General features: G+C 49.8%; 6 protein-coding genes across 12 annotated transcripts; 4 read left to right on the forward strand and 2 right to left on the reverse strand.

Moving 5' to 3' along the window:
• Positions 1–7,086: 7,086 nt before the first annotated feature.
• NUCB1 (nucleobindin 1) lies at positions 7,087–28,521 on the reverse strand. The gene is made up of 13 exons (XM_060130618.1): positions 28,328–28,521; positions 27,806–27,942; positions 24,903–25,010; positions 21,980–22,112; positions 17,687–17,790; positions 15,052–15,237; positions 14,693–14,783; positions 9,640–9,698; positions 9,269–9,361; positions 9,086–9,178; positions 8,579–8,749; positions 8,039–8,135; positions 7,087–7,926 (listed from the first exon to the last, which is right to left on the reverse strand). Exons 2-13 carry the CDS (start codon positions 27,929–27,931, stop codon positions 7,814–7,816), a joined length of 1,374 nt encoding a protein of 457 aa, XP_059986601.1. The 5' UTR covers positions 27,932–27,942; positions 28,328–28,521; the 3' UTR covers positions 7,087–7,813.
• A 1,445-nt stretch (positions 28,522–29,966) lies between these two features.
• TULP2 (TUB like protein 2) lies at positions 29,967–36,080 on the forward strand. Its single transcript, XM_060132061.1, has 10 exons — positions 29,967–29,993; positions 30,415–30,541; positions 31,226–31,363; positions 31,611–31,727; positions 32,466–32,548; positions 33,209–33,520; positions 34,660–34,772; positions 35,293–35,407; positions 35,493–35,591; positions 35,826–36,080. The coding sequence occupies exons 1-10, from the start codon at positions 29,967–29,969 to the stop codon at positions 36,066–36,068; spliced, it is 1,374 nt and encodes a 457-aa protein (XP_059988044.1). The 3' UTR covers positions 36,069–36,080.
• Positions 35,879–66,931, forward strand: PLEKHA4 (pleckstrin homology domain containing A4). Of its 6 annotated transcripts, XM_060131527.1 has the most exons (21): positions 35,879–35,997; positions 36,263–36,407; positions 43,855–43,944; positions 45,205–45,312; positions 47,041–47,113; positions 47,228–47,328; positions 47,479–47,588; positions 48,174–48,383; positions 48,743–49,022; positions 49,637–49,723; positions 50,707–50,754; positions 50,876–50,956; positions 51,116–51,265; positions 52,824–52,922; positions 54,849–54,989; positions 56,277–56,376; positions 56,448–56,524; positions 63,450–63,611; positions 65,586–65,644; positions 66,054–66,166; positions 66,467–66,931. In XM_060131527.1, exons 2-21 carry the CDS (start codon positions 36,393–36,395, stop codon positions 66,727–66,729), a joined length of 2,367 nt encoding a protein of 788 aa, XP_059987510.1. In that variant the 5' UTR covers positions 35,879–35,997; positions 36,263–36,392; the 3' UTR covers positions 66,730–66,931. The 6 variants fall into 6 exon arrangements, with proteins under 6 accessions (XP_059987510.1, XP_059987512.1, XP_059987511.1 ...); XM_060131529.1 differs by lacking the exons at positions 35,879–35,997; positions 36,263–36,407 and adding an exon at positions 42,692–43,394 and having other exon boundaries at positions 43,759–43,944; XM_060131528.1 differs by lacking the exons at positions 35,879–35,997; positions 36,263–36,407 and adding an exon at positions 42,692–43,394.
• Positions 37,952–41,324, reverse strand: PPP1R15A (protein phosphatase 1 regulatory subunit 15A). Its single transcript, XM_060131533.1, has 3 exons — positions 41,092–41,324; positions 38,809–40,182; positions 37,952–38,372 (listed from the first exon to the last, which is right to left on the reverse strand). Exons 2-3 carry the CDS (start codon positions 40,171–40,173, stop codon positions 38,100–38,102), a joined length of 1,638 nt encoding a protein of 545 aa, XP_059987516.1. The 5' UTR covers positions 40,174–40,182; positions 41,092–41,324; the 3' UTR covers positions 37,952–38,099.
• A 119-nt stretch (positions 66,932–67,050) lies between the features above and the next one.
• On the forward strand, positions 67,051–83,791 carry HSD17B14 (hydroxysteroid 17-beta dehydrogenase 14). The gene is made up of 9 exons (XM_060131537.1): positions 67,051–67,493; positions 68,003–68,041; positions 68,156–68,238; positions 68,760–68,826; positions 72,478–72,569; positions 82,172–82,276; positions 82,526–82,593; positions 82,710–82,806; positions 82,897–83,791. Exons 1-9 carry the CDS (start codon positions 67,406–67,408, stop codon positions 83,068–83,070), a joined length of 813 nt encoding a protein of 270 aa, XP_059987520.1. The 5' UTR covers positions 67,051–67,405; the 3' UTR covers positions 83,071–83,791.
• A 1,064-nt stretch (positions 83,792–84,855) lies between these two features.
• BCAT2 (branched chain amino acid transaminase 2) lies at positions 84,856–99,895 on the forward strand. Of its 2 annotated transcripts, none has more exons than XM_060131534.1 (11): positions 84,856–85,051; positions 88,740–88,814; positions 89,142–89,345; positions 95,769–95,879; positions 95,957–96,076; positions 96,212–96,375; positions 97,798–97,940; positions 98,109–98,194; positions 98,409–98,549; positions 98,625–98,699; positions 99,485–99,895. In XM_060131534.1, the coding sequence occupies exons 1-11, from the start codon at positions 85,028–85,030 to the stop codon at positions 99,521–99,523; spliced, it is 1,182 nt and encodes a 393-aa protein (XP_059987517.1). In that variant the 5' UTR covers positions 84,856–85,027; the 3' UTR covers positions 99,524–99,895. The 2 variants fall into 2 exon arrangements, with proteins under 2 accessions (XP_059987517.1, XP_059987518.1); XM_060131535.1 differs by having other exon boundaries at positions 96,212–96,343; positions 97,856–97,940.
• Positions 99,896–121,892: the final 21,997 nt, after the last annotated feature.

Below are 121,892 nucleotides of genomic sequence, written 5' to 3' on the forward strand. Positions count from 1 at the left end.
TAGATAGGTTTTTCTATATCCAGAGCTGGCCCTGGTCCTCACCTGCTCACAGCCCTCCCATGGCTCACTGGTAATAGTAAATCTCTCTTACACATTATTATAAGACAATGAATCTAGTACAATCTGTTATTTATTGTATATCCAGAGGGATAAGAGAGAAAATGATGTTTTAAGACTTTTTTGGGGGGGGCATGCCGCATGACTTGTGGGATCTTAGTTCCGAGACCAGGGATGGAACCCGTGCCCCCTGCAGTGGAAGCGCAGTCTTAACACCTGGACCACCAGGGAAGTAACTTAAGACTCTTCTAACAAAGGAAAATACAGTTTATAGGTGTTTTAAAGTTACCGATGTATATTACAAGATGGACATAATCGGTGGGATCTGGGGGTGGCTTACTTGGGTCCTCTGCTTTGCATTCTCTCACAAGGCTATAAAAAAGGTGTCAGCTGAGGTTCTGGTCTCATCCAATGACTCATCTGGGGAAGGATCCATTTCCAAGCACCCATAAATTGTTGTTGGGAAGATCCGGTCACATGAGAGATGCTGGACTGAGGGCCAGCATCCTGGTTCCTTGTTGGCTGGAACTCCTTTCTTTGCCATGGGACCCCTTCATAGTGCAGCTCCCAACACGGCAGCAAGCTTAATCAAAGTGAGCAGGCAAGACTGAAGTCATAGTCTATTATAACCTAGTCTCGGAAGGGACATCCCATCACTTTTGCCATGAGCGGCAGGTCACTAGGTCCAGCACAGTCACAGGAGAGGGGATTATATGAGGACATGAATATCAGGACGTGGAGGTCATTGAGAGCCATTTTAGAAACTGATTACCCCAGAGAAAACTCTAATTCGAAAAGACACATGCACTCCTATGCTCATAGCAGCACTATTTACAATAGCTAAGACATGGAAGCAACCTAAATGTCCATCGATAGATGAATGGATAAAGAAGACGTGGTCTATATACACAATGGAATATTAGTCATAAAAAAGAATAAAATAATGCCATTTGCAGTAACATGGGTGGACCTAGAGATTACCATATTAAGTGAAGTAAGTCAGACAGTGAAAGACTAATATCATATGATATCATTTATAGGTGGAACATAAAAAAATGATACAAATGAACTTATTTACAAAACAGAAATACACTCACAGACACAGAAAACAAACTTATGGTTACCAAAGGGGATAGTGCAGGGGTGGGAGGAGGAGAGAATTTAGGAGTTTGGGGTTAACAGATATATGCTACTACATATAAAATAGATAAACAACAGGAACCTACAGTAAAGCACAGGGAACTGTATTCAATATCTTGTAATAACCTATAATGGAAAAGAATATGAAAAAGAATATATATATTCAATATATATATAACTGAATTACTTTGCTGTACACTTGAAAGTAACATGACATTGTAAGTTAACTATACTTCAATGAAAGAAAGAAAGAAAGAAAGAAAGAAAGAAAGAAAGAAAGAAAGAAAGAAAGAAAGAAAGAAAGAAAGAAAGAAAAGAAAAGAAAAGAAACTGACTACCACTCCAGGAAAGGAAGAACGCTTTGCACATAGAGGAAGGACAGCAAAGGAGAGGGCTAACATGTTGTAGATGCTAAGTTATTCAGGGGAAGAGGACCCTGGTGGCTGATCTAGTGAAGGTTCTGGGGTGGAGAAGAGTGAGTAGGATTTGGGGGTTCCACTTCTGCTTAGACATATTAAAAATGAATCCATCTCTCCCACTATAAAAGTTATACCAGATGTTCCGGTTCACTATTGCTGTGTAACAAATCAGCCCAGAGCTTAGTGGCTTAAAACAACAATTATTTTATTATCTTGGATAGGCCTGTGGGTAGTGAGATTGGGAAGGGCTCTCTGGGCAGTTCCAGCTTGGGGTCACTCAGTGTCTGCAGTCAGATAGTGGCTGGAACCGAAAGAGCAGGGAGACTGAAGGGTGTCGGGACCTGGTGGAGCATATATTTTCATGGAGCCTCAAGCCTTTCCATGTAGTTTCTTTGTGTGGGATATTGAGCTTCCTTATAGCTTGGTGGCTTCAGGGCAGCTGAACTACTTGCCTGATGGCTGAAGGTTTCAAGAGTATTTCAGCTAACAAAGAAATTGCAGGCTTCCCTGGTGGTGCAGTGGTTGAGAGTCGGCCTGCCGATGCAGGGGACACGGGTTCGTGCCCCGGTCCGGGAGGATCCCGCATGCCGTGGAGCGGCTGGGCCAGTGAGCCATGGCTGCTGAGCCTGCGCGTCTGGACCCTGTGCTCCGCAACGGGAGAGGCCACAACAGTGAGGGGCCCGCGTAAAAAAAAAAAAGAAATTGCGTTGCCTTCCCTGATTTGACCTCAAAAATCATGCAGCATCACTCTTCTGCCATGTTGCAACAGCTACATATTAGTCATGAGCGCACACCACCTCAGGGGAAGGGGAACTCGACTCTGCTTCTTAATGGGGGAAGTGAGTGGGGACAGGAGTTATCTTTGGAAAATATAAGGTAGAACACCAATTCAGCTGCTTTAGCAAAGACCATGATGACAATGATTTAAACAACACAGAAGTTTATTTCCCTCTCATGTAACAGTCCAAGAATATGCAACCTTAAGTGATAATAACAGTGAGTAAAGTTCCACAGTGTCAGGAACTATGATGGTTGATTTTATATGTTAACTTTACTGGGCCAGCTTGACAGGGTACCCAGATGTTTGGTCTAACATTATTCTGAGTGTTTCTCTCAGGGTGTTTTTGCATGAGATCGATATTACATCAGGAAACTTAGTAAAGAAGATTGCATAAAAGGCCTGAATTGAACAAAAGGCTGACTCTCCTCTGAATAAGAAAGAATTCTTTCTGCCTTACTACCTTTGAACTAGGACATGAGGGACTTCCCTGGTGGCGCAATGGTTAAGGCTCCGTGCTCCCAATGCAAGGGGCCCAGTTCGATCCCCGGTCAGGAAAATAGATGCTGCATGCTGCAACTGAAGACCCCTCACGCCACAATGAAGATCCTGCATGCTGCAACTAAGACCCGGTACAGCCAAATAAATAAACAAACAAATAAATAAATAAATATTTTTTTTTTAAAAAAAGGAACTAGGACATCAGCTTTCTTCCTGCCTTCAGGCTCAAACTGAAACATTGGCTCTTCCTGGGTCTCAAGATGAAACTGCACAATTCAGATGGGACTTGAACCCAAGGGGTGGGACTTAAACCCAGTGTCTTTTTTTTTTTTTTTTTGACGGCGCCACATGGCATGTGGGATCTTAGTTCCCTGACCAGGGGTCGAACCCGCGCCCCCTTCAGTGGAAGCCCAGAGTCTCAACCACTGGACTGCCAGGGAAGTGACCCCGCCAGTGTCTGTTTTAAAAAATATATATATATTTCTTTATTTTAATTTTATTTTTGGCTGCATTGGGTCTTCGTTGCTGCGTGCGGGCTTTCTCTGGTTGTGGTGAACGGGGGGCTACTCTTCATTGTGGTGCGCGGGCTTCTCATTGCGGTGGCTTCTCTTGTTGCGGAGCGCGGGCTCTAGGCACACGGGCTTGAGTAGTTGTGGCACGCAGGCTCAGCAGTTGTGGCTCACAGGCTCTAGATCGCAGGCTCAGTAGTTGTGGCGCACGGGCTTAGTTGCTCCGCGGCACGTGGGATCTTCCTGGACCAGGGCTCAATCCTGTGTCCCCTGCAGTGGCAGGCGGATTCTTAACCACTGTACTACCAGGGAAGTATTCCCCCCACACACTGTCTTTTAACTGAGATCACACACCAGGTCTCAGATCTTAATGAAGCTCAGGTTCTTTATGTCTCATTGCAGAAAGAATTCAGTGAGAGACAAATTGATAGGTAAGAAGTGGATTTATTTAGAGAGAAACACAGTCCACAGAGTGTGGACCATCTCAGAAGGCGAGAGGCTCCGAAATATGGGGTGATTGGTTTTTATGGGTTGGGTAATTTTATAGGCTAAAGAGTGGGAGGATTATTCCAACTATCTTGGAGAAGGGGTGGAGATTTCCAGGAATTGGGCCATTACCCACTTTTTGGCCTTTTATGGTCAGCCTCGGAACTGTCATGGCACCTGTGGGTGTGTCCTTTAGCATAAGCGAATGTATTACAATGAGCATAGAATGAGGCTCAAGGTCTACTGGAAGTCAAATCTTCTGCCATCTTGGACCTAGTTGGTTCTAACCAGTTTATGTCCTATCCTCAAGGGCTATGTCATTCTTTTAGACGTTGTGCCCTGCCCCCTTCCCTCCTGTTTCAGAGCTGCCAGCCTTCAGACGACAACTACACCATCAGCTGTCCTGGTGCTCATGCCTTCAAACTTGGACTGGAACTAAACATTGGCTCTCCTGGGTCTCCAGTTTGCCAATTCATCCCGAAGATTTTGGGGCATGCCTACTTCCATAATCATGTCTTTCTTCTAGCCTTCTAGCTTGTTGCCCTACCATTCACAACACAGCACTTCCATCTCAGTGTAAGATGGACACACCAATGCCCAACACATCCCTGCACCAGGAAGGGAGAGACTGAAAGGGATGTCATCCTCCTTGCCTTTAAAGCCATATCTCAGACGCTGCAGACATCCCACTGGCCAGAAACCATTTACATGGCAAGAAACTGGTTGCAAGGGAGCCTGGGAAATGTAGTCTTTAGCTGTGCAGCCATATGTCCAGTGAAACTTCCCTATCAGAGGCGAATAATTGTTAAGGGGACATCTAGGCATATCGGCCACACGATCAAATGATTGAAACCAAGCAAGCAGAGGGCTGAATGGTTTCACATTGTGATGATAGCTGAATGATATGTAATGGGACTTGGAATAGGCAAACAATAGAAAACTCATTTAACTGATTTCTAATCTCTCAATGTTCTGAAATTTCTACCAATTTGCTTATGTGCTCAGAGTGAGAGTTATTAGTGTCATAAACCCAATATATCCACCTCCATCTTCTGGAGTGTGGTGGAATTGAACTTCCCAGACTCTCTGTGGTTCATTCAAGTCACATGACTAGTTTTGGCCAATAAATTCTAAGAGATTATGTATGTCATTTTTGTGTCAGAACATTTAAGTACTGGTACAAGAGCTTCCAGGGTGTTCTTCCTTGGCCACACTTGACCGGCAGGACTCCAGATGGTAGTGGCTCTGTCAGCCTGGGTCCCAGACATATACAGCCCAGAACCCTCAGTCAATATATAACACAAGTGAGAAAAAAAACCTTGTTATGCTAAGCTGAGATTTGGGGTTGTTTGTTACTGCAGCATAACCTAACCTATTCTATTATAGAAAAATATGAAAGTTAGATCTTTCCTAGAGCACAGAGTTAACCCTAATTCGTTGGCCAAGCACCCACATATAGCCCCTCTCCAACTGCTTGGAATTTGGGTGGGAATGATCTCCTACCCCTTCCACACAGAGGGGCATATGACCCGGGCTTTGCCAATAAGGCCACTGAAACACTTGTGAACGTTCCTGTTGAAATGACTCTCTATACCTTAATGGAGGCCTGGAGCTTCTGGAGGCCTGACCTCAAAGTGAAGGGCCAATCAGCTAACATCTATAGAGAACCTGCTGTGTGCTGATGTATACCATCCCATTTACTCCTCACCAGAGGGTGGATGGTGTGGTATCTCCCCTTTACTGATGAGGAGACAAAGGCAGAGAGAGGCTAAGGGAGGGTGCAGTTAGGGACACCTCCTACCCATATACTGTTCCCTGCCCAAGGTCACACAGGCTGAGGCAGGCAAACTGTGGATTTGCTCATACACGTCTGCTCCAGGAGCTTGTGGGAAATGTGATCCTGACCGCCCGCCCCCGCACATCCTTCCACCCGATTTATGCTCTAGTGACCCCTTGGATGGTGGGCTCTCTCCAGCTCCCATCAAACCACCACTGCCAAGATCTCTGTGGCGCAGTGGTTGAGAGTCCGCCTGCCAATGCAGGGGACACGGGTTCGTGCCCCGGTCCGGGAAGATCCCACATGCCGCGGAGCGGCTGGGCCCGTGAGCCATGGCCGCTGAGCCTGCGCGTCCGGAGCCTGTGCTCCACAACAGGAGAGGCCACAACAGTGAGAGGCCCGCGTACCGCAAAAAAAAAAAAAAAAAAAAAAAATGTAAAAAGCATCCTGGGTGACTAGAATGGGTTTCCTTAGATATGGGAGTCAAGGACAGGCTCCCAGAGACATAAGTTGTATAGACATATCCATTTAATAGCAACAACAGCTATTACTTGCTAACCTCAAATTTCAGCCCAGAAGCTATGCCACTCATGTGTATTATTATTTTCAGATCCTTCAAAGGATGCTAGAAAGCTGCTACCATTTTATGCCCATTTTCCAGATTGGGTCACTAAGGCCCAGCTCCCAGTTTTCCAAGAGAAGCAGAGAGGCTGTGGCTGTTTGCAAAGGTCATTTTTGTTGAGGTTCAGCAGGGGAGAAGGGCGGGCGTGGCACATGTACCTTCCCAGGAAACTTCCTTGGACATTCCAGGGTCTGGGAATATGTATTGTTAATGAGCATCCCAGATAATTTTTTATCACTGGGGCCTCCTTCACATTTCTTCCTCTCTTTGGACACTAAACTAGACCTGTCTCATGCCCAGTGACATGTTGGTAAACAGGCTCTGGGGGGGGGGGTGGGAAGAGGCTCTGGTTTGTAGCCTCTGCCAATTTCCTTTGTCAGCTGTTAGTGCAGACAGGTGTGACATCCAGAGCAGCTGCAGCTCTTTGGGACAAGAGGAGTACAGCCCCCACACCTCCCACAGCAGGGCTAGGAGATGGGAGAACCTGGTTCCCTGAAGGCTGTGGAGTCACCCTACCTTGGGACTTCTTGTTTTGGGCAATAATACATTTTTCTTTATTGTTTAAGCCTAGGTTTGGGTTTTCTGTCCTTGTGGCTGAAGGGATCCTACTGAAGGTGCATGTGTGTGTGTGCGTGTGCGTAGGCAGCGGACCCATCAGGAGAGGACAAAGATGCCAGGACAGAGCCTCTCAGAAATGATGCTTGAATTGATTCTTAAAGAACGAGGAGGACTTTGGCAGGTGAAACATGGCTGAAGTTTCAGAAGGAAAAGGATTTACAAAGAAACAGACGCATGGATTTGTTCCAGGAAGTGTATTTGGTTGGAACCAGAGTACAGAGCAGGGCAGGGAGCCACGTGAGATAAGGCCAGAAAGGATGAGGGGCTGGAACCTGATCCTGGGGTGGAGTCAGCTCTGTGACCCTTCTGGGGTTGTGTGGGGAAGGGGCTAGGGGCCAAGACGTCAGGGCTCCTGGTATGAGAGGTGATCAGCTATGCTGAGGACTCTTCTGGCCCTCACACCCAGCCGTGGGGGAGACACTGTTTTTGAGGCATCGCTGGTCCCACAAAAGGTAGAGAAAGGTCTTAAGGGACCACCCAAGCCCCATAAACCAACAGAAGCTGGGCCCAGAGCAGCAGGCAGGATTCCAGTAGCTGTGGGGATGCAGGATTCCAGAGTGGCCACAACCTGGGCATTGAGGCCCAAAGCAACTAGAAAGGCAGGCATGGAGCAGACCATTTTGGGAGGGAGGGGGCTTCCCTAAGGTAGGCTGAGCCAGTGAGCACTTGACTGGACAAGCGAAGGCAGGTCCCTCGGAGGGGGACAGAAAGAAGGGACCACAGACTGGAAGGCTGTGGAAGCTGAGGCAGCAGATACATGGCTCGGGCAGCAATACGGAAAGTGCCCTGTCCCCGCATCCCACCCCACCTAGCAGGCCACAGGTGTTGCCAGGCCCCAAAGAAGGTTGATTGTGACACCTCATCCCCCCCCATCAGCTTCAGTAGGAACCCGGCATCCCAGAAGGATCACAGGTGCTGTGACTCCAGCTGGGGCAGCTTGGAGGTCTGTTCTGGAACTTTCTTTTCTGAAGGATCCACATCCTTCTGGTCACCAGCTGGAGCTGGGACAGGTGCATCATCTGGAAATGGAGGAAGAAAATGGTAGCACTAGACTACCAGCCCCTCCTCTCTCAGACCCAGGAGTCTGGGCCCCCAGCTCCTTCCCTGCCCCCTGGGCCCAGGGGCCAGCACCTGTGTCTGGGTGGAACTTGAGCTGTCCCTCGGGGCCGGGTGCTGGGTTGTTGTGGACTTGCTGCTGCTGTTTCCTCTGTTCCATTTGCAGAACGGCCTGCAGGGGGTGGGGGAGATCACAGAGGCGAGAGGGTATGATGTTGAGTCTCCATGGCAACCTGCTAAGTGGTCATGGACCAGTCCCTTCTCCATGGGCCTCAGTTTTTCTCCCTCATTGAGAGTTGGGCTTAATACTAGTTAAAGATCCAGTTCTCCCTCCCTGGTCATGGCTTGGGTCACACCTTGGGACAGGGAAGCCTCCTCCTCCCTCCTCAGCCTTTCCCCTCTCTCCTGCTTACAACCTCACTGCCCTTATCCAACATGGCAGCCACAGAGCAGCCAGGGATGGGGACAACGTCTGCCCTTACTCAAGATGGCAGCTGCTACCCGAGGATCTACCAGTGATTAACACAGTGGCTGTAAGCCTTCCGCACTTCTGGACACACTAGGACAAGGGCCTCCAGGGGCTCAGAGGATGGACCCCCTTCCCTGGCCAGTCACCTGCTGCAGCTCTCTCTTCTGGGCCTCCAGGCGGCCCTGGGAGCGACCCAGAGCCTCAGTTTCCTGGCTGAGGCGCTGGGCCTTGGCATTGAGCTCTGCCTCCCGGGCAGCCAGCTCCTCCTCAAAGCGCCTCAGCTCGTCCTCCGTGTAGGCAGGGTGCATCTCCACTGTCTGCCGGGGTGAGGACAGGGGCCATCAGCAGGGGGGCTCGAGCCCCGGCCCCGCTAATGGAGGAGGTTCAGGGAAGGCTGGGAGGCCTCGGCCATGCGTGTGGATGGAGAGACCTGAGTGGGAGGTGGGAAGGGAGATAAAGACCCAGAGTGGAGCAGTGGGAGAACAGGGACCCAGAGAGGGGGAGACAACGACCCAGGAGGTTGGGGGGACAGAGAGCTGGGGGGCTTGGAGGTCAGAGACCCAGAGAGAAAGAGAAGTGGCCAGAGACCCCAAAAGAAGGGTTAGGTCTGGGAGAGAGAGACACAGGATCCAGAGTATCTTCCGTGTCCTCACCTCCCAGCCCTCCCCGGTGTCCCCGAACTCCTTCCTCTGCGTGGATACAAGGAACTCCTCCAGGGTCACGAGGCGGTCCTGGTTGGTGTCCACCTGGGGAGCCAGGTAAGGGTAAGCAACAGAGCTGGACCTCCCTCCACCCCTACCCCCGCCCTCACCCACGGCCCGGGGCCCTCCTCTCACATTCTTCATCACGTGCTCCCGCATGCGCAGCCGCTCCTCCTCCATCTCCCGCATGTCATCTTCCTCATTCTTGGGGTCATACACCTTCTCCAGCTGCAGGGTCAAGCAAAAAGCAGGATGTACTGAGAGGTCCAGGGCAAGCTCCTTCCCAGGCTACCCAACCTCTTAACACACACAGACAACTTCAACTCCCATCAGTCCTTGGGACACCCTGCCACTCCTGGCAGCATCTTTTTGCCTCAGGGGCTGCCGGGAGTTGTAGTTTTCCCCTGAACGCACATCCAGGGGGACCTGAGGGGAGTACTAGGATCCCGAGGGGACACGTTGCTGACCTGGGCATCCTCTGCGCCCATGACTTCCAAGATACTCACCTCCTTGGTGAAGAGGGCCTCCAGCTCCTGCTCATCCAGGACACCATCACTGTTGATATCTGAGGAAGAGACAACAAGGTGTCTTGGGGGACTGAAGACGGAGTGGGTCAAGTTCCTAAGTGACCTGTTGGAGAAGGAATTCTGGGCTGATGCGAGGTCTGTTCTCAGCGGATAGGTAACAACGGGTCTCTGACAGTAGGATGGTGGCCTTCAGGCTTCAGTGCCCCATTGGCCCGTTGCTAAGACAGCCCTTTCCCTACCAGGGTCCTGAGACTCCATTGGGACCATTCTTGGGCCCATTGTCATGCAGAATGACTTGATCTCTAGCTCCCAGTGACCTGGGCACAGGATCAGCCCTTTGCCCAGGATACAGGGGTGTCAGGGACTTCTCCCAGAGAACCAGCCCAGGGCTGACTCTGATCACCAAAGAATCCTCTCCCTGACAATCAGGCTCCTCCGCCACATGCACCTTGCCCACTGCCTTCGCCTCCTCTGCTCACTCAGATCAGCACCCGCACTGGTCCCAGGGAGGCGGCCAGGAACCCTGACCTTGCAAATCCAATGGTTAAGCTTCAGCCTGCACCTTACTTGACTTTCTGCCTTTGGCTCTCAGAACATCACCCTCTCCTCTCCAGCTGCCCTTATTTTCCTTCACTGGCCCTGTCCTCTTCCTGACCTCTATGGGTGGTGTAGGGGACAGGGGACAATGACTTCTTCCCTATCAAATATTCAGATGTGTCCAATATGGTTGCCACTAACCACATGGGCTGTTTAAATAAAATTAAAATTTCAGTTTATCAGTCCTACTTGCTACATGGCAAGCACTCAATAGCCACATATGGCTGGTGGCCGCCATACTGGGCAGCAGAGAACATCATTACAGAAACAGTTCTACTGGCAAGACTTCCTTAGATGGGTTCCTCCAGTCCCTCATCTTTAATGCCATCCGCAAGCTGCCTCCACACCTGAATACCCAACTGCCTACTCTCCATCTCCACATAAATGTCTAATAGACACCTCTAGCTTGACATGGACAGACCCAGTTCCCAATCTTCCCTGACAAACATGCTTGCCCTTCTCTCTCCATCCTTCCAGTTGCTCAGGCCAAATACCTCGGAGTCACCCTTGACTCTCTTGTTCCATTACAATCCTCATCAAGTCCATCCTCAAGTCCTACTTGTCCTCAAGTCCATCCTTGTCCATCCTTGTCCTACTTGTCCTCAAGTCCATCCTCAAGTCCAGCTTGACCTTCAAGACAAATCCAGAATACGACCACTCTTCCCTACTTCCACGGTCCAGTCACCAGCATCTCAGGCCTCCTAACTAGGGTCCTGGCTTTGGCCCTGGCCCCTACAGCCTGTCCTCAACACAGCACCTAGACGGATCCTGCCAACCCTTAAAGCAGATGGGGTCAGTTCCTCTGCTCAAAATCCTTTTGCTGTGTCTCACCCAAGACAGAATAAAATCCAAATTCCTTACCCTTAGGGTGGCTGTTACCTCCCTAGCAGTCTTTATCATTCTTCTTTTTTGTTTTTGGCTGCGTTTGTGGGATCTTAGTTCCCTGAGCAGAGATTGGACCCGCGCCCTCGGCAGTGAAAGCGCAGAGTGCTAACCACTGGACCGCCAGGAAATTCCTTTTTTTTTTACACTTAACAATGGTTAAATTGGTAATTTTTTTAAAAAAATAGATTTATTTATTTATTTATTTTTGGCTGCGTTGGGTCTTTGTTGCTGTGCGCGGGCTTTCCCTAGTTGTGGCGAGCGGGGGCTACTCTTTGTTGCGGTGTGTGGGCTTCTCATTGTGGTGGCTTCTCTTGTTGCGGAACACGGGCTCTAGGCGCGCGGGCTTCAGTAGTTGTGGCTCACGGGCTCTAGAGCACAGGCTCAGTAGTTGTGGCGCACGGGCTTAGTTGCTCCGCAGCACGTGGGATCTTCCGGGACCAGGGCTCAAACCTGTGTCCCCTGCATTGGCAGGCAGACTCTTAACCACTGCGCCACCAGGGAAGTCCAGTAATTTTTATCTATGAGTTTTTTTTTTGGAGTATAGTTGCTTTACACTATTGTGTTAGTTTCTACTGTACAGCAAAGCGAACCAGCTATACGTATACATATATCCCCTCTTTTTTGGATTTCCTTCCCATTTAGGTCACCACAGAGCACTGAGTAGAGTTCCCTGTGCTGTACAGTAGGTTCTCATTAGTTACCTATTTTATACATAGTATCAATAGTGTATAGATGTCAATCCCAATCTCCCAATTCACCCCACGCCCCCCAGGAATTCCCTTTCTTATCATTCTTCTCTTCAAGCATTCGGCTCCAGTGACCTTGGAAACCCACCAAGTTCATTCTCCCCTGCATGTGCTTGCTATGCCCCCCATCTAGACAAATATCTTCGAGGCTCACCCCCTCACTTCACTGAGGTCTTGGTTCAAATGTCATCTCTCTTGAGCGGTGCTGTCCAATCCAGCGGCCACTAGCCACATGGGGGCAAATGAAATTTAAATGAGTAACAATCGAATACAAGGAAAGATTCATTTTCTTGACATTATGCTAAGTGAAATAAGCCAGTCATAAAAAAGACAAATACTCTACAATTCCACTTATATGAGGTAGCTAGAAGAGTCAAATTCATAGACAAAAGAGAATAGAAGTTACGAGGGGATGTGTGAGGGGTCATGGGGAGCTGATGATTAATACAGAGTTTCAGTTTTGTAAGGATGAAAAGACTGCTGCACAATAATGTGAGTATGCTTAACACTATTGATATGTACACTTAAAAATGGCTAAGATGGTAGATTTTATGTCAAGTGTATTTTACCACAATTACAAATTTTAAAAACTTTAATTGATCAGGGGCTTCCCTGGTGGTACAGCCATTAAGAATCTGCCTGCCAATGCAGGGGACATGGGTTCGAGCCCTGGTCTGGGAAGATCCCACATGCTGCGGAGCAACTAAGCCCGTGCGCCACAACTACTGAGCCCGCGTGCTACAACTACTGAAGCCCACACGTCTAGAGCCCGTGCTCCGCAACAAGAGAAGCCACCGCTGTGAGAAGTCCGCTCACTGCAACATAGAGTAGCCCCTGCTCAATGCAGCTAGAGAAAGTGCGCACGCAGAAATGAAGACCCAACGCAGCCAAAAATAAATAAATTTAATAAATTAAAAAACTTTTTGATTGATTAAAATTCAATTTCTTAGTTGTAAAACCCACATTTCAAGTGCTTAATTAATAATAATAGCCACATGGGAACTAATAAGAACCTACTGTATAGCACAGGGAACTCTACTCAATACTCTATAATGACCTATATGGGAAAAAAATCTAAAAAAGACTGGATATATGTATATGCATAACTGATTCACTTTGCTGTATAGCAGAAACTAACACAACACTGTAAATCAACTATACTCCAATAAAAATTAATTAAAATGGGGACTTCCCTGGTGGCGCAGTGTATAAGACTCCACACTCCCAGTGCAGGGGGCCCAGGGTTTGATCCCTGGTCAGGGAACTAGATCCCACGTGCATGCTGCAACTAAGAGTTTGCATGCCACAACTAAGGAGCCTGCCTGCTGCAGCTAAGACCCGGAGCAACCAAATAAATAAATAAAATATTAAAAAAAAAAAATTAAAATGAAAGAACAAATGATGCTGGGTTAATAAATTGCCTCATTCGTTTAAAAAAAAAAAACGGACTTCCCTGGCGGTCCACTGGTTAGGACTCCGCGCTTCCACTGCAGGGGGCACAGGTTCGATCCCTGGTCAGGGAACTAAGATCCCACATGCCGTGCAGTGCAGCCAAAAGAGAAAAAGAAAATAAAGCCAAATGGGGCTGGTGGCTGCTGTATTGGACAACACAGCTGCAGAACACTTCCATCAGCATAGGAAGTTCTACCGGACAGTGCTGGTCTAGCAAAAATCTTTCCAGACCAGGCTATCTAAAATCATCATTCTAGACCTTTAATCCCACTGTCCTCCTTTCCATGGTAATGTGACTACCTGATCATCTACTATAGAATCTACTTCACTGATTCTAAGATGCACTTTTTTTCTCCCCATATTTTATCATCCATAAAATTGGGAGGCATCTTATCATCGATGATGTGTTAGTTTAATGGGCAGTTTATGTAAAATTCAAGTGTTCATCTTATGTTCCAGTGGTCACTTAGATTCGCTGAACTACAGAACTATCTGTTTGCCTGATCACTGGTTCTGTGATGCCAGGGGGACTTTCTTTTGTTCACAGCTGTACACACAGGGTCTCCGTGAAGCTTGGTCCTTAGAGGTCTCTTTGTAAACATTTGCTGAATGAATGAATCAGACCCTGCTAAGCTCTGGTGACAGGCTATAGCATTTGGTTCGGGTTCCTGGGCACACCTGAGGGGACCTGGCAAAAAGTGGTATCAGGGGAATTCCCTGGTGATCCAGTGGTTAGGACTCCGCACTTTCACTGCCAAGGGCCCCGGTTCGGTCCCTGGTCGGGGAACTAAGCTCCCGCAAGCCGCACGGTGCAAAAAAAAAAAAGTAGTGACATCAGGAGATAAGATCCAGATGCAGAGCAAAACGCCTGGCGTTTGGAGATTGGAATTAGAGGCTGGACATAGAGGTGATGTTTCCAGACAGGAAGAAAATGAAGGGGACCATGCCCCTGCATCACCATGGAGAAGGGGCTTCCCGGGTCCCTGGAGGCCTGGTTACTAGGGAGCAGCCCCTGCTTAGCGATAGAGCCCCCAGAAGCGACCGGGGCTTCTGGGCTGCCATGGGAGGGGGGCCCAGGCCTAGACAAGCCTGGTTTGCTCAGTTAGGGATACCAGTCAGTCCTTAGAACCCAGAGGCCTGGTGTATCCCAGAAAAAAGGACGAGCTCTTCCATGGAACATCCTATTCCCAACAACAGGGAGGGACAGGGCCTTCTAGACCACCAGGGGAGAGGGGCTCAGACCTCTTTGGCCTCCCTAAGCCCCGTGAGTTAGGGAGACCCCTTCTTAGCATTCAGGCCCCAGAAAGGTCAGAGCCTCAGCGTTAGCCTGGGTCTTGGGACTCCCTCCTTACCATGCAGTATGAAGAAGGTCTTGGGGTTAAACCTGTTGGGGTCCAATCCATCCAGTTCCTCCCACACCTCCTTCAACTGGGCTTGGCTGCCCTGTGGAAGGGAGAGCCAGGGGCTCATGAGCAAGAGGTCTGGGTCCCATAGGATAAAGCTAGAGAACCCTTTACCCCCATCCCTCAAATGTCATTCCCCTCAAGCAATAAAACTACAACTCCCAGCAGCCCCTGGAGGTAGCTGGGTACATTAAAAGGGGCCTTTTGCCTCAAGCTCTGCTGGGAGTTGTAGTTTTTCAGCTACTTTCTTGTGGCGCTTGGAAAGTTGGACATGGTTGTCGGGGGTAGGCATGAATGGGGGTCCTTACAGGCACATTGACTTTGGGGTGTTCTCGGTGCCGGCGCTGTTGCTCTTCCAGCTTCCTCTCTGCCTCCTTTCGCTGCTCCTCTCCCAGGGTCTCCAGATAACGGCGTCTTTCGTGTTCCTTGAGCATCTCATAGCGCTTGAACTCTTCATGATGGGCTGCATCGTACTGGGCAAGGTCCCGGGTGGCCTGGGGAAAGGCAGACGGTCACTCTCACCTCACTTCTATGCCCAGCCCCTAATTCCAAACTCCGAATGCCAGACCTTTGGCTCTGAACCTGGCCCAACTTCCACGTGTGCTGGGTCTTATGTCCCGATGTCACTTTTGTCCCATAATACATAGCCTTCTCTCTTTGGTCAAAAGACGAGGATGGTTACACAATAGCAACTTTAACTCACTTCTTTTAAGTCCTCCACAATCTCAAGATCTTGGAGGAATGAATAATAAGGAACAGCACATGAGGTGACTTAATATGGAAAGCAGTACAGCTAGGGAGTAAACAACATGAGGTCTCTAATTGTTCTGACCAGGGTTCAAATCTAGGCTCTGCCATGTGAACAAATCCTGCTAGCTCTGTGACCTTGGGCAAGTTACTCATTCTCTCTGTGCCTCAGTTTCTGCCTCTGGAAAATGGTGATAACAATACTATACTGGGTTGTATAGGGTCCCCCCAGAATTCATGTGCACCCAGAACCTCAGAATGTGACTTTACTTGGAAACAGGATCTTTGCAGATGTAATTAGTTAAGATGAGGTCCTGCTGGATTAGGGTGGCCCCCAATTCTAATGACTAGTGTCTTTACAAGAAGGCTACAGAGAAGACACAGAGAGACACAGGGAGAATGCCACGTGATGGTGGAGGCAGAGACTGGAGTGATGTGTCTACAAGCCAAGGAATGCTGGCAACCCCCAGAAGCTGGAAGAGGCAAGAAGCAGATGCCTCTAAGGAAACCTTGGTTTTGGTCCAGTGATACCGATTTTCAACTACTGGCCTCCAGAACTGTAAGAGGATAGCTTTCTGTTGTCTTAAGTCACTGAGTCTGTGGTAATTTGTTATATGGCAGCAAGAGAAAACCAATACAGCTGTTGTGTGGGGAACAGACGGAGGTTCTCAACCTGGGGTGACTGCGGTCCCCAGGGGACAGCAATTAATGTTTGAAGATATTGTTGGTTGTCACAACTAGGGGAGGTCTACTGGAATCTAGTGGGTAGAGGCCAGGGATGCTGCTAAACATCACACAATGCACAAATAACCCCCAGAGCAAAGAATTATCCAGCCCCAAGTGTCAAGAGTGCCGAGTTGAGAAACCCTGCTGTTGAGTGTGGAAGGCAGAAGCAAGGAGCCCATCTCTGGGGTTGAGACCAGGAGAATGACAGAGCGGCTGCAGGAAAGCGGACAGTTTCTGGAATGTTCTGGAAATAAGCGGCAGAACCGTCTCTCGGGGACGAAGGTCAGGCATGGACTCAACCAAATGGCTGCTATTATCTTCATGGCCACTAGATGGAGCTCCAGTCAGCCAGAAAAGCAGGCTGAGGCTCAAGTCAGGCAGAGAGGTAGGTTCTATCCTGGGGGTGCTGGGGAGCTACAGAAGGGATGTGAGCAGGGAAGAGGCAGGGGCAGACCTGAGCATCCCGTGCCACTCCCCAGCCCCGAACTTGGCCTTCCCCACAAGGCAGGGTTGTAGATCCTACTTCTCACATGAAGACTACGTTTGTTCCTGTGCTGCTCTAACAAATTATTTTTTATTGTGGCTTAACACACACTCATCATCTTAACAGCATGGAGGCCAGGGTCTGAAATCAGTTTCACTGGGCTGCAATTACAGTGTTGGCAGAGATGTGCTCCTTCCGGAGACTCTAGGAGAGAACCCCCTTCTTTGCCTTTTCCAGTTTCTAGAGCTGTATACGTGCCTGTGGCCCCTTCCTCCATCTTCAAAGTCAGCAGCAGAGCCACCTTGCTTTGGTCGTCACACTGTCGCCCTCTACTGTAGTCAGATCTCCCTCAGCTTCCCTCTTTTTAAATTTTATGTTATGTTATGTTATGTTATTTATTAATTGCTTTGGCCGTACCACCTGGCTTACGGGATCTCAGTTCCCCAACCAGGGATTGAACCTGGGCCTTGGCAGCGAAAGCCCAGAATCCTAACCACTAGGCCACCAGGGAACTCCCTGCATCCCTCTTACAAGGACCCTTGTGATGACACTTAGGGTCCACCTGGATAACCCAGGCTCATCCCCCCCATCGCAAGCTCCTCAGCTTAATCACAACTGCAAAGTCTGTTTGGCCACATCAGGTCACAGAGTCAGAGGTTCCGCAGACAGCATGTGACGGCTTTTGAGGGGCTATTATTCTGCCTACAGCAAGGACACAGAGGGAATTCCTGCCCCCAGTCATAGGAGAGGGATTTGAATCCAGATGTGAGTGGAGCCAACCTCCCGACCCCGACACACACGCACACAGCTCCGCTTTCCTGTAGAGAATCTGGGGAAGGTTTTTAGGCACAACCAGCCCTTCTGCAGCCGCTAGCCTCAGAGAACACCAGGCAGGGGTGAGTGGGCTCACATCCCAGCGTCTGCTCCCTTCTCCCCCTCTACAAAGCTTCCCTCAGTCCTCTGCCCCCAGGTTCCCCTCAACCTACTGTCTGGATCAGCAGCTCCAGGTCCCGGGCCTCGAATGTGTGCTGATTCTGAGGGTCCAGGTGTTCAAACTGCTTCAGGAGGCTCAGGTGATCCAACTGTACATCTGGATGAGAGGGGAAGACGGGGTGGTGGTGGGGTGAACAACTCATGGAACGTTCTTTCTTTCAAAATCCCTATCCTGCGGGAATTCCCTGGAAGTCCAGTGGTTAGGACTCAGCGCTTCCACTGCCGGGGGCCCTGTTCGATCCCTGGTTGGGAAACTAAGATCCCACAAGCCACATAGCACAGCAAAAAAACAAACAAAAATCAAACAAACAAAAACTATCCTGGGCTGGATGTACTCTAAAGGAGATCACAGAAGGCACAGGAGAAGCCCACAGAGGATGGCTTGAATGAGCCTGGAGCAATCAGGGAGGGCTTCCTGGACGAGGTGATGCCACAACTGAGTCTGATGCTGAAAATAATAATAACCATGATGATAACCAACATGTATCAAACATGTACTATGTGCCAGGCCCTGCTCTAAATATATTAATGCATTTACTTTTCACAAAAATCTCACATAGGTTCTGTGATTATCCCATTTTATGGATGTGAAAACTGAGGCCCAGAGAGGGGAAGTGACGTCTAGGTCACCATCTAGGAAGAGGCAGAGTGAGGATTAGTTGGGCTCCAGAGCACATGACACTTAATTCTGTTATGGGTTGAATTGCGTGCCCCCCAATTCACAGAGAGGTTGATAGCCCCCAGTATCTCAGAATGTGACCTTATTTGGAGAGCGGGGCTTTACAGAGGTGATCAAGTTAAGATGAGGTCATGAGGATGAGCCCTAATCCCATATGACAGGAGTCCTTATAAAAAGAGAAAATTTGGACACAGAGACACACACAGAGGGAAGACAATGTGAGTAGACATGGCGGGGGCGGGGGGGGGGTAGTGGCCATCTCCAAATCAAAGAGAAAGACCCAGAACAGATTCTCCCGCACAGCCCTCGGAAGGAACCACCCCCTGCTCACACCTTGATTTTTGACTTATGGCTTCCAGAACTGTGAGACAATCAATGCCTATTGTTTAAGCCACCCGGTCTGTAGTACTTTGTTACAGAAGCCCTAGCAAAGTAATGCAGCCTCCTTGTATGAGAGTTTCCCGGCAGAGAGGGAGAGAGCAGGACACACTTGGCACCCACTCATCCACTGGACACACATCCTGAGAGGCCTCCTGGGGGCCCCCATGTGAATCAGACCTGGGCCTGCACCTCCAGTGGCTCCTGGGCTGGTGGGGGTGAAAGGCACACACACAGGCAGCTGGAATCCAGGTGACTCAGGCTGTAGTGGCGGCAGCTCTGGGCCTGGGTGAGCCCAGAGGAGGGACAGACCCAGGAGACAGGCACAGATCAAGTCTCATAATTCGTTATTCATGCCACAGATACGTGTTGAGCCATACTCTGGGCCCGACCCTGTGCCTAGCACTGTGGACACAGCAGGAAACAGATGGTGACGGCATCTGTCCCTTGGAGCACCCGGTCAAGATGGAGAACAGGTGAGTAAGGGACAAACACACGACCACAAAGGACTCACACAAATGGAGGACTCTTCACAAAGGACGGTCAGGGCAGGACGAGGGAGGCGACATCTGGGCTGAGACCAAAGCTCCACTGGCCATGCCAAGAGCCCCGAGAAAGAATGTCACAGGCAAAAGTCCCATGGTGAGAAAGATGTGTTACCCTCCGTACTAAAAATGCTGATGCCAGAGGGTCGGGTGAGAGGGCACACATGTGAAGGGAGGGGCTAGGACGGGCGTGGCAGGGCTCAGCTTGGCCTCCAACTAGCAAGGAGTGTGGACTTGATCCTGAGGGCACTGGGGAGCCATGGCTGGTTCTGAGCACAGGAGGGACAGGATTTGAACTGGGTGCTGTGATAGGCTGAATAAACCCCCCCCCCCAAGATGTCCACATCTGAATCGCTGGAACCTATGAATATGTGATCTCATGGGGCAAAAGGGACTTTGCAGATGTGACCAAATTAAGGATATTGAGATGGGGAGATGATCCTGGATTAACTGGAGAAGGGGGCTAAATGTAATCCTTGTAAGAGGGAAGCAGCGGGAGATCTGACTACAGAAGAATGCCGTGTGATGACTGGAGAAAAACGCTACGCTGCTGGATTTGAAGAGGTTCCCAGCCTAGGAATGAAGATTTGGAAGCTGGAAAAGGCAAGGAAACAGATTCCCCCCCATAGCACCTCCAGAACTAACAGAGCCCTGCTGACACCTTGATTTTGGCCCAGTGAAACGGATTTTGGATTTCTGATCTCCAAAAGGTAAAGAGAATAAATGTGTGTTGTTTTAAGCCACTAAGTTGTTGCTGATTTGTTACAGTGGCCACAGGAAATGAATCCAGATATTAACAGGATTCTGTTAAGAACGGCTGTTCTACAGGAAATAGGGGGAAAAGCAAGGGCGGCGGCAGGGTGCCCAGGGAGGAGGAGACTGCGCTGATCCACGTGGGACCCAGTGACAGCAATGGACGTGGAGAGAAGTAATCAGATTCTGGAGATTCCTGAGTTGTTAAAGGGACAAAAGTTGAAGTACATAGCTTAGCGTATGGGATGTAATAAGCAACCAACTGATGGGAGGGATTTTTTCTCATTCATGACAAGGGAACATCCAGTTTACCAGAGATCAAGTCAGACTCCGAAACTGTAGTAATTAAAACAGCAAGACAGAGAAGGCATGGATGGTTATGCAGAAGGAGGCCGGAGACCATGCCCGTCTGGTCACCTTAGAGCCCCAGCACCCTGCTCAGTGCCTGGCACAGAGTAGAACTCAAGACATATTTGATCAATGGATAAGAGGCATCAGATAGGAATGAAAACAAAGCTCAGCTCTCTTACTGACCCTTAACACCATCTACCAACGTTCAGGGTCCCCATCTGTAACACAGGAGCCTCAAGGGGGTCAGGAGATGAAAGAAGAAGCTGGAGGTAAATCTCAGTAAAATGGGATTGTTCTTACACTTAGTGACGAGCCAAAAGGTGCCCCAGGAGTACCAGAATATCCCACAAAGCTACAATGAGTAAAACAGCATGGTTCATTGTAGCCAATGGATGCAAACAACGCATATCCATCAATGGATGAATGGACAAACTAAATATGGTAGATCCAGACAAGGGAATATTACTTGGCCCTAAAAAGGAATAAAGCAGTGATGCATGCTACAGTATGGATGAACCTTGAAAATATTACACTAGAAGAACCCAGACACAAAAGATCACTTATCGTATGATTCCATCTATACAAAATGTCCATAACAGGCAAATTTATAGAGACAGAAAGTAGGTTGCCAGGGGTGCGGTGGGGAATAGAGGGGTGATAGTTACATGGTCTAGTGATTCTTTTTGGAGTGATAAAGGTGTTCTAAAATTGATGATGGTTGCACATACCTGTGAATATACTAATCACTGAACTGTACACTTCAAATGGGTAAATTGTTTGGTATATGAATCATATCTCAATAAAGTCATTTAAAAGAAATAGCATGGTCCAGACACATGCTCCAAGAAACTGTATCTAGGAATGTTAGAAATAAGATGGGATCTTGGAATTTAAATCCACTCAAATCTCCCTCTTCCAGGTACATTTTTCTTTCTTTTCTTTCTTTGTTTTTCTTTTTTAGCCATACAATTAGACTATAAAATATAGCCTCACATATAAATGCCAGGAAATTAGAATCATTCTAGTGGGGGAGAGAAAGAATAAGTAAGCAATGAAAAGTACAGTGTAACCTGTTGAACTTCCTGACTTTGATCACTGTACTATAGTATTGTAGGAGAACATTGTTGTTCTAAGAAAAATCACACTGAAATATTGAGGCATAAAGGAATACGGTGTCTGCAAGGAACTCACAAATGTGAACTACAGATAAATGGAGCAAACGTTAACAATTACAGAATCTGGGCTAAGGGTATTTGAGAGCTTTTGGTAGTATTCTTGCAACTTTTCTGTAAGTTTGAAGTGACATCAAAATTTTAAATGACCCTGATTTGTTAAAATAAAAATTAAAAACACATCAAAAACCACCCAAGCAACTAAAATTACTAACATCTCCCGAGTAATGTTAATAGTAGCTTGTGCTAGGAAGAAAACTCGATCAATCTTCCAGGCAGATTTTACAGGGGTGGAGAGAATGACGCCCCAGTTGGCTCCACCTGCCAAAATCACCTGGAGGCCGGGGAGGGAGGCTGCCCCATGACCTCCAACATCGCCAGCTCCACCCACCCCACCGGCCTGCTTACTGGGCTCCTGCTGGGCGTCCATCTTGGCCTTGAGCAGCATCCGCAGCCTTGACACCTCCTGCCGCTTGAGTTCATCCAGTTTGGTGCGGACATGGTGGCTGACGAAGTCCAGCTCCCGGCTCAGCTTCCCGCTCTGCCCGGGAGAGAGGGGACACAAACCAGGCTGCCCTCTCTGGAGCCTTCTAAGAGCTTTCTGATGCCTCCTGGGGTTCCCCAGAGGCCCCGAGACAAGATTCCAGCCCCTTAGCCTGGCACTGGAGGCCCTTCTTATTTCCCGTCACTCATCAGATCACACTCATGGCTCACGTCTCTTTCCCACTTCTAGGCCTTTACACATGCTGGTCCCTCTGCCTGGGATTCTCCCTGTCACTGCTTTCCAAGCCTAACCAGGTCCTTACAGTCCTTCAAAACTCAAAGCATACTGCAGAGCACAGGGAACTCTATTCAATGTCCTGTGATGAACCATAATGGAAAAGAATATGAAAAAGAATACATATATGTATAACTGAGTCACCTTGCTGTACAGAAGAAATTAACACAACATTGTAAACCAACTGTATCTCAATAAAATTAAAACAAACAAGCAAAATAAACTCAAAGCAGACGGCACCTCCCTTGGAAGAATCCCCAACCCCCTTGACGCCACCACATACACACACACACACACACACACACACACACACACACACACACACACACTCTCTCTCTCTCTCTCTCTCTCTCTCTCTCTCTCTCTCTCTCTCTCTCTCACACACACACGTGCTGAGCAGGGTGCCTTCTCTAAGTTACCTCTATCATCACTTTGGATTATGTCTGTTTCTCAATTGTGCTGACCCCACCCCTCTCCTTCTCACAGTCCCCCACCCCCGTGGCTCCCCAATGCCCACAGGACCGAATCCCTGGGCCTAACACTGAAGATCCTGCAAGATCCTGCATCTGCCCATGCCTACCCCTCCTCCCTGCCGTCCCCGCTCCAGCCCCATCCCTCTGTCTTTATGCCAGTTATAAGGAGCCAGCAGCAGACAGCTGAAGGTACCAGAACGCTTCACTGGTACACACAGTTCTACTGTTGAAAACTTGCCCTTCCCCCCTCCCCCCCCCCCGTTTCAACTTTTATACCAGACACTCCCACTCAGAATTCAAACCTCACTCGGGAGAATCCATTCCCTAGAAGCTTTCTCTCACTGTCAGACGGACTGGATCCCTCCTCCGGCCACCCCAGCACCCTGCACTGTCTCAGATGGCTTTCTCAGCCACTCGTTTGGGTCTCTCCAGCCTGCAGGGGGCGTGGCCTTTGCAGAGGCAGCAGGACAAAGGGACCGCAGTGCCAGTCATGTTAACCTCAACCAGTCAGGCACCTACGATGAGTCAAGTCCTGCACTGGACTCACTGAGTCCGTCCTCTAATCCTGCCCACAACCCCATTTTATAGATGAACAAACTGAGGTTCAGGAGGAGAAGCCCCTGGCCCAAGCTTCCTCAGACAGTGAGGACAGGAGGCCAGTTTCCAGCCTGGTGACACAGGTGGCGTCATGTCTCCCCAGAGTGAGAGTCCTGGGGCCTGGGTTCAAATCCCAGTCCTGGCACCACTGCACTGCGTGACCCCACACTGTTTCCCTACTCTGGACCTCAAAAATGGGGCTGAGATTATCACCACCAGTAACAAGGACAACTGACATTTACTGAAGGCTGATGACAGGCTGGACCAAAGCCTCAAAGTGGGGATTATCCCTGATTCACACAACCCCACCCCCATCTCCCCACAACAGAAAGTGCTGCATGAGCCTCCCCGTTTTCTGAGAAGGAAACCAAGGCACAGAGGGGTGTGACCACTTGCGCAGAAGAGCACGAGGTGGAGCTGGGATTGGAACCTGCCACCGTCCCACTCCAGAACCTGCCTGCCTACGTGGCCACTGTTTCTGATGTCATTTCCCACTTGTATGACCTTGGACAAGCTGGGTGGCCTATAGGGCCTCCGTTTCCTCAGCTGGGCAGTGGGATGGGCTGGGCTCAGCAGTCTCTAGTTATGCCCGTCCATTGTCGGGGGCCAGGTGGATGGGGATGGACAAGAGCCCAAGGAATGCTGGGAGGTTTTGGGGAGAGCGGGGCTGCCCTCCCCCCATCAGTCCCAGGCCCTGGGGCCTCCTTTGGCCCAAGGTGTTTGGAGAACTCGGGGTGGATCCCCCAGGTGGGATGTTCCAACATGCACCTGAACGGGGAGGGGAGTCTAGCTGGGGTGGGGTGGTGTTGTCTCCTCATGGCGTGTGTGTGTGTGTGTGTGTGTGTCAGCATCCTTTCCGAGGAACACTGCTTGGGGGATGGGGTGGGATGTGGGCTCCAGGCTCAGTCAGTCCAGGGATTGAGACCCAGGCCTCCAGGAAGGACAAGCCCTGCTACCAGGGCCTCAGTGTTCACCTCTGTAAAATGAGGAGAATCACAGCTCCTCTAGAGGTCTAACATGAGAGTTAGAGATGATGTGAGTGATGACAGCATCTCCCGTGTTTTGAATTCTTCCTGTGTAAAGAGCACTGTGCTGAGAACTCACAGAACCAGCCCTCAAATTGCGCTTACTGAGAATGGCCACTGTGCACATCCATGCCTTTTACACGTCTTACCTCGGACAGGCCTATGATGCAGGTTCTATTATTACCCCATTTTACAGATGGGGAAACTGAGGCACAGTGAAGGGAGGCCACACAGCTGGTAGAGCTGATACTGGGAGGCATGTACCATCCACATCCACACTTAACCACACATTCTGTCTTCCCCAGATCCCTTCCCAGCTATGTGACCCCGAGAAGTGAATTCTCCCGAGTCTCAGTTTTGTGATGGCTGGAAGGTTCCCCTTTAGGGAACCTGGTTCGTCCTGGAATTCTGCCCTCTGAGCATGCATGCCCTCCCAGTGTGCTCGCACCCAGCCGCACCTTGATGTCCTCAGCATTGGCGGCCTGCAGCTTTTCCCGGAAGTGCCCGTCTGTCTCCAGCACGTTGATGACTTCCTGGAGGTACCGGTGGTAGTACAGGCCTGTGTCCTAGGGCAACAAGAATGAACATAGTAGCCTCAGCCCTTGTCCCTCTCTGTTTCTTCCCTGCAGGTAGGACCCAGGCTCTGCTCCCCTGGGCACCTGCTGAGGGGCCCAGAGATCAGCCCCCAACCCTGAGCGGGAGGCCTGCCCCATGGGGTAAAGGCTCTAGAGCCAGCAGACCCTGGTTGCTCCGTCACCCCAGGCAAATTGCCTGATCCTCCGGGCCACAGCTCTTACTTCTTCCCAGGTCTGTCTGTAGTGGAGATGAAATTAAAATCACAAGGGTAAACACCCAGCTCAACACTGCCCATAGAGTGGACACACTGGTATTTGTTGGAAAGCAGTGAAACATACATTCGTTCATTCAACAAGCGTGCAGCGAGCCCCTACCATGTGCCAGGCACTGTTCTATGGGGCACAGCAAGTGAACAAGACAGACAAAAATCCCTGGGCTCCTGGCCCTGCCACGTGTAGCTGGCTGGCACTTTCCTCTTCCTGGGCCTCGCTCTTCCATTTGTAAAATAGGCAATAAATTTCTTACCTCTCAGAGCTGTGGTGAAAAGTAAGAGATAAAAAGCCTGGCACCACGGTAAGGCTTTAGAAGATACTCAGTCTACTACAGCTATCATTACATTTTTTTTTTTTTTTTTTTTTTTTTTGCGGTACGCGGGCCTCTCACTGTTGTGGCCTCTCCCATTGCGGAGCACAGGCTCCGGACGTGCAGGCTCAACAGCCATGGCTCAAGGGCCCAGCCGCTCTGCGGCACGTGGGATCTTCCGGGACCGGGGCACGAACCCGTGTCCACTGCATCGGCAGGGAAGCCCGCTATCATTACATTTGCTGAGGAACACACCATAGGTGATAAATGGGAGCCGATCACCCAGCTATGGCACTGTGGGTGTACTAATCTCCTATTGCTGCTGTAACAAAGTATCACAAACTTAAGTGGCTTAGAGTAATAAAAAATTATTCTCTTAGAGTTCTGGAGGTCAGAAGCCCAAGATGGTTCAGCAGAGCTGAGCTTATGTTGGAGACTTTAGGGAACAATCTGCTTTCTTCCCTTTTCCAGCTTGTAGAGGCTGCCTACACTCCTGGGCTTGTGGCCTTGCATCACTCTGACCTCTGCTTACATCATCACATCGCTTCTGACCCTGACTTTCTTGTCTGGCTCTTATATGGAACCCTTGTGATTACATTGGGCTCACCTGGATAAGCCAGGATAATTTCTCCACCTAACTCAATCATACCTGCAAACACTCTTTTGCCATATATTCACAGGTTCTGGGGATTAGGGCATGGACATCTTTGGGGGCCATCATTCAGCCAAACACAGTGGGCTGGAATCCCAAATCTGCCAATTACTAGCTATGTGACCTTGTTCGGACTGCTAGGATGCCTAGTTAAATTTAAATTTCAGATAAAACAATGAATAACTTGCAGTATATTATACTAATGGTTATTCGTTGTTTATCTGAAACCCACTCAATTTTAACTGAGTGTCCTGTGTCTTTATTTGCTAAGTCTGGCAATCTTAGTCCTTGGGCAAGTTACTTAACGTCTCTGTGCCTCAGTTTCCGCACCTGTAAAGTAAGGCTAGTGAGTACCCACCTCATAGGGACTGTTGTGAGGATTAGAGCAGTTAATATCTTTAAATATTTAACTCAGCACTTAGTAAGAGCTGTCAACGTTATTATGATTGTTGTTATCGACATTTATAACACTCTAGTAGCCTCAGAATAAAGAAAGTCTCCACCATGGCCCACAAGGCCCCGTGGGATCTCCCCCTGTTCCTTCTCTGACCTCATCTCCCCCTCACTCACTCTGTTTCAGCCACACTGGCCTCCTGTAAGTCCTTCTACTCACTATGCTCTCCTCCACCACACAGCCTTTGCCCAGGCATTTCCTTTTGCCTGGAATATTCTTCCCTGCACTTCAGATCTTAGCTCAAATGACCCTTCCTTCCTCCCTGACCATCACCCCTGGTGTCCATTCTCAGAGGGCCCTGCCATTTGTCTTCCCAGCAAACTAAGCTGGTCTGTGGGGGCAGGGGGCTTGCTCTAGCACTGTGCCTGGCTCCTAGAAGATGCTCAAGAAATGTGTGGAATGAATGAAAGGCAAGGGGACTCAAGCTGCCCTTCTGTGTCTGCAAAGATTTCACGGAGCAAAGGCCTCACTTGCTGGGTGGGGACCTGTCATACAGGAGCATGGGATGATTTGTTCCAGAGACAGTGGTGTGTCCATTCCTAGTGGGAGCTGTAGGATTCGGGCCACAAATCAGGGCACTGGCCTTGAGGATCTTTCCAAGTTCCAAATTCCCTAAGACCAAAGGTTTCATAGTGTTCGATAAACACAAGTTGGAATAAATGAGCAGTTACCGTGCCCTATCATAATTTAAACTACAACTCCCATGAGCTCCATGATGTGAGGACACCCCAGTTAACTAACACCACCTGCTCAAGATGCTACTGGGAAATGTAGTTTTTTATTTGAGTCCTTCTCGAGGGGAGGGCGTCTTAAAAGAGCGGAGAGGTTTAGGTGGGGCGGGGGGGGGGGTGATGCAGATTTTTCATCTAAAATCTGACCTGATTTTCCATATCTCAAAGTCAGGGGCTTAGAAATCTCTCTCTCTTTCTCTCTCTCTCACACACACACACCCGCCCCCAAGTTTTTCACCACGTCAAAGCCCTGGGACGGCAAAGAATGGCAGGCAGACTCCAAGCCGCATCCGTAGCCAGCCAGGGGGCACGGGAATTGTAGTACCACTGCAAACACCTGGCTGGCGAGCAGGGCACGCCACTCACGGGGCTTTCGGTCGCGGGATTCTCCTCCTTGGGCGCCCCCCGCTCCAGGGGCACGGTCAGAATAGCGCGCAGCAGCAGCAGAAGTGACAGGAGAAGGAGGGCTGCACGGGGCCCAGCGGGAGGCATGGCGGCGTGGTCTGTGGGGGCGGAGAGGTGGAATAAGTCTGTCCCAAGCCGCCTTCTCCCCTGGACCCAGGAGTCTGGACTCCCGGCGCCGCTCCCTGCCCCCTTCCAAGAATCAAGACGCAAAGCGTCTCGTTTCCCGGGAGCCAGGATTCCGAGCCTCCAGCCTTTCCTTCCTCAGACCCAGGAGTCCTGGCTTCCAGCACCCTCTTCGCTTAGACTAGGATTCCGGGATCTCGACCCCCTCTTTCCCCAGGCCCAAAGGTCCAGGGCCCCAGCCTCCTCTTTTCCCAGGATCTGGAGGTACTGGTGTCCTCCGAGACTCAGTTTTCCAGCCCTCTGGTGCCCCGCTTCCCTTCTCCCCAGGACCCAAGAGTCCAGGACCCTCCAGCCCCTTACCTCTCCTTCACCGCAGAGGGCGTTTTCCTGGGCTAGGACCTCCGGTGTGGTCTCTGCGATTTCCCCCCTAGGCCACGCCCACTTTCCCCGCAGAGGATCCGCTCTCAGCAGCCTGATTGGTCCGCGCTGGCTCCAGGTTTCGGGCCCCTGTCTAGCGGCCCCGCCCCTTGTCGAAGTCGCTGGCCTTTTCTCGAAAGCCGAGCCTCCTTTCTCGGAAGCCCTACCTTTTGACGCCACATACACTGCTTTTTAGGCGAAAGAACGGAGACTTTCAAAGAGAACTACAACTCCCTGTTGGGCCAGGGGAAAATGAGTCAGCTTCCGCGGGCATCTTGGCCTCTTCGCCTCATGGGAGTTGTAGTTTTCCCATTTGTTTTCTCTCCTAGAAGTGGCTGTAAATTACAGATCGGTAGTAGTTGGCACAGGTCACGTTATAAGTTTATTATATAAGAGAGAGGTGTAGAGCGAGCCTGCGATGCGGCCTCTGTCAGGTCCCTTTAAGGAACACCTGCATGCTCTTCCAATTCAGAACCCCTGGAGCAGGGTTGCCTGGCTACAGCAGAGGCCAGGGGTCATTGCTTTGTTGGAAGTGGAACGTGGGGAGCCAGGAGGGAGGGGATTAGGGCAGGTCCCAGTGGGAATCCCCCCTCCCTCTAAGCCCTCTTTTTCCCCCCTGCTTACTTCCCAGAGACCCAGAGATTATGTCACTGGTTCCCAAAGATAGGGTCAGGTACGTTTAGAAATTGGCCAGAGAGGCAAAGAACTGAGGTGGGAATGTGAAAAGCCTCTCCAGGCACGAGAGGAGGAAAGGGAGTCTCCAGGATCCTAGGGAGGTGGGTGCTGGGGGTCTAGAATCACTGGGGATGGGGTGTTTGGGGTCCAGAGTCCTGAGTTCTCATGTCTGGGTGAAGGAGAGAGGTAGGTATTTGGGGAAGAGAGAGCTGGACTCCTGGGCTCCTGATAGTGACGAAAGCTGGAAACAGGCTGCTGGGTCCCTAGCAAGTGTTGGTGCTGGAATTTGGGCTGCCTGGGCCAGGGGAAAATTTAAAGCTTAAGATCAGGTGTTGAAGGGAAGAGTCCATTGGGATGTTGGGTCTGGGTCCTGACTCCTCATTTTGCTTCTCCAGGATGTCTCAGGAGAATGACACATGGAAGAAAGAGTGAGTGGGGGAAATGAGATGGGCAGGGGTGGAGATGGGGGTGCAAGGGGGAGCTCAAAGTCTGATTATGCCCACACCTACTCAGCTCTGGTCTCATAATGATGTTTGCAGGTTCAGCACCATTGGCCTTGCAGGAAGGGCCTGGGGGCTTGGATTTCTGGGTCCTACCTAAAGGGAGGGAGCTATAAATGAGGACTCCTGGGTCTGAAAGAGGAAGGGATGGGGGGCTTGAGTCCTGGGACAGGAGGGGCCTGGGATCTCTGACTCCTGGATTCTAGACAGGCCAGTGCTGTGAGAAAGAGCTTCAGAACTGGTGGAGCAGGCTCAGGTTCTGCCTCTTCTGTGTCCTCACAAATGTTCAGAACCCTAAGTTGGTCAGGGGGAAGAAGGGGAGGGGCTCTTGGGCAACCAGGGTGCCCTGCTTGCTGTCACTGTGAACCTGCACCTCTCTCAGGGCCCTGGGGGATGAGCTTGCCGCCATGAGGCTGCAGAAGCTGGAACAGCAGGTACTGTGCTCGGGAATCCTGCCACCCCCGACTCTTCCATCTTCCATACCTCCCCAAGGGCCCCACCCCCAGGACTTGCTCTGGGACTCCTGGTCCTCGTTGGTTCTCTCGGAGCCTCAAGTTTTGCAATTGGGAAATGAGAAAATAGGAATTTGGGATCTCAAGTAGCAAACCTTGGTGATGAGACTCCAAAATTTCTAAGGAACAAGGGTTCTGGAGAGCAGGACTCCTAGGTCCTGGGGGAGGAGGGGCCTGGGAGCCAGGACTCCTGGATCTAAGGAAGGAGTTGCTGAGGGACTGAAGGCCTGGAACTCTCCCACCGACGCAGGACGCCCCTTGCCCCAGGCCCTTTCACCCATGTCTTCTGGTCCGGTTCCAACCCTCCCATTCCCGCCCATACACCCTTTTCCCGCTCGCGCAGCGGCGGTTGTTTGAGATGAAGCAGCGACGGAAGCGCCAAGAGCCCCTCATGGTTCAGGCCAATCCTGACGCTTCCCTGCGGCCCCGGCGACCGCGGCAGCGGGAGGAGCGCTTCTCGGGTGACAGCGGTGAGGAAAGGTTCCCAGGGTCGGGCAGGAGCACAGCCCTGGAGGGAGGGGTCTGTGGGAGTGCGGAGCCTAAAGGGCTTAGACGGGAAGGGCCTGGCGGAGCCCTGGTGCGGGGACTTAGAGCACGAGAGCGGGGCCTGACAGAACCCTTGGGTGGAGCCCAGGAGAGCCTGAGTGCAGGGCCTGTGAGGGCCCAGGGGAAGGACCTGTGAGAGTTCGGGGGCGGGGTCAGGGAGAGCGCGGGTGCGGGGTGTGGTGCAACTAGAGGTGGGGCCCGAAAGAGTCCTGTGATTGGGCTTGTTAGAGCTCCGGGGCGGAGCCTGGGGGAGCTGGGGACCGCCCAGAAAGTGCTGGGGCGGGGCCTGGAAAAGCTCCGGGTTGCAGTTAGGCAGAAGAAACCTCAATGCTGAAGTAGGCGAAGCCCGAGGGCTGGGACTGGGTTATTTAGAGCCGAGGTACTGGAGAGCCCGCGTGAGATTGTTTACACGCGGAATCGAGACAATTTAGCGGTAGGGCTGTGCTTGTTTGAGTCTTGGGATGGAGTTAGGGTCCTGAGTGGGTCTTGGGGGTTTGGGTAGTCAGTTAATCAGGGAAGATATCTCGGAGACCAGTGAGGAGGCGGATCTTCTCAGATGACCGGAATTTGTACATCGTGTTAATGGGCCTCGCCGTACCTTCTCCCAGGCCCCGGGAACCCTTTCCTTCAGGAGAACGTGCCAGAGACACATCTGCGCCCTGGTGCCCGCAGTGTCCTGAGCACCGTGAGCTGCGGTGGAGATGGCAGTGGCGACCGTGGACCCCTGGTATCGCCGACAGAAACAGGTAATCTCAAATCCCTGGGCCGCCTATACACTGGAACTCCACTCCCACTGGAACCCAGGAGTCTGGAACCTCAGTCCTTGCTCTCCAAAGGACCCCCAGGGGCCCCGTTTCCTTCACACCAAGGAGTCCAGGTCCTGAACCTTCTCCTTCTCCAACACGCAAGAATCTGAATCTCCAGCCCTCTCCTCCCCCAGTATTCAGAAATCCCAGTCTCCAGACCCGCCCCCCCCCCCATCCTGATTACCAGGCAGTTCCGATCTCGAGTTGGAGGAAGTCTCCGTGGAGGATATTCCTGCCTCACCACCTCCTTATGAAGAGCCTCCGGGGACTCGGCGCAGGGGTTGGCCAGCCCGCCAACGACCTGGTAATTTCTGGGACATTGGGTGAAATCTGGTCCCTTGGTCCATGTGGCAAATCCTCCCCCTTTTTGGTAACAGCTTTGTCGAGATATATTTCACATACTATACAATTCACTCATTTAAAGTTTACAATTCCATGGTTTTCAGTATATTTACCAAGATGTGCAACAATTACCACAATGAATTCTAGAACATTATCATCACCCACAAAAGAAAGCCCTATACCTTTTATCAGTCAACCCCCCCCCAACAATTTCTCCCAGACCTAAGTAACCACTAATCTAATTTCTGTCTCTTTAGATTTGCCTATTTTGGATATTTCTATATTCATATGTAGAATAATACAGTATATAATCGTTTGTGATTGACTTCTTTTGCTTAGCATGCTTTCAATGTTCATCTATGTTGTAGCATTATCAGTATTTCATTCCTTTTTATTTCTTAATATTCCACTGTGGTGACATTTCCTTTTATTCTCATGACATGATCAACGATTTCAATAACAGGACTCTGGGTTACCACTCCAAACTTCGCTCCCTCCTCCCGGATGCTCTCTGTGGGACATGGGAAAGAGAGGACTCTAACTACTCCCTGTCCTTAGATCCAGAGAGCAGTCAAAGACAGTAGGGTTCGGAAACCCAGGGGTTCTGTCCTTCTCCAGCTAGCACTGATGACCTTGTCCCGAGCTCCTGGGACCCAGGTGTCCTGAGCTCAGTCTTCTTTGGGCTTCTTCCACCCTTTAGGGCGCAGTGCTGAGGACGAGAGCGAATCCCAGGATGTTGGAGATGAACACGAGGTGCCCAGTCCGAGACCAAACCCTGGAATGGTTGGTGACGGGGGCCATGGAGACTTAGCCTCCAACAAGGTGGGAGGTGGCACAGGCAATAAGGACATAGGAGGAGGAGGGCTAGTTTCGGACTCTAGTGGGGACGGGACTCTAAAATTCTGCAGCCCAGTCAAGGGCCCTTTTTACTGGTGAGTGGAACCTGTTATGTTTGGGCTAGCAGAGGCGCACCATTTATTGAGTCAATCTAGAGGATTTGAATTGATGTGAGTATATACATTAAAACCCAGCCCCTCGAAAGGCAGCGAGCTTTGGAAAGGGTGAGAAAGGGCCAACTGGCACTCACTTTGCTACTGATGAAAGTGAGATAGTTTCAGTTGAGTAGACCCAATGAACATTGGTGCTAGAGGAATGGGCAATGCTTTCAAAGGCATTCTCCAATCGGTAGGTGGAATGGGTGTGGCTGCAGAGGGAGGCTAATGGTGCTGGCCAATCAACACTTGAAGAGGGCTTGGTGGGGTGGGCCCCTTGAATGTACTGGCCAATCAGAAAGTGGCTTAGATGCTTGACCAATAGACAGAAAACTCGGTCGAAAGAGGGCGTAACCCTGAGTTGGAATGGCCAATCGCTAGTTGGCAAGGCTTTTGGGGGGGGAGGGCGGGTCTCGGCTGTCCCTCAACTTGAATTTGGCACGTGGGCTAGGGCGAAGACCTGCAAGAGAAGAAAGAGGAGTCGGAGTCTACAGTGAGGAACTCCCCATGGGCGACCGACGAAGAGGTGTCCGAGGCCCCGGAAGGCGCGGGCGGCGCGGGCAACAGCGATGTGGGGAGCTCGCTCCGCTGGCCTCCCCGCGCCCCAGGCCCTCGGCTGGGCGAGGACATGGAAGCGTATGTGCTGCGGCCAGCGCTGCGTGGTCGCACGGTGCAGTGTCACATCAGCCGCGACAAGCGCGGGGTAGACAAGGGCATGTTCCCTTTCTACTATCTCTACCTGGAGGCGGCCGACGGCCGAAAGGTGCGGTCTGGTAGCCTCGGAAGCAAGTCCCACCTCCCAAGGGCAAGTCCCGCCCCTTTCTGAGCGAGGTTAAGACTTAGGCGAATCCAGGCCTTGCTCGTCATTGAACTAGGACTAGTCAGCTCCAGCGCCAAGTCCTGCCCTTCACAGCACTAGGATTCTTTCCTCTCAGAGCCCGATAGGCCCTCCCCATCCCATAATCCAGCCCTGTCCACTCTCGAGTTGGGCCCGCCTTTCTCAAGGCTAGGCCGCGCCCTGTCGGAAGGTCCCAAGCCCCACCCCTTACAGACCCTCGTGAGGTACTGGCCTCATCTTTTTCGATCCAAGTCTGGTCCCTCAGTGAGCCTTCTGTGTTATCAGGCCCCACCCAATCCTGGGACAGGCCCCGCCTCTCAGGAGCCAAGCCCCTTGCTTCGTGGATTTTCCACCCAAAGCCAAGCGACTCCCCTCTCAGTCTGGCCATTCCTGTCTCAAGTGTGGCCGCTTCTCCTCAATTACTCATTCTCTCCCAGAAAGAGGCTTTTCCCCTACTCAGTGCCAGACCTGGTTTTTCCCCGATGAAATACGTACTGAAGTCCTGCTGCGATGTTCCAAGTGAGGCTCTTCCCTATTCTCCAAAGCCAGGCCCTGCCTGCCAGTCAGGCTCGCCCCTCCCTGGGCTCAGCCCCAACCCTGAACCCAATGGCCGAAGGAATAAGGGGCAGATATTAAGATGTGAAATGGGGCTTCCCTGGTGGCGCAGTGGTTGAGAGTCCGCCTGCCGATGCAGGGACACGGGTTCGTGCCCCGGTCCAGGAAGATCCCGCGTGCCGCGGAGCGGCTGGGCCCGTGAGCCATGGCCGCTGAGCCTGCGCGTCCGGAGCCTGTGCTCCGCAACGGGAGAAGCCACAACCGTGAGAAGCCCGCGTACCGCAAAAAAAAAAAAAAAAAAAAAAAAAAAGTGAAATGAAGCTCCCCATTCAGGACCCAGCTGATGACTTCCTTCAGTGAGAACCGCATCTCCCAGCAAGCCTTGGAACGCTTATTGCTCCATTACCCTTTCCTCTGTCTTGGGGACCTGGTGTTTCCTTGTCTTTGGACCCCCCGCCCTAGCCAAATACCAGAAATCGATTCTAATGGGCTGTTTCTCACATCCACAGCACTTCCTTCTGGCTGGGCGCAAGAGAAAAAGGAGCAAAACCTCTAATTACCTCGTCTCCCTGGACCCCACAGACCTATCTCGGGATGGGGAAAATTTTGTGGGCAAAGTCAGGTGGGCAGAGTCCTGATGTGTGTGATAAACAGGTGGCAGAGGGCCGGGGGTTGGGGGGGAAGGGGACAATTGAACTACATTTCCCAGCGGGCTGTAGAGTACCAGTTCCACCTGCCCTACAATTTTTTCTCTTGGGGACTGATGGGTTTTGTAGTTCTTCAAGTTGCAACCCCAGGGTGGTTGGGAATAGAACTGAAGGCTTTGGAGCAGAGGCTGGCATTTAAGACATTTGACTTCTTGAGAGACACGGGGCTGGCATTCCTAAGTTCCTGTGGGAGAAGAGGGCTGGGATATGTGAGTTCTTTTGTCTTAAAAGGGCGTTCCTAAAGGGCCAAGGCAGGAGGCTAAAATCATGGCTCACCAAAGAAAGAAAGGGGGCTGGGACTAGATACATGGAACATGGGACATGAATCTTTTGTAGAGGATTGATCGGAAGAGTTCATGAGATGACATGGGAAAGCAGTTAATGTAAAATAGGAATAATTATTATGTTTATCTGACCACTTCCCTCCTGGAGCAGATCTAATGTCTTGGGCACCAAATTCACCATCTTCGACAATGGGGTGAATCCAGAAAGGAAGAATTTTGTCCCAGAGACTGCTCGGATCAGGGAGGAGCTGGGGGCTGTGTGTTATGTGAGTGTCTGGGAGACGAGAGAGAGTGGAGCAGGACGGTGGGGAGGGAGAAAGAAGAAGGCCAAATGGAGCATATTACCCTCAGGAGACCAACATCTTGGGATTCCGAGGGCCCCGGAAAATGACTGTGATCATTCCAGGAATCGACGCCCAGAACCAGAGAATCAGTGTCCAGCCACAAAATGTGAGTCCGCCAAGGTTGAGTGTCTCTGGGTCAATGGGGAGGAAGGGCTGGGGGACCGGCCATAGGTCCTAAGGGGAGAGGGAGCCGATGGACTACATAAGGTCATATATGAAGCCGGGAGGACTGTGTCAGACTTGTTTCTCAGGAAGGAGAGCCTAGGGACTCAAAATTCTGCGTCTGGAGGAAAAAAGCTGGTTGGTAGTTGGTTAACCACGTCCCCACTTTACCCTCTAGGAACAGGAGTCGCTATTGAGTCGCCTCCAACGGGGGGCCAACCAGGGGCTGGTCCTGCTGCAAAATAAAGCCCCATCGTGGAGCGACGAGAGCGGCGCCTACGTGCTCAATTTTCATGGTCGCGTCACTAGGACCTCGATCAAGAACTTCCAGATCGTGCATCCGGATGACCGTGAGTTCCTGGGAACTGGTTTACCTGGGCAAGGGAGCAGGACAAGAACTACTTCTCCCATTAGCACTTGAGCGTTTTTCTAGGCAGGGCCGACTCCACGCTATTGCAAAGCCTATTGGGAAGCGTAGTTTACAAGGCCCTCTGCCATATAAACTGCTCTTTCGGAGGATTCCGCGCATAGTGAGGGCGCCGCACAGCCTCTCGGGAGTCGTAGTTCTCGCGGCTCAGAGGCCCGCGGCAGGGAAATGACACCCGCTCCCCTTAGTTCCTGACTTCCTTCTCAGCGGACTACCTGGTGCTCCAGTTCGGTCGCGTAGCCCCAGACACGTTCACCATGGACTTCCGCTTCCCACTTTGTCCGCTCCAAGCCTTCGCCATCTGCTTGTCCAGTTTCGATGGGAAGCTGGCATGTGAGTAGTTCAATGAAATACTCTCATCAGCTTGTGTGCCTGCTCATTTGGAGAAAGGGCCCCAGCGTGCCTTCTTTTGCACCAGTTTACTAATAACCAACACTTATTAGACGCCGCCTGAGTGCCCCGTCCTGTGCTCTAGGCAGTGGGCTGTTGGGCAGCACTTGCTCTCCTGAAATCACAGTCCGATCATGGGGGATGGGTCTTAAACAACAAAAAAAATCAAAATGCTCGTCTGCTATGAATGAGGAAGGCACACAAGTTGGCTGGGTCAGAGCAAGATATCTCTTAAAAAAAAAAAATTTCATCTACATTTGAAGAATCACAAGGAACTAGCTGAGCCAGAGGGGTCAGGGACGGGAACAGACAGTAGCCACAGCTCATACAGAGGTCTTAAGGTGGAAGGGGGCTTGGTCGGTTTGGGAATGAAAGGATAGTGTAGCAGGAGCCTGGGGAACCAATGGGGAGGGACAAGGTGTGAGGCTGGATAGGGTGCAGGATGTTTGGGCCATTCTTTTTTTTTTAATTAACTAATTAATTTTATTTATTTATTAATTTTATTTTTTATTTTTGGCTGTGTTGGGTCTTCATTGCTGTGCGCCGGCTTTCTCTAGTTGTGGCGAGCAGGGGCTACTCTTCGTTGTGGTGCGTGGGCTTCTCATCCCGGTGGCTTCTCTTGTTGTGGAGCATGGGCTCTAGCCACATGGGCTTCAGTAGTTGCGGCACGCAGGCTCAGTAGTTGTGGCACGCAGGCTCAGTAGTTGTGGCATGTAGGCTCTAGAGCACAGGCTCAGTAGTTGTGGTGCACGGGCTTAGTTGCTCCATGGCATGTGGGATCTTCCCAGACCAGGGCTCGAACCCGAACCCATGTGCCCTGCATTGGCAGGCGGATTCTTAACCACTGAGTCACCAGGGAAGCCCCCCACCCCCCACCCCCGGCCACTTTTGTTTGAACTGCTGTGAAGGGTTCTAAGCTGGTGAGGTAAAGTAGGATGGGTAATTGGAAGACATCCATGAGAGTGAGAATAAATACTAGCCAACACTTATGTTATTTGACAAACATTGTTTTAATTATGACTTCCTTTGGGGCCTTACAAACTCATAAGGTATGTGCAATTGTTAGCCGCATTTTACAGATAAGGAAACTGAGTCTATGGACACATGATTTATAAATGTGAAATCAGGCCCACTCATAAATGTGAAAGCCTTGAGGAACTCACCACATCTGCCAGTAGGAGGATGAGTCTTTGTATTCCAAGGACACACAGAAAACTGGAGCTTAACCCTTTTTTGGTGAGTCCAGTTCCCAGCTGCCTTGGGGAGATAACTGTCCGGGGTTTAATCAAATATAGGTGGAAGCCAAAGAAAAACGACAAAACCCACCAGTCCTTAGTTCAAAAGAAGCCTCGGAATGGGAAGAGGGATGATAGGAAATGTAATTTATCCTCTATTGAGAGGCTCGCCTTTATGCTGTTCTCTCGCAACTGTCTTGGGGACCCAGGAGTAGTGGATGGTGTCAGTTCAGACACACACGGAGACGCTGCTCACTATGAAAAGCTTTATTCCTTATATAAATCAACACTTAAAAATAAATAGTTAATAACACGAAAACTACTTCATCTTAGCCACGCCTCCCACTGAGGTCCAGGCAAGGAGACACACAGGGAGGAGATGGAGAGGCCAGAATGTGGCTCAAAGGTGTGGTCTGCATGGGGACATGGGTAAGGTCGGGGTAGGGGCAGGTATGGTGGCCAGAGAAGTGGGAGGGTTCCCGAGGCATGCCCAGGCCCTGGCCCGGGCGGCAGGGGTGAGGTAGGGACCCAGCTCCTCTTGGGCTTGGGCGATGCGTCGGGCAAAGCGGCTGCGATCCCGGGCGAACTGCTCCCAGGGGCCTCTGCGGGCGGCCTGGGCGGGTCCCGCCCAGACAGCCAGGAGATGGACGGAGACCTTCTCAGAGAAGCGCACCTGGAGATGGACCATCACAGACATGGGGAGACACAGAGATACAGACACAATATACAAACGGCCACAGGTTGCGGGGTGTGGGGAGAGGCAGGGAGACAGAGAGAGAGAACCAAACAAAAATTAGCTGCACAACAGCGCTTGTTATCTGGCTAGTCATTCACCCACCAGCGGATCCTCCATCTGACTCACTGAAGATGGAGGTAGTTCCCTGGGGTTGACATCAGCACAGCTGCTCCTTCATCCCACAAGGGCCCAGCCTCTTGCAAAGGATTGCATTACAGTGAACACAGCCGTCCCAACGGAGCTCACATGCAACCCTCTGCAACACGAGGGACCCAGGAATCAGGGCCTCCAGCCCTTTGGCCCCCAGGCCCAGGAGTTCCAGCTCCCAGCCCTCTCCTCGCTAACCTCAAGAATCTGAGCCCTCAGCACCCACCTTTCTGGTCTTCAGGGGAGGCTCAGGGTCCCGATGCCTGGTGGGGGTTTCTGCAGACTTGAGGCGCATTTGCAGACGGAGGGGCAGCCGAGGAGGAGCCCAAGGAGGTGGGGCCTTCTCTCCAGGTAAATAGATGGCCACTCGGAAGGGGCAGGGCTCAGCTTCTCCCCGCTCTGTGGCAGCTTCCCCTCCCTCTGTTTCCTCTCCAGGCTGATATATCCGGTCCCTGAAGAGGGCACTCTGGGTCTGAAGGGAGGGACTTGGTTCCAAGTCAGCTGCTTCTGATTCATCATCTTCATCCTCATTCTCACCCTCACACTCAGTTTCCTCCTCTGTGTCCTCTCCTGGTCGGTACACCCAGGCCCTCAGGAAGGCACTTGTGTGTGGGATGGAAGAGGAAGCCTCAGCTTCTCCTGAATCACTGTCCTCCTCCTCCTCTTCCTCCTCTGTGATCTCACTGGATTGGTGCTGCCAGGTCCTGAGCAGGGGGCTCTGGGCTGGAACTGGGGAGTGTGGCTCTGGGTCAGCTTCTCCTTTCTCAGCTTTTATGGGCTTCTCCTCCTCAGGCTCCTCTCCTGACCAACACTCCCAGGCCCTGAGGTGGGAGCCTGCAGATGAGGGGCAAATGGAGGTCTTCGTGGCTGCTTTATTCTCTGTTCTTTCTTCCTCTGTGGCTCCATCCACAGGGCAGCACACCCAAGCTCTGGGCTTGGATCCCAGAGCTAAGGGAGAGGCAGATGTTCTAGGAGCTTCTTTATTTACAGCTTCTTCATCCTCCTCCTCTTCCTCCACCCCTGGACAACATTCCCAGTGTGATGGAGGAAAAGAGAACGTGATCACTTCTTCATCTTCAGTAACCCCTTCTTCCTTAGATTCCTCCTCCCCAGGAAGGTCTTGCAGGGATGTTACCAGAAGGCTGGGGCACAGGGGAGCAGGCTGGCCATCCATAAATTCACTTCCCTGCTCTCTAGGGATACTGGTTGCTTCTTCCCTGCCATACTCTTCGTCATCATTATCTGAAAGTCCCCAGGCTTCAAGAAGAGAACACTTGGTTTCCAGGTCAGGGCAGGCCACCCGGGATGCTTCTCCATCCTTCTCAGCTGCTCCACTGTCTCCAGTCTTCTCTTGAGGGTGCCTGCCCTTGGGGGCATGGTGAGTGGCCAGAGAAGCCTTAGCTTCTCCCTCCGGGACAGCTTCTCCCTGATCTGTTCCGGTTACTGCTTCCACCAACCAGGGCTCTGGAGATCTTGGGCCTCTCAGGTGGCTCCAGGCCCAGCTGAGAAGGCCCACCAGCGGGGACACGAGGTAGAAGGGGTGGGTATCCCTCCAGGGGGCAGGCTGATGGGGCACTTGGCCTGGGGCCATCTGTCTGGACTGGGAAAAAGGGAGAAAAAAAAGGAATCAAGTGGGGCTTCCCTGGTGGCGCAGTGGTTGAGAGTCCGCCTGCCGATGCAGGGGACATGGGTTCGTGCCCCGGTCCGGGAAGATCCCACATGCCGCGGAGCGGCTGGGCCCGTGAGCCATGGCCGCTGAGCCTGCGCGTCCGGAGCCTGTGCTCCGCAACGGGAGAAGCCACAACAGTGAGAGGCCCGCGTACCGCAAAAAAAAAAAAAAAAGGAATCAAGTTTAGAAGCCATTTAGGGGATAGTATCAGAGGATGACCCTGAGTCATAGCAACGGAAACAGTAACACAAATAGCAACAGGAGAGTCCCTGCCCCACATTCCTTTCTGATCCCAGCCACTCCCATCTCTGTCCCTTGTTTCGCCACCTCTTCTCTCAATACCCAAGAGTCTGGGTCTCAACAAGCCCCTAGCCCCATCTGCTCTCACCCATTAAGTCCTAGTCCCAAGAAGAGAGAACACAGGTCCTCTACTTGCTTCTCTCGGGGACAAAGTCCTGGTCCCTGCTTCTCGCCCCCTCCTGAGGATTGACAAATCAGACCCCCATCACCCTCCTCCCTCGGAGACTCAAAAATTCCGATCCCCAGATGGTTCCTTCACTGGGGACCCAAGAGCCTGGCTCCCAGAACCCTCCTCCGTCTGGCTCAGGACTCCAAGTTCCCAATTCCTTCTGCTTCCGAAGTCTGAGCCCTAGGGTCCGTCCCACCCCTCCATACACAAGAGTTCAGGTTCCCAGGCCCTCCTTAGGACCCAGGAATCCGGGCCCCGAACCCTCCTATTTCGGAACCCTGAAGTCCGAGCTCCCTCCTCATGACTGACCAGCAGTCTGACCCCAGCCCCCAAACCCCTGGGGACCTAGGTGTTCCGACCCCCCAACTCACCGGCTCGGGACCGTGCGTCACCCTGGGGGCAGGAGCGCCGGCTGGGGCTGCCACAAGGGATCACAGGTTCGGACGGCTCGGGAGGCCAGCGCGTTCATCTCGCCCTCCGGCGTTGGGCTCAGGGACTCAAGTTGTCACCGGCTGCTGCAAGTGCTGTCGCGACAAACGGGCGCGGGATCGTGCCGGGAGACGCAAAAAGACAAACAAGTGGGAAACTAAGCGGGTTTGCGCTGACGCTATCCGCAGGGCTTTTATAGGCCAACGCTGCCGGACGTGCTAACGCCAAGAGGGGAGGCGGGGTTTCGAAACGTAAGCGTGAGGATCTGAACGGAAAACAAGGTTGGACTTCTCGCGGAGATTCCGGGCTTTGTGACGTCACGGCGGCGGCGGCGTTTCCAAGCGTGGCCACGCCCCAAGCAAGAGAGCTATCACTCAAACGCGTGAACTGCTTAAGCAGTGAGGGAGCTCGCGTAACCCCTGTTGCAGACAGATGCCTCCCCCCTTATTTAACGAGCAGGCCCCAGTCTAGAGTCTCCCACTTTCCCATCCGGTCGGCTTCCTACCCGGTGTGGGAGAGTATTATTGTTTCCATTTCACAGATGGGGAAACTGAGGCTTGGGAATGAAATCACTTGCTCAAGGTGGTCACAGCAAAGTCTAGATTCATTGCAAAAAAGACAGAATGTGTAAGCCCCCTGAAGGCGGGCACCTTGCATTGCTCACTGCCTGGCACATAGTAGGTGCTCAACAAATATGTGGTGAGGGGATACGAAACCAGAAACTCGGACCCCTTCCCTGTCTCAGGCACAAGGTTCCACTCTTAGGTTTCACCTGCTTCAAATTTGTACAAAACCTCTGCTTACACAAACTGAAATTCTGGCTGGGGAGCACCAACGGAACCTCATGGGAGAGTGGGGTCTTCTGCCACAAATTCCAGGCCCAGGGACACAATCCCAGTCCCGCCGCACCACCCACCCCTGACCTGGTCCGTAATGTTTTCCCTCAAAATACACCCAGAACCCATGCCTCCCTCCTGAGGGGGTCAACCTTAGTCTAGAAGAGAATTTTCATCTGAATCTGAGGTGGAGATTGACACTGGCCATTTGACCACTCTCTCGCCAGCGCCCAGGGATCGGGGGCCACTCCCTCCTCACTGGAGGTCCATCCACTTAAAGCCACACTTCCAGACCCCCAGCTCTATTCACAGCTCCGGAGTCCTGACTCCTAGCTCACACCTTCCCAGGTACCCTGGAGTCTCAGCCCCCACCCCTTCCAAGATCCTAGCCATCTCCTTTCGGGGGAGGGGCGTGGTGCCCATGACTTAGGCCCCTGACTACCACCAGCCCACTGAGGCCCTGGAGTCCAGGCCCAGCTCCTACTCTCCAAACATTTAGGAATCCCAGCTTCAGCCTCTATGGGACCCTGGCTCCCCAGGCTCCAGCCCAACAGGGACCTAGGAATCGGGGAGGGGTGTGTGTGTGGCCCCTCAGCATGGGGTCAGCTGAGCCAGAGGTCAGGCTGTGGTGGGGAGGCCAAGAGGGGCGGGGTCAGCCGGGATTGGGAGGGGAGGCAGCCGCGTGGGCGGCTGGCAGACGGAGGGAAGGACCCGCAGAGAGGAAAGAGAAACTGGGAGAGCGGGGAAGAGAGAAAGTCAGAAGGGAAATCTGAGCGAGGAGGAAACAGTAGACGTGGAGGGCCACGGAGAAAGAGAAAGAGATTGAGTGTACGGGAGAGAGAGAGACAAGGGGGAACAGAGAGGGAGAGAGCGAGAGAGAGAGCGAGAGAGAGAGCGAGAGAGAGAGAGAGAGAGAGAGAGAGAGAGAGAGAGCGAGAGAGCGAGAGAGAGCGAGAGAGAGAGAGAGAGAGAGAGAGAGAGAGAGAGAGAGAGAGCGAGAGAGAGAGAGAGAGAGAGAGAGAGAACGGGATGGAGACTTAAAGAAGAGACTCCATGAGTCCCAGAAAAAGATTTGGACAGAACCAGAAAGATTGGGAGAGAAAGTGATATGGGGGTGGGGATGCTGCCGAGGAGGGAATGAGTAAGAGAGAGATTGGAAGAGACAGAGATTAGAGAGTGAGAGAGACAGAAGGTGAGACTGGAGAGAGAGACAGTATAAGAGGAAGGTAGAGCGTGAGAGGAAGACTCACTATCAGAGACAAAGAGACAAAAGGGTGTGAATGAGCAGGTGAGAACTGAGGGCTATGAGAGTCATCCCCTAAGGGGCAGAGGAGGAGGGTGACTGTGCCTGGGTGTCCCAGGTTCCACGCTGCCCTCTTGCGCTCTCTGTCCTTGGGACCCCAGAGCTGGTAAGTTCCCTGGCTTGGCTGGGAGGGAGGAGCTGCCTGGGTGCACATTCCTGATGCCCGGGTCTCAGTGGGGATGTTCTGGGGGTGCATGTGGGAGGGCAGGAGACAGGTAGCTGGGGGGGCGGCTGGAAAGGGACAGGGAATGGGGGGTCTTGAGCACAGAGAGGGTCAAATTCCTGGCCAGCGTGCAGGGGGGGCAAGAATAAAGGGGCTCCTATTCTCTGTCTCTGGCTGCAGACAGCTGCCCCCTCCCTGCAGCTGCCAGTGCCGCCCACCTCTCTTGGCATCACTCTTGGTATGCGGTCCCGGGCCAGGGCCTCCCCCAGTCCCCCTAGGCCCCAAACAACAGGCTCTTTCTCCTCAGCCTCCTCCAACCTGCAAGCCCCTGACCCTGTCTGTGTCCCCAGCCGGGTCATCTGCAGAGAGGCACACACAGCCCCTTTTCTTCCCTCTCCCCAAGCCCTTGATGGAGGAAGGCAGACCTCGGAGCAGCCTCAGCCTGGCCAGCAGCGCCTCTACCATCTCCTCGCTTGGCAGCCTGAGCACCAAGGTTCGAGCTTCTTGGTGGGGCTGGGGAGGAGGGGGGTGCTCTGGGCTGCCCCATCCTCCTGTTTCCGAACCCTGGTTTCGGTGCCACCCGAGGGACTCTGATTGTCAAAAGCAAGGATCTTTAGCAACGGGGTGTGCCGAACCTAGCAAGGTCCCAAATTTCCCACCCGCCACAGCTAGGAATTCAGAGGCACTCCCAGCTGTCCCCACCCCTTGTATTTTCCTAATTCGAAGCCAGAGTAACAGCCCTGCTTAACTCTGGTTGCTAAGATAAGGCCACTCCCCAGCCGTGACCTCCCCTCTCCCCAGCCAGGAACTCAGTGGCTACTCTTATTAGGACTGAGAAATCCGTGTCCTGTCTCTAGCCATCCCATCTACCCAGTTCTGAAATCTGATAAAGGAAAGACCCTACTCCAACAATAAATATGCCCCATGTGGCCTGAGATTCTTGCATCCCAAATCATCACCCCAGCCCAAAGTTCAGTCATGACATTCATTTTCTTGTCCTCCAGACATTCCCCTCACTCATTTCTAGCTTCCCAAGTTCAGATTCTGTAGATTTGAACCTGACCTGGATCAGCGTCGTCACCAAGGAGGGGCATCCTGTGGGAATCTGGCCATGGGTGCCTGGGATATCTGTGCACAGGAGAGGGAGGCCCATCTACTGGGATGAAGGGATTTGGAGCTCCCACCGCCACCCTGGACATGATCGCTAAGGAATGTCATTCCTTGGCACTGAGGTATCCTTTGATTCCAGCTGACCCATCACTAGGGACTCAGCACAGAGGTCCTTCCTGATCATGGGGACCTCCCAGGCAGTATTGCCATCTTGGGTCCCAAAGGCTCTACTACATCTCGGGCTCTGGTGGCCAAGAGCAACCTCTCCTTGGCAGTGGACCCTCGATTCCCAAATTCCCTCCGCAGTGGCCAGTAGCCTCTTCCTTGCCTCCAGACACCTCCCGCCACGCATGAAAAGTGTCTGTCAACTCTGCACTATGCACATGCAATTCTCATCCCCAAACTCAGATCCCTCTTTATTTACTTTTTAATCTCAGTTCCCCGACCAGGGATTGAACCCGGACCACGGCAGTGAAAGCACCGAATCCTAACCACTAGGCCACCAGGGAACTCCCTCAGCTCTCTCCTTGACCCAGTTTCTAAAGGCAGCTGAGGAGGGCCTTGGGTTGCCTGAGTCCCACTGCACCGCCTCCCCAAGTCCATCCCAAGGCCATGTTCACTTCTGTCCTCCTTGTCTCTTCAGAAGTCCACCCGGGCGGTAAGCAAGGTGCATGCCTTCGGGAAGAGGGGCAATGCGCTCAGAAGGGACCCTAACCTCCCCGTGCACATCCGAGGCTGGCTTCATAAGCAGGTAGAGTGAGCAGAAGAAGGGAAAGGACACTCCAAGTGATGTTAGAGGCTGTGCCCCTGGCTGTCCACTGTTTCTCTCCTTCCAAGTCTTCTCCAAATATATATATTTTTTGATCACTGTTTCCTCCCTTATTCTGTCGTTTCTTTCATTCATTCATTCATTCAATGACCACTTTTTTTTTTTCATAAATTTATTTATGCTTTATTTTATTTTTGGCTGCATTGGGTCTTCGTTGCTGCGCGCAGGCTTTCTCTAGTTGCGGCGAACGGGGGCTACTCTTCGTTGCGGTGCGCGGGCTTCTCACTGCGGTGGCTCCTCTTGTTGCGGAGCACGGGCTCTAGGCACGCGGGCTTCAGTAGTTGTGGCGCGCGGGCTCAGTAGTTGTGGCGCGCGGGCTTAGTTGCTCTGCGGCATGTGGGATCTTCCCGGACCAGGGCTCGAACCGGTGTCCCCTGCATTGGCAGGTGGATTCTTAACCACTGCACCACCAGGGAAGTCCAACGACCACTTCCTGAACATTTACAATGTGCCAAGCCCTGGGTCACATACCATGCAAATAAGACAAATAAGTATCTATCTACATTCAAGATGGGGGTGGGACAGGGATGGATAATAAATTAGTATAAAACAAGTGGACTAAGTGATTTTGGATGGTGGGAAATGAAGCACTGTGAAGAAATAACGCAGGAGAATGTGCTGGAAAGTGGCTGAGGAATGAGAGCTACTTTTGACTGTTGGTCGGGGAAGGCATCTCTGAGGAGATGACATTTGAGCTGAGAATTATATGTCAAGAAGGAGCCCATTGTGTTAAGATCTGGGGGGCAGAGGGAATCTGAAAGCAAAGGGCCCTGCAGCAGGCCAAAGTTTGGTGTTTGGAGCAAGCCAAGGTGAGAGAGAGGAGGGGCGGCAGGGCGACGGGGCGAGCTTCTCTAAGTGTGGTCCCAGACCAGCAGCGCCAGCATCACCCGGGAAATTTCTAGAAATGCAAATTGTCAGCTCCCACCTCAGATCTACTGACTGGAGAACTCTGGGGATGGGACCCAGGAATCTGTGTTTTAACGAGCCCTCCTGGTGATTCTTATGTGCACCCAAGTTTTAAATTCCCTGTAAGCCGGCAAATTAGGGTAAGGAACTTGAGATTTATGCTAAGTGTGACGGGAAGCTCTGTTTTGAGCAGGGGACTCACATGGTCTGATTTATAATTTTAAAAGATCATGCTGCTTCTGTGGGAATGGATTGAAGGGGAGAAGAGGGGCACAAGGTTAGAGATGGAGCAGTTCTGGAAGAGGAGATGGGGAGATGCAGGATTCAGGGTATGGCTCAGCATCACCTTCCTGGCCTCTCTGTGTCTCACACTCCATAGTGATCAGGCCAAGTCTTCCTATATAAAGCCGCTGCCCGTGTGTGGTACGGTATCTGTCCCAATCTTCCTGTAACTTCTCAATCCCCAATTGACACATGAGGAAAAAATGAGGTTTCTAGTGGGGAAATGACTTGCTTAAGGGCACAGTTTGAAAGTGGTGGAGCTAAGAGTCAAACTCAGGTCCACCTGTGTCCAGAATCTATGTCCTCTCAACTGCAACCCACTGGTTTCCAGTTCTCCATCTGAATCTATTGCACCAAACATGTGTCTCTGCCCCTCTCCTTTCTTTGGGTCTTTGGCCCCAAGTGTCACTGTCTCCATCTCCTTTTTTCCCTCCCCCCTCTACTCCCACTCTGTCTCTCCAGGACAGCTCCGGGCTCCGGCTCTGGAAACGCCGCTGGTTCGTCCTCTCTGGCCATTGCCTCTTCTATTACAAGGGTCAGTGCCCCAGCTGGCATGGGGTGGGCGGGCCCCCCTCCCACCCTCCCTTTCCACTAGCCTCTTGGCCTCTAGATCCCTGTGTGACACTTGACCCCAGCCTGTCTTTTGTAGACAGCCGCGAGGAGAGCGTCCTGGGAAGCGTCCTGCTCCCCAGCTACAGTATCAGGCCAGATGGTCCAGGAGCCCCCCGAGGGCGGCGCTTCACCTTCACCGTGAGTCCATCCAAGCCCCATGGGCACTAAGGTACTAGGCGATGGGGGCAGGCATGGCGCATCCATTACTGGAGATAAAGACCAGGTTCCATGGCATCCTTCTTTTTAGAGGGCCCGGCGGCCGGGTCCTCCAGCTCTCTCTTCCCGCAGGCGGAGCACCCGGGCATGAGGACCTACGTTCTGGCGGCTGACACGCTAGAAGACCTGAGGGGCTGGCTACGGGCACTGGGGCGGGCCTCCCGCGCGGAGGGGGACGATTGGTGAGTATAAGTACAGGCCACGCCCCTGACACTCTACCTCCAGTCTGGGTCCTGCAAATTATCCGGCTAACCCCTCCCTTTAAGACCCTGCCCTCTCCAATGTCCAATCACTATTCTTCTAGCTATGGAAACTCCGCCCTTCAGGCCCCACGTCCAGGGGACTTCATCTCCAATCAGCAAAGAGTCTATCTCTTGTAAGCTCCGCCCACCGTATTGTCCATCAGTATTGCTCACTCTCTAACTGGCTCCCGCAGAAGTCTCCACCCCCTGAGGCTGCCACCTAAAAAATGTCAGATTAAAAAAAAAAAGGAAGGCTCCAGGCTCTGTCTGCCTGCCCCAATTTTCAGGCTGGTGACGCATAGTCTAGGGCATTGGGCCCAGCGACCTGGATGGACCTTGTGGCCATGCACAAGTCACTTCCAACTCGGGCCTCAGTTTCCCCATCTGCAAAACGGGGAAAACAATTTACAGTACACTACCTCCCCTTTTTTCTTTGTAGGTTCCTGTGTCCTTATCTGTGAAATGGCAATTAGGGCTGTTACAAAGTTCAAAGGAGTGATGTCTTTTTCTGTGTCCACTCGTTAGTGGGCAACCCAGGTCATCTGCACGTCCCCAGACTGGGGAAGGCCCTGGCGGCCCCGGTGGTTCCCCAGAGGTGAGCAGAGGGGAAGAGGGGCGCGGCTCCGAATCACCGGAGGTGGCTCGTCTCTCCAGAGGTCGTGGCCGGCTGCTCACCCCCAGCCCCATGGCTGACCTGCAATCTGGACCCCGAATTCGGAGGACAAGGAGCCCAGAGTGAGTTGGACGAGGGAGTCTGGGACGAGAAGTTTCTATAGGGCTGAGCTTCAGAGGAAATGCTGTGGGCGTGGCCGAGGGGCGTGGCTGGGACTGATTAGGGGAGTGACTTAGTGCTTTCTCACTGATGTGTGTGACTTGCTGGGTTCTTGTGGGGTCAGTGCCTGTTGGGGAGAAGTCTTAAGGAGGGGATACCATAAAGAGGGAAATTATTCAGGATCTGGTTACTAGAGGAGGGTTCTACTCCAGAGGGACAGTGAGACACCCTGAAGGGAGACAGATCTTTGAGCCTGGCTTGATGGGTCATGGGATGAGGGGGCTCTAGTTGACGCAGTTCGCCGATTCTCTCTTCCCTACAGCCTGTTCACACCCTTCTCTCGCCCTCCCTCCCCTCTGAGCCTCCCCCGGCCCCGTTCTGCTCCTGCACGCAGACCCCCTCCCTCCTCTGGAGACACAGCACCTTCTGCCAGACCCCATACCCCCTTGAGTCGCATCGATGTCCGGCCTCCCCTGGATTGGGCCCCCCAGCGCCAGACACTCTCCAGGCCCCCCACTCCCCGACGAGGACCCTCCTCCGAGGCTGGGGGAGGAAGGGACCCCAGGAGTCCCCAGCACTGGAGTCAGGAGGCCAGAACACCGGTGAGCAGAGGTGATGGGGAGAGGGACTAAACCTCCCATTTGGCCATGGGGCTGTCTTTCCAGGCTGGTCTCTAGGCCACTGGCCCCTGGGTATCATGGGGATTATAGTTCAGCATAATCGCAGCTGGGTTCAGATGTGAAAGGGAGAGTGAACTTTAACTCCCATGAGTTCTCAGGGCTCTCCTCAGGCTGGTCTTTGGCCGTTACCCCTTAAGCATTATGGAGATTGTAGTCCAGCATACTCTCCTCTAGGACAATGCTGTGAGCGTCGATTGCATCTGCCTTGTGTCTCCAGTTTATCTTTCTAAGTTGGTCACCTGCTATTTCCTCTGAGCATCATGGGACTGTAGTCCCGAAAATCCGCAGCTAACCACGAATGTGAGCGTGAGCGTAGACTGCAACTTCCATGGGTCCGTGGGACCGTTTTGCCAGGCTTTCCACTCGTTAGCATTCTCTGTGTCCCAATGGCACACAGCTGGAGAGCAGATCGTTGAGGAAGTTCTGGGGGCCCAGTTCTGAACCTCAAAGAGTCTCCTAAGGCACTGCAATTTGGGACACATCCATTCTAATATTTGTTAGTAAGACATGCCGATTTCTAAACATCTCTATATCAGTATTCCTCCCAGGCCCCCTCTGGTTCCTCCACATATCTCCAGCTCCCTCCAAGGCCTCCTGGGACCCGGGCTTCCATGGTTTTATTGGTAGGTATCCTGGGGCACCTTGAATCTGCCAGAGCCCCCTCCCTTGCTTTCTTTGCTATGGTGAATGTCATCTCCTGGACTAGTGTGCCTAGAGAAAACTGGGTATTTCAAGGTGCCTGGATATATATTAGTTTCCTAGGGCTGCTGAAAACTGGGTGGCATATATATATAGAATATCTCTCCATTCATTCATATAATTTTCTAGGTCTGTCATTTGGGTTTTTCCATAGAGATTTTTGTGCTATTAGTTAAGGTAATTAAGGTAATTCCTAAATTCCTGATAGTTTTTTGGTTTTTTTTGGCCACGCTGTGCGGCTTGAGGGATCTTAGTCTCCTGACTAGGGTTTGAACCCAGGTCACTGGCAGTGAGACCACCAAGTCCTAACCACTGGACCACCAGGGAATTCCCTACTGATAGTTTTTATAGTTATTTGAATGGTATATTCTTCTTTTTTAAAAAATATTTTCTAGTTATTGATGGTGTAGAGATATGCTATTAATGTTTGTAACTTCATTTTACACCTGGCATCCTTGCTGAATTCTCTTATTTATTCTAATAATTTTTTTATGCTATTTTTTGGGGGGAGTAGATGAACACATCATCTATAAATAATGATGGTTTTATCATTCCCCTTCCTATCCTTACACTTTTATTCTTTTTCTTATCTTATAGCATTGGTCAAGATCTCTAATAGTGTGTTAAACTGTAACAGTGGTAGTGAGCATCCTTATTTTATTCTCAGTCATAAAGGAACTCTCTAAGTTTTCTCCATTAATTATTTATTTGCTATAGCTATTTGGTAGCAAAGACCACTTCCTAAAGCCCAAAGTCTGGCAGTTGGTCTACTGAGGTTTGCTAAAGCTTGGAACAAAGCTAATAAGGACAGGGGTGTCTGTTAGTAGCAACAGGGCTCAGCTCAGCGCTTAGCTACAATAAGGACCTGTTTGGGCACGTGACCTTCAACCTTTCTCTTTCTCCTCAGCCGGGTCCCCCTCTAGACTCAACCTTCCACCAAAGCTTGGAGACAGATGTAAGTTCTCCTGATCGAACCCTTGCTGAGTTTCCAGAGCTGGGGAGAGAATGTTTAAATTGTGGGGCAGGGGGAAGAGCCAGATCTGGTCCATAAATAGCTCCCGTCCTCCTTTCTCCAGACTCTGTTGACCAAGTTGTGTGGGCAGGACCGGCTCCTGAGGAGGCTGCAGGAGGAGATAGATCAGAGGCAGGAGGAGAAGGTACAGGGCTCTGGGACAGGGGAGGGGCATCTGGCCTCTCCACGTGCCCTTAGCCCATCCTGATCCCCAGCATACCCAAGGATATAGGAAGACACCTGTTCTCTCTTCCTGAGGCTGGGGGTGGTTTCAGAAGTCTAACCATCTTCCCTTTCGGTGCAGGAGCAGCTAGAAGCAGCCCTGGAATTGACTCGACAGCAGCTGGGCCAAACAACCAGGGAGGCTGCAGCTCCTGGGAGGGCTTGGGGGCGCCAGCGCCTCCTGCAGGACCGACTAGTCAGTGTGAGGGCCGCTCTTTGTCACCTGACCCAGGTGAACATGTGGGAAGGGGCATACCTCCAAGGAGACCCCAGGATTCTACAGGTTGTTACTAAAGGGAACTTGCCCCCAAAGGCTCTTGGGAAGGTGGTTCTTGAGAATCCCCCCAATTTTAAGCCAATGATCTTGACATTCCTAGAGGGTGAGGGGCAAGCAGCCAAGAAACAGTAGTATTTAATTTAGCCCTTTAAGGGGGAGATTTTTTTTTTTTGGGGGATAGATTTAGTTTCCAGTCTAGTAAGTTCTTATTTATTTATTTATATTTGGCTGCGTTGGGTCTTCGTTGTTGCGCGAGGGCTTTCTCTAGTTGCGGCGAGCGGGGGCTACTCTTCGTTGTGGTGCACGGGCTTCTCGTTGCGGTGGCTTCTCTTGTTGCAGAACACGGGCTGTAGGCGCACGGGCTTCAGTAGTCGTGGCACGCAGGCTCAGTAGTTGTGGCACACGGGCTTAGTTGCTCCACGGCATGTGGGATCTTCCCGAACCAGGGCTCGAACCCGTGTTCCCTCCATTGGCAGGTGGATTCTTAACCACTGTGCCACCAGGGAAGTCCCAAGGGGGTGATTTTGAAACGGACTTCCTGGCTTTGAATCTCAGTTTCCACTCATTGTTGCTTTGTGACCTTAGAGAATTTACTTAATCCCTCTGGGCCTTAGATGCCTCTCATATAAACTTGAGATAATAAAAATAATATTTACTTCATAGGGCTATTGTGAAGTTTTCATAAATATATGTAAATGAAGGAATGTTTAACACTTTTGTACCTAGTATATGGTAAGCAATACTTATGTTAGCTGTAATTATTACTATTTGTAAAATGGAGACATTAACAGTACCTACCTCAAAAGAATTAAATGAGAGCTAAGAACAGTGCCTGGCACACAGTAAGTGCCAAATAAATGTTAGCTGCAAAAAAAAAAAAAAAAGAAAAGAAAAGAAAAGAAAGGAAAAGTCTGTTTAGGGCTTCCCTGGTGGCGCAGTGGTTGACAGTCCGCCTGCTGATGCAGGGGACGCGGGTTCGTGCCCCGGTCCGGAAAGATCCCACATGCCGCAGAGCGGCTGGGCCCGTGAGCCATAGCCGCTGAGCCTGCGCGTCCGGAGCCTGTGCTCAGCAACGGGAGAGGCCACAACAGTGAGAGACCCGTGTACCACAAACAAAAACAAAAACAAAAAAAGTTAGCTGCTCTTGTTATTGGTATTGGCAAGGAAGTTTCTGCTGCCCGCGGTGTACAGGTCTCATGGTCTTGTCTGTTTCAAGAATTCATTAGATCTGTAGACTCTGCTGCCCTAGAGGAGGGCAGAGGTAATCCAGAAGATTCGGGGAAAGCTGTTATTTGTCTACACTAGCAGTTCATTGGAATGGCAGGTTCAATATAGACTCTGGGGTTCCCAGTAGTCTGAGCAAAGAGGCCCTTGGGACTTGCAGTCCATATACCCCACAGGGCACCTGGGGCCAGGCCACCCTTCCTCCTGCTAATCTAGGAAAAGATGGGATTGGGGACGATCTGGTGGGAAGACGTGCTAACTCTCTGTCTCCCCCTTTCTGGGACCTGAGGAGCGAGAGCGGGTTTGGGACACGTACAACAGCCTGGAACAGGAGCTGAGCACCTTGAGAGAGACCCTTGAGTACCTGCTGCACCTCGGGTCCCCCCAGGTACACCCCTGCCCCAAGCCCCCAAGCCCCACCCTGCACTCCAAGATCACTTGGAAACCCTTTTGGCATTTAAGCCCCTCCCATAGAATCAAAACTCCTCCCATGTTATCTTTAGCCCCTCCCCCTCTGCCTTTTCCTTTCATTTAAAACCCAATAATTAAGACAGTGCCCTTAATTTCAAGACCTATCTTCAGATTCGGAACTACTGCCCCGTCTGGTTCTAAATCTCTCCTCTTACTTTTGAAGCCCTACCCTTGGGGTCAAAACTCTGCCCCTCAGCCCTGTCCCATCCTGCAAGTTCATCTCTTGCATTCTGCATCCTGACTTTCACTTTTAAATTTATCCTCTGGAGGCTCCAGTTCTAAATCCAATCCCTTAGTTCAGGCCCCACTCCTGAAGCCTCATTGCTTGACCTCAGACCCACGTCTTCATTCTAAGCCTAGCAATAGAATTTCTAAATCATATACCTTCAACTAAACATTCTGGCTTCTAGTATTAAATGCATACTCACAGGTTTAAGCCCCACCCTCTTCATACTAACCCCCTCCCACTTCCTCCTAAAATCCACCCCTCAACGCTAATCCCCCAGCTACTGGTGTTAGATATTCCTTAGCACCAGCAATATATGAAAAGAAAAATACATCACAACCAAATTAGGCTTATTACAGGAATGCAAGGTTAATTTAACACTTGAAAATAAGTTCATGTAGTTCACTACATTTAATAAAATAAAGAAAAAAAACCACATGGTCATCTCAATAAATGCAGGAAAAACATTTTAAAAATTTAATATCCATTCATGATAAAATCTCTCAGCAAAGTAGGAATATAAATCAACTTCCTTAGTCTGATAAGGCATCTATAAGAAACGTAAACTTCCAGCAAACATGATTGTTGGCAGTGAAATGTTGAAAACTTTTCCCCAGTATTTGGAATAAGACAAGTTCTCAGACCCAGGATCCAGACCCCCAGCCCCTCCTAGGTCTAGTCAGCATTGTCCCAGGGATTCTAGGCAGTACAAGGGAGTCTGAGACATAAATTAAAGGTATAAGGACCAAAGAGGAAGACGCAAAGCTGTTTTTATTTAAAGATGACAAAACTGGGTATGTAGAAAATCTAGAATAATCTCCAGAAAGATTGGTAGAATGAGCCGATCCAGCAAGGTAACTGAATGCAAGGATAACATGCAAAAATCACTTGTCTTCCTGTATGCTAATAACAAACAATTAGAAAATGAATATTCATAAACAATAGTGTTTACAATTAACATAAACAGATTAAATATCTAGGGAGAAATATAATGAAAGACATGCATGACACCTACTCTGAACGCCACAAAATGTCATTGAGAAAAATTGAAGACCGATATAAATGGAGAGATGTACCATGTTCGTGGATAGGAAAGACACTAATGTAAAGATGTGGTACATCTTTATGTGGTGAGGGCTTTCATGTAAAGATGTGATTTCCCCAGTGGGGATATTCGATCCCAATACAAATCCAGATGGCTTTTATGTGGAGTTTGACAAGCTGACTCTAAATTCTATCTGGAAGTGCAAAAGGCCAAATGTAGACAAGGCAACCTGCAAAAACAAAGCTGGAGGACTGACACAACTGGATATCAATCAAGTCTGACTGTAAAGCTACAGTTAATAAGAGGGCAGTATAGTATTGACACAACATTAGACAAATGGAACAAAGGAAAGAATAGAATATTCAGAAACAGACTCACATCTATTTATATGGTCACCTATTTATAACAGAGGTAACACTACAGAGCCATACAGAAAGACAATGTTTATGATAAATGATAATGGGTAAGTGGGATATCTAAATGGAAATTTCAGACCCTTTCCATGGCCTATCAACTTTAACCCTCCTTGCATTTTCCCACCTTTGAGTAACAAATTCCTTTCCTCTCCCCAGGACAGAGCATCTGCTCAACAACAACTGTGGATGGTGGAAGACACACTGGCAGGTCTGGGGGGCCCCCAGAAACCACCCCACCACACGGACCCTGATTCCCCATCCCCTGCACTCCAAGGCAAGGAGTCCTCAGAGAGGGAGGTGAGACTCACCTTTTTCTCCACCCCCAGCTTCCTGTTCCATCTGCCCCTGGCCCAGCTCATTACCATCTCCCCTCTTTCTCTCTCCCTTGACCAGCTAACCAACCTCAGGCATGTATCCTAAGTTCTGGAAGCCTTTGTTCCCTTATTCGTTGTACTATGATCATTGTCCAGTGATGTGCTGGACCCAGTTCCCAACACCTCCCAAGGTCCAATTGCCTGCCTCTCTTCTCAACTCCACATTCAGTGATGTCATGTTGGTAGCTTGAAATTGACCACGGTGGGAGTATTTACACCGTGGAAACTGGCAAATGCTACAAACCAGGGCTCATGTCTCCCAGAGGGCATTTGTTAAACATTTACCAGACACCGCTGATCTTAACCCCTACCTTGCAGGGGACTGTGAGAAGGAGAAACTGTGACTAGAATGTGCCTGACAGAGTAAGCCGTCAGGAATCAGGAGCCACAATGGTTGTAGGCGATCATCAGATCATGTATCCGGGAGACCTGGCTTTAGATCTCAGCTTTGCTATCTTTGTGACATCAGTCATTGACCTCATTCTCTGAGCCTCAGTTTCCCCATATATCAAATAGGGATAATAATAGCTGTCTCATAGGTTTACCGAGGGGATGCAATGAGATAATGCTGGTAAAGTACTTAGCACCGTGCCAGATGCATAATCATTATAAAACCTCACACGTATAATGCCCTGCCATGTGCCAGGCACTGTTCTAAGTACCTTACACGTATCAATTCAATCCTCATATCAGGGACTCCCCTGGTGGTCCAGTGGTAAAGAATCCTCCTTACAATGCAGGGGACGCAGGTTTGATCCCTGGTCAGGGAACTAAGATCCCGCATGCCACGGTGCAGCTAAGCCCTCGCGCCACAACTACAGAGCCCACGTGCCCTGGAGCCTGTGCACCACAGCTAGAGAGTAGCCTGCGCGCTGCAATGAAGAGCCCACGTGCCACAAGGAAAGATCCCTCATGCCTCAAAAAAGATCCTGTGTGCTGCAACTAAGACCTGGCGCAGCCAAAAAGAAAAAAAAAAAAAGCTGTAGGTTAAAATCCTCATACCAAAAGGTGAAATATGGCACAGAGAGGTAAAGTAACTTGCCCAAGGTCACACAGCAAAAAAAATGGCAGAGCTGAGGTTTGGAAACCAGATCTGGCTCCTGGTTTTCAATCTTAATCCTACTTATGCAGTGTCTCAATTGCTAAGTGCTTGAAAATGGTAATTATAGTGGTAATGATAATTATTATTCCCCTTTCCTGACCTCTCCAGAGCCTGCCTGAGTCCTTGGAACTGAGCCTACCCCGGTTCCCTGAGGCTGACTGGGGGCGGCCCCCAGGGGGCGACAGAGAGCTTGCCAGCCCTCGGTCAGGTAAGCGTCTGGAGTGGGGAGGGACTTGCTCGGCATTCCTGGTCCTCACCAGTCCCATTCTACTCCTCCAGGTCTTGGATCTCCAAGGGTCTCCCGGGCTTCCAGCCCTGAGAGTCGCCGCCCCCCTTCCCCACAGCCAGGAACCAAGGTAGGCAGTCCATCTGGCCTCCTCAGGTCCACTGTAACCCTTTGACCACCACAGGAAGGACCCCCTGTCCCCACTCTTGGGGAACATCTGGGAGAGAAGAGTTTTAAGGCCACACCCTAGAGCAGAGACAGCGAGATTTATTAAGAGCCTTGGGACTGAATTTTGTCTCTGCCACTTCTAAGCTGTGTGACTTTGGATCAGTTATGAAATCTCTCTGCCTCCATTTTCTCATCTGCAAAATGGAGCTCATAGCGGTGTCTACCACCTAGGGCTGATGTGAAGAGTCAAAGTAGATGGATGCCCATAAAGCCTGAAAGTAGTGCCTTAGAGCAAGCACTTCATTCATTCATTCATTTATCAATCATTCATTCAATATATACTTATTAAATACCCTCTTCACTGTCTAATAAGGTAGCCAGTAGTCACATGGGGCTATTTAAATTTAAATGAATTTAAATGAAATACAATGAAAAATTCACTCTCACTCGCTAAATTTCAAGGGTTCAGGAGACATAAGTGGCCAGTGGCTACCCTGTTGGACAGTGAAAATATAGAACATTTCCATCATTCGGGAAAGTTCTATCACAGAGAGCTGTTTAGGTGCTCAGGACCCAAATGTGAACAAGATGAAAAAAAAAATCCTTCTCTCATGAATCTGACATTCTAGTGGGAAGAGGCGGGTAATAAATAATTTACTATAAATTACTTTATATGTTCTAAGTGCTAAATAAAAACAACACGGTGAGGGGATTTGGGATACTTGGAGAAGAGGTGCAATTGTCAATGGCTTGGTCTGGGGAGGCTTCTGGAGAGGTGACGCTTGTGCAGATACCCGGAGGAGGTAAGGGAGCAAGCCTTGGGGATGTCTGGTGGAAGAGCATTAGAGGCAAAGGGAACAGTGTTTGCAAAGGTTCCGAGGCAGAAGACTCTGGCGTGTTGGAGGAGCAGCTAGAAAGCCAGTGTGGCCGTAACCGAGTAACCGAGCAAGAGGGAGAGGGGTGCTGATGAGGACAGAGGGGTAATAGGGGCAGATCGTGCTGGGCCTTGTGGTCCAAGGTGAGGGCTTAGCTTTGACACTGGGTGAGCCCAGAGCCATGGAGTATCTGAGCAGGCACTGAGATGCTGTAAGTGGGCACTGGCGCCCTCTGGCGGCCACATGTGGGAACAGACAGTGAACAAGGGCTGAGGCAGGGAACCAGTGAGAAGGTGACTGGGCTATTTCAGCGGGGAGAGAACAGTTGTTTGCACTAGGTTAGAAAAAGTGGAGATGTCGAGACAGAGTCGGATTCTAGATATAGCTGTTTTCAAACCTTGTTCAAAACCCTTGGGACCAGATGTTGTTTAAAATGCAAAGTTTTGCAGATTCTAGTAATTCGGTGTCTATACTGTGTACTGTGCGTTCTATAACACCGCCTGCCATGTCTGCAGCAGCACACTTAAGCAAACACATTACCGTTTCTCCAATAAAATGTATGAATATGCATACGAAATGGGATAAAAGCTATAAATAACATCACCATTTAAATGTCAAGTTAAAAAAATAGCAATGAATTACTTAAATGGAGTCAGGGGGATAAAAATAGCTTATAAGTATCAGGCGCTTTTAATTTTTTTATTTTTTGGAGAGTTATTTATCTTTTTGAATTGTATTTTATTTATTTTTTTATACAGCAGGTTCTTATTAGTTATCCATTTTATGCATATTAGTGTATATATGTCAATCCCAATCTCCCAATTCATCACACCACCACCACCACGCACCCACGCCACTTTCCCCCCTTGGTGTCCAGACGTTTGTTCTCTACATCTGTGTCTCAATTTCTTCCCCAGGCGCTTTTTATTTCTGAGGAAAATGTCCTGGGTTCCTGATGCCTGCAACCAGCATGCAGTTTTTGTTTTTTGATTTTTTTAAGGCGGTGGGTGGTTTATCCTTGCTCTTCACGGAGTGTGAAATTCTATTGTTACAAGCTGTATGTAGAGATGCCACAATTTCTTTTCTTTCTTTTTTTTTTTTTTTTTTTTTGCGGTACGTGGGCCTCTCACTGTTGTGGCCTCTCCCGTTGCGGAGCACAGGCTCCAGACGCGCAGGCTCAGCGGCCATGGCTCACGGGCCCAGCCGCTCCACGGCATGTGGGATCTTCCCAGACCGGGGCACGAACCCGTGTCCCCTGCATCGGCAGGCGGACTCTCAACCACTGCGCCACCAGGGAAGCTCCCTCGGTGACATTTTTACAGGAGCACAGAGACATTATGGAGCTCTTTGATCCACCGTATACATTTTTTTCAGAACTCAGTTTTCATCAGCTGTTATCTTAGGAAAATCATCAATTGTAATTTCTGACCTGCAGATGCTCTGCCACCCAGGAATTAAGATATTTTACATCACATACTTCTTTAGTGTTGCCAGCTGATGCTCATGATCAATGTTCTGGTCTTCATGGAATGTTCTAGCTTGTTTCATGACCAAAGGCCATTCAGGGGCATCCAGTTACTTCCTCATGAACACAGGGTCCGGATCTTCAGATTTTGTCCTCTGCAGAGTTTCTCTACTTGTCATCAGTTCCTGGTGTCACTGTCCCAGTAAAACTTCTGCAACGTGTCTTTCTGTTTATGCCACATCACATCTTGAGGGTCCTATTTAGCGAGATGTCCCTGTAGAGGCTCCACAATCCTGTTCCTGACGTGATGCTACTTTCTGAGCTCTTGGAAGTGACAGATGCTTCTGTTTCTTTTCACTCTCTTTGGGGCGATCTTTGGCTCTTTTTGACACCTTCAGAGAGCAATTAAACTAGAAGTCGTAAGTAACAAAACAAAATACAAAGCAAGAAAATTGCAATTGACGGCAGAAGCCCGATGGGTGTGACTCAGGCGATGCCTCACATCACAAACACTGGGTGCATATCGGCACCGATTTAGAAAAACAAATGTCAGTTTCAGATTTTTTTTTTTTTTTTTGGAAATGACAGATAAGAAATTTGGGGAACTGACTTTGAAGGTGGAGCCAACAAGTTTGCCATTCTCATTGGTGCTGGGGTGGTCCTTGGCCTCTTGTGGACTGGGTTTTGTCCAGCCACTGGGGTTCCTGAACTGAATCAGGCCAGATCCCAGGCATCAGGAACCTCAGACACAAGCACTATCAGAACAGGCGGAGGTGTGTGCTGAGATGGGGAACGCATGAGGCATTGGGGGACTTCAGGGGACAGCTCCCAGGCAGCCTGGGCATGTTGGGGATGGTTTCCTGGAGGCAGACAGACCTTAAAGATTGAGTTAGAATTTATCCCTGGCAAAGCAGGGAAACAGCTAGTGCAAATGTCCAGACTGAGGTGGGAATTTAGGAAGCCAGGGCTTCTGCTAGCCTACAGAATGCCTTTTTGTGAATGAGAGACAGGCTCCCCCTTCTGCGTGGATGGAACCTGGCGTGGTCAATGGAGGGCTTAGCCCTTGGGCAGTAAGCAACCCATACAACCGCACATGGTCACTTGGGAGCACAGCGTTCTGACCTCTGGAATGCCATCTGCCAACTGCAGGTTGTTCAATTTAGGTCCACGAATTCCTCAGACCCTTCTTGACTGCCAGGCTCTACAAGGCGAGGTCCCCAGACCAGTCCCTGTTTTCAAGGACCTACCCTTCTGAGTTTGCCACGTAGTGAATCTCTGCATCACAACCCCTATTTTTCTGTGGCTTCCCCCATCGTGAAACTGGCAAAGGGGTCCGGCAGGAAAAGTATGGCTGCTGGACTTGGTAGGACCACTCCGATGCCCACTAAGCCATCAGCAGCTGACCAATCCAAGCAGAGTGTCAAGAGCAGTTGCTATCTCGCCCCTTCTCCCTCAACTTTGGCCAGTGAGGAAGAAATCCCGACTTCCCTTATTTGCTCATCATACTGGTCTTCTAGGGACCAGCCCCTGTGGAAGGTGTTGGGGGCGCCCTGCCATGAATTAGTCCTGATGCTGGAGTCTGATGGGGGAGAGGCATGAATGCAATCCTCATACAAATCCGACAGGGCTGAGCCATTTCATAGGGGGACTCAGAGCATTGGGAAGCCTTTTAAATGTTAGGTAAGGTGAGTCTGGATGAATGAAAAAAGTTTGGCCATGCGGGAAGCAGTACTCCAAACAGGGAATAGGCTATGTACGCAAAGGCATGGAGGGGATAAAGAAGCTGCAGCTCTGTATCGGAAACAAAGCTGAATTTATTACTTGCTTAAGCAAGACAGACCTCTTGTAAGATACAGTCGCTCTGAGCAAAGCGGAGAGCTGATGTCATATGGCGTAGAGCTCGGAAACCGGTGGACTTTCGTATATTCGACCTTAAGATGCGGAAGCTTTGTGTCTGTTGTTGATTGGCTGATTTTCAGAAACGCGGCGCCATCGTTGATTGGCTGACTTTCAGGAGCGTGGTTCCGGGGATGCCAGTTACAATTCCTTGTTCGAATTGGTGGTGGTGGTTCCCCCCCGCACCTTGGCAGTGCCACGAGGCATGCGGGATCTTAGCTCCCCGACCGGGGATGAAACCTGTGCCCCTGCAGTGGAAGCACGGAGTATTAACCGATGGACAGCCAGGGACGTCCCCTCGAATAGGTTTAAAAGCATTTTTGGTGCTTCCTTATTATCCGTGGAAACCAAGTAATCAATCTGTCCTTTCTTAGGAGCAGAGGAACTTTATTCTTAGTGGTGTGTATAAAGGACATGGATTGTTGGAGCTGCACCGAATAACGCTTAATCTTGAGAATAGCTCCTCCCTCAGCCATACCGCGGCCAGCATCCCGGGGTGGTGTAAGGTTCTAGGTATTTCAGAGCTGATCAAGGAAAAAGATATGACCACTAGGTGGCAGTAGCACACAGAGCTTTAGTTGGTCCACACTGACAGATTTGCCTGTGGGAAAAGTCCCTGACAGCATTAGATCCTCCAGAGGTTACTGCTTCGGGGCCACTGCCCAGGAGGAGGAGCGGGGGGGCGGGACAAGGGAACTCCCAGAAGAGAAGGAGATTAGAGAAGGGACTTAAGGGTCTAGGTGATGTGATTAGCCGCACAGAGGGGAGTCTCTGGGTCAGAGAGCTCCTAAGGGCAGCAGCCTGTTGGGGGCTTCTTTTGTTTGTTTGTTTTGGTCCCGCCGCGAGGCATGCGGGATCTTAGCTCCCCGACCAGGGATGAAACCCGTGCCCCCTGCAGTGGAAGCGCGGAGCCCTTAAAACCACTGAACCTCCAGGGAATTCCCCTGTTGGGGGCTTTTATAGCTACAGGTTGATCTTACCTATGGCTAGCAGATGCTGGGTACAACTTCACGGAGTATTCAAAACAGGCAGGCTCTAAGTGGCTAAAAATATCTGTCTACTTGAGCTATCTTTGAAACAAGGGATGTGTAAAAGTTTCAGTTTGGCCCTAGCAGGCTTTCGGGTCAGTGGTCTGGCCTGCCATGAAGAAATAAATGACATAGGGTCAATTTACAGGGACTATGATGTATCTAACAGGTGGGCATGTGACTCAGGATCGACCAAATCAGAGTCACGTAGAGTAAACTGCAGTGATTGGTCCTACAATAGCAACAGATCTAAGCTGTCTGCCTAGAATGTTCTAGTTGGAGACTGCAGTGGAGAGTTCTCTCCCCACCCCCATCCCCTTTGTTTTTTGCTTAAACAATAAATTTACTGTCTTACAGTTCTGTAGGCTAGAAGTCTGAAATCAAGGTGTTGTCGGGCCATGCCCTTTTTTTAAAAAAATTTAATTAATTACTTAATTTGGCCGCGCTGCACGGCACGTGGGATCTTAGTTCTCTGACCAGGGATCCAACCCGCGCCCCCTGCAGTGGAAGCCTGGAGCCTTAACCATTGGACCGCCAGGGAAGTCCTGGGCCAGGCTCCTTCTGAAGGAGCTAGGGAGAGATCCGTTCCTTGGCTTGTGGCATCATAACTTCAGTTGTCCCGTGGCGTTCTCCCTAGGTGCATGTCTGTGTCCAAATGACCCCCTTTCTGGAAGGATAACACGTTTGAAGCTCTCTTGGCCACTTTCCTGCCTGTAGCATCCCAGATGTCTGACGGCCTTCCTTCGTTTTGTCCCATCTCTGTCCCCTTCAGTTTGACTTGGCATCTTTTCTGCTGAGTTGGTTTACTGGATCCACACACCATCACATGCCTAATGTCTCAGCAAATGGTTTTACGGACACACCCTTGGTGTTCCCATCAGAACAAGCTTCCTTGCAATACACATAGGCTGCGAATGTTCCAAATGTTCAAGTTCAAGTTCCCCTTTGATTTATCTCCGTCCTGTTGCATTTTAAGTTCTTAAGGCTATAAGTAAGTGATCATGATCAAGGTGTCATCAGAACCATATTTCTGGTAGCTTCTGGTAAAGCTCCTTGGCTCGTGGCAGCATAACTGCCATTGTCACATGACAGTCTCCCTGTGTGTCTCTTCCCTCTGGTTTTGAGGGCGCGAGAGAGCTTGTAAAGTCCTCCCTCAGACAAACCCAAAGTGATCCTCCTGACGATCCAGTTACATGATAAATCTCATTCTTCCTTTTAATGTTTTCAAAGCTGATTCAGAGGTTTTTTTGTTTTGTTTTTTTTTAATCACAAGCAACCCGGAGTCCTGACTACCACTGCAAAGAGACTTGATCTGTCCAGGGAAGTGTGGGTGTTTGTCAGTCTGGGGCTTCGGGTTTGAACAGGGCAGCTGATGGAGTTGAGGCTGGAGAGGTGGGTAGGGACCAGGCCACAAGGGGCCTCCAATGCCTTTGTCCTGAAAGCACTTGGGGGCCATGGAAGGACTTGAGCAGCAGAGGGACAGCCTGTGCTCCGGGTGTAGAAGTAGCCCTCGAGAGCGGGGGTGAACTTATTGGGAAGGGCAAGGCAGGGGGCTGAGAGGTTCAGGGAAGAGAGAAAACGGAGGCCAAGGTTGGAGTATCGCGGTGTTTCTCATCTCTCCAGGTCCCCCTGGCCCGGCCCCGGATGAGTGCTCAGGAGCAACTGGAGAGAATGCGCAGACACCAGGAGTACGGTCGGCCTCTCCCTCGCCCAGCCTCCCCCCGGCTCCTCACTCTGGGGAGGACACTCTCCCCAGCCGGACGCCAGCCTGACGCGGAACAAAAAGTGAGGGAAACAGGTGGGGCGGTGAAGCAGCAGTGGGTTCTTAGTTCCTAGCTGGAGCCTCAGTTTTCCTCTCTGTAAAATGGGGATATTTCCTTCCTCCGTACCCAGAACAGGTTTCCAGATTTTACCCCGCTGTACCTGTGCTGAAATCAGCATCCTGCCTCCCTTACCAGTGGAAGACAGGGTGGGCCAGAGACAACATCTCCACCTCACCAGCGTTCTCCCTCCTCAGGGAGGGGGTGGGGGTCACGGGTCTGGATTGGAAGCCCAATTTTCCTTTTCAGTTACTATGTGTTGTCAAAGGCAAAAAAAGAAAAGAAGAAAAATTGATCAAGTAAGGAAATAGATTTTATTCATGTTATGGTGCTGGGGAGAGGACTCCAGATCCAATGATCAGAGTGGTCCGGGCAGGACGGTATTTTTTGTTTGTTTGTTTGGTTTGCTGTTGGTGGGTTTTTTTTTTTTTTTTTTGGCCACGCCATTGTGCAGTGGCTTGTGGGATTTTAGTTTCCCCACCAGGGATTGAACCCAGGCCCTCTGCAGTGAGAGTGTGGAGTCCTAACCACTGGACCGCCAGGGAGTTCCCCATGGATGGTTTCATCTTAAACTTTTCTAGGAAGGAATTAGACAAGTGGGGTAATTTTACAGTTGGGATTGTTTTTGTAAACAGGGAGCATCTCAAGTCAGCTGAACACCAAACATTTATCTCTATGTCTAGCTAGTTTGGGGGGGACAAAGAGTCCAGCTAATCATTTACGACAAAAGGAATGTGAATTTGGAGGGTCTGTTTCTGGCCTTGTCACAGGTAAACGGGGTGGGGCGGGGGGTCAACTGTGAATCTTGTCGACAAAAATTCTATTAAAAACAAGTTAACAAGATCCAAAGGGAATTTTATTTGAGCGAAACAGGATTATAACCTGGGAGACAGACTCTCAGACAGCTCTGAGAACTGTTCCATGTGTTAGAAGTCAAAAGGCACACTCACATCCATTTTCCAGACAAAGGATCGTACATCAAAATGACGTACTGATGGGCTTCCCTGGTGGCGCAGTGGTTGGGAATCCGCCTGCCAATGCAGGGGACACGGGTTTGAGCCCTGGTCTGGGAGGATCCCACATGCCGCGGAGCAACTAGGCCCGTGCGCCACAGCTACTGAGCCTGCGCTCTAGAGCCCGCGTGCCACAGCTACTGAGCCCGCGTGCCATGGCTACTGAAGCCCATGCACCTAGAACCCATGCTCCGCAGCAGGAGAGGCCATAGCAGTGAGAGGCCCGCGCACCGTAACAGGAGTGACCCCTGCTCACCCCAACTGGAGAAAAGCCCAGGGCAGCAGCGAAGACCCAATGCAGCCAAAAAAAAAAAAAGATAAATAAAATAAATAAATGTAAAAAATAATAATAACTTTAAAAAAATGACATACTGATATTTTTACATAAAAAGTTCACCAAGGATACATAGTCTAGGGAAGAACATACAAAGCCAGCAGCAAATCACCGTGATCTACAGAGTTGGAAAAGAATACTGTTCTTTTAAGAAGTTACATTGGTAGTGTCGGAAGAAAGGGGGGAAAAATGATCTTTACGATAGAGCAGGCACTGCCATCTCTGAGGAGCTCTGGTTAATGTGTAATGCAGATGCACACTGCACATTAGGGAGAGAGGGAGGACACACAAGCACACAGAGAGAATTTTATGTTTAATTTTTCTTGTCCTGCCTTAAAATAGCAATTTTACTTCATTAGTCTTATCTAAGTCATATGGAGAAGAGGGGTTCTTTGCAGTAAGCCTTTTACCAGAATGCAAAAGGGGGGGCGGTGATTTTCCGAACTCTTCTTGTTTTCCAGGAGCTCAAGTAAAGTTAAAAATTGGCAGTGTCTTTGGGGCAGTTTTATCCCCTTTCTGAACCCCTTCACCCTCAAAATGAGAACATGAGGACTTCCAGATGAGGAATTCTAATGCCCCAATTCCTTTGCAGCCTGTCTTGGGACACTCAGGAGCCCAGAAATGGCTTAGAAGCTCGGGGTCCTGGAGCAGGTAAGGAATTGGAGATCGGGGCAAGGAGCAGGGAAATTAGCAAAGGGGAGGAGAGTAGCATTGCTATTAATGTCTCCTGAGTACTCGTGAGTACTAAAGTACAGATCGCAGAATCTTTTAGAGACGCTTGAGTTCCTGAGGAATCAGAAAGCCCTAGTTCGCAGTGAGAACTGCAGTTCCTTGGTCTATATCAAACTCCGCCCCTCCGTCAGGAAATCTGAGAAAATTTCCGGCAACCGGACTACAAATCCCACAATGCACGCGGGCTTTTTAAAAGAGGGTCGCGCCCAGTTTAAAATCCTTTAGAGACACGTGCTAGGGACTACAACTCCCAGAAGGACACGCGGGTCACTGTGGTCCTTACTGTACTGGCTAATTATACAAGTTCCCCAAATCTCTTTCTTTCTAGTCCAAGGAACACCACCCCTTATTTGCCGACATCCGAAGGGCACCGGGAGCGAGTTCTCAGCCTCTCTCAAGCCCTGGCCACTGAGGCGTCGCAGTGGCACAGAATGATGACAGGTGAGAATGGGCTGGGGACTTTGGGCTACTGGGTTTTAGGGAAGAGGGAGTCGGAGGCCTGGAATCGTAGGTGCTGATGGGTAGGGGTCTGAGGAATCCTTTATCTTTATGAGGAGAGAGCTGGACAGGGCTTGGGAGTTCTAGATCCCAGGAAGGAGGGGCCCAGGGTCCAGGAATTCTGGGTCTGGGAGAGGAGGGAGCTGTAAGTCGGACTCCTAGGTCTGAGAGGAAAGGCCTGGGGGAGTCTGGACTTCTGGGTCCCAGAGTTTGCCATTCTCATACTCCATTCGTCCTCTCCAGGTGGAAATTTGGAGTCTCGAGGAGACCCTCTTCCCCCTGCCCCGCCGCCTCCGTCAGAGCCCCCGCCCCAGGTGTCCTCCCCCCCAAGATCTCCTCCAGCTGCCAATTCCCGCTCCTTGGGGTTCTCCCGCAGAGGTAGTGGGCGCGGCGCAGGCCCCGCCTCCTGGGAGCCGACGTGGGATTCCGGGATCGCCCCTCCCGCCCTAACCCAAGACGAGGGGGCGTGGCCTCTTCGAGTCACTCTGCTGCAGTCTAGCTTCTGACCCGCCTAAACGTAGCAACCAATCAGAGAGTGAGGGCGTGACCTGGAGGTACCCCCTGGAGATCTGGAGCCTCTCCGGGAACCTGGAGGCGTGATCTGGTCCCCTCAGGTGGCCTAGAAGGGGAGGGGTTTCTATGGCCAAAGTTTGATTTTCCCAACACTTGTCCAGATTTGGATTAAAACTTTGAACTTTTAGTCAAGAACTTTCTGTCTGAGGTTGTTACGCTGGTGTCTCTGAGGGGTAGAGCCGGAGTAGTGGGCTTCTGGGCCCCGAGGGAGAAGGGGACAAGGACCTCGGACTTGAAGGTCTGAGGAAGGAGGAAGCTCGGGGTCCAGGTTACTGGTTCTGAGGGAGGAGGGGGCTGGGGACCAGGATTCCTGGATCTGAAAGAAGAGAAGACTAGGGACCTGGAGTTTTGGGTCCGAGGGCAGAGGGGGCGAGACGGCAGGAATCCTGAGTTTGAGGGAGGAGGGGTTTGGGGATCCGGACCTCTGGGTCTGAGGGAGGACGGGGCTGGGACCAACCTTCCAGGCTTCTGGCTTTCCTGGCAACGCCCCCCAGGGCCGGGCTTCCAGGATCCAGCCCCTATTTACCGTTCGACCCCACGACCTCACCGGATTTTGAGGTGGATAGAATCCTGGAGTGAGTGACAGAGGGAGAGACAGTCTCACGCGGAATGGCAACGGGAACGCGCTATGCTGGGAAGGTGGTCGTCGTGACCGGGGGCGGGCGCGGCATCGGAGCCGGGATCGTTCGAGCCTTCGGTGAGTGGGGTCTGGCTGGCTCTGAATGTTGGGAGTCTGGGAGAGGAGGGACCCTTGGGGGCTAATTAATGGGTGTGGAAAGAAGTATCTTCTGTACTGGAATCTAGATTCTTATCTTATAAAATCCCATTTGCAAAGTTAATGAAAAGATAGGCAGTGGTAGCCTGGGGCCTGAGATTTTGGCGGATTTCCAAACGCCATTGACTCGCTTTCGGCGGGTCTCAGTAATGGCTACAAAACGGGTGGTTTGGGGGAACATGCCTCTTGCAGATTTAGGGTTTACTCCGGAACCCAGGGATGGAGGCTCAGGAGCTCCAGCAAGCACCTGGAGCAGCCAAGGAGAATATGTGTCAAAACTTCTGCCCTTTGTCCTAGGGGATTATCATGAGACTTTGGGGTCACGAGGGGAGCATAGCGGGAGACGGCCCCACTTCAGGTGGCCACTAGAGGGCACCAGAGGGCTTCGCAAAGGCCTGTGCTGGGTTAACCAGTTCTCTTCCCATCCTCAGTGGAAAGCGGTGCCCAAGTGGTTATCTGTGACAAAGATGGTGAGTGAGGGTCCCTCAGTCCTCACCCCCACCCCTCCAGGAGGAGTCCGGGTCCCCAGACCCTTCCTCCCTCTGACCCAAGAGTCCAGACCCCCAGCCCTTCTCTTCCTGCAGAGTCCGGGGGTCGGGCGCTGGAGCGGGAGCTTCCTGGCACCGTCTTTCTGCTCTGTGATGTGACTCAGGAGGAAGATGTGAGGGTGAGCGTATTTTCTGTCCCGACCCCCGGTATCTCCACTTGTTTCTCCACCCCGCCCCAGGCTTTTGCACATGCTGTTCCCTCTGCCTTCCCCCCTTCTCCTGGCTAAATTGTACCCGTCCCAGAGGTTTCAGCTCAGTATCATTTCCAGGCTTTCCCTAACTCTGCCGACCAGGTCCTGTGTCTCCTGGGAAGATTCTCCTTTATCTCCCACTCCCTCAAGGCTCTTGTCACACCTGTCATGTGGATTGGGACAAATAAATTCCTCACAGTGAGTCTCTTTCTGTAAGAGTTTTTCTCTTTCCTCAGGGTTTCTGGTCTTTCTCTTTAGCCAGTATCTCTGACATCTGCCCCCGCACCCCAGTCCCAGGTCTCTGGAGTAGTGACCGCAGTGTGAATATCACCAGTCCTCTGGTGTCTGGCCCCTCAGCTGTGACTCCTGTCCCCACCTCACTTTTGGACCCTCGGCTCCAAAAGGCCTGGTACCATCACTGCTCACTCACGAGATATCTTTCTCCTCAGACCCTCATTTCTGAGACCATCCACCGTTTCGGCCGCCTGGATTGTGTAGTCAACAGCGCTGGCTACCGTGAGTCATGAGTCCTGAGGGCTGTTCTCCACTGGTGTCAACCCACCTCCTGGCTTCCCACCCCAATGCTGACTCTGTTCCATCCCTGCTGTGTGCCCCCAGGCCTGTGCCCTTAGCCCTTTTATGCATCCGTTTCTACATCTCTAAAATGAAAATCACCATCCTTGTCATCATTATAGGGTCATTGTGAGTATGGAATAGTGTAACTGCTCAGCCTCATAATTGCCGGAACTGTCTTGGGCACATAGCTACCATCTTGTAGCCTCAATTTCTTATCTATGAAGTGAGGCTGATGGCCCTTTTTCCATGACTGAGGTGATGTACTCTCTACACATGGTCTATAGGGCTTGGTGTGGAGGCTTTGAAGGGAAATTGCCATCAGCTTCCTGCTTACCCTTCGTAAGAATGCCTCACGTTGGTAAACCAAGGCTCAGAGAGGTGAATTGATTGGACTGGGGTCACACAGCAAGGCCGTGGTAGAAAGAAGCCTCTCTTATTGGCTGGGCAACTTTGAGCAATTGACTTACCCTCTCTGGGCTGCACTTCCCTTCTCTGTTGTAAGAATTTAGAGACGGCAGATACTAGTGCATCCTTTCTCTCTGTGTCCTTGATCCTTTCAACAGATATTTATTGAGCATCTACTATGCCCCACATTCTGTCCTAGGGACTGGGGATTTAGCAGTGAACAAAACTGACCAAGCATTCCTGTCCTCATGGGATTCACATTGTAGAGGAAGGAAATAGACAAGAAAAGACAGATACAGTTAATCCTCATTATTTGCGGATTCCGTATTTGCGAACTCACCTCCTTGCAGGGTGGGTGGTAATCCCAGAAGCAGTACTCACTGCGCTTTCCCGGTATTCACGGACATGGGCAGAGAGGCAAAAATTTGAGTTGCCCGTAGCACATGTTCCCAGCTAAGGTCAAACATGGTGATGCTCTGCCCTCTGGGTTTAGCTTTCAAACAGAGAGATGCCCAGAGGTGGAGACGGGAGAGGGCAGTGTCTGTAAGGAGCTCCCTCTGGGGTCAGCTGGATGGGTTTGAATCCCAGCTCTGGCATCTGTGAGTGGGCCAGCCTCAGGCAAGTCACTTAACACTTCCTTATTTGCAAAATAAATAAAATAGAGTCTGCCAGTATGGGTTGTTTTTAGGATTTAAGGTTATAATATTTATGTTAGATAGCCATATAACTATATACATATACATATGTACATATATACATACACATATATGTCCTGTCTTAGTCTCTTCATGCTGCTATAACAGAAATACCGTGGACTGGGTGGCTTAAATGACAAACATTTATTTCTCACAGTTCTGGAGGCTGCAAAGTCCAAGATCAAGTCAGAAGCAGATTTGGTGTTGGGTGAGGGCCTGCTTGCTGGGGCCTCACATGGTGGAAGGAACGAAGGACCTCACGGGGGTCCCTTTTATAAGGGCACTAATCCCATTCAAGAGGGAGCCATCCTTGTGACTTAACTCCCACAGAACCCCACCTCCAAATACCATCACATTGGAGGTTAGGATTTTAACATAAGGAATTTGGGGGGCGGGACACAAACTTTCAGTTAATAGCATGTATATGTTATAATGTAATATTATATATATGTATTTCCCCCAGGAGCAATGGGTCAATAGTCACTAATTCAGTGTTCACTGTGACTTTGTGGACTATAGCTGCCTCGAATAAGGATAATTGATTGTATATATTAGCATGTCTGGTACTGATAAAGACTATGAAGAAAAATAAATCTGATTGAGGGCTTAGAGAATGGCAGGGGCTGTTTTGTACAGAGGGTCTGGAGTGGATTCTCTGAAGATGTTTGAACTGTTCTCTGAAGGAAGCAAGGCCATAAGCCCTGGGTCTCCAGGAGGAATAATCCAATATTTCATTAACTTTCCATTATCTTGTTTCCTATCTCTCTGTCCCTTCATCCACTTTGACTCTTAAAGCCTTTGGAAGGTTCAGGGTCCATTTTTCCCAGTTTCTATTTTTTTTTTCCTGTTCTTACTCCTATCTTTCCTGCTTCTTTTCTTCTGAATGTTGATTTGTCTGTCCCTCTTCCATCCACCCAGTTCTTTCTATTTTTTTTTTTTTAGTATTTATTTATTTGGCTGTGCCGGGTCTTAGTTTCGACACGTGGGATCTTTTAGTTGTGGCTTACAGGATCTAGTTCCCTGACCAGGGATCAAAGCCAGGCCCCCTGCATCGGGAGTGCAGAGTCTTAACCACTGGACCACCAGGCAAGTCCCCTCTTTCTATTTATTTAACAAATACATTTATAGTACTAAGTGTCAGGCAAAAATATTGACTTGTGAAATTTATAAGCCTAAGAACAAAGTGTTATCCTCATTCTGCAGATGAGGAAACAGGCACAGGGGGCAAAGTGACTTGCCTAAAGTCACACAGCCAAGAAGTGTCAGAGCTAAGATTTGAACCCAGGCCTTCTGGCCCTGAGACTGTTTTTTTGTTTGTTTCTTCTTTTGATGCTCCTTTTAATTTTTTAAATATTTGTTTATTTATTTGGTTGCACCAGGTCTTAGTTGCGGCTCCAGGGCTCCTTTAGTTGCGGCTTGCCAGCTCCTTAGTTGCGGAATGCAAACTCTTAGTTGTGGAATGCAAACTCTTAGTTGCGGCATGCAAACTCTTAGTTGCGGCATGCATGTGGGATCTAGTTCCCTGACCGGGGATCAAACGTCGGCCCCCTGCATTGGGAGCGCAGAGTCTTATCCACTGCGCCACCAGGGAAGTCCCTGCTCCTTTTAATTTTTTTTAATTGAAGTATAGTTAATTTATAGTCTTATGTTAGCTTCAGGTGTACACCATAGAGATTCAGTATTTTTGCAGACTATATTCCATTATAGGTTATTTCAAGATAATGGCTATAATTCCCTGTGCTATACCATATATCCTTGTTGCTTATCTACTTTATATATAGTAGTTTGTATCTGTAGTAGTTTGTATACTCCTGATTTGTCCCTCTCTCCTTCCTTCTCCCCTTTGGTAACCACAAGTTTGTTTTCTATATCTGAGTCTGTTTCCATTTTGCATATATATTTACTTGTATTATTTGTTAGATTTCACATATAAGTGATATCATACAGTTTTTGTCTTTCTCTGACTTATTTCACTAAGCATAATATTCTCTAGGTTCATCCATGTTGCTGCAAATGGCGATATTTCATTCTTTTTTTTTTTTTTTTTTTTGCGGTACGCGGGCCTCTCACTGTCGTGGCCTCTCCTGCTGCGGAGCACAGGCTCTGGACGCGCAGGCTCAGCGGCCATGGCTCACGGGCCCAGCCGCTCCGCGGCATGTGGTATCCTACCGGACCGGGGCACGAACCCTGGTCTCTCAACCACTGCGCATCGGCAGGCGGACTCTCAACCACTGCGCCACCAGGGAAGCCCCCATTCTTTCTTTTAAGGCTAATATTCCAAGTGTACATACAAACCACATCTTCTTAATCCAATTTTGAGACTACTTTTTTAGTAACCGCTATGCAGCCTCCTTTCCTTTTCAGGACCCTTGACCCTCTAGTCTGCCACTCCTCCCCCCTGCACCCCGCAGTGCCTATTTCCCTTCCCTGCTCTCCTGTCTTCATGGTTCCCTCATCCTCTGCTCTCTCTCTCTTCCACCCCCACCCTTAGATCCACCTCCGCAGTGGCCCGAGGAGACCTCTGCCCAGGGCTTCCGGCAGCTGCTGGAGCTGAACCTGCTGGGGACGTACACCCTGACCAAGGTGAGCAGCCACCTGACGGTGAGATTGTCAGACCCACTTTGTCTCAGAGCCAAATGTTTTCTGTGCCTTGCTTTGATCTTATTCCAGAAGGACTCCATTTTTGTAGAAAAGAAATGCATGCAGATCCCTACAGCTGGCCAAAGCTACCTGTGTTGCTACATAGCCCAGTCTTCTTAGGAACCTTCCAGAACCTTCCAAAGTGGTGTGGTGGTAGTGGTGGGGGATGTTAAGGATCTGGAGAAAGGAGTTAGGACAAGGAATCAGTAATAGACAGTCACAGGTTTGCTACCCAGTGAATAGCTATCAGGAGCAAAGAGTATCTCCTTCTACCTCTACACCTTTCCTCTGAATCTTCCCCAAATCGCCTCCTACTTACTACCTCAGTTCAAATACCATCTCTTCAGAAAGGCCTTTCCTGACTACTCGCTCATATGGCAGCTACTTGTACATATTCGTTCTCTGTGATAACCACTTATTTTCATCAAAGTACTTTTTATTTATTTATTTAATTTACCATCATAATACTTTTTTTTTTTTTTTGCTGTGCTGTGGGACTTGTAGGATCTTTGTTCCCCGACCAGGGATCGAACCCGTGCTTCCTGCAGTGGAAATGCAGAGTCCTAACCACTAGACTGCCAGGGAACTCCCCATTATAATACTTTTAAAAAATTATTTATTTATTTTTGGCTGCGTTGGGTCTTCATTGCCGCGCGCCGGCTTTCTCCAGTTGTGGCGAGCGGGGGCTACCCTTTGTTGCAGTATGTGGGCTTCTCATTGCGGTGGCTTCTCTTTGTTGCGGAGCACGGGCCCTGGAGCGTGCGGGCTCAGTAGCTGTGGTGCACGGGCTTAGTTGCTCCGCGGCATGTGGGATCTTCCCGGACCAGGGATCAAACCTGTGTACCCTGCATTGGCAGGCAGATTCTTAATCACTGCGCCACCAGGGAGGCCCCTATTCTGTCATTCTTGTTTCTTGTTGACTCCTCACTTTTTCTTTTCTTTACCTTTTCTGGAGTATTTGAAAGCAAATCTCAGATATCATTATTTCACCCATAAATAAAATAATTCAGTATGATCTTTACTAGATAAGGGGTTTTTTTTGGTTTGTTTTTTAAGTGTGTATCTATGTGCTCTTTTAGACAGGGGGGTGGTCAGAAGGCTTCTCTAAGAGGTGACATTTGAGTCAAGACCCCAAGGAGGTATGTGGGCAATTGTGGTCCAGCAGAGGAGCAGCCAGTGCAAAGGCCCTGGGGTGGGAGTGCTTGGCGTGTAGGAGGGACAGCGAGGAAGGCAGCGTGACTGAAGCAGACGAAGCAGGGAGAGGCTGGAAGTTGAGGGCAGATCGTGCTGGGTCTTGTAAACCTTGGAGAGGACTTGGGTTTGACACTGTGTGAGCTGGGAGCCATAGAGTGCTCAGAGCAGAGGAACTCTAACTGTTGTAAGTGGGATCTGGTGCCATCTGGTGCCCAGCCCAGGCAGTTGGATAATCTGTCTCTCAACCAATCAACCCTGGCTCCTGTCCCCAGTTTCTGTTCACCTTCTAAGATTGGCCCCTCCTGGGAATTCCCTGGGGGTCCAGTGGTTAGGACTGCACGCTTTCACTGCGGAGGGCATGGGTTCAATCCCTGGTCTGGGAAGTAAGATCCCGCAAGTCAGTGGTATGCGGCCAAAATAATGATAACAAAAGATTGGCACCTCCGTACAATAAGGCATGCACACACCACAGCCCGTAAAGGGTATGTGCGTGTGTGTATTTTTTTTCCCTTCCTTGGCCGTGCCGACGGCATGTGAGATCTTAGCTGCCCCACCACGGACCGAACCTGAGCCCCTCGCGTTGGAAGCAGGGATCCTTAACCACTGGACCACCAGGGGCTTCCCGTGTGTGTGTGTGTGTGTGGTTTTTTTTTTCTTTCTCTCCTTCCCTCATTAATTGCCTAATTGCCAGCATTTTTTAAAAGAGAGAAATTTCTCCCAAACACCTGGATTTCTGGTTTCTCTTGAAAAGTTGGCCAACTGCCTCCATGGCAAGGGCTCCCCACTGTACCCCAATCCCCAGCTCTCCCTCCTTGGCCTCCTGACCCTGTTACCTGTGAGTGGCTGGTGCAGAAGCCTCACAGGAGGGTCTAGATCTGGGGTCCCCCTGCCTGGGTTCTCTGTCCCTTCCTACTTGTAACATCAGGCAAGATTCTCAGTCTCTGCACCTAGGTTTTCTCATCTGTAGAAGGAGGCTAATAGTGGTAGTAATTCACAGCGTTGTCCTGAGAATTGAATGAGATTAAATTAAATACCCACAAAGTCCTCAGAACATACCTGGCACAGAGGTTACTGTCTGCAAGGTATTATTGTTTATCGTGAACCTTGCCCCATTCTGTTTCTTGTGGCCGATCCACCTCACTCGGTTTGCGGTCTCTGAGATACATATTGGGCAAGTGAATCCTTCTACTGGGAGAAGTAGAAGGGAAAAGGTGAAGTTTGAGCTCGACCTTGAATGGGAGGGAAGGAAGTAGAGAAGTAGGACACAGGGTGTTTCACTTGCCAAAAGAGTGTGCAAAGGCCCTGGGGCAGAAACAACCTGGGTGTATTTTAAGAACAGGAGAACCTCCATCTCCTTCTCCCTTTAGCAGTTACAAGCATTTTGTTAAGCTTGTTCTATCCATTGCCTCCTGCCATCCCCTACCCAGACATCATATAATTTCATTAGTAAGAACTTCATGAATACTACCAATGGATTAGAACGTTTATTTATTTTTATTTTTTTTGCTGTACGTGGGCCTCTCACTGTTGTGGCCTCTCCCGTTGCGGAGCACAGGCTCCGGACGCGCAGACTCAGCGGCCATGGCTCACGGGCCCAGCCGCTCCGCGGCATGTGGGATCTTCCCGGACCGGGGCACGAACCGGCGTCCCCTGCATCGGCAGGCGGACTCTCAACCACTGCGCCACCAGGGCAGCCCTATTTATTTTTATTTTGACATAATTTAAGACTTAATTAAGACTTATTGCCCGGATAATACAGAGGAGTCCTGTATACGCAGACTCCTGTTGTTAACATTTTACCACATTTGCTTTATTCTTCTATCTCTCTATTTGAGAGTAAGTTGCAAGCATGATGTCTATTTACCCTTCAGTGCTTTGGAGGGTATTTCCTAAAAACTAGAACATTCTCTTACACAGTCATAGTAACATTAACATTGATATCATGATCTTAGCTAATCTAGAGACTTTCTTATTCAGATTATTAGAATTCTTATCACGGTACCGTGGCCACACCTGTGTTAGTCGGGGTTCCCCCAGAAGCAGAGTCCAGGTGGGGACTGAAAGGCAGGATGGATGGAAGGCGATCCCAGGAATTGCTTCCTTCAGCCTGGGGAGTAGTTGCTAGGCAGTTGATGAAGGGCGTCACCAAGCAAGTTACCACCAGGTGGGGCACCATCCCCTGGGGGCACTCTGGGATTCAGCGAGAAACATGCACCTCAGAGTTATCCCCCTATCTAAGAGGCAAGGGAGAGCCAAATACTGTTTTAACTTAAAAATACATTTGGGGGGTCTTCCCTGGTGGTCCAGTGGTTAGGACTCCGCGCGTTCACTGCCAAGGGCCTGGGTTCAATCCCTGGTCTGGGAATTAAGATCCTGCAAGCAGTGTGGGGTGACCAAAAAAAAAAAAAAATTTAACTTCATGTTAATAATTAAAATTAAGACTTTTTTACATGACCAAATTACTATTAGATCTCCTAAGAAAATTAACAGTAATTTCTTAATACCGTTTCATACCCAAGCCCTATTTAAATTCACCCAGTTGTTCGCAAATGTCTTATTATAGTTGGTTTGTTCACACCAAGCTCCAAAGTCTGCCGATTGCATTTGGTTTTTCAGAGGGCAGAGACTTTTGTCTGCTTCTTCCTGCCTCTATCCCAGTGCCTGTTGTAAAGCAATTTGTCAACATGTGTAAGTTGCTGCCATTATCACCATTGTCATCATTATAACCATCACCACCGTCATCATCATCACCATCATTCCCATCACCACCATCATCATCATTAACATCGTCATAGCCATCTTCACCATTATTGCCATCACCACCCTCATCATCATTATAATCATCACCACCATGGCTCCCATCACCCTCACTGTCATCATTATTAAACCATCATCATTACCATCTTCACCATCATTGCCGTCATCATCATTGTAACCATCACCACCATCACTACCATCACCATTATCATCATCATTATTTACCACCATCATCATGACCATCTTCACCATCATTGCCGTCATCATCATTGTAACCATCACCACCATCACTACCATCACCATTATCATCATTATTTACCACCATCATCATGACCATCTTCACCATCATTGCCATCACCACCATCATCACCATCATTCCCATCACCACCATGACTGCCATCATCATCGTCATCATTTACCACCATCATGACCATCTTCACCATCATCACCATCATCACCATCATCATCATTATAACCATCACTGCCATCATCGTCATCGTTATTAAATCATCATATTACCATCTTCACCATCATTGCCATCATCCCCCCATCATTATCATCATTACCTTCATCACCATCATCATCATCACCACCACCAATGTCCCTTGAAAGCTCTTTAAATGTTGATTCTGGGACCCCAGGCCTCCTGAATCAGAACCTCTGGGTCTTTGGCCTCCCTGGTGGATTCTGACACAAGCCAAAGTGAGCCATTCCCTAGGCTAGAGAAAACAACAGAGGAATTAGGGATATTTATATAGTTAAGGAAATGAGATCTCGTCAGTAAGGATCGCAGAAGATGTTTGAGCACAGGAGTGTCTATTGTAGACTCTCAGAGCTGGATTGGTTCTTAGAGACCTATCCATTCGTTCATCTATTTAGTCATCAAAGACTGACCAAGCATTCGTAGGTGCTGGGGATACACCACGTGGTCTTTGCCCTTGTGGAGTTTATAGTCATGGGGCAGCCAAGTGTTACTAAATAAACAAGAGACGAGTTTATATGGGTGAGTGTGTTCTGGTGCTGGTTTGTTCTGGCCGTCAGGGTAGGCTTTTTGCAGGAAGTGAAACATGAATGACATTAGCTAGGGGAGAGGTGGGGCAAAGGGAGGGAGTCGGGCCATCAAGAGTCCAGTGGGTCCTTGATGGAGCTACACGGAGACGCAGGTGCTCCTGGCAGAGAACAGCCTGTGCAGAGGCCTGGCTGTGGGAGAGAGTTAGGAGCTCTCAAGGTGCTGAGTGCAGTGAGTGAAGGGGGTGGTACAGGAAGGGGTTGGGGGGCAGATATATCAGGCTTGGATGGCCATGCTGAGGCATCTGGTCTTGACCTCAAGAGCAACAGGAAGCCATAGAAGGTATTTGAGCAAGGAAGTGATGTGAGCCCATTAATACTAACAGATCATTAGTAGTAACAGATCATTCTGTCTCTTGTATGAGGAACAAATCTGTGGGCAAAGTGGGGTGAGAATTCGTATCAGGAGATGATCGTACTTGTGCACATGAGAAGAGCTGGCCTTCAAGGCCTCACACACTCTGGCCCCTGTTGCTCCTCTGATCTCACTTCCCACCGCAGTGGCCTCCTGGCTGCTAAACACACCCAGCCTGGTTCTGCCTCAGGGCCTTTGCACACGCTGTTCCCTCTGCCCAGCATGGTTTTCTCTAAGAAATGCCTACAGCTCACACCTGGACTCAAAATGCTCAAATCTGGGACTTCCCTGGCAGTCCAGTGGTTAAGACTCCAAGCTTCCACTGCAGGGGGCATGGGCAGGTTCAATCCCTGGTCCAGGAACTAAGATCCCGCAAACTGTGAGGAGAGGACCCCCCAAAAAAGAATGAAAAAAAACCCCTCAAATCTCACCTTCCCAAAGCCCTCCCTTGGGCACCCTGTTTGAAACTGCACCCAGCCCAACACTCCCATTCCCCCTCCTCCTGCTCTCCTTCTTGTTTCATATCCCTAATTACACTCTAGAACATTTCATAGTGCACTTGTATCTGTTTCTTGCTGCCTCCCCATGGAACTTGGGCTCCACAAGGGCAGAAATCTCTCCCGGTCTTGTTTCCTGCAGTGTCCACAGCATCTACCCCAGTACCTGGCACATAATAGGTCCTCACGAAATGCCTGTGAAATGAATTAACAAGGTGGAGGGAATTGTAGAGATTCAAGAGCTCCTTGGTGATGGGTCTGATGAGGAACTGAGGGTGAGGGAGGCTCTGGAAGACCCCCAGATCTCCTGGGTCTCCGGCTTGAGAAACTGGGTGGGAGCGGGCCCCATGTCAGAGGCTGGGAACCAGGAAGAGGGGCAGATTTTAGAGGGAGACAGTGGGGTAGGTTTTGCACTTGAGACACGGAGATGAAAATGCCCGAGGGGGCCAGGTCAGGAGCTCCAGAAGGGGGCTCCAAGGGCGATTTAGGAGATGCTGGTGGAAACCCAGTAAAGTGGGGGGTTCCCACGGCAGGGCGAGGAGAGCAAGAAGCAGACCCAGGAACCTGAACATTTAGGAGACCTGGAGTCAGGCCAGGGAGAGCCTGCAGGAGTTCTCTGAGCGAGCCAGGCTGTTTCAAATCGGGCGTCTGAAGGGAGGAAGGGAAAGAGGGACAGGGAGAGTCAGCAGGTCTCTTACCAGCAGGTCCCTGATGCAGCTACACAGAGGTACAGGCGACCTTGGCAGGAGGAGTGGGGGAGGATGCCTGCCAAGGAATGCCTTGGGTTAGGGCTGGAAAGGGGCCACAAGGAGCATGGGGCAAATATTTATTGAACGCTAGCTGTGTGCCCAGTGCTGAGATGAGGGTGGTGAATGAACCCGTCTCAGCCCCCATGGACCTCACCTTTGCAGGTTGGGGGAGGGGAGGGAGTTAAACAGCTGGGCAGGGAGTGATGAGGATTAAGGAGAGAAATATGGCCAGGGCAGGGCCTGGGGAGTCAGGGTTTCAAGGCTGGTGAGAGTGAGCGGAGACAGGGAGGAGAACACTTAGAGTTGTCAGAAGTTTCTTTTTTTTTTTAAGATTTTTTTTTTTGCGGTACGCGGGCCTCTCACTGTTGTGGCCTCTCCCGTTGTGGAGCACAGGCTCCGGACGCGCAGGCTCAGTGGCCATGGCTCACGGGCCCAGCCGCTCTGCGGCACGTGGGATCTTCCCGGACCGGGGCACGAACCCGTGTCTCCTGCATCGGCAGGCGGACTCTCAACCACTGCGCCACCAGGGAAGCCCTAGATTTTTTTTTTTTTTTTTGATGTGGACCATTTTTAAAGTCTTTATTGAGCTTGTTACAATATTGCTTCTGTTTTATGTTTTGGTTTTTTGTCTGCCAGGCACATGGGATTTTAGCTCCCCGGGCAGGGATCGAACCTGTACCCCCTGCAGTGCAAGAGTGGAGTCTTAACCACTGGACCGCCAGGGAAGTCCCAAGTTGTCAGAAGTTATTTGCTTATGGGTTTTGGTCTCAGATGGCCAAGCCTCAAATACTGGCTCGTGACCGATCACATGACCCTCTGAGCATCAGTCACCCTTTCGCTCCTCAGCCTCCTCACCCGGAGGAAGGCGCTGTCGACTAGACCTCATTTTAGGGTTGTCGTGAGGATTAAATGAGCTAATCTGTGTAAAGAGCTGAGAACAGGACTTCCCTGCTGGAGCAGTGGTTAAGAATCCGCCTGCCAATGCAGGGGACACGGGTTGGAGCCCTGGTCTGGGAAGATCCCGCATGCCGCAGAGCAACTAAGCCAGTGCACCACAACTACTGAGCCTGCGCTCTAGAGCCCGCAAGCCACAACTACTGAGCCTGTGCACCACAACTACTGAGGCTGCGCTCTAGAGCCTGCGAGCCACAACTACTGAGCCCATGTGCTACACTACTGAAGCTCGCGTGCCTAGAGCCCGTGCTCCGCAACAAGAGAAGCCACCACAATGAAAAGCCCGAGCACTGCAATGCAGAGTAGCCCCCGCTCACCGTGACTAGAGAAAGCCTGTGCGCAGCAACGAAGACCCAGCGCTGCCAGAAATAAATAAATAAATTTATAAAAAAAATAGCTGAGAACAGGGGCAGGCGCATAATAGATCCTCAATAAATTCATTCATTGATGCCAAAGATATTTATTGAACACCTACTATGTGCCAGACACCTTAGTATGGGGGATGAATCAAAATAAGAAATTCCAACTGTCCCTCATAGGTTTTTGCATTCTGGTGGGAGAAACACAGAATAAACAAATAAGCAAGTAATAAAAATATATATGGCATGTCAGAAGGAGGTGTGTGACACAGGGAAAAGGAATCAGGAAGAGGGCTGGGGACCCAGGGGTAGGCAGGTTGCAGTTTTAAATAGAACAGTGAGGGAATCCTCACTGAGAAGATGACATTTGAACAGGATTTGAAGTTGCTGAGGGGATAGTATTGTCCCACTTTAGCCCTGAAACTATGGACCGAATGTCCCATGTCCCCAGAAAACTGGGGAAAGTTGGTCACCCTAGGAGTGAGTCACATGCTGTGTCAGGAGAAACATTCTGAGCAGAGGGAACAGCAAATGCAAAGGCCCTGAGGTTGGAACTCGGGGAGTGTTTGAAGATAGAGCACTGAGGACAGGGTGGAGGCTGTTTCTGGGGGAGTGGAGGTTAGAAAGAGCTGGTGGGGTGAACCGGAGAGAGAGAGTTAATTTAGCTTCCCATTCTGAGTATCCCTTGGGTGAGCCAGCCTGTGCCCATTAATCTTTCATGGCAGGAACAGTCCTTGCCCAAGGCAAGCAAGGGGAGGGATAGAATTTAAGTTTATTCAAGGTCATGTGTAATGGAAGAACAGAGAGACCGACTGGGAGGGAGAGAGAAGGAAAGGGAGAGAGAGAGAGTTGAGAGTTAGTTTAGGGACCTCCTGATAGCCAGGGGTTGCCAATTCTGTTGGCAGAATAGGGAGTACATTTCATGAAGTCTTCCCATGTCACATTCTGACCACAGAGCTTTCCCTAAAACTCAGAGAAACCATCTTCCCCTCCACGGATAAAGAGATTCCTCCCATTTTTGTAAAATATGCAGCCATCTTGGTCTCTCTTGCATTTTCCTATCTTGTTATGGACAGGAGTTTTTTTTGTTTGTTTTTGTTTTTTGCAGTACGCAGGCCTCTTACTGTTGTGGCCTCTCCTGTTGCGGAGCACAGGCTCCAGATGCGCAGAGTCAGCAGCCATGGCTCACAGGCCCAGCCACTCCGCGGCATGTGGGATCTTCCCGGACTGGGGCACGAACCCGTGTCCCCTGCATCGGCAGGTGGACTCTCAACCACTGCGCCACCAGGGAAGCCCTGGACAGGAGTTTTGAGTAATATACAAAAAGGCCTAGAGAGAGACACAGGGACCCTGAGAGAGGGGGACAAGGACACAGAAAGGGGAGGCAGAGACAGAAAAATCCCTTCCAGACAAGGAGAGACTCCTTAAGGGGTGAGACCCAGAGGCCCTGGGGCAAACCAGAGAAGGTGCACCCAGAACCCTGGCTGCTGCCCCTACAGCTTCCCAGATCAACTAGTGAGCATACCCGGGAGATGGCCATCAGGATGCATTTCAACGGGGCAGGCGGAGATCCAGGGGCTTGGGTGGCTTACTCTGCTTTCTGTCTCCCCAGCTCGCCCTCCCTCACTTGCGCAAGAGCCGCGGGAATGTCATCAACATCTCCAGCCTGGTTGGGGCAATTGGCCAGTCCCAGGCGGTTCCCTATGTGGCCACCAAGGTACACCACCGAGGTAGCCTGCCCCTTCCTTCAGGAACCTCAGCCCTGAGGCATGGCCACCTGTGACATGGTGTTATACATCAAGGGTCTCCCAAAAGACAGAGCCTGGTGCAGCCCAATGAAACCTGCAGGGAGAGCGTGACTTCCCTCTTCTGATGCCCCTGCTTGATGCCCCCTGGTTGGGAGGAGAGGACAAAAGGAACCTCATCTTCTCTGGTCTGAACTTTCTCCATGTCCCGTCTTCTGCAGGGGGCAGTAACAGCCATGACCAAAGCCTTGGCCCTGGATGAGAGTCAATATGGTGTCCGTGCCAACTGGTGAGCAGCTCCACATGGGCTGAGAGCCTGCTGGGGGAGCTGGGAAGACTGGGAGTGAGCCCAGGAGGCAGTGTTTGCGGCAGACTTCCCTGACCCCCTCTCCTGCCTCACCCCAGCATCTCCCCAGGAAACATCTGGACCCCACTGTGGGAAGAGCTGGCAGCCTCAACGCCTGACCCCACAGTCACAATCCGAGAGGGCATGCTGGCCCAGGTAGGAGTGGGATCCAGGGCCAGGTGGCATGGGGGTGGTGGTCAGGTGGTGGCTTCTCTTGACCCTCCTTTTCCCCTTGTCTCTCCCCAGCCCCTGGGCCGCATGGGCCAGCCAGCGGAGGTGGGGGCTGCCGCTGTTTTCCTGGCCTCCGAAGCCAGCTTCTGCACTGGGATTGAGCTGCTAGTGACTGGGGGTGCGGAGCTGGGGTATGGGTGCAAGGCAGGTCGGGGCACCCCCGTGGAGGCCCCCACCATCCCTTCGTGATCTCCCACATTTCCACTTGGGCTTCCCTGACTAGGGCTCTCCCACCCAAAACTCAGTCTCCCAAATTCCAGTCCCCCACCCAACTCTAGACATCAAGCCCACTTACCAATGTGCCAAACCACCGCACAGGTTCCCTTAAAAGCGCTCTGCAGCCAGAAGGAGGAAGCCATCATTACATTTATTTTCGGCCCTTTATGAGTCCTATCACACCAGGACCCCGTCCCCCCGCCCCACCCAGCCCCACGCATTCCCACGCGTGGCCTGGACCCGAGGGACTACAACTCCCGGCAGGCTTTGCAGCAGGAGCCTGTAGCCAGGGTCTCCTGGGAAATGTATTGCAGGTCGGCTTCACCAGCTCGCTAATTAAAAAGGCCCGTAGGGGAGAGTAAATTAAGCTCCGATTAGGAAATAACGGAGGAGGTAAAGCAAAAAGATCTGCACTTTATTCTTGGCGCTTAGGGAAAAGGAGTTTTGACCTTGCTGCCCGCGGAGTAGGAGGGTGGCCAGCGCCAAAAGTCCTGATGGAAGAGAAAGCCGTCGGGTTGAAACTCCCGGGTCGGAGGGAGGAAAGGCTTGGGGGCTGGACTCCTGGGTTTCTGGAGGAGGAAACTAGGGAAGAGGGAGGAGGAAACTAAGGGGCGTGGACTCCCGGGCTGGGAGGAGGGGGACTCGGTTCCCCGAGGTGGGAAGAGGGGCCCAGTTGGGGGTAAGTCCCCCAGGTGTGGAGGTGGAGCTGCATCGCTGCTGCGGATTGGCCGCGGCGGTGGGCGGTTTGGGGGTGGGGGGCGCATGAGGCAATCGCTGATTGGCCGCAGCGGAGGCGGGCGCTGTCTCGGCGCCGCGTCCTGACTGCTTCCAGCCGAGGAGGTGGGGGAGGACTGGGGAGGAGGGAAGGAAAACAGGGAGACACCCTGCGGGGGTGGGGTCAGAATTTGACTGGCTGGGCCTGTGGCTTTTAGGACTGGGGAACAGAATTTGGGAGCAAAATGCCCCAGGGTAGAATTACGCAGACTCAGTGACCTAGGGAACGGAGTTCGAGGATAGAGGAGGAACAATATTTTGGTGTCACAGTAACCTGGATGCAGGAGTTGGGGGAACTCTGACCACGGAAGGTTTGGGGGGCACAGTGACCGCGGAGCACGATGTAGGGGACACTGGTGTAGGTTTGAATTGCTAGCGATTAGAGGGATCCTGAGGGGCTGTAGTCGTCTAACTCTGCCCCTGGGGGTCATGAAGTTGGGGCGACACTCTTGAAGGGGAGTAACCAGGAAATCCTGCTCTACGGGCTGCTCATTGAAGCTCATTGATGAACTGGGGGATTGAAAATTTTCGGGTGTCACTGATGAAGGGAGCTGGAAGGAGGCATGGTGAACCGAGTGTATGTTTATACCTTAAGAAGTTACAAAGAATACACATATATCTTCTCGTTGGAAAGAAAACCTATATTCAAACAGGGAAGTATCTGGACAGAGTGAAGCTCCCCCTTCATCCCTACCTGCCACCCTCTTCAGAGTCCTTTCCGTTTAACGGTGCATTCTTACATAATATCTGCGCCCACCGACATTTATAGTGTGCTTTTTCTTTTCACCAAGAATCGTGGTATGTGAAGGTTTCTGCTCCCTGCCTTTCCCCCTCGGGTTGCTTATCCTCTTCAGCGCTCCACAACAGTACTGTACCTACTGAAATGCATTTTTGAAAACCTTTGAATGCACGCTCTAGCGTGGGGGCTGGGAGGAGGGTTTATTTCCACGTACTCCCTTCGCCTCGCGGGTTCCAGCGCATGCGCTCTGCAGCAGGACCCAGCTCCCCGCGGGCGCCCAGTAACTGGGAAGGCCAGGCCGGCCTTTGGTGGTAGGCTGGCAGCCATCCCACGGGAGGAGGCGTGAGCGGGGCGGGGCAGAAACGTCTTTATCCCGGGCCGCGCCCTGGGCGGGCACAGATACCTGCCTCACACACCATGGCTGCAGCGGCGTTGAGGCAGGTGGGTTCGCGGCCCAGTGCCGGGGGCTAGGGAGCCCTGCGGTGTGGCGCACTTCCGGGCGGACCCCTCTCCGGTGGCCAGTCCGGCGCGGCGCCGCTCCTCCCGCACTCGGGTTCCGCTGCTGGGCCGAGGAGGAGGGGGCCCCTTGGAAAGAGAACTAGGCTTTAAGGGGGGTGAAGGGAGAGAGGTAATCGGTGGGAAGGGGACCCAGATGGGACATATAAGGAAGGATACATGGAGGAGGAGACGGTAATGGGAGAAGCATGGGGCTGGGGTGGCGGGATGGATTAGGAGGGAATAGTCAGCCTTTGGGAGCGCCGAGATAAGACGCCCAGGACTTCTGGAGTGGGAGTAGGATGAACGCAGAGTTCAGTCTCAGGTCTGGACTGGGAATTGGACCCAAGGCCCTATTTTCTTGGAACTAAAGATAGAAGTAGAATGTTGTGTCCCCGAAACCCCTTATCTGAAACTCTGCACCTGGGTTGGAAATCGAGGCAGCATCTCATTGTCAGTGACAGAGATCTTCCAGGCGAGAGTGGAACCCCTCCATTCTTACTGATAGGATGTCAACAGGCAGAGCTTCCGAGAGTCTGTGATTCTAGAGAACAGGGCTTCTTAGTGAGGAAGGAAACAATAACAACTCAAAGAAGGAGATCTTTACAACCCTTGACAGCTGTAGCATAACGTTGGGAGAAGTGGTTCCTGTTAACTTTGCACCTGATTTTATCTGGGACTTTTATCCCAGCCTGATGGATAGCAGGACAGATGTTTACTTTCTGAGTCTCAATGACTGAGACAGGCCTGGGCTGTGATTGGGACAATCTAGGCTTTGATGATGACACTCCTGGGCTATGTTGGTAGGTCAGCCCTGGGCTGTGACTGGGTCAATGGAGGTTCCATCATATTACAGAGCCCTGCCCTGTGCATACCCCACCATACTCCAAACCATTTCTCATTTCCTGATTCAGCCCCAATCCTTTTACACTCTTTGTCCCAAAGGCTCATCTATCATCTGAGATCTCCTTTGGGCCCAATTCCCCACCCCCACCCCGCCCCCAAGGTTTGGGGTATCAGACGGTGAAGCACCTTCCCCGAGCTGAAGTGAGACCCCTGCCCCCAGAAAAATGTCCTGGGAGGATGAAGGGAGATTCTCCCAGTGTGACAGGGTCTCTATGGCCAGTACAGATTTATAACCTGGAAACAGTGCCTGGCACCTTCTCTCTGCCCTGTGGGTGTGTTTTTCTGCCTCTCCTCTCTGTCTCTCCTGGATCTCTCTGTCTCCAAGTATCACTGAGACAGTTTCTCTCCAGCTGTTGGCATTGCTCTGTCTCTCCCAGTGTTTCCTCATTTCCCTAGGTCTCCCTTTCACTTTGTGCTATCGCCTAAGTTGGGTCTTGGTCTGTTCCTCTCCTTTCTCCTGTTCCCTCTCTCATGGCTTCTGTTTATCCTGCCTTCATTATTTTTTCTTGATTTCTCCGGGCTTTGCCTTGTCTGAATTTCTCTCCCTCTTGTCTCTTGTCTCAGTTTCGATCTCTCTTTATGATCATATCTATTTTGGCATCTCTTGGCCTTGATTTCTGTTCTTTAAAGTTTTCTATTTCCATGTCTCTCTTTCTCATTCTTACGCTTCCCTATTTTTTCCCATTCGGCCTCCCTCTGAGTCTGAGAGCTGCTTTCCTGCCCACATGCTGGCTGCCTCCGCCCTGCGTATCCCAATTTTCTCCATTCCATGGGTGTCCTGTCCCCTCTTGGACAGAAGCAGGCCAGTGGCTTGGACAGGCTACACAGCGCCACCTAGAGGCCATGCCCAGGACCCACACCCACACTCTGATTATCCCAGAAGCTCTTGGGACCCATACCATTCAGGACCACTCTTCAGACTTCATGGCCTAGACTTTAGGACATTACAACTCCGCAGCCCCCCTCTCCTCATGACTCACCTACTGACCAGTGACTTCTGCCATTCACATCCGTTCTCAGTTCCCCCAGCTCACAGGGCAGAAGCAGGCTAGGCTGTTCTGTCTCTCCCAAACCTCATGACACAGCTGCCTTCCCACCAGGCTGGGGAAAGGGGTATCGTGAGGTCAGAGACCACTGGGGAGAAGCCATCCTGCTGGACACAGCCAGACCTGCTCTCCCATGCTGGCCTCGGGCAGGACCACAAGGGAAGTCTTCATCTGAGCAGTGTCTCTTGATGACCGGGGTGGTCCTCAGGTCCATGTGGCTGCCCCTCAGCCCTGGGACTGAAGGGAATTGGAACTGCTGGTGTCCAGGGTGTGGGATTGGGGCTTCAGGTAAGCTGAGCCCAGTTGATCTATTACCCTGAAAGAGAAAGACTTGGGCTCCTGGGTCTGAAGGAGGATGAGGCTGGGTGCCTGGATCCTGGGTCTGAGCAGGGAGGGGCCGGGGGCCTGGACTCCTGGGTCTGAGTGGGGAGGGACTGGGGGCCTGGATCCTGGGTCTGAGGGAGGAGGGGCCGGGGGCCTGGATCCTGGGTCTGAGTGGGGAGGGGCTGGGGGCCTGAATCCTGGGTCTGAGGGAGGAGGTGCCAGGGGTCTGGATCCTGGGTCTGAGGGAGGAGGGGCCGGGGGCCTGGATCCTGGGTCTGAGGAAGGAGGGGCTGGGGGCCTGGACTCTGGGTCTGAGGGAGGAGAGGCTGGGGGTCTGGATCCTGGGTCTGAGTGGGGAGGGGCTGGGGGCCTGGATCCTGGGTCTGAGGGAGGAGGGGCTGGGGGCCTGGACTCTGGGTCTGAGGGAGGAGAGGCTGGGGGTCTGGATCCTGGGTCTGAGTGGGGAGGGGCTGGGGGCCTGGATCCTGGGTCTGAGGGAGGAGGGGCCGGGGGTCTGGATCCTGGGTCTGAGGGAGGAGGGGCAGGGGGCCTGGATCCTGGGTCTGAGGGAGGAGGGGCCGGGGGTCTGGATCCTGGGTCTGAGGGAGGAGGGGCAGGGGGCCTGGATCCTGGGTCTGAGAGAGGATGGGCCGGGGGTCTGGACTCCTGGGTCTGAGGGAGGAGAGGCTGGGGGTCTGGATCCTGGGTCTGAGCGGGGAAGGGCCGGGGGCCTGGATCCTGGGTCTGAGGGAAGAGGGACCGGGGATCTGGACTCCTGGGTCTGAGGGAGGAGGGGCTGGGGTTCTGGAATCCTGGATCTAAGGGAGGATCAGGCTGGGGGCCTGGAATCCTGGGTCTGAAGGGGGAGGGACCTGTGGGCCCTGCTCCTGGGTCCTGGGGAAGCATGACCTATAGGCCCATCACTTTTCTAACTCTTTTCAGGATTTGGGTCCCCCCCGGGGAGGCCTTCACTTACCTGCACACCTTCCTGTGTCGTCCTCTGTCTGATCTGGTCTCAGGGCTGGGCCAAAGTTCCCTGGGGTAGGAGGCGCCTGTGTTTGACTTTGCCCCAGCATGGAGGAAGGGATGGGAGCTGATTCAGCTCTTTATTGGATGGCCCTCGTGAGGGCAGGGAGGGGACTTGGCCTCCTTTGGGATTTCCTCCTGCTACATGCTGATCAGGACAGGGGAAGGGACTTGGCCAGGGCCACGTGCCCTGTCTAGAATGTACTAGGCCTGGGACAGAGCCAGCCGGAGGGACCTGCCACGTGCAGGAGGTGGCAAAGATGGTGCCAGGGGTCTCTGCTCTCTCTGTCTGCTGGCCTCACCACCTTTCTTACTTCTGTCCCCACCCCCAGATTTGGACCCGAAAATTTCTCCCTGTCCCTTGGCTTCTGTGTGGTCTCAGAAGATATGACTCATCCAGCTTCAAGGTGACAGGAGGGGACTATACTTTTGGATCTCAAGGAAGAGGGGCTGGGAGCCTGGACCACTGGGTCTGAGGGAGGCAAGGGCTGGGGGCTGGATTTGGGCATCTCCAAAAGGTCCAAGGTCCAAAGGTGAAGGTGGGTGGCAATGGGGTAGCCTAATTGCCCGCCATCAGGCCATGGGAAAGAGAAGAAACCACATGTCCCAGAAGCCTCTGGGGCTACAGTTCCCTCTTCTCACTGGGTCTTAGCCCCAGGAATTTGTGGGGCTAAGTTTTTAGTTTTTTAGATTGGAGGTTGTGGTTAGATTCCAGGACACCTGTCTTTTCTCAGGCTGCAGACCTGCAGCTGGAGATGACACAGGAGCCTCATAAGAAGCCTGACCCCAGCAAGCCCCTGCTGTTCGGGAAGACATTCACCGACCACATGCTGATGGTGGAATGGAACAGGGAGAAGGGCTGGGGCCAGCCCCGAATCCAGCCCTTCCAGAACCTCACAGTGCACCCGGCCTGCTCTGCTCTCCACTATTCCCTTCAGGTGGCAGGGTGGCTGCCCTCCATCCCCATCTCTCTCCGCATCTCTTCCCTCTTGCTGTGTCTCTTGCTGGGTTTACCTCCCTGGGTTTGCTTCTTGTGTGTTTCTCATTTCCGTGCACTCCTCATCCGTTTTCTGAGGCTTGTCACGTTCCAGGCCCCGTGTTGGGTGGTGCAGGGTTCCCCGAGATGAGCAGACCCAGCTTCTTTGCTTGAAAACCCCACCCAGTGGGATCTGTGCTCAGATGGAGGCAGCTGAGGCATTGTGAGAGACCAGGGGAGGAATGCCCACCCTACCTCTAATTTGACAGGAAGTGGGGTCTTTCCTGCAAAGAGGGGAGCTTAGGCTCTTAGAGGGAGAAGAGACATCAGTACAGACATAGTACAAAGAAGAGCCCAGCATGTTTGGGGGGAAGCATGAGGTTGGAGCCTGGTAGGGGTGCCTGAAGATGTCATCAAGACCACAGAGGAGCTGGGATCTTGTCAAGGGTATTGGGAGCCCTGGAGGGCTCCGAACAGGCATAGAGCAGGTAGAGAAAGACCCCTCTCAGGCCATGTGGAGGATGCGCTCGGTCCAGAGCTGGGGGGATGGCCAGGAGGCAAAGAGATTCAGGGGCGGAGAGATTCAGGGACACGAGGGATTTGGCAGGTTGGGCGAGAGATGAGCAGGGAGGGCCGAGGACAGTGCCCTGAGGTTTAGTCAGGTGGCCATGTAGACCACGGGACTGTCCCCATACAGGGACACAGGAGGAGGATGACTTTGCAGGACTTGGTGAGGGACCCGTGAGGGAGAGGGACCCGTGAGGAGAGACTCAGAGGCATTTGGTTTCAGACTTCATGCTATGGCTGAAAGCGAAGTCTTTCTGTGGAAGCTTTAATTGTGACAAAATTTGAATGAACACATTGCAGTTCTAGTAACTGGTTTGCAGTTTTTGTCCCTTAGGGCATTTGGTTCTGTGACATTAGGGATGTTTTCCTTTTTTTCTTTTCTTTTCATAATTTTGACAGTTTTCTTCTTCCCACCTACTCGGGACATTTGACTAGAACCGATCATTTCTGCGCAGAGGAGACCCAGCTTGGGGAGCAGTTAGGTGCGAAGGACGGACAGTTAGGACATGTCCACAGATCCCCCCAAGAAGGTGGCTTTTGGAGACCAGCATTTGTTTACCTCCCTTTTCAGCCCAACACGCCAGGATGTTCTCCGGCTGGGGACCCAGTACTTTTTCTTTAGTTGAGTGAGTGCAGATGAAGGGGTTGAGCTAAGGCCCTGGCATCCAAAGCGTAATGTTCTTTGTGATGTCCTCACACAGGACGCCTGGGGACCTGAGGCCAGCTGAGGGCACGGGAAATTACAGCCTCGTGTCATCCTGACTCTGGGGGCAGTGTGGAATAACACCCAGCCACTTGTGTTGTTATTTTTTATTATCGTGGTAATAATGCACATACATAATAATACAGATAACATAAAATGTACCATTTTAACCATTTTAAAGTCTACAGTTCAGTGGCATTGAGTGCATTCCCCATGTGGGGCAGAGAGCATTTCCACTCTCTAATTCCAGAACTTTTTCATCAACCAAAACAGAAACCCCACACCCATTAAGGACTCATTCCCCAAGCCCCTGACCCCAGCACCTGCCAACCATTAATCTGCTTTCTGTCCTTATCTCCCCGTATTTTTATTTATTTATCTACTTATCTATTTATTTATTTATTTGGACATGCGGCTTGCAGGATCTTAGTTCCCCAACCAGGGATCGAACCCAGGGCCCCAGCAATGAAAGCGCCAAGTCCTAACCACTGGACCGCCAGGGAATTCCTCCCCGTATTTTAAAACTTTTAATTTTATTTGGAATGTTTTTCAATTAAAAACACCTCTTTTGAAAAGGGGGTCATATATTTACACAGTTCAAAAAAGAGGGAACAAATATACCTCCCCAGGCCCCAGCCACCTCACTGCCCTCCCTGAAGCAGCCCCCCCCACCCAGTTCCAGTCCCCAGGTCCTTCCAGAGTTCTGCTTTCTGGATGGCAACACGGATGTGTATAATTGTTTCACTCCATTCTTCCCCCATAAAAGTCAGCATATGGCACACTCACTCTTTGGCATCCTGCTTCCTTCTGTTAACGTAGCCTGGAGATTCCTGAACAACCCTTGAAGAGCTTTTTCCTTCTTTTTGCTGCTGTGTAATATTCCATCCTAACAACGCCTTGTTTAGGCCGTCCTCTATCGTTGGACACTTAGGTTGTTCCCAGTCTTGTGCTATTATAAACAGCATTACAATAAACCAGGAAACACCTCCCTTCCTTAAGAGCAAGTGTATCTCTCAATTTCTGCAACTGTTGGCTCAAAGGGTATGTGTGCTTGTAATTGTGACAGATGTTGAATCATAGCCACCTCTACAGAAGTTGTATTGATTTCCACACTTAACCAGCGGGCCCTGTTTTCCCCATACCCTGGGTGACCCTTGTCAAACTTTTAGATCTCTTCCAATCTCCTAAGTGGTTATAAAGTTACCTCAAAAAAAAAAAAAAAGTTACCTCAAAGTATTTTTTTTTTTTTTAAAGAAGATGTTGGGGGTAGGAGTTTATTCATTAATTTATTTATTTTTGCTGTGTTGCGTCTTTGTTTCTGTGTGAGGGCTTTCTCTAGTTGTGGCAAGCGGGGGCCACTCTTCATCGCGGTGCGCGGGCCTCTCACTATCGTGGCCTCTCGTTGCGGGGCACAGGCTCCAGACGCGCAGTCTCAGTAGTTGTGGCTCACGGGCCCAGTTGCTCCGCGGCATGTGGGATCCTCCCAGACCAGGGCTTGAACCCGTGTCCCCTGCATTAGCAGGCAGATTCTCAACCACTGCGCCACCAGGGAAGCCCACCTCAAAGTAATTTTAACTTGCATTTTTCCCCTAATTATGAAGTTGACTGTCTTTTCACAAGCATAAGAGCCATTTTTAGTTCCTTTCTGTGAACTGTCCATTTTCTTGGCTGATTTTTCTATCAGGGTGGGTTTCAATATTTGTTTATTTGTAGGAGTACTTTGTATATTAGCTAAACCATTTGTGATATGTGTTGAAAGCCTCTGCCCAGTTTGTTTTATTTTTATGCAGTGAAATGTATCAATCTTTTTTTTTTTTAACATCTTTATTGGGGTATAATTGCTTTACAATGGTGTGTTAGTTTCTGCTTTATAACAAAGTGAATCAGTTATACATATACATGTGTCCCCATATCTCTTCCCTCTTGCGTCTCCCTCCCTCCCACCCTCCCTATCCCACCCCTCCAGGCGGTCACAAAGCACCGAGCCAATATCCCTGTGCCATGCGGCTGCTTCCCGCTAGCTATCTACCTTACGTTTGTTAGTGTATATATGTCCATGCCTCTCTCTCGCCCTGTCACAGCTCACCCTTCCCCCTCCCCATATCCTCAAGTCCGTTCTCCAGTAGGTTTGTGTCTTTATTCCTGTCTTACCCCTAGGTCAATCTTTTCTTTTTGGTTTCTGTGATTCGTCTTATTTAGAACACCATCCCCAATTCAAAATATGAAACGGTCATCTTTTGTTTTCTTCTGTTGGTTTCATGGTTTAAAAAAATTTTTTTCATTTAAACCTTTAATCCACCTGGAATTTTTCCTGATGTGAAGTATGAGATAGGGATCCAACTTAATTTTTGCTTTTTCCAGAGATGAATATTTGGTTGTTCAGCACCATTTAACTGAATTAATCATATTTTTAAAATTTTTATTGAAATATAGTTGGTTTACAATGTTGTGTTGGTTTCAGGTGTACAGCAAAGTGATTCAGTTACACTATAATACACTTTCCAGTCTCTTCCATTGTTCAATCTGTCAATTCATATGTCAGTGTCACTTTAAGTGTTGCAGGTGTATAAGCTGTTTTAATATCTGATAAGGCTACTTCCCCCTCCTACCTCTTGCCCTTATTTTAAAATTTTTTCCAAAATATTCTGACTATTCTCGTTTATTTTGCATTCTTCATTCATTCGTCTATTCATTCAGTCAACAGAAGCCTACTGTGAGCCAAGAGCTGGGCATAGTGAGGTTGGGGGGGGTGGTTCTCTAGCGACACTTCAGGTCTGGTCCCTGTCCATAGCACTTCGGGTCTCTAGTGAAACAGACATGAAAGAAGCAAAATGAAACCATGGGGGAGGAATCAGGGTGCCCTGACCTATCTGGGAGTGAGGCCACATCATGGTGGCAGCAACAGAGGCCCAGCAGGCAGTGGTAGTCGTTGAGTATAGGAGGCTGGGGATGAGAGAGGCCAGACCTTGTGGGGCCTGGAAGGCCAAGGGGAGGTTTTGGGCTTTCTCCTGAGAACAATAGCGCGGGGATGGGGACCAACTTTTTAAAAAGTTTTTATTATGAGAAATTTCAAAACATAAAGGTATAATAATAATTCCGCCATCCCCCCAAACCCCTGCTTCATCAGTTAGCACTGGTTGGTCACAATCTTCTTTCATCTGGACTTCGCTAACACTTTACCCTTTCTGTATGATTTGGAAGCAAACCCTGGCTGTTGTTGGTGTTTGGCCACACCACGTGGCTTGTAGGATTTTAGTTCCCCAACCAGGGATTGAACCCAGGGCCTCGGCAGTGAGAGTGTGGAGTCCTAACCACTGGACCGCCAGGGAATTCCTGGACATGGTATTTTTTTAAATTTTATTGAAGTATAGCTGATTTACAATGCTGTGTTAGTTTCTTGTGTACAGCAAAGTGATTCGGTTATATATTAATGTGTATATGTATATATATTTTTCCATATTTTTTCCATTATGGTTTACTACAGGACATTGAATATGGTTCCCTGTGCTATACAGTAGGACCTTGTTGTTTATCCATTCTTTTTTTTTTTTTCGCGGTACGCGGGCCTCTCACTGCTGTGGCCTCTCCCGTTGCGGAGCACAGGCTCCGGACGCGCAGGCTCAGCGGCCATGGCTCACGGGCCCAGCCGCTCCGCGGCATGTGGGATCTTCCCGGACCAGGGCACGAACCCGTGTCCCCTGCATTGGCAGGCGGACTCTCAACCACTGCCCCACCAAGGAAGCCCTATCCATTCTTACATATAATATTTGCATCTGCTAATCTCAAACTCCCAATCCATCCCTCCCCCGCTCCGCCTCCCCCTGGCAATCACAAGTCTGTTGTCTATGTCTGTGAGTCTGTTTCTGTTTTGTAGATAAGTTCATTTGTGTCATATTTTAGATTCCACATGTAAATGATACCATATGGTATTTGTCTTTCTCTTTCTGGCTTACTTAACTTAGTATGGTAATATCTAGGTCTATCCATGTTGCTGCAAATGGCATTATTTCATTCTTTTTTATGGCTGAGTAATATTCCATTATATATATATATACCACCTCTTCTCTATCCATTCATTTGTTGATGGACATTTAGGTTGCTTCCATGTCTTGGCTATGGTAAACAGTGCTGCTATGGACATAGGGGTGCATGTATCTTTTCAAATTAGAGTTTTGTCTGGATAGCTGGATGATATGGTAACTCTATTTTTAGTTTTTTGAGGAACTTCCATACTGTTTTCCACAGTGGCTGAACCAATTTACATTCCCACCAACAGCGTAGGAGGGTTCCCTTTTCTCCACGCCCTCTCTGGCACTGGTTATTTGTAGACTTTTTAATGATGGCCATTCTGACCCGTGTGAGGTGGTACCTCGTTGTAGTTTTGATTTGCATTTCTCTAATAATTAGTGATGTTGAATCCCCACAAAGCCTCTTTAAAAATGTAACTTCTGGGATTTCCCAGGTGGTCCAGTGGTCAAGACTCCCCGCTCCCAATGCAGGGGGCACGGGTCCGATCCCTGGTCAGGGAACTAGATCCCGCATGCCGCAACTAAAGATCCCGCATGCTGCAACAAATATCCTGTGTGCCACAACTAAGACCCACTGCAGCCAAATAAACAAATATTAAAAAAAAAAAAAAAAAAAAAGACTCCGTGGTATCACTGTTGAAGGCCCGGGTTCAATCCCTGGTGGGGGAACTAAGATTCCCACAAGCCCTGTGGTGTGGCCAAAAAAAAAATAATAATTAATTAATTAATTTTAAAAAGAAAGTAACTTCCACATCGTCCTCATTCCTGAGAAATAATCCTAAAAAAAAAAAAAGAAAAGAAAAAAAAGAAATAGTCCTAATAACACAGGAAGGGTTTAAGCAAAGCATTCTCCCTGCTCTGGGTCTCTCTGTTCTGCTTTCTCTGGCCTCTGCCCTTTGCTCTCTCCTCTCTTGGTCTTTCTGGTTCTTTTCTCTCTCTTTTTCTCCCCCTCTCTGTGCTAGTAGATTAGTCTCTTCCGCCGCTCTCTGCCTTTTTTTCTGTGTCTGTATCCCTGTGTATCGGCCTCTGTCCCTGGCTGGCTGAGCTGGTCCCCGAGCCCTGATCGCCCGCCTGCCTGTCCCTGCAGCTCTTTGAAGGCATGAAGGCGTTCAAAGGCAGGGACCAGTGCGTGCGCCTCTTCCGACCTTGGCTCAACATGGACCGGATGCTGCGCTCTGCCCTGCGCCTCTGCCTGCCGGTGAGCGGGTGGCAGGGGGAGCGGCGGGCTGGGTCCAGGGTCGCGAGGGCCCCATGACTCATCTTCATCCCGCCCAGAGTTTTGACAAGGTCGAGTTGCTCCAGTGCATCCGCCGGCTGGTGGAAGTTGACAAGGACTGGGTTCCCGACAGCTCCGGCACCAGCCTCTACGTGCGGCCTGTGTTAATTGGGAACGAGGTGGGCTGGCTCCCAGGGCTGGGGGTGGGGTGGGGAGCCACGCTTGGGGGAGGGGTGGGGACCCAGACATGGGTCAGGGGAGCGGCTGGGGGCCTGGACTCCTGGATCCCTGATGCCCGCTTCTACCCATCTCAGCCCTCGCTAGGTGTTGGCAACCCCACGCGAGCCCTCCTTTTCGTCATTCTCTGCCCGGTGGGCGCGTACTTCCCTGGAGATGCCTTGAGCCCTGTCTCTCTCCTGGCCGACCCATCATTCATCCGGGCCTGGGTGGGTGGGGTCGGTGACTACAAGCTGGGGGGGTAAGTAGTCCCTCGCCCCCCGCCGCGGGTCTGGTGCACTGGGTGTCAGAGACACAAGGTGTGTCTTTGGATGTCCACTGGCCTTCTCGTCCTGTTTCACATGGTTGGGGACAGCTGTGCTTGCATGTTGGGATGTACTGTCATTGGCACCGTGGTGCGGGGATGGAGGGGCGGGTACCAGGGTGTGTGCTAAGTGCTGTGGACAAATCGGCCCAGAGACTGGAAGGGGTTGGGTGGAGGTAAGTGGAGAAACTCGGACTGGCCCTCAGGGAAGCCTCCAGAAATGAAGTTTACACTTAGCTCACTGGTCTCTCCTCCAGGTAGCCTCCCCTGAAAACCCAGGCTCCGCCAGCTCCCATAGTTCCCTGGGGCTCCAGCGCCCATCACCCTGTGTGTGGACTTTCTGTGTACATCTGTCTTTCCAGGGTCCTTGGCTCAGCAGGGCGAGGAGGGTTAGGACGGGGATAAGGCAGAGGGCGGGGTGAGGGTGTGTTGGGACAGCAAGTGTGGCCTCAGCTGGGAGTTCACTTGGGTCCTTTCAAAATACATCTTGTGAGGTCTCCTGAGGGCCAGGCCCTATGCTGGGTGAAGCTGGGGGACACAGATGAATCAGATCCGGGCCCTGCCCTCCAGGGGCTCCCAGGCTGGTGGGAGCCCCAGTATCTGGGGCAGCATGTGCTCTGGTGGAGGTGTCCGGGACATTGTAAAAGTCTTCACAGAGGAGGTCTGATGGGTAGAGAGGAGATGGTTTCCTGGATACAAAAATGGTAAACAATTTCTAATCCTCGGAACACATGTGTAGGGGCAGGGAGGAGGGGCAGAGTCAGAGAAGGAAAAATGAGTCTGGTTTTTGCAAAAGGCTTATTTAACAGGTGGTCCCGGAGCAGGCCCAGCCCTGAACACTGGACTGAAGGGCTGGGATCTTGTCCCAGAGGCAGTGGGGAGCCATGGGAGGTTTGTGAGCAGGGAAGGGGTGAGGTCCGCTCTGGGTGAGAGACAGTGAGTGTTAAAACAGGGCAATCTGGGAAAACATAGAGGTGGCCCAATTTCCTGGGAGAGCCCAGAGAAGGCCTGAAACCCATCCTGGAGGTTCAGTAACGCCTCACAGAGGAGGTAACATCACAGGTAGTTTTGAGGGACATTGGAGCATTTGGTCAGTTGAGGAACTGGGTGAGGAGGGGGATCCGCAGAGGAAACAGTGGTGCATTTGTGATCTGGAGAGAGGAGAGAAGGAGGCGGGGTGATTGAGAGACTTGACCCCAGGCTACTGGCCAAGGATTCTGTCCTGGGGCCACTGGGGAGCCATGAAAGGGCTGTGAGTGGGGGAGGAGCAGGGTCAGCCCTGGTCGGGTCCCCATGTCGGGCCACGCTGGGGGAGGATGGGAATGCCTTACCCTGGTCCACCGTGTTGCTGTCCACCAGGAATTACGGGCCCACCGTGTTTGTGCAGCAGGAGGCCCTAAAGAAGGGGTGTGAACAGGTCCTGTGGCTGTACGGGCCTGACCACCAGCTCACTGAGGTGGGCACCATGAACATCTTCATCTTCTGGACCCACGAGGATGGGGGTGAGCCCACCCATGACCCAAGCCAAGCCCTGGCAGAAGCGGGTGGGAGCAGAATGCTTAGTGGATTGCAGGTCTCAGGGGTGAGGGGCGCGTGGGGTGGCCCCTAAGAGGATGGGAGGGTGTGCCTGAGGGTGTCAGGTAAGCCCCCATCTCGTACACCTGACCCAGCGCTGGAACTGGTGACCCCCCCACTGGACGGTGTCATCCTGCCTGGAGTAGTTCGACAGAGTCTGCTGGACCTGGCTCGGACCTGGGTGAGGGCACGGTGTCTCTGGGTGGCCAGAGTGCTGGGGTACTGCTAGGTTGGGGGGGCCAGAGTATGGGAGGGGTGGTCGGGGTGGGCTGGGGCACAATGGCACGTCTTCCCTCCTCCTCCTCCCAGGCGCTGTCCTTACAGAGGGAGTGACAGGGCTCTGCAGCAGGGCAGCCCACCACCGGTCTCAGACGTATCTGTGTCTTGCCTCACAGGGTGAGTTCCGGGTGGCAGAGCGTAAGATCACCATGAAGGAGTTCCTGCAGGCGCTGGAGGACGGCCGGGTTCGAGAAGTCTTCGGTTCAGGGACCGCTTGCCAGGTCTGCCCTGTGCACCGAATCCTGTACCAAGGCAAGGTGAGGAAGGGCTGCCCTTGGCCATGAGAGAGAATAAGGGGGAGGGGCGCCTCCTCACGGCCCTTTCTTCCCCAGCACCTCCACATTCCCACCATGGAAAATGGGCCTGAGCTGATCCTCCGCTTCCACAAGGAGCTGAAGGCGATCCAGGTGAGGTGCACTTGCTGGGAAATGGGCTGGATGCTTGTTCAGTTTCGCACAGAAATTCACATCCCGCGAGCCTCTGGACTGAGGCTCCCCTCCCCCTCCCCCATAGTCCCACAGGCTGATAATGGCTCCTCCCATCAGCCTCTGGGCCCGGGATTGAGTTTCCTTTCCTTGAGCCTCTGCGGCCTAGCACACTTCTTGGGGCTAAATGATCCTTTTCTGTGCGCCTCTGGAGCCCTGGCTTGAGAAATCCCCATCCCATGAGCTTCTGGGACCTTAAGCCAGCCTTCTGGCCACTGAGGTCCGATCCCCAAGGGTCCCCAGGAGCCCTGGGCTATTCCTCTGGCCTGAGAAATCTTGCTCCTACAAGCCTCTGGACCGTGGCCCCCTCTGTGGCCTAGGAATGTTTCCTCTCATAAGCCTCTGGAGGTATCTTCATTCGTCTGGACCGAGGTATCTTGCCTTTCCTGGCACTCGTGTGAGCGTCTGTAAACTGTGCACCCGGACCTAGAACTACACCTCTTGACTCAGCTGAAAACGACTTTTTCCCAGAGCCTTCAGGGTCTTACAAGAACTCCTCTTTGCAGAATTACATCTCCCGTGAGCCTCTGCGCCATACTTGCCACGACTCCCCCTCCCCGTGATTGTTGGTGGGCTTCTGGGAAGTGGAATATACTTCCCATGAGGTGCTGGGGCGCAACTTCGCCAGCACTCAGCCTGGGACGCCGCAGGGCCTGCTGGGAGTTGTAGTGTGGCTTCCCCTCACCTCCGCCTGTGTTATCCCGCAGTATGGAGCAAAAGCCCACGAGTGGATGCTACCTGTGTGATGCTGCGGCCTGTGCCGGACCACTCCACGGATCCACCGACCTGTAGCATCCAGTCCCTGTTGGATCTTCGCCTTCATACCAGTGATTCACCTGAAGTGCAATATGAAATAGAAGGCGGTGGCCCGGGACGCCTGGGTTTCCGGTGCCCCCACGTTACACTCCCAAAGCCATAAGGGCCCGACCCAGGCGTCTTGGCCCCTAGCCCCGCCACTCAGGCCTTGGGGACCTGGACTCCCCGCTGCTCCGTGTTGTGGGGTCAAGGATACACCTTGACTCAGACTCTGCATCTCCATTTTCAGGCCGGATCAACCGGTGCTGCTGTTGAGTTTTTTTCCTAGCTGCAATTTTGAAATAAAATGCCAAAGAACAAGCCATTAGGTGTCATCTCCAATGATGCAACTCAGGGACTCTAGGGTCTTAACCAGGAATCCCCGCGTTCAGCCCATTTCATTTTCAAGGGCCCGGAAATCCAAGCCCCCAGTGTCCTGGCGGTTTCGCTGACGGGAGAGATTTTTCCACTTCCTCACAAATTGAGCTTAGCATCTTCCCCCACTAAGCCGTGCCTCCCCCGCTGCCGCATCTTGGGGACAGCCCCCTGGTATATTCCAGTCACTAGGCCAGACCCCTCAGCTCTGTACCCCTTCCCCCAAAGCCCATGAGTCCCCAGCCCTGTCCTGCTTCCCCAGACTCTGCCCTGTCTGTCTCTTCTTCTTGGCTTCAGCTCAGAGCTTGTCTCCTGCCTGGACCCTTCTCCTGGCCTCCAGTTTGACCCAGAAGGGGTCTTTCTACACCCAGAGCTGCCCCTGCAGGACCAGGTATAACTGGTTGCAGATCTGGCTTCAAACCTGCCTCTGTTATCTGCTTGGTGTGTAACCTGGGGTCTGCCACCTGACCTCTGATCCAGTTTGTTGGAGGCAGACCCTGTGGGACTATTGGGCAGACTCCACCTGTGGCCTGTCCAGCAGCCATCAACTTTGGGACTAGAATTCTGATTTTGGGGGCAGCAGCCAACCAGTGCCACCCCCGCCATTCCCTTTTGTCAATCGTTGCTCAAGGGAAGGCCACAGGCCAAGGGGACACAGGGGGAAATTTGCCTGGAGGCCTCTGGGAAAGCTGTCTTCCCTCGATAAAACACTCCAGAAGAGCTACCTCTTCTTTTCTTCTCTACCTGCTTTGTCTGGGATTACCTGCAAGTGTGATGCTTGGAGCTGCTGCAGCCATTTCTTGGCCAAGAGTGCCAAGGCCTGCACACTGAAAGACCCAGCTCCTCCAACTGGAAAATGTCTGATTTCTGGATTGTTTTGTTAAAAAAAAAAAGCCAAAACAAAAACCCACTTAAGTCACTTTTGTCAGGTCCTTTATCTTTTGTTATTTGCAGTTGTGTGTGTGTGTGTGTGTGTGAGACTTGCAGTCAAAAGCTTCTTTGCTTCTGTGCATCTCCGAATGGCTAGAGCTGACTGCATCCAGGGAGAATCCCTGATTCTAGTAGCCAGTTCGGTTGCTGGCCAGTGACTTGGTCCCAAATGAAGACCTAAGCCAGATTTTTATCTTAGATTTGAGTCCTAAGGGAATGATCAGGAAGGGGTAAGTAGCTGTTGCCTGGGAAAAAATTACGCAAACTGAAAGTTGAGAATTATGTTTTATTTGGCAGAAAAAACTGGGGACTTAAGCCAGAGACACAGCAACTTAGATGGCTCTAAGATACTGCTCTGAAGAGGCAAGGGGGTGGGGGGAGCCAGGATATATAGGAGTTTTTGCAACGAAGACCAGGTAGTCAGAACGTCAAAACATTACTGTTAGTTAAAGAAAACCAGGGACTTCCCTGGCAGTCCAGTGGTTAAGAATTTGTAACAGGGAAGAGTCAATTTTGCCTCCAAGTTGGATCTGTTTCTTTGACTTTGACCTTTGCTTTCAGTTGCTTTTGTTATTATAATCATACATAATGGCCTGCCTCAGGGAACCCTGCCCCTCTGCCTGAATGTTAGACTAAAGTGCCTTTGTTCAACTCACAGGGAGACAACCTGACCCTGCCCACCTGTGAATGGCTGCAGGAAAGAAATTAATACATCCCCTCCCCATGCTGGCCGAGCCTGGCCAAATGAATGGCCTTTTTACTTTACTTCCTCACCTCCTCCCCGTCTCTGTTCTATAAAAGAAACTGGCATTCAGACCCCAATAAGATGGTTATTTTGAGACACTAGCCTGCCATCTTCTCAGTCTGCCAGCTTTCTGAATAAAGTCGTTATTCTTTGCCTCAACACCTCGTCTCTGAGTTACTGGCCTGTCGTGCGGGAGCAGAGCGAGCTTGGACTCAGTAACAACTTTGCCTTCCAATGCGGGGGTGCGGGTTCGATCCCTGGTCAGGGAGCTAAGACCCCACATGCCTTGTGGCCAAAAAACCAAAACATAAAGCTGAAGCAATATTGTAACAAATTCAATAAAGACTTTAAAAATGGTCCACATGAAAAAAAAATCTTAAAAAAAAAAAAAAGAAAGAAAGAAAACCGGATACCTCAAGTTAAGGGATTTAGTGCCTTGTTTTTGTTTTTGTTTTGCCCAGCCAAGCTGGCTTGCAGGATCTCAGATCCCCAACAGGGATTGAACCTGGCCCACGGCAGTAAAAGCCCAGAATCCTAACCATTAGGCCACCAGGGAACTCCCACACTTTTCTATGTATGGGAAGATGCAAGAGTCTGGGCTCGTTGAAATCATTCCTTTGATTTGCACCTCAGCTATCTGGGGCCAGTATCCTGTGCTTTCTTATCCTGAGTCTCCTCTGGGTGCACCGTCGGAGGGTGGGGCTTGGGGTGTCGGCAGCAGTCGACTGCTTGATGGGTGGCATCCTGTTTCTGTCTTGAGTTCCCTCAGGGCTCATCAGTAGGGCGGCAGTAATGTAAGGGCTTGATAGCTGCAGCATCGTTTATTTACTGATACGGCAGGCAACATTTTTTTTTATTGACATAGCCATCGTTTTGAGATAAAAAAGGCAGAGGTCCTCCTGAGGAAACAGGCTCAGAGAGGTAAACTCACTTTTTCTTTCTTTTTAAAAATTTTATTTATATGTATATATTTATTGAAGTATAGTGGATTTACGATGTTGTGTTAATTACTGCTATACAGCAAAGTCAGTTATACATATATATATTCTTTTTGTAAAATATTCTTTTCCATTATGGTTTCTCATAGCATATTGAATACAGTTATCTGTGCTATACAGTATAAACTCACTTTTTTTTTTTTTAGCTGTGTCGGGTCTTAGTTGCTGCAAGCGGGATCTTCGTTGAGGCACATGGGATCTTTTGTTGCAGCGCACGGGCTCCAGAGCACGTGGGCTCTGTAGTTTGCAGCACACAGGCTCTCTCATTGAGGCATGCGAGCTCAGTAGTTGCGGTGCGCGGACTGAGTTGCCCCGTGGCATGTGGGATCGTAGTTCCCCGACTAGGGATGCAACCCGCGTCCCCTGCATTGGAAGGCGGATTCTTTACCACTGGACCACCGGGGAAGTCCCTAAACTTACTTTTCAAAAATCACTTGAGGCAGAAGCACCTGAGAGTAAACAGAGACATATGTTGACATGCAATAGGTTAACTACTGTTATTCTTAAGTGAATGAATGAATATTTTGTTAATTTTCTGTCATAATTTCTAATTCTATAAATATGAATAGATGTAACCCACATAAACTAAAGTTCTTAAATGTTCCCAGTGATTTTTTTTTTCTTTTCTTTTCTTTTTTTTTTTTTTTTTTTTGCGGTACGCGGGCCTCTCACTGTTGTGGCCTCTCCCGTTGCGGAGCACAGGCTCCGGACGCGCAGGCTCAGTGGCCATGGCTCACGGGCCCAGCCGCTCCGCGGCATGTGGGATCTTCCCGGACCGGGGCATGAACCCGTGTCCCCTGCATCGGCAGGCGGACTCTCAATCACTGCGTCACCAGGGAAGCCCATTCTCAGTGATTTTTAAGAGTGTAAAGTGATTTTTGGTCTCAGGACCAAAAAGTTTAAGAACTGCTGTCCACGGACAATGCCTGGCACTTAGCAAACCGATGTCAGTGTTGGTTAAATAACAAAATAAGCAACAAATCTGATATGGTTGCAATTTATCACATAAAAGAACTTTGTTTCTTGTTTTGCATTCGTAGACATTTTAAAGGGTCCAAGCTTTTTCTGTTTGAGACAGACATTCCGTAGGAAGATTCCAGCAGGCTTACTTAGCATTATTGCTTCATTTGATCACTTTTCAATGTGAATAAGACACTTAGGTTGCAGATGAGAATTATTGGGGTACACACATTCACATTTCAGATAACCCTCATATGTTGCCTAAGTAAAGATCAACTATTTTTTTTTTAATCCCCTAACAGCTGTGTGATGTTGGGGAAGTGAGTGCACCTCTCTGAACTTCAGTTTTCTCGTTTCTCAAATGAAGATCATAGTACCCACCCATTAAGGCTATACTGAGGATTAAATGAGTGATTAAATGTAAAGTGCTTAGAACAGGGCCTGACATGTAGAAAGCACTATAAAATTGCTCTTGTTATTATTTTTATTTTTTTTGCGGTACGCGGGCCTCTCACTGCTGTGGCCTCTCCCGTTGCGGAGCACAGGCTCCGGACGCGCAGGCTCAGCGGCCATGGCTCACGGACCCAGCCGCTCCGCGGCATGTGGAATCTTCCCGGACCGGGACACGAACCCGTGTCCCCTGCATCGGCAGGTGGACTTTCAACCACTGCGCCACCAGGGAAGCCCGCTCTTATAATTTTTGACAACTGAATTTGCCTTGTGATTCTGATTTTTCAGCTTTATTGAAAAAGTTGTTGAATTCTGTGGAAAAATGAACAGTTGTATAGATTAAGGTATTTAATACAGCTTAATACTTAGGGGACTGTAGATCTTAATGGCTTTAGAAAATTGATTTTGTTCAAAATATTATGTCATCTTCATGCTTAAGGATGTTCTTCATTAGAAAATAATAAATATACACTAAGTGGAAAGAACCAAAATGGGAATCTTCATTTCGTCTAATCAGAATTCTGAAAAGGTCACCAAAAAATCCTTGGATTCATACATAATAAAACCATTTTGTAAATTTGTTTATCTGAAGCTGTAAATGCCTCAATTTCACTAATCATGTTCGACAATCATGCTTTTGGATACAAACATTGTTACTGGTTTCTAAAAAGCAAACAATAATTAATAAGTCCAAAAAATCAGATTTAGTCTACGGTGAACGCTAAACACCAATTCTAAGTGATGAAACAATCAAAGAAATTTATAAAAATCACTTATGTTCTATGCAGGAACATCCAGTAATATATAAAAATGATGATGTGAATATTCAATAAATAAATAAATAAGCAAATAAATAAATAAATAACTTTTCCTTGTTATAAGACAAAATAATGAAGAATAAAATTAAATTGAGGGGATTTCCCTGGTAGTGCAGTGGTTAAGAATCCGCCTGCCAATTCAGGGAACACAGGTTCGAGCCCTGGTCCGGGAAGATCCCACATGCCGCGGAGCAACTAAGCCCGTGCGCCACAACTACTGAGCCTGTGTGCCACAACTACTGAAGCCCGCGCACCTGGAGCCTGTGCTCCGCAACAAGAGAAGCCACCGCAATGAGAAGCCCGCGCACCACAACGAAGAGCAGTCCCCGCTCTCCGCAAGGAGAGGAAGCCCGCACGCAGCAAGGAAGACCCAATGCAGCCAAAAATAAACTTAAAAAATAAAATAAACGGTAAAGAAATCTCAGCTATCGTAGCAATCACTGCGAGCTCCGGTCTCAGGCGCTGCTGCGAGATGCCTCCACCGCCATCTGGCGGCCAAAGTTGGGCTAAAGCCTCAAAGGCGGAAAGAGCAGAAAGGGGATCTACAGTGGGAGCACCCAAAAAAATTTCATCAGTTTTCAATGTGATTGGCTAAAAACAGCTTTATTGCACTATAAAAATTTACAAACATCTGGAGGGACACCTGTTTGAGAAGACTCCTCTTAGGAGGTGTTTAAGAAACACTGGCTTGAGGCGGGCGCGAGGAGGGAAGGATTACGAGTTTGGGATTAGCAGATGCAAACTACTGTGTATAGATGGATAAGCAGCAAGGTCCCACTGTACAGCACAGGGAACTATAGTCAATATCCTGTGATAAGCCATAATGGAAAAGAATATGAAAAAGAATGTATATATCATATATGTATAACTGAATCACTGTGCTGTACAGCAGAAATTAACACAGCATTGTAAATCAACTATATTTCAATACATTTTTTTTAGAAAAGAAACACTGGTTTGGGTATTTAAGAAAAGCCCTCAGCATATATTGCACTCAATGGTGAAAGAGTGAAAGCTTTCCTTCTAACATCGGGAGCAAAAAATGATGCTGCCTTTGCCTCTTCTATTCAAAAATCTACTGGAAGTTCTATCCAGAGCAATTAAACTAGAAAAACAAAATAAAAGGCAGTTAAGTTGTAAAGGCAGAAGCAAGACTATCTTTATCTGCAGATAACATGATCTTATACATAGAAAATGCTAAAGGATCCACACAAAAAAAGTGTCAGAACCCCCCCCCGCTCGCCGCAACTAGAGAAACGCATGCAACGAAGATTCAGCACAGCCAAAAAATAAATAAATAAAAACCTTTTAGAGCTAATAAATAATTTCTGCAGAGTTGCAGATACAAGATCAACACACAAAATCAGTTATATTTTTTACATTAGCAATGAACGATCTGAAAAGGAAATTAAGAAAGCAGTTCCCTTTACAATAGCATCAAAAAGAATACAATATGTATAAATGAATTTGAGCAAGGAGAGAAAAGTCTCATGCACTGAAACCTGACAAACATGGCTGAAAGAAATTAAAGGCAACATAAATAAATGGGAAGGTGTCCTGCATTCATGGATTGGAAGACAATATTATTAAGATGACAATACTCCCCAAAGAAATCTAGGGATCCAATTCAATCCTTATCAAAATCCCAAAACAAGACAAAACAAAAACCCAGCCTTTATTTGCAGAAATGGAAAAGGTGACCCTGAACTTCATATGGAATTGCAAGAGACCCCACATACGGAAACAATCTTGGAAAAGAACAAAGTTGGAGGATTCACACTTCTCGATTTCAAACCTGATTACAAAGCTACAGTAATCAAAAGAGTGTGGTACTGGCATAAAGACATAGAAATCAGTGGAGTAGACTGAGAGTCCAGAAATCTATACATCAACGGCCAATTGATTTTTTTAAAAAATATATTTATTTATTATGGCTGCACTGGGTCTTAGTTGCAGCATGCATGTGGGCTCACCGACCAGGGATTGAACCCGGGTTGCCTGCATTGGGAGCACGGAGTCTTATGCATTGGACCACCAGGGAAGTCCCGGCCAGTTGATTTTTGACAAGGGAGCCAAGTCGATTCAATGGAGGAAAGAATAGACTCTTCAATAAATGGTGCTGGAACAGCTGGATATCTCCATGCAAAAGTCTGAAGTTGTACCCCTACATCATACCAGATACAAAAATTAAATCATCAAAGTCTTAAATGTAAGAGCTAAAACTATAAAACTCTTAGAAGAAAAACTAGGGATAAATCATCATGACTTTTGATTTGGCGATGGTTTCTTAGGACACCAAAAGCACAGGCAACAGAAGAAGAAAATAGATAAATTGGACTTCATCAAAATTAAAAATTTTGTGCATCAAAGGATACTATTAGGAGAGTGAAAAGACAACCCACAAACGGGAAAAATATTTGCAAATCATATACCTGATAAAGGTCTAGATCCAGAATCTATAAAGGCTCCTACAACTCCCTGCTCCTCCCACTAGATTCCTACAACTTGAGAGACAACCCAAATCAAAAAGAGGCAAAGGGGGCTTCCCTGGTGGCGCAGTGGTTGAGAGTCCGCCTGCCAATGCAGGGGACGCGTGTTCGTGCCCCGGTCCCACATACAGGAGAGGCTGCAACAGTGAGAGGCCCGCATACCGCAAAAAAAAAAAAAAAAGTGCCGAGTCTTAACCACTGGACCGCCAGGGAACTCCCAGAATTGTATATATTAAAATAGTTTAAATGGTGAATTTTATGTTATATGAATTTTAACACACACGCACAATGCGTTAAATGTACAGAATGCTAAAGGCTGCCCATAATAGTCAAATAATAGCTAGCATTTTACCGAGGCTTTCTCTGAACGGGTACTAGGCACCTACCCTACAGTATTTCCTTCCTCTCCATTTACAGATGGGAATGCTAAGATTCAGAGGTTCTCTGCCCATGTTACTTCAGTGATAAGGGGCTGGGTAACTCAGGATGTCTCTCCCCCCAGCCCCTCACCAACCCGCGCCTATATCCTAAATCAAGGTTTATGCTATATGCCCACAATTTGCATGTGATTTCAAAAGATTTAGGAGTCCAGCCCTGATCCATAACTCCTGATTAAGAATCCCTATTCCAGCCCACCCTGCCAATTTCTCAGTTGACGGAGAAGCTGGCAGAAAGCGCAGCCAATCGGATGGCTGAAATCTCATGACGTCAGTGGTCGCTAGGCTTAGGCCTCAGGTCGCGGCTCTGGGTCGGTGGAAATCTGCGGATGCTGAAAGTGACCCAGGTGGCATCGGGCCTTCGTTATTGGGAGGTGGACAGGCCAAGCAGCCAGGGAGGGTTAATGGGATCCCTCTCCACACACATACTCAAATCCCAGTGGCCAGCAAATGTTTCTTCCAAGAAACTAAATTTATTAAAGGCAAGAGGGTGCAAAGCACGTTAGACTTAACCCACACCCCTCCGCGCGCCCTCCCCAGGAAGTAAGGTTTAGTGGTTAAGAACGTGGACTTCGCGGCTAGACTAAGGGTTAAAATCTGAACTCTTCCGTTTTCTAGCTGTGTGGATTTAGGCAAAGTGACCCCCTCTCTGAGCCTCAGTTTCCCCATCTATAAAATGGGAATAATAATAGCACTTCGCTCATGGGCTTGTTGGGAGATTAAATAGGACAACTGTGCCTATTTAATCTCCCAACAAGCCCATGAGCGAAGTGCTCATGAGTGTGTCACACTGTCCAGGACCAGGCAGCGACCGGGAGCAAAAGGGCACTAAAAGTTGGTGGGATCCAGCTAGACACACACAGAGCAGAGGAAATGCGACCTTGCCCTCCGGACACCGTGACATCCCAGGAGAACAACCACCTGCTCCCAGGGAACTTTGATCCTGCTCCTGAGGCCCGGGAAGGGGAATTAATTCATGCCACAAATGTTGTTTAAGAGCTTACGGTGTGCCAGGCCCTTAGGCTTGGATTGGAGATCCAGCAGGGGACAAGAGTAAATACCACACATTGGTAAAATCACTATTACAGATTATATACTTCCTATTGTATATTTATATAAGTGTATTTATATATTACATATTTATATTTCTTGTAAAGTATATATATGTATATTATAAAGTCTGTATTTATATATTATATATTAGTAAGCATTTACATACTTATATACTATTAAGTATAATATGTTTAGGTGTTATATCATGAAGTTCATGTATATTTCATGAAGTATAATATGTTTGTACATTTAAATGTATATATTTATTATAAAGTATATACAATTCATATGCGTGTATGTTAAAGATGAGTGCTATGGAAAAAAATGAAGCAGGGAAAGATGATGGAGTATTGGAAGGAAGTATAATTTTAAATACTGTGGTCAGGAAAAGCCTCACTTAGGTGTCATTTAGAAAACCTTTTTGTTAGGAAAAATGTCAAATGTACAGAAAAGTAGAAAGTATAGTACAGTTCACTCCTACACCCAGCACCAGCATTCAGCAATTTGCCACATTTGCTTCTTCTGTCTGATATTTCTTTCTTTTTTTTTTTTGTGGTACGCGGGCCTCTCACTGCTGTGGCCTCTCCCGTTGCGGAGCACAGGCTCTGGACGCGCAGGCTCAGCGGCTGTGGCTCACGGGCCCAGCCGCTCCGCGGCACGTGGGATCTTCCCGGACCGGGGCACGAACCCGTGTCCCCTGCATTGGCAGGCGGACTCTCAACCACTGCGCCACCAGGGAAGCCCTGTCTGATATTTCTACATCTGTTGAACCAGATTAGAATTCATTTCACACGTCTTCACTCCCTCCGCCCCCAGCTTCACTTTGTATTTCCAACAATGAGGACATTCTCCTCTGCTATAAATCCTTGTACCACACCTAATGAAATTAACAATTCCCTGATATCATCTCATTCCCTGCAGAAAGTGGCATTGGAGAGGCCGCCTGAAGCAGGTGAGGGGTGAGCCATGAGGGCTTCTGGGGGGAAGAGCAACCCAAGCCAAGAGAATAGCCAGTGCAAAGGCCCTAAGTCTAGAGGGTGCCATATGTGTCCCAGGAACTTGGAGGAAGCTAGTGTGGCTGGAACGGAGTGAGCAAGCCAGGAGACGGTGGAATATGAGGGCGAAGACGAGAGGGGCCAGATGCTTCAGAGCCTTGTAAGCCCACGGTGAGCATGAAAGCTTTTCTAAGACTGAGCCCAGAGCCAGGAAAGAGGCCGGAGCCGAAAAGGACCTTGACCTGCTGTAAATGGAAAGAGTCCAGGTGACGGGGGTGGCAGCAGAGGCAGGCTGGGGCAAGAAGTGATAGAATTCTGGGTGCAGGTCAAAGATCAGACCAACAGGATTTGCTGATGTATTAATTCACGCCCCTACCAGCCACGTCTGAGAGGCGAAAGTGAAATAAAATAGGACTTCTTTCACTCAACGCTGTTTTGTGAGGTTTTTGTTTTCATGCTGTTTTGTATTAGTGGACTCATTGAAAACTTGAATTTGCTGCCTGCTGGCAACTATTAACACAGCATTTACATGGTATTTATAACTATTTACATTGTATTAGGTATTATAACTAATTAGAGAGGATTTAAAGCACACAGGAGGTTGCAGCCACTGTGGAAAACAGTATGGAGGCTTCTCAGAAAATTAAAAATAGAACCACGTTATGACCCAGCAATTCCACTCCTGGGTATATATCCTCAAAAAACAAAAACACGAATTTGAAAAGATACATGCACCCTGACGTTCATAGCAGCCGTTATGTACGATAGCCAAGATATGGAAACAAACTAAGTGTCCATCAACAGATGAATAGTTAAACACCCGGTGTTTTCTGTTTTGTTTATATTTTTAGTTTAGTTTAGGGTTTTGTGTGTGTTTTGTTTTTTCATTTTTTCTTTCCGTTCTGGTGAGGTACTGATTTTTTTACAAATCAACTTTTCAGTTTGGAATAAGTTCATATTTAGTAATTAAATTTGCAGAGCTAGTACAGAAACTTCTATACCCTTCACCCAGCTTCCCTTAATGCAAACAAACTAATAACAATGGTGTATTCGTCAGAACTAAGAAATTAACAGCATGCTACTATTAACAAAAGGACAGGCTTTATTTGAATGTTCCAAGACCCATCGAGGATGCTACATTGTATCTAGTTGTCCTATGTCCTTAGTTTCCTCCAATTTGTGAGTTTTCAGTTTTCCCTTGTCTTCCATGACCTTGACAGTTTTGAAGGATATTGGCTGAGTATGTTGCAGAATGCCCTTCAGTTTCAGTCTGTCTAATATTTTCTCATGATTAGACTATACAGCAATTTTCCTCTAGTGTGTGTGGGAAGAAATTCGGTGAGGCAATGTTCTATTGCTTAACCTGGGTGGTGGTGGCTAAGGAGTTTGCTTCATACTATTTCTTAAATTGTACGTGGTAGGCTGAAAAATGTCCTTGTAAATGGTATCCAAGTCCTAATTCCTGGAACCAGCAAATGTTACCTTATATAACAAAAAAAGATGATTGCAAATCTGATTAAATTAGTGATCTTGAGATGGGTGATAATCTTAGGTTATCTGGGCAGGTCCTAAATGCAATTACATGTATCCTTATGTGAGGGGGGCAGAGAAATATTTGACACACACAGAAGAGAAGGTGATGTAAAGATGGATCAGAGAGAGATTTGAAGATGCTGGCCTTGAAAATTGGAGTCATGTGGCCACAAGCCAAGGACTGCTGGTAACCATTAAAAGCTGGAGGAGGTAAAGAACAGATTCTCCCTTAAGAGCCTCTGGAGGGAGCATAGCCTTGCCCACACCTTGATTTCTTTCTCTCTTTCCTTTTTTTTTAAAAAAAATTTTGGCCTCACTGCATGGTGCTGCGGCATGCGGGATCTTAGTTCGCCCATCAGGGATTTAACCCACGCCCCCTGCAGTGGAAGCGTGGAGTCTTAACCACTGGACCGCCAAGGAAGTCCCCACACCTTGACTTTGACCTGGTGATTCTGATTTTGGACCTCTGGCCTCCAGAACTGTGAGAGAATAATTTCTTGTTATTTTAAGGCACCCAATTAATAATACTTTGGTCCGGCAACTTTAGGAAACTAATCTACCATACATTTCAGTTTTATTTATGTAGTAAGTGTTTATGCTATATGTCAGGGTAAAAAGTTTAAAAATTAACCTAACAGCTTTCCCTTTTCTTTCATTGGCAAAAGTAATGTTGACAGTTCTTGTGATAAGGCAAATGGATTTTAACCCCAATGGAACTTTCTCCTGCTGAGTATTTCAAAATATTGACGCTCTAATTTACAACTCAGTCTTGCATAGGTAAAGCAGCCACCTGCTAGCTTGGATGCCATGAAAGGGCAAAATGAATCAAACAGGCAGAATATCTGCTATACCCTGCTTCATTGATCTAAGGGGCGCATTTTAACCTCTGAAATAAGGATGCATCTTTTTTAAATTTATTTACCTATTTTATTTATTTATTTTTGGCTGCGTTTGGTCTTCATTGCTGCGCACAGGCTTTCTCTAGTTGTGGCGAGCGGGGGCTACTCTTGGATGTGGTGTGCAGGCACTACTATTCATTGTGGTGTGCTGGCTTCTCATTGTGGTGGCTTCTCTTGTTGTGGAGCACAGGCTCTAGGCACGTGGGCTCAGTAGTTGTGGCGCACGGGCTTAGTTGCTCTGCGGCATGTGGGATCTTCCCGGACCAGGGCTCGAACCCATGTCCCCTGCATTAGCAGGTGGATTCCCAACCACTGCTCCATCAGGGAAGTCACCTGCCTGGTCTTTTAATAATGCCTTGGCTTTTTTCATTTCTAATCCTTAAAAAAAAGTCTTTAGACATTAGAGCATGTTCATTTTACAGTAGTTAATATTGTAGGTCTTAAGCTTTATTAGAAAGATAAGCTGTGATTTCAAAATTGACCAAAGGCTTTCAATCGAACTGAAACCCAGACCAAGTTTCTTGGTCTGCTGAGGAAAACAGAAACCACCCCAGGTATTTGTTTATTCATTTAATTTATTTTTTTACTTTTGGATGCGTTGGGTCTTCCTTGCGGCGCGCAGGCTTCTCATTGCAGTGGCTTCTCTTGTTGCCGAGCACAGGCAGTAGGCATGTGGGCTTCAGTAGTTGTGGCATGTGGCTCAGTAGTTGTGGTGCACGGGTTTACTTGCTCTGTGGCATGTGGGATCTTCCCAGACCAGAGCTCGAACCCGTGTCCCCTGCACTGGCAGGAGGATTCTTAACCACTGTGCCACCAGGGAAGCCCCACTCCAGGTATTTAAAATACAGGGAGTTCATTTAAAGGGAATTGGTTACACACGTGCCAGGAGGCTGGAAGAGTAAACAAGACTTGCCTTCTGAGGTAGAGTCAGGAGTGACCTGAAGCAGCTCAAACCCCTGGGGATGCAGGAGCTTGGAGGAGTGCTCTCTGCAGGGTAGAACTCAGACCTCTGGGGAGGGGGGTCCAGGCAGCAGGTGCTCTGGCCTGTGAGGGATAGTACCTCTGTCCAAGGAAATTGGAAATCTCCCTGCCAAGGCCATGCAGCTGTTGCTGGAAGTGCCCAAAGCAGCAGGAACCCTTGTTGCCTGTGGCTGCTGGCAAGATGCAGACTGGAGCTGGAAAAGAAGTTCCTTGACCCCTTGTCCTGGCTCCCCGTCTCCTGCCGGGTCCTCCGTGCCACTCTGGTTAGTTGTCAAAAGGGGTCACAGAGTTGGAAGGTGAGATTCACACTAAAGAGACAGCAGCACAGCCTCCCGAGAACAAACAGAGGGAAAACAGGCTCACCGTGTGCGCAAAATAAAGAGGACATATTCCACATATTTAACAGGGAAGGCTCCGGAACAAACAGCTGCTAAATAATAGCCTATTAAAATGATATGATTCTTGGGGCTTTCCTGGTGGCGCAGTGGTTAAGAATCTGCCTGCCAATGCAGGTAACTCGGGCTCGAGCCCTGGTCCGGGAAGATCCCACATGACATGGGGCAACTAAGCCCGTGTTCCACAACTACTGAGCCCACGTGCCACAACTACTGAGCCCACGAGCCACAACTACTGAAGCCCGTGCACCTAGAGCCTGTGCTCCGCAACAACAGAAACCACCGCAATGAGAAGCTCACGCACCGCAACGAAGAGTAGCCCCCGCTCGCCGCAACTAGAGAAAGCCCGCTCGCAGCAATGAAGACCCAATGCAGCCAAAAATAAAATAAATAAATTTATAAAATGATATGACTCTTAAAACATGTTCTTCAGGCTGTACTACAAAGCTATGACACTCTGAAAAAACAGCTGTGGGAAATAAATCAGGATCACCCAAGTCAATTTCCTAACTCATGCAGTCATGGAGTCATAACAGAGTCTAATTGTCCTGGAACTCAAGCTTGATGAGAATCAATTTAGAAGGGATCCCAGGTCCGAATCTTCAACCATCAAATGGTCAAACTGTTAACTCAGCTGGTAGAGGAGCAAAGACTAACTCTCTTGTAGGTAAGAAATATCACAGGTAAGTATCAAGATTGTTGAATCAAAATCTTTGATCAAAATCGAGGTATTGGGCTTCCCTGGTGGCGCAGCGGTTGAGAGTCCGCCTGCCGATGCAGGGGACGCTGGTTCGTGCCCCGGTCCGGGAAGATCCCACATGCCGCGGAGCGGCTGGGCCCGTGAGCCATGGCCGCTGAGCCTGCGCGTCCGGAGCCTGTGCTCCGCAACGGGAGAGGCCACAACAGTGAGAGGCCCGCGAACGGCAAAAAAAAAAAAAAAAAAAAAAATCGAGGTATTGAAGAAACAAATTTATATCCATGATATAAATATATTTGTAAACAATTTACTGTAAGGAAACCGGTAACTGTGATAATCATTGTACTCCTACTTGTATGTGTTTGAAGGTATTTAGCGCTCGCTTCGGCAGCACATATACTAAAATTGAAGGTATTTAAAGAATTTGTGAGAATCTGTTATATTAGACTTGAGAAAAATATGATCTAGACTGTATTACTCTGGGCCTCTCTCGCCTTCTGGGAGGGACTGCATTCTGCCTATGGAATGCGTATCTCTCTCAATAAACTTGCTTTCATTAAAAAAAAAAAGGATTGTATTACTCTTTTTCTTCTTTTTTAAAATAAATTTTAAGCTACACTAACTCTCTCTTTTTAAAAAATATGTTTATTTAGGTTGCACCGGGTCTTAGTTCCGGCACGCAGCATCTTTGGTGCAACATGTGAACTCGTAGTTGCAGTATGTATGTGGGATCTAGTTCCCAGACCAGGGATCGAACCTGAGCCCCCTGCATTAGGAGCCTGGAGTCTCAGCCACTGGACCACCAGGGAAGTCCCTACTCTTTTTCTTCTCTTCAAGGTTCTTAACTCATTTAAGGGAATCTGAGATCCCAGATTTGTGTTTGTTGATGAAATTTGCAATCCATGTTCAAATGTTTTGGGAAATCTGAAATTGTGAAACTCACGGCTTGCTATTTTTAGCTGTCAAAGTAGTCAGTGAATGTTTAGAGGAAAGTTGATTGTTTGAAAATTAATTAATCATTACCAAAAAACTGAATAGTTGTGAATGTTTGAGCCTGAACACAAAAGCTCTTCTGATGTTAAAAGATTTCATCACGGGCTTCCCCGGTGGCGTAGTGGTTGGGAGTCTGCCTGCCAATGCAGGGGACACGGGTTCGTGCCCCGGTCCGGGAAGATCCCACATGCCGCGAAGCGGCTGGGCCCGTGAGCCGTGGTCGCTGGGCCTGCGCGTCCGGAGCCTGTGCTCCGCGACGGGAGAGGCCACAGCAGTGAGAGGCTCGCGTACCGCAAAAAAAAAAAAAAAAAAAAAAGATTTCATCACAAGGGACTTCCTTGGTGGCGCAGTGGTTAAGAATCCGCCTGCCAATGCAGGGGACACGGTTCGAGCCCTGGGCGGGGAAGATCCCACATGCCGCGGAGCAACTAAGCCCAGGCGCCACAACTACTGAGCCTGCGCTCTAGAGCCTGCCCGCCACAACTACTGAGCCCACGTGCCACAACTACTGAAGCCCATGAGCCCTAGAGCGCAGCTCTGCAACAAGAGAAGCCACTGTACTGAGAAGCACACACACCTCAACCAAGAGTAGCCCCCTGCTCTCTGCAACTAGAGAAAGCGCACGCGCAGCATCGAAGACCCAACGCAGCCAAAAACAAACAAACAAATAAATAAAATTAAATCAAGGACCTAAAACTCTTAGAAGAGAGCTTTTCTTAGGGGAAAATCTTCATGACAATGGATTTAGCAAGAATTTCTTGAATATGACAGCAAAAGCATGGGCAACAAAAGTAAAAATAGATAAATTGGACTACATCGAAACTAAAAACTTTTGTACATCAAAGGACACGATCTACAGAGCCAACCTATGGAGTGGGAGAAAATATTTGCAAATCATATATCTAATAAGGAGTTAGTAGTCAGAATACAGAATGAACTTTTACAACTCAACAACAAAAAGCAAACAACCTAATTTAAAAATGGGCAAAGGACTTGAATAGACATTTCCCCAAAGAAGATATACATATACATCTATATGATATACATATATAAGATACATGTGTGAAAAGATGCTCAGGGGAATTCCCTGGCAGTCCAGTGAATAGGACTTGGCACTTTCACTCAGGGGGCCCGGGTTCGATACCTAGTTGGGGAACTAAGATCCTGCAAGTCATGTGGCATGGCCATAAATAAGTAAATAAATAAAGCAAGCGCTTTGCATTAAAAAAAAAAAAGAAAAGAAAAGATGCTCAACATCACTAATCATTAGGGAAATGCAAAGCAAATCTACAATATCACCTCACATAAATGTTCACAGCAATTTGGGGTCTTTTGGGAATTAGTTAATTTTCAAACAATCAACTTTCCTCTAAATGTTCGCTGACTACTTCCACAGCTAAAATACATCAGTGTAGAGTATATATACCATATATGTATCATATAGTATATATATGATATATACTATATATATGTATATGGAGATTTTATCATAGGAATTGGCTCACATAGCTGTGGAAGTTAAGTCCCACAGTCTCCTATCTACAAACTGGAGGAGGAGGAAAGTGGGTGGTATAACTCATTCTGAGGCCAAAGATCTGAAAACCTGGGAGCCTGGTATCTCAAGGCTTGAGAACCAGGACTTCTGATGTCCAAGGGTACAAAAAGATGGATGTTTTGGCTCAAGAAGAGCTAGAGAGAATTTGCCCTTCCTTTGCCTTTTTGTTCCATTTGGACCCTCAATGGGTTGGATGACACCGTTCACACTGATGAGGGTGGATGTCTTTACTCAGTCTACTGAATCAAATGCTAATCCCTTCCAGAAATACCCTCACAGACACAGCCAGAAATAATGTTTTACCAGCTATCTGGGCATCCTTTAGTCCAGTCAGGTTGAGCCATAAAATTAACCATCACAGGCAATTCCTCAAAAGATTAAAAATTGAATTACCATATGATCCAGCAATTCTGGATATCAGGGTTTTTTTTAAAAGAGATCTTTGTACATTCATGTTCACAGCAGCACTTTTCACAATAGCCAAAATGTGGAAGCAACCTAAATCCCATTGATAGGTGAACGGATAAACAAAATGTGGTCTATTCATACAATGGCATATTATTCAGCCGAAAAGGAAGGAAATTCTGACATCTGCTACAACACTGGTGAACCTTGAAAACATCTTGCTAAGTGAAAGAAGCCAATCAGAAAATAAGTACTGTGTGTTTCCACTTATACTAAGTATCTAAAGTAGTAAAATTCATAGAAGCAGGAAGTAGAATGGTGGTGGCCGGGGGCTTGGAGGAGGGGGGAATGGGGAGTCATTGTTTAATGGGTACAGAGGTTCAGTTTTGCAAGATGAAAAAGTTCTGGGGATTGGTTGCATCATAATGGTAATACACTCAATACTAATGAACTGTATACTTGAAAATGGTTCAGGTGGTAAATTGCATTTTGTACGTATTAGATAATAATTTTATAAAAAGATCTTGAACAGTCATTTTCTTCTCACGGCTCTACCCTTTAAAGTTATTGCAAGACGGGGTGGGGCGAGCCTCTCTAGCCCTGTCATTCAATACATTTGCTGGCATCTACCATGTGCCTAGTTCCCTTGTGTATTTGGTGACATTGGATTATGAGCTCTTTCAAGACTTCTTCTATGATGTAGTTGAGCAGCATCTATCCAGAGAAGCTTTGCTTTGCTTTGCTTTGCTTTAGCCAGAAGCCCTAGAACTATCACTAGCCCAATATCGATACTATTAATTTCTCATCTTGGGAATGCCTCTACCACTGAGTTTGATTTTATACCCCTTCCATGTGAGACTGGCCTGGTGGCGACACAGTTTTCAATAGAGAACCATGTTTCTTCCATTGAGACCCCAAATGGAAACAGGAAAATCTCCTTGAACTTTTCTTAGTGTAGTTTGGTGGATTTTTAAAAAAAATTGTGATGGGAGTTCCCTGGTGGCCTAGTGGTTAGGATTCCAGGCTTTCACTGCCATGGCCCAGGTTCAATCCCTGGTTGGGGAACTGAGAACCCACAAGCTGTGCAGTATGGTGCAAAAAAAAAAAAAAAAAAAAAAAAAATTGTGACGACATACACATAACGTAAAGCTGACCATTTTAACCGGTTACAAGGAGCATTAAGTACACGCACATTGTTATGAAACCGCCCCCATCATCCATCTCCAGAAGTTTTTCATCACCTCACTCTGGAACTCTGTACCCACGAAACAGTAACTCCTCATTCCCCCCTTCCCCTGGCCACCACCATTCTACTTCCTGTTTCTATGAATTTGCCTAACCTAGGTACCTCTTTTTTTTTTTTTTTTTTTTTTTTTGCGGTACGCGAGCCTCTCACCACTGTGGCCTCTCCCGTTGCGGAGCACAGGCTCCGGACGCGCAGGCTCAGCGGCCATGGCTCACGGGCCCAGCCGCTCCGTGGCATGTGGGATCCTCCCAGACAGGTGCACGAACCCGTGTCCCCTGCATCAGCAGGCGGACTCTCAACCACTGCGTCACCGGGGAAGCCCCTCCCTAGGTACCTCTTATCAGTGGAATCATACAGTATCTATCCTCGTATGTCTGGCTTCTTTCATTTAGCAAAATGTTTTCAAGATACATTCATGTTAACATGCTTCAGAATTTCCTTCCTTTTCAAGGTTGAATAACATTCCACTGTATGTGGGTTGGTGGGATTTCAAACACCAGGCTTTCATTGAAGTTGTGGCCCTTTAAGCTTCGCCTTGAAAATTGTCCCTATCACAGAATCAGCATATTCCAGGAAGCCGCGTGGTGATTCACACTTTCCACTTGGAGTTTCACTTATTCCTTATGGTTTTTTTCCCCTTCTGTCTCCTCCTTTTCTCTCACCTTTGCTTTCACCGTCTTTCCTTTCCTTTTCTTCCTTTCTTTCTTCTTTCCTCCCTCCCTCCCTCCCTCCCACCCCCTTTATTCCTTCCTTTCTTCCTTTCTCTCTTCCTTCCTTTTCTTTCTCCCTTTCTTTCTTTCTCTTTCTTCTTCTTCTTCTTCTTCTTTTTTTTTTTTGCGGTACGCGGGCCTCTCACTGTTGTGGCCTCTCTCGTTGCGGAGCACAGGCTCCGGACGCGCAGCCCCAGCAGCCATGGCTCACGGGCCCAGCCGCTCCGCGGCATGTGGGATCCTCCCGGACCGGGGCACGAACCCGCGTTCCCTGCATCGGCAGGCGGATTCTCAACCACTGCGCCACCAGGGAAGCCCTCTTTCTCTTTCTTTTCTCTCTTTCTCCCTCTCTCTTCCTTCCTTCCTTTTTGTCTTCGTTCCTTCCTTCTTTCCTTCCTTTCTTTTCTCTTTCTTTCTTTCTTTCTCCCTTCCTTCCTTCTGTCTTTTTTCTTTTCTCTTTCTCCCTTCCTTCCTTCCCTCCTTTCAATCTTTCTTTCTTTCTTTCATGGGTGGGATGGGGAGAGAACCTGGAGATTTCTCTTTCTTCTTAGAAGCTCATTGATGCATTTTGAAGGATGTTTGGAAAGAAGCAAGATAGCAATAGGGGCTGTAGCATGGATTTCTTTGGGGTAGGAGTAACTTTTACCTGATATAATTTTGAACTTATGGAAAGTTTCAAGACTCATACAAAGAGCAAGATAGGTGCAGGGGATTAAGGGGTACAAACTACTATGTATACAATATATAAGCTACAAGGATATATTGTATAACACAGGGAATACAGCTGATATTTTATAATGATAAATGACTATGGTGTACACCTGCAACTTATATAATATTGTACATCAACTATACCTCAATTTAAAAAAAGACTTGTAGGGATTTCCCTGGTGGCGCAGTGGTTAAGAATCTGCCTGCCAATGTAGGGGACACGGATTCGATCCCTGGTCCGGGAAGATCCCACATGCCGCGGAGCAACTAAGCCCGTGTGCCACAACTACTGAAACCCATGCGCCTAGAGCCCGTGCTCCGCAACAAGAGAAGCCACCACATGAGAAGCCCACGCACCGCAACGAAGAGTAGCCCCCGCTCGCCGCAAATAGAGAAAGCCTGCGCGCAGCAACCAAGACCCAACACAGCCAAAAATAAAAATTAATTAATTAATTAATTATTTTAAAAAAGAGATTTGTACAAAGAACTCCATATATCCTTAACTAACTGGGCTCCCCGATTATCGCTATTCCCGCCCCCTTTTGCTTTCTCATTCACCCTCTATGTCTATATATTATTATGTATTTACCTTTCCAGAAATATTTGAGAAAACATTGGAGATACCATGCCCCTTTGTCCCGAAATACTTCAGTGTGTATTTGCTAAGAACAAGGACATTCTGTTTAATAATCACAGTACAGAGATCAAACCCAGAAAATTTTAACATGGATAAATGACTGCTATCTAAAGTTCAGAACTCATTCAAATTTCATCGTGTCTTGTTAATATCCAGGATATCACCTGGATTACTCAACGAACTGCATTTCCTTGTGCTGACTCTGATCTCTGTTCATATACATACTTTCCCCATCTTTTGCTTGACCTTGACATTTTCCAAGTCGAGACCAGTTGTTTTGCAGACGGTTGTCGGTCGTCGACTGGAATATGTTTGATGTTTCCTTGTGATTAGATTCAGTTTAGGCAGCAGAGTTTCTTAATCTTCCCAAATTCCACCCCTCCCCCCCGGGAGAGACAGTTGGATAGTAGAAGCTCACAAACAATGCTTTACAAAACCAGCAGACAGTGGAGCCCCATGAACCCTGAAATATGAGTGGGTGAGGCCAAACCAGGGCCAGTACAGGAAGAAAAGGAAACGAGCAAAAATGCTATGGGGCTTTCTTGGTGGCGCAGTGGTTGAGGGTCCGCCTGCCGATGCGGGGGACGCGGGTTCGTGCCCCGGTCTGGGAGGATCCCACATGCTGCGGAGCGGCTGGGCCCGTGGGCCATGGCCTCTGAGCCTGCGCGTCAGGAGCCTGTGCTCCGCAGCGGGAGAGGCCACAGCAGTGAGAGGCCTGTGTACCGCAAAAAAAAAAAAAAAAAAAAAAAAGTGCTATGAAGTTTGGAAACTTCCCACCAGTCCTCACCTCTAGAGGAGAGGTTGCCCTCATAGCTGAGGACTTGGTGAGATAATCTGAGAACAACAGCAAAATGGTGTGTGTGTGTGTGTGTGTGTGTGTGTGTGTGTGTGTGTGTGTGTGTGTGTGTGTGTGTATGTGTATTGGGGGAGTGGGACTTCCCTTGTGGCCCAGTGGTTAAGAATCCGTCTTGCAACACAGGGCATGCTGGTTCGATCCCTGGTTGGGGATCTAAGATCCCACATGCTTTGAGGCAACGAAGCCCAGGCACCGCAACCACTGAGCCCACGCACTCTGGAGCCCGCGCGACACCACTAGAGAGAGAAGCCTGCACGCCGCAACAAAGAGCCCACGCACCGCAATGAAAGATCCCATGTGCCGCAACTGAGACCCAAAGCAGCCAAAAAAAAAAAATAATAATAATAATAAATAAATATTTTAAAAATTGTGTGTGTGTTTGTGTGTGGGAAGCTCCACAGGCTCCCATTAGTAGCTGGGGTGTGCTGGGGTGGTCTGGGTCCTCAGAGATC

This window comes from Lagenorhynchus albirostris, chromosome 19 (assembly GCF_949774975.1).
Source record: "Lagenorhynchus albirostris chromosome 19, mLagAlb1.1, whole genome shotgun sequence".
Classification (NCBI taxonomy): Eukaryota; Metazoa; Chordata; class Mammalia; order Artiodactyla; family Delphinidae; genus Lagenorhynchus; species Lagenorhynchus albirostris.

Bases quoted from the DNA above. Each gene is read 5' to 3' on its own strand.
- NUCB1 (XM_060130618.1), bottom strand. From the start codon at position 27,931: ATGCCTCCCGCTGGGCCCCGTGCAGCCCTCCTTCTCCTGTCACTTCTG. The intron at 25,011-27,805 runs GTGAGTGGCGTG...TTGTTGCCCTAG, and splicing joins ATCCCGCGACCGAAAGCCCC to GACACAGGCCTGTACTACCA. The intron at 17,791-21,979 runs GTAAGCAGGCCG...CCTCTCATCCAG, and splicing joins GGACGCCCAGCAGGAGCCCA to ATGTACAGTTGGATCACCTG.
- BCAT2 (XM_060131534.1), top strand. From the start codon at position 85,028: ATGGCTGCAGCGGCGTTGAGGCAG. The intron at 96,376-97,797 runs GTAAGTAGTCCC...GCTGTCCACCAG, and splicing joins GGTGACTACAAGCTGGGGGG to GAATTACGGGCCCACCGTGT. The intron at 98,550-98,624 runs GTGAGGAAGGGC...TTTCTTCCCCAG, and splicing joins GAATCCTGTACCAAGGCAAG to CACCTCCACATTCCCACCAT.
- HSD17B14 (XM_060131537.1), top strand. From the start codon at position 67,406: ATGGCAACGGGAACGCGCTATGCTGGGAAGGTGGTCGTCGTGACCGGG. The intron at 82,277-82,525 runs GTACACCACCGA...CGTCTTCTGCAG, and splicing joins TTCCCTATGTGGCCACCAAG to GGGGCAGTAACAGCCATGAC. The intron at 82,807-82,896 runs GTAGGAGTGGGA...GTCTCTCCCCAG, and splicing joins GAGAGGGCATGCTGGCCCAG to CCCCTGGGCCGCATGGGCCA.
- TULP2 (XM_060132061.1), top strand. From the start codon at position 29,967: ATGAGGCTGCAGAAGCTGGAACAGCAG. The intron at 31,728-32,465 runs GTAATTTCTGGG...TCCACCCTTTAG, and splicing joins GCCAGCCCGCCAACGACCTG to GGCGCAGTGCTGAGGACGAG. The intron at 35,592-35,825 runs GTGAGTCCGCCA...TTTACCCTCTAG, and splicing joins TCAGTGTCCAGCCACAAAAT to GAACAGGAGTCGCTATTGAG.
- PLEKHA4 (XM_060131527.1), top strand. The intron at 47,329-47,478 runs GTGAGTCCATCC...CTCTTCCCGCAG, and splicing joins GGCGGCGCTTCACCTTCACC to GCGGAGCACCCGGGCATGAG. The intron at 63,612-65,585 runs GTGAGGGAAACA...ATTCCTTTGCAG, and splicing joins AGCCTGACGCGGAACAAAAA to CCTGTCTTGGGACACTCAGG.
- PPP1R15A (XM_060131533.1), bottom strand. From the start codon at position 40,173: ATGGCCCCAGGCCAAGTGCCCCATCAGCCTGCCCCCTGGAGGGATACC. The intron at 38,373-38,808 runs GTGGGTGCTGAG...GTCCATCTCCAG, and splicing joins CTCCCCTGAAGACCAGAAAG to GTGCGCTTCTCTGAGAAGGT.